Source organism: Dryobates pubescens, chromosome 10, assembly GCF_014839835.1.
Source record: "Dryobates pubescens isolate bDryPub1 chromosome 10, bDryPub1.pri, whole genome shotgun sequence".
In the NCBI taxonomy this organism is placed as follows: Eukaryota; Metazoa; Chordata; class Aves; order Piciformes; family Picidae; genus Dryobates; species Dryobates pubescens.
In genome coordinates, this window is record NC_071621.1 from 27,512,901 (window position 1) to 27,630,413 (window position 117,513).

The 117,513-nt window shown below is 40.9% G+C and overlaps 2 protein-coding genes across 3 annotated transcripts; one reads left to right on the plus strand and one right to left on the minus strand.

The window, feature by feature from the left end:
- Positions 1 to 17,592: 17,592 nt before the first annotated feature.
- Positions 17,593 to 89,107, minus strand: ATM (ATM serine/threonine kinase). The gene is given in 62 exon segments (XM_054164540.1): positions 17,593 to 18,516; positions 18,648 to 18,784; positions 19,392 to 19,455; positions 20,978 to 21,092; positions 21,175 to 21,261; positions 23,485 to 23,650; positions 24,330 to 24,479; positions 25,893 to 26,009; positions 27,709 to 27,849; positions 28,860 to 28,942; positions 29,260 to 29,398; positions 30,604 to 30,762; positions 31,151 to 31,264; positions 32,460 to 32,667; positions 33,507 to 33,724; positions 34,950 to 35,069; positions 36,210 to 36,377; positions 38,708 to 38,942; positions 40,298 to 40,417; positions 40,892 to 40,996; positions 42,704 to 42,852; positions 43,827 to 43,929; positions 44,026 to 44,114; positions 44,806 to 44,914; positions 45,287 to 45,439; positions 45,800 to 45,887; positions 46,337 to 46,511; positions 46,921 to 47,097; positions 47,732 to 47,873; positions 49,188 to 49,359; positions 50,582 to 50,677; positions 51,742 to 51,874; positions 52,152 to 52,316; positions 54,177 to 54,351; positions 56,072 to 56,271; positions 57,555 to 57,681; positions 58,940 to 59,055; positions 60,227 to 60,473; positions 61,257 to 61,426; positions 62,475 to 62,648; positions 64,148 to 64,268; positions 66,014 to 66,144; positions 66,282 to 66,357; positions 67,231 to 67,386; positions 67,491 to 67,573; positions 68,900 to 69,099; positions 70,670 to 70,841; positions 73,329 to 73,418; positions 73,526 to 73,651; positions 75,135 to 75,266; positions 77,534 to 77,759; positions 79,140 to 79,235; positions 79,556 to 79,750; positions 80,774 to 81,145; positions 82,474 to 82,643; positions 83,161 to 83,324; positions 84,690 to 84,928; positions 85,220 to 85,385; positions 86,604 to 86,768; positions 87,195 to 87,340; positions 88,823 to 88,935; positions 89,021 to 89,107. Coding segments are annotated over 62 exon segments (9,213 nt in total). The 3' UTR covers positions 17,593 to 18,335.
- Positions 89,108 to 91,438: 2,331 nt separating this feature from the next.
- LOC104306318 (protein NPAT) lies at positions 91,439 to 116,810 on the plus strand. 2 transcript variants are annotated; one of them, XM_054164631.1, is made up of 18 exons: positions 91,439 to 91,596; positions 96,169 to 96,287; positions 98,811 to 98,871; positions 99,651 to 99,723; positions 100,169 to 100,209; positions 101,022 to 101,249; positions 102,135 to 102,219; positions 103,015 to 103,147; positions 103,652 to 103,743; positions 103,824 to 103,911; positions 106,368 to 106,464; positions 106,966 to 107,097; positions 108,503 to 110,182; positions 111,326 to 111,441; positions 111,535 to 111,643; positions 112,586 to 112,634; positions 113,528 to 114,671; positions 115,418 to 116,810. In XM_054164631.1, the coding sequence occupies exons 1-18, from the start codon at positions 91,560 to 91,562 to the stop codon at positions 115,493 to 115,495; spliced, it is 4,362 nt and encodes a 1,453-aa protein (XP_054020606.1). In that variant the 5' UTR covers positions 91,439 to 91,559; the 3' UTR covers positions 115,496 to 116,810. The 2 variants fall into 2 exon arrangements, with proteins under 2 accessions (XP_054020606.1, XP_054020607.1); XM_054164632.1 differs by having other exon boundaries at positions 102,138 to 102,219.
- The last annotated feature ends 703 nt before the right edge of the window (positions 116,811 to 117,513 follow it).

The window sequence follows — 117,513 nt, forward strand, 5'->3', positions numbered from 1 at the left end:
CATTCTTCAGGGTGCTTTGGAAATGTCTGTGTAGAAGAACTTGCCTGGCTTGAAACAGAAGCCTTTCAAACTGGAAGAAGACTCAGATAAAATTTGAATGGTTATTAATAGAAACAAATGTGAATATTTCATCCCTTCTTCCCTCATAAAAAAGGAAAAAACTCCCACCATTTAAATTCTCTGCCAAAACCCACTCCTTGCCTTTGTAACAAGCATCCCTTCAAAGCTGACTAGTTTGTCACTGAATGCCTTACAGATGCTTTTATAGCTTAAAGGCAAGAAATAGCCTGAAAAATATGACACAATTTTAAAAAATAGTAGAAATGTGTCAGAATTTTCATTACAAGTGCTTAGTCATTTGAGAAAATCTGGTTCAGTTTATAATGAGAGATCTTCCAAAGATAAAAAGAGGGCAAGGCAAAGGCTCTCTTCTTTCCCTTGGTGGTACTACAAGCAACTTAAATTGTAACGAAGAGCAGTTGCAACAATTGCCCCTCCAGGCCAAAAGAGATGTCTCATCTATTCTAGTTCACCAGCTTCATTTGCTGTCCTCTGCACTTGCTCCAGCACCTCCACATCTCTCCTGTATTGAGGTGCCCAAAACTGAACACAATACTTGAGGTGTGGCCTCACCAGAGCTGAGTACAAGGGGACAATCATCTCCCTGCTCCTGCTGGACACAGCATTTCTAATGCAAGCCAGGATGCCATTGGCTTTCTTGGCCACCTGGGCACACTGCTGGCTCATATTCAGTTGCTTGCAATTAGAACCCCCATGTCGCTTTCTGCCAGACAGCTTTCCAGCTACACTTCCACAAGCCTGTAGCGTTGCTTGGGGTTGTTGTGACCCAAGTGCAGGACCTGGCATTTGGCCTTGTTGAAGCTCACCCCATTAACATTGGCCCATTCATCCAATCTGTCCAAGTCCCTCTGTAGAGTCTCCCTACTCTCATGCAGCTCAACACTCCCACCTAACTTGGTGTCATCTGCAACCTTACTGATGACACAATGTCTTCATCAAGGTCATCAATAAAGACGTTAAACAGAAGTGGTCACACTGAGCCCTGAGGAACACCACTTACGACCGGCCATCAGCTGGATTTAACCCCACTGACCACCACTCTTTGGGACTGTTTGCCCAGACAGTGCTTTATCCAGCAGAGTGTGTGCTCATCCAAGCCACGAGTGGAAATTTATGAACAAGATGTCTGACTTCCACAAGCATTGCTTGGTCATACAGAGGTTCCTTAATTCCAAATCCTTTAACCTTAATAGTAGTTTCATGCAGAGAACACTGCAGAAAATTAGTCCTTTTATGTTATGTCATATATATGTCTTCATATATTTAAGCACTCACTTTTAGAAATACTCACCCAACCCCAATTTCATCTTGAAATGAGAACTAGTAAATCATGATCTGTTGGACGTAAAGGAGATCTAAAATCAGCACATTTTTAGACGCTCTTTTTGAGATTTGCCTCAAGATAACTAACGTTCCAGTTTCAGGACAGTATTGTGCCAGGCCTGCCTTGTAGATTCATAATTTAAAAAAGCCTATAATCAAAGCTTGCCTGATGGAATGTCACATTCAGGCATCCATCCTGGGAATCATATGCCCGACCTGTATTACATTAGAAAGTAAATTATTTAGTTAGGGAGGAGAGCTGACAGGGAAAACACAACATCACCTGTTGGAGCATGTTTGAGAAGCTTGTAAAGAAATGATAATAAGGAAAAAAGCATTACATAAACCTAGGATATTATCAGCTCCTTTACAGCTTCAGTTTTTCAAAAGCATTCTTTGCAAGGGCAGTGATGAAGTGCAAGACTTTATATACATACATTATTAAGTTCACAGGATTTAACCACTAGAATCCTCTTGTCTGTGAATACTTTTACAGCATTTTAATGAGGTTAATGCTTGGCTTTTGTTTGGAGTTGGTAATAATGTAAGAAAATCTATACTGTAGAGAGTGATGGCATTAATTTTGTATTTTGCTGTGAGAATGAGAAAGCATTATTTTGCATGTCTGTTTGAAGATATTTGGGACACCTGTTCCATCATGATTAGTGAGACTGTGGCTAGCAGGTCAAGGGACACGTTTCTTCCTTTCTGTTTGGCAGCTGCAAGAGTGCAGCTGGAGCGCAGTATTCAGTTTTGGACTCTTCTGTACAAGAAATGCATAGACACAGCAGAGACAATCCAGCTGAGGACCATCAAGGTGATAAAGAATTTGAGGCCCATGAAGCATAAGAAGCTGTGTGAGCGGGGCTAGGTCAGCCTTAAAAAGAGAAGGCAAGGAAAAGTCTGCCTTGCTGAACTCTAAAGGGAGAGTGTAGGAAAGATGAAGCTAGCCTTCTCAGAGGTACACAGCGGAAAGCCTACAAACAATAGAATCCAGATGCAACATGGGAAATTCCAATTAGATAAGGGAAAAAATGTCTTCACACTGATATCCCCAAGGAGGTGAAACTTGGCCTGCATGGCCTCCAGATGTTCATTATTCTATGAACTACGTTTCAGTCATACAACAAGCATTTATCGAGTCTTATAGCAGGAGGATAAAAACATCTTGAATGTCTCCAAGATGCAGTAGAGCTTTTCTGTACTGACACTTTTGAGACTATTCATGCTTATGTCTTCCTTGGTAATATTGACAATGTTTTGTAGATACTTTCTATGTGACTTACAAGGCAATAAAATTATATATTAGCATTATATGTTATTTTACATGATCACAATAGACCATAACACAGAAGATTCAGCAGAAATAGCATACACTGATGAGGCATTACATGCTTGGACTGATTGAAAGTGCAAGGCCTGCTTTTTCAAGAAGCTGAATATATACTTTACACGTATGAGATAATTAAAAAAGAGTTGGAGTACAGTTATGAACCAACAAAGTAATTAATTTTAAGCAATGGGAATATTAATGTACTTTAGAAGTTACACATATATTTAAATGTCTGCATACTCTGTAGGCCACTGGTGAGTGAGCATGGCACGTTCCCAGCCCAGTGCTAAAAAAGTAGAATCAGTCAGGATCCATCTGCACTGCAGGTTTGCACTGCAGCACAGAGATGCTCAAGAGGGCTCAGCAGAATTGCAGACAGGCCAACCTGAAGTAGGACAGAGCTCATGCACTACATTGTTCTGTCTAAAAGCCGATCAACTCAACCTATACTTGAGACCCTCATTTCACTGCAGCTTCTGTGATTCAGAGAGGTTAACATTAGCAGATGTTGCTTACCTTTGGATCCAGCTACTCTTTTTCCCCACAATGTCCAGCCAACCTGTTACACCGCTCCCGCTGTAGAGATATGCCACTTTATGACTAATAGCCATGATAAACCAAAGTGGTTTCTACCAAGTTAGCAGCAGGTCTGACACCTGATTTCATCTTGCATGTTGCTCTCACCAGATTTTTCACTGTTGCAAGAGAAAGAGATTTGAGCATTTTATTGATTTTAAGGTGGAAATCTACTGACAGCATGAAAATATGTTAAGAGTTAAAATGGGGATTGTTTCCAAGGGATGCTGGTTTTGCTGTGTTCAAACCCATCAGCTGTTACCTCAGGAAGGAGATCAATTTTGTCAGTGCAGTTCATTGCATTTAATGATTTTTTTTTTAAAAAATACAAACAGCAATATCCCAAATAAACCCCAAATCCACTCTGCTGTTAAAAGTTATTACTCTTTCAAAGAAAAATAGCTGTTACAGGTGGTACAGCTCACATAGATGTGATTTCTTAACTCTGTAACTGTTTGGCGATACTTAAATGCAAGTAGTACATACACACAATACTGAATATTTCTTATGGAATAGTTTATGAACTCCAGCTGCCTGCAGGGAAAGACATTTTCCTTTGACAAAATAATGTATCCAATGAAAAGTATTCCAAGGGATCCAGAAGAAGTGTGTATTTTCCCTGACTGTTAATAATACTATGTATTATTCACTGGAATTAAGACCATGGCTCTTGCTACAGGCAGCCAGGTGGGCCAATGGCATCCTGGCCTGCATCAGGAACAGTGTGGCCAGCAGGAGCAGGGAGGTCATTCTGCCCCTGTACACTGCACTGGTTAGGCCGCACATTGAGTACTGTGTCCAGTTCTGGGCCCCTCAGTTTAGGAAGGATGTTGACTTGCTGGAGTGTGTCCAGAGAAGGGCAACAAGGTTGGTGAGGGGCCTGGAGCACAAGCCCTATGAGGAGAGACTGAGGGAGCTGGGGTTGCTTAGCCTGGAGAGGAGGAGACTCAGGGGTGACCTTATTGCCCTCTACAACTACCTGAAGGGAGGTTGTAGTGAGGCAGAGGTTGGTCTCTTCTCCCAGGCAACCAGTACCAGAACAAGAGTACACAGTCTCAGGCTGCATCAGGGGAGGTTTAGGCTGGAGGTTAGGAGGAAGTTTTACACAGAGAGAGTGATTGCCCATTGGAATGGGCTGCCTGAGGAGGTGGTGAGGTCGCCGTCGCTGGGGGTGTTCAGGGCGAGGCTTGACAGGATGCTTGGTTGCATTGTTTAGTTGATTAGGTGGTGTTGGATGATAGGTTGGACATGATGATCTCAAAGGTCTCTTCCAACCTGGTCTATTCTATCCTATTCTATTCTATTCTATTCTATTCTATTCTATTCTATTCTATTCTATGTTGTATTTCACTCATCACAGTTCCACTCAGAGAAAAACACTAGCAATTGGATCTTTCATTTCAAAATGAAGAGAAACAGGAAAATGAGATTTTCCCTGTAAAACTTGGACTGATCAACTCAAAATGGGCAATCACTGTGTGATGCCAATTTGAATGAGGTCTTTATAGACACTATCATATGCCTGTTCATGAACCAAATTAATGAAATCTTGGGGAAATCCTTCATGAGCACACAGCTCTGAGTACCATTAGCAAAGAAATTCAAGCATTTACTTGAATCTGATGGTCAAACTACCCTCAGAATCAGTAGGTGTTTTCTCCATTCCAGTCACAAGACAGTACTACTCCAAAGTCAAACAATTCTTTTGCTCATAAGGTATTATTGCCTTCAACTTTCTCAAGCAACTATGGTCCACTATCAAAACTGTTTGCTATATTAAAGTTACACCCTGCTTTGATGACATGCACTAATGTGTAATAGTTGTCAAACTGGATCTGGTAAGTAGGTTACTAGATGCAGTTGTCACCAGTTCCTTGATGGATTATCTTGTCAAGGAAGCCATTATAAAATACAAATGATATTCACATAGAAGGACAAATTCCAGTCTCATTGGAGTAAATGGCACAGGATTTTTGCTGAGTGCATTCATATTTGTCATTAAAAACAAATAAAAACATAGAATCATGGAATGCTTTCAGTTGGAAAGGATCTTAAAGGTCATTTAGTCCAACTCCTTCTGCAACAAGCAGGGACATCTGTTAACTAGATGAGGTTGCTCGGAGCTCCACCCAGCCTGACCTTGATTGTTTTCAGGGATCCCCATCCCACCTTCTGCCACCTCTGTGAGCAACCTGTTGCAGTGTTTCACCACCCTCACTGTAAAAATTTTCTTTCTCATATGTAGTCTAAATCTATTTACTTTTAGTGTAATAGGCCTATCTAAAATACTTGTCCTGATCCCTTTTATAAGCCACTTTTAAGTGTAGAAAGGCCATAATAAGGTCTCTCCAGAGCCTTCTCTTCTCCCAGCTGAACAACCCCAACAATCTCAGCCTTTGGTGAGAATGCCAATGTTTCAGCCCTCTTACCATGTTTGTAAGGTAGGCTCATTTTGTAAGAGAAGTCTCTGGACTCATTCCAAGAGGTCCATAGCTTTCTTGTGCCAACAATTCCAGAGCTGGATGCAGTACTCCAGGCAGAGTCTCTTCAGAGTGGAGTAGAGGAGCAGAATCACCTCCCTCAACCTGTTTGCCATATTTCTTTTGATCCAGCCCTGGATAGTTTGCCTTCTGGGATGAGAGTGGACATTGATGGCTCATGTCCAGCTTTTCATCTACCAGTACTTCCAAGTCCTTCTCCACAGGGCTGCTCTCAATCCTTTCACCCCACAGCCTGCACTGATACTGGGGATTGCCCTGACCTAGGTGAAAGACCTTGCACTTGGCCTTGTTAGACCTTATGAGGTTTACATGGGTCCATTTCTCAAGCTTGTGCAGGTCCCTCTGAATGGCTTCCCAAGTCTAGAAGGTCACCTGATCCAATAAAAAAAAGGGGAAAGCACCTCTTCTTCATAGGCAAATGGAACATAAACTTGAATATCTTTGGGTTTGAAACACAGGACACGTTGTAAGACTAGGTAAGCAGTTTCCTATTTCTGGGGACTAAACACCTTGACAAGTTGTCCCCTAAATCAGTTCCCAATTAGGTTTGTTTCTTAATGTTACACCATCAAGTACAATCTTAACAATCTGTGCCCTGATATGAAGAGCCTTATGAAGGTGGATGTGAATTTTCAGGGCAACAGGAGCAACATCAACTCTTGCTGAACTCATAAAATTGGCCTTTGAAATTGTATCTTATCAAATTGTAGTCTCCTAGATGTTTCTGAGAACAAAACAGTCTGTTCCTAAGGAATTCTCAGTTCTGTAGAGAAAGTGAAAGAAGAGTCATGATACTGGTAACCTAACTAACCCAATTTAATAAGTAAGTGAATAAATACAGACACTTTCTGGGGTTTCTTGCTTAAAATTGTTTTGGCTTTTACTGCAAAACTGTGTTCATTAACCATTTAATGACTTTTGGACTTTTTGAAGTGGATCACTATGTACCTAGTCCCAAGTGAATAAATGGTTAAAATCCCTTTCCCATAACCCAGCAATTTCATAGGAAATAATTGTTTTCTGATTAAATAAATACATTCTTTCAGTGCTGGAAGACTTAAAAGCAGGTTATCTGAAAAAAAAAAATACAGAAAGAACTAAACTATGGTTCTCTTTCACACAAGAAATGTTGTACACCAGATTGAATCAAAACCTATAAAGTTTCTCCTTTTTCCCTTCCTAAGTAATCATCAATTAAGGAAGAACCAATTGTTCACTGACTGCTGAGACTGACTTTCTTTTTGGAAGGAAAACAAGCAAACAAAACAAATCCTGAGTGTCAAACTTAGCACTCTGACTTCACAGGAACACTTGCTCCTGGCATGGAGCTGGCAGATACTCCCTCAGTTAGTGTCTCAAGATCCAAGAGCCATGACATATCTCCTGGATTATCCCTGCTACCAAGCAGGATTTCCCCACAGCACAGAAACTAGCCCCTGTATTGTCAGTTAGTTTAGTACTTACTGCAGGGTTCTTCTCCCCATTCATCCACCGAACAATGCCATGTATTTATCTTTATAGCTGCCTATTTGTATAATAACGTACATACATTTGTATTCCTCCCATATTCTCAAACTAATACTTGTCTGGATTTAGCTTTGCATTTTAATTTAATATGAAATTACATGTAATTACTTTTTGTAATAAATTTTAATTTGGAGTACTGATGAAGGCCCCTGGCAAGATCTGTCTCTCTTAAAACTGGCCTAAGCACCCTTCAAAAGCTATCTTGTGACTTAGCACAGTTTGGCCTACTTTCAGATGGAATTCATATTACATACATGGCTTTTTGATAGCTCTTTCAAAGTCTTTATCTTTGAAATCAAGTTGCAACATCATCAGTAAATCCAGGGTGGGTTTATTCCCGTGCATTATGCCGCCTTCTTCGTTCAGGATTGTGAATCTCATTGTTAGATACAAGGCAAAAGTTCTGGTGAAAGAGTATCTCCTGGCTTAATCAGTACAGGCATTCTTTCCTTCTCTTTTATCTGTCTAACTGATGTAACAGCATTAACCATGTAATAAGTAATGCAGGATAATATGCTATGTAATACAAATGCAGGAAACACGGCTCACTAATCAAAATTTATAGGAGGACAAAGTCAGCAAAGCTAAACTATAAAAACTTTATTAAGAACGAGCCTGCTGAGTTGGGTGTGTCCCACCAAGGGAGCACACACACTTTAGGGGGTTACATTATTTATACTCCTTTCCCCTGTTGCCTGATCCCCCATCCCCTTTCCCCACTGGCCAGGTACTTCAGGGTGCACATTCTTTTCCAACTGCCTATCAAGTTCACAGCCCGACAACAATACCCTGATTGGGGTGGTTCCCCCCCATTATCTCCCCCTACAGATATATGTAACCTTAAGAACTTTGTTTAACAGTTTCCTTACATGAACCACCTAACTATGGGACTACATAGGCTATCCAGAAATAAGGGGACTGATTAAGTTATCCAATAAACTCAGAGATTTCTCTTACTTCCCAAAGTGATGGACATTGCATAAAAATACAAAGGAACTTAGATATCCATTTTAAAAGGGATTGATCTAGAGATTCAATTGCATGGGTTCAGCCATCATTGAAATCAGGATCACAACTTACCTTGTTGACCAGGAGCATCATTTCCTTCTTATATTATTCTTTAAGAAATAAGCAATTCTAACAGGAAGGATACACATCAGTGTTTTCAGAATGTTCATGGCCCAAGGACAATTGAGCAAGGAAGTGGGAATTCTCCGGTGTGATGACACCTGCTGTACCCCGTGGACGATGAACACACACCAGTAGCTGGTTTTCAGAAGTAGTTGTCTTTATGCTGTTTTAGCTCTCTCTGGAAAAAAAAACCCACAAACTTTAGTCTCTCTTCATGTCCCTATTCTTGAGGAGTCTACTGTGGCCTCGATCACAGAATCATAGAATCAGTAAGGTTGGAAAAGACCTCAAAGATCATCAAGTCCAACCTGTCACCCAACACCTCACGGCTACTAAACCATGGCACCAAGTGCCATGTCCAATCTCTTTTTGAACACCTCCAGGGATGGTGACTCCACCACCTCCGTGGGCAGCACATTCCAATGGCTAACAACTCTCTCTGTGAAGAACTTTCTCCTCACCTCACGCCTAAACCTCCCCTGGCACTGTTTGAGACTGTGTCCTCTTGTTCTGGTGCTGGTTGCTTGGGAGAAGAGACCAATCCCTACCTGGCTACAGCCTCCCTTCAGCTAGTTGTAGAGAGCAATAAGGTCTCCCCTGAGCCTCCTCTTCTCCAGGCTAAACAATCATGATGGCATTTAACAAGTTCAAGTGCCAGGTGCTGCACTTTGGTCACAACAACCCCATGCAGTGCTACAGGCTGGGGTCAGAGTGGCTGGAGAGCAGCCAGGCAAAAAAGGACCTAGGGGTACTGATTAACAGCTGGCTGAACATGAGCCAGCAGTGTGCCCAGGTGGCCAAGAAGGCAAATGGCATCCTGGCCTGTATCAGGAATAGTGTGGCCAGCAGGAGCAGGGAAGTCATTGTGCCCCTGTACTCTGCACTGGTTGGGCTACACGTTGAGTCCTGTGTCCAGTTCTGGGCCCCTCAATTTAAGAAGGACACTGAGACACTTGAACGTGTCCAGAGAAGGGCACCGAGGCTGGGGAGAGGCCTTGAGCACAAGCCCTGTGAGGAGAGGCTGAGTGGTTTGTGTTGGAAGAGACCTTGAAGCTCATCTAGTTCCAACCCTGCTGCCATGGGCAGGGACAGCCTGGCCTTGAACAGCTCCAAGTTGCTGTAGCATGGGAGGTTCTGGCAACTCTGGCAACCCTGTCAGGGAGGGTGCTGCTCCAAGCCATTGCCCACTCTGCCAACCCCCACTTCCAACCCAGAGCTGTCTGCTCTGCAGTCACTAAACCCTTTCCTGCCTGGAGCAGCCTGGGTTTGCTGTGGGACTGTCACCCTCTCCTCTTCCTCCTCAGGGAAAAAGGCAGAAGCCCCTCTCGTTCTTTGCATCTTGCTCTTACTAGTGCTTCGTTACCACGAGCTCGACCCTAAATTTGCAGCAGACTAACACAGCTCTTCCCTCCTCTGCTGGAAACCGCGGCTGCTACACCTGCCTGTCGGGGGCAGGGGAGCACAGGAACACGCCCTGTGTGCCGTGGTAGACACTTATTTAACGGTTGTTGAACCGATCCCTTCTGCGACGGGGCTGTCAGCGTCCTCTCACCAGCGGAGGGCCACCACGTTCGCCGAAAGCTGCCCAGCCCTGGGTGGCACGGCCCCGGGGTGTGCTCCCCCACCGAAGAGAAGGCTTGCGGCTGCAGGCCCGGCCCCAGCACTGGCGGGAAACTCTCGCCCTGCTCTGCCCTGCCTTGCCCTGCCCTGCCCTGCCCTGCCCTGCCTTGCCTTGCCCCGCACCGCCGCTCGTGTTCTCCGTGAGGGGAGGGCGGCAGGCGGGCAGACCCCCAGCCGGCCCAGCTTTGTCATGTAGTGACAGGAATTTATCTTGTGAAAATACCTGCCTGTCAGACTGAGGGGGAGAAACAAACGCTGTGGAGAGATAAATAAACGGAGAATTGTAACGTGGAGGTTGTTCCATTGCTCAGGCCCTGGGACTGTCGATTTCTATATTCTTCATGAAAACTTAAGATTTTTGAAGGAAGTAGAGCATTTGATAAACTAGGGTGCTTTTCATGTGGTACAAATTACTTTTTAAACACCACCTTTGGTGTACTCAAAACTACAGACCAAACAAGAGCAGAGCATACAGCTCTGGAGCCCTCAGTATAGGAAGGACATGGAGCTGATGGAGCTGGTCCAGAGGAGGGCCATGAGGATGATCACTGAGGGAGCTGGGGTTGCTTAGCCTTGAGGAGGCTCAGAGGAGACCTTCTTGCTCTCTACAACTACCTGAAGGGAGGTTGTACCCAGGTGGGGGTTGGTCTCTTCTCCCAGGCAAGCAGCACCAGAACAAGAGGACACAGTCTCAAGCTGTGCCAGGGGAGGTTTAGGCTGGATGTTAGGAAGAAGTTCTTCACAGAAAGAGTGATTGCCCATTGGAATGGGCTGCCCAGGGAGGTGGTGGAGTCACCATCACTGGAGGTGTTTAGGAAGAGACTGGATAGGGTGCTTGGTGCCATGGTTTAATTTATTAGATAGTGTTGGATGATAGTTTGGACTCGAAGGTATTTTCCAACCTGGTTAATTCTATTCTATTCTATTGTAAGGCTCAACAAGGCCCTGGGCAGCCTGCTGTAGTTGGGGTGTCCCTGCTGACTGTGGGGAGGTTGGACTAGATGACCTTTGGAGGTTCCTTCCAGTCTGGACCATTCCATTGTTCTATGATCTTAGCCAGTTTTCACTTCAGGGCTTTGTTAAAATGATGATAGGTTGGACACGATGATCTTGAAGGTTTCTTCCAACCTGGTTTATTCTATTCTAAAACAATATGTTTGGGTAGGGAAGCTGGGTTTACTTTTTGGGTAGGATTAAAACATTATTTTCAGAAGGAGCTCTGTGAATGTGAGCTGGAGAAGAAGAGCTGAATTTTACTCAGTGATATTCCCTGCCCCCCCTGAGATGCTCAAAGGTCTTTTCCAACCTGGTTAATTCTGTATTCTGTATTCTATTGCAACATCCTTTCTAAGTACTGAATGTACACTGGTATGCATTTCTCTCTAGAATTTTTTGTTCACTATTAGCTTATTCTAACATCAAAATAATCTATTGATACTAAAATATGTTAGTTTTCTCTTACATGACTATAGTTTATTAGACCTTTTCAGAGACTGCGGTTCTCAAATTCTGTAATGTTGGATGTGGGGAAATCCATTCACAGTTGGGTTTTTTCCCCCCAAAACTGTAAAATACAAAGGCTGGGGCTTTTTTGATGTATTCACGTTTCTCTACAAGATGTGTTGGAAAGGACCTCCAGAGATCATCAATTTCAACCCCTCTGCAAAAGCAGAAACACGAGGGCATGTCCTACAGGAATATGTCCAAGTGGGTTTTGAATATTTCTAGAGAAGGAAACTCCACAAGCTCTCTGGGCAGTTGTTCCAGTGCTCCATCACCCTCACAGTAAAAAGGTTTTTTCTCATCTGGAGATAGAATTGCCTGTGATTGAGTTTACATCCATTGCTCCTCATCCTGTCACTGGGTATCACTGAAGAGAGACTGTCACCATCTTCCTGACAGCCATCCTTCAGATATTTGTAGACACTGACAAGGTCCCCTCTCAGCCTTCTCTTCTCCAGACTAAACACCCCCAGGTCTCTCAGTCTTTCTTAGCAAGAGAGCTGTTCCAGTGCCTTGATATCCTCATAGCCCTCTATTGAAGTCTCTCCTGTAGTTCCCTGTATCAAGGCAACAAAGAACTTAGATGTTTCAGAGGAACAGATTCTCCTCTTCTGGTGAAGAGCATTTACCCTCAGGCTGTACAAGTTAGACAATACAGTGCAAAGTCAGATATGTTGTACTAGTGGCTTTTCTGACTGTTTGTGGCATAGAGTTGCAAAACAAAGCTCATTACAGTAACATAAATCAAACAATGTTTTTTTATTGCCTCCAGTCTTTTCTGGGTCCCACTGATACAGATGCGATGTGAGGTTGAAAACAACTGGAACTACAGAAAACACAGAAGTGAACATTAAAGACAAACAAAACAGAAGTGAAGGAAGAGAACAAGCACACAGAAGGCAGCTGCCTTTTAGAAATAATTAAAATGGACTGGCACTCATTTCTTACAAGCCACTTGAAAGCTACTTGATAATTATGAAAACATTTATAGGCCAAGTTGACTTCCTTTGCTTATTGCTGGGAGACTACAGACTGCGTATTCTTTAAGCAACTTGCTAGGAACACCTAGCAACTTTGCCTGCAAGTAGAAAAATAATAATCTACAATACTTCCATCCTACTGAGAAATTAATTATGAAGGAGTCTAGGAACCTCACTGTGTTTTGCATGTTTTCTAGTTTCTCTAGTAAAGGACCTAAACCTGATCAAGAGCCTGTTTGTACAAGTACTACCAAGTAATTGAAATGGAGTATCCCCACAGCAATACACTCTTTGATAATTAATTTCTCAGTAGGATGGAAGTATTGTAGATTATTATTGTTTTTCTACTTGCAGGCAAAGTTGCTAGGTGTTGCAGCAGATACTTCCATTAAATTCAGACTAGATGCTCTAAGTACCATTTTATGGTACATGATATTCACTGTGGCATCCATTCAGGATGCACAAAATAGCCACTGCATGAAAGCATTGAGTATATTTGCATACATTAAATTTATTCAACTAAGCAAGGGTGGATAAAACTAGATTCCTAAATCCACAGTGTCTGCAGTCCTAAGCACTTACCAGTTTTACTGACTCAGAGATTTGTGGGTGGTCTGCTCCTACTAGGAGCACAGCTTCTTTATCTCTTTCTTAGTTTTTCTGTTGATTTCAGTTGAACCTATTTTTTTTAGTGGTTGGATTTATTCTACCTGTCTTTGGTCACTTAGCAGAGATAAGATCAGCAAGGCCTAACCAGTGCTTCAAGCATTTTACTTCAAGCATGCCTGCAATCAAGTGATGAGTAGCTGTAGACAGCAGCAAACTATCAAAAGAGCCTTCAGCTGTATCTGTAATGCAGGTGCCATAATGAAAATGGGCAACAGGGAGTGAAATACCAGAGACAGGCTGAAAGCTACATCCAGTAAGGGTGTTTGGAGTATTAAAAAAACAAACAACCAAAACAACCCAACCCAAAACTTCAAAACCATTGGAACCAAGACTTCAAAAAATTGTGTAGGAGTGTGAAGGAAAACCTTTAAAAAGGACAATGTGAACAGTGCAAACAGGGAGCCCACAAACTTACTTCCCTGTTTCACATAAAGTAAACCCGGTAATCTGGAACTGAATGATGATGGAAAGCTTTTGCTTTAAGTCATCACTGCTTATCCTGAGGAGAACCACAGTCTCAAAGGTCTCTGTTTCTCTTTCCATGCAAAATGTGTACCTGAAGACAATACCTCATATATTGTCATTGCTTTACAAGACCTTGCACATAAGTGGCAGAATTAAGATAAACAGATATGAGATAATTATAAACAGATGTGTCACATGGAGGTTTGTATCCACAGTGGCTTTCACAGACCTAAATAAATTGATTTTAAACTGGTTTTAATTGCACCAGTAAGCCTGCTGTGTGCTGATAGGGCATCAGTTAAGCCTCAGTTTCTGTGTTTTGACATAGCCAAGGGGCTACTGTGCATGACCTGCTTATGCATTATGCAATGTACAGGTGTGTTAACATAGTCAACGGATTAAGGTCAGAAAAAACCCCAAACAAAATCATAGGAAAAGTCAGAATCTGTTTTCAATTACACCTACATAAGAGAGATCCCATTACTCTCTGGAAAAAAAAATTGGCCAACAAACTGATTTTGAGAAGTATTTTAATTTTCTTTTGGTAACAGAAGAGCAATATTAAGTAGAACTGGCCAAGAAAAAAAACCAACCCAGAGCACTGGTTACCAGATCATGTCTCATAATTGCAGAAACTAGCTTGCTAGATGTGCAGTCTTAGGAAAAGATGGTTCTTTTCTATCTGGTTCTGTAACACAAATACAACAGTCTGTAGTTTTGATTTTTTTTTCCTCTTTTTGTTCAAACTTAGTGTTATAAGAATTTATAGCAGGTATAGGTCAACACAATGTAATTTAAAATATCTAAATTATGTATTTACTTGCATTTTGGTTAGACTTCCAGTTTCTTAACTCACAGTGTGATCCATAAGAATTGTCTCAGATTCCACACTGTAGCTTCAGAAACTTTTACTCCCTTTCAAGTAGGAGAAGCTGACTTCCTATCCAGACCAGATGTAACACCAGGGAGTTCACCTTTTCTCCGAGGAAGACATTTTTCCAATGGATACAAATTCTAAATGCTCATTTTGCTAACATTTCTTTGTGTTTGGCTCTACTCCATTGTGGAGTTGTAATTTTAATCTTTGTTTTGAAAACATTTAATTAAACACCATTTGGAGTCCACCTGTAAATGATGATTATTCAGTGTCTCTGTCCAAGGCCATTTCCTTTATTTCTGGCAGTTGACTGAACATGGCAGCATTGCTAAGGAAAGGGAGGTATGAGGGAGTATTTCTCGTAGTCAGTATCACTTTTAGGGAAGATGAAGCCTAACCACAGGGCATGCCTGAAGCATTAGCTCTAAACCCTAAAGAAGTATATCATTTATCTTGGATTTTGTTTAAAGTCTTTGTCTGTGCTGCTAAGTAAGAGCTAGGAAGCATGCTTGAGGGCCATGGATGTCCACCCTGCTTAATATCTGAGCTCTGCTTTGGACAGCACCAGGTGGCTCTTCCTCAGCAACACTCAGTTTGAGTTTGGCAGGCAGTTCATTCATAGAATCATAGAATTGTTAGGGTTGGAAGGGACCTCAGGGATCATCTACTTCCAACCTCCCTGCCATGGGCAGGGACACCTCACACTACATCAGGTTGCCCAGAGCCACATCCAGTCTGGCCTTAAAAACCTCCAGGGATGGGGCTTCTACCACCTCCCTGGACAACCTGTTCCAGTGTCTCACCACCCTCATGGGGAAGAACTTCTTCCTAACATCCAATCTGAATCCCCCCATTTCTATTTTTTTTTCCATTCCCCCTAGTCCTCCCTTTCACAGAATCACAGAAACATTCAGGTTGGAAAAGAACCCTCAGGATCACCAAGTTCAACTGATACCTCTTCTCTACAAGGTTCACCCCTAAACCATATCCCCAAGCACCATATCCAAATGATCTTTAAACACATCCAGGGTGGTGACTCAATCATTTCCCTGGGCAGCACATTCCAAAGCCTGACCACTCCTTCCATGAAAGTTTCCTAATGTCCAGTCTATGTCTTTCCTAACTGCCATTTAAAATCCACATTTCCTAAATGCCATTTAAAATTCACATACAGACTATGTGCTGTCAGCCTAAGTTTCATTTTCAGCAAACAAACCACTGTGTCCCTGGAGGAGTTATTCCCCACAGAAAAGCCAGAGTGCATGTTTGTTTCCAAGGATCAAGTGAAATTTATGTCAGCTGTGTGAAAACACACAGAAGGCTGATCTTGGTGCGTTGACATTAACTTATAGAACTAAGATACAGCATAAAAATTGTGGGAACAGTGCATAAGTAAGTGAAATGCTAATTAAAACAGAAATGCTTGACTTATGCCTCTGTAAAAATGCATAAAATGTTAACTAATAACAAAGTGAAAATATGCCACATTTTATTCATGGTTTTAAATAGGGTGTTAGGGGTTGGAAGGGACCTTCAGAGATTGTAGAGTCCAACCCTGATGCCAGAACAGGACCACATAACCATACAATCTAGTGCAGGTCACAGAGGAACACATGATTTGGAGATATATATTAAATGTACCAGTGGGACTGTGGATAGTGGATCTCCCTATTACCTGTATTCACTGACTAACCAATTACAGCAGGGCTTTTTCCTTCTTCTGTAAAACTGCGTGCTGTCAGAGTGAGATTTTTGTGCTCTACAAGTGCAGTGTTTCTGACAGGTATTGACTCCAGATACAGAATGCCTCTTTGGAGTTGTATCTGGTTGTCCTGAAGGGTCAAACCCCAAAACACGCCCTAGCCCAGACAATGGGCTAAGCACCTGCAAATGTGCTAACCTGGATGGTTCCTGGGGTCCAGATGGTCAACGCAAACGTATAGCACGTGTGCTTAACCTTGTGAGCACCTGTGAATGTGCAAACCTGGACACTTCCTGGGGTCCAGATAAACATGTAGCATGTGTGATTAACTTTGTAACACAGCTGTGAACTATGTGTGTCCTGGACATGTTTGGATAGACCCCATCCTATAGGTCCAGGTATCAGGGTTCTGTGTTACCAAAGGGCATCAATTGTCTTGGGACAGTATTTAAACCAGAAGTCAGGCAACTTGCATTGTCCTCACCCAGACAGCAACAAGAGCCAAAGGCTGCCCAAACAGCAGTTGAGGACCTGCGCTAACAGGCAACAACTACACCCAGCCCTTGCACCTGGACCAAGGCATAGTGGGGAAAAGCTCCAAGAGAACTGAATCCCAGAAGAGGCTACAGCCAGGCAACGGAGCACATGAGAGGCCCCCTAGCCCTCTCTGAGCCAAGGACTGCTCAAATTATAGCCACAGCATCTGGGAAGATACCAGACAGAGAAGCAAGGAGAAGAAGGATCCCATTTGTGGGAAAACCACAGATCACAGCACCTGTATTTCCAATTTGAACTGCTGTATTGGAAATGTTAGATCTGTGCTTGAATCAGTTATCTTTCTTTATATGTGGCATGTAATACCTACAGCCAAATAGAACCTGTAAATACACTGTGTAAGTAAGTTACAGTTGGGGTTGCTTAGCCTGGAGAGGAGGAGGCTCAGGGGAGACCTTTTTGCTGTCTACAACTACCTGAAGGGACGCTGTAGCCAGATGGGGGTTGGTCTCTTCTCCCAGGCAACCAGCAACAGAACAAGAGGACACAGTCTCAAGCTGCACCAGGGGATGTTTAGGCTGGATGTTAGGAAGAAGTTCTTCATAGAAAGAGTGATTGGCCATTGGAATGTGCTGCCCAGGGAGGTGGAGTCACCATCACTAGAGGTGTTTAGGAAGAGACTGGATGGGGTGCTTGGTGCCATGGTTTAGTTGATTAATGTTGGACGATAGGTTGGACTCAGTGATCTCAAAGGTCTTTTCCAACCTGGTTAATTCTATTCTATTCTATTCCTAATTCTAATACTACAGTGGTGTTTGAAGGTACCACCACCCAAGATACTAAATTATAAAAGATATAAAAATACACATTTTATTACACTGCTATGCTGAGCTTCACTGTAGTCAGTCTATTTTATCAAGGAAGTCTGAGCTACAAATGCTAAGTATTTTTTATTGTTTTATACCATTAATGTTATAAAGTACCAACATAATTTTATTTACAACAGGAAAAAAAGCAGCTGTGTTACACTAGGCTCAAATTCTGTTATCTATATAAAGAAGCATCCATTTATCTAAGGGCAAAAAAACCAATCCTGAAAAAAACCCTCCCTTCATTAACCATGAGGCTCTCTGGGTTTACTGTATATGCACTGTAGCATTATCTTTCAAGTATAACTCCCCCTTTTGAAATGCACTTCAGTGAGTTAATTCATGACTTCTGGTTTTTAGATCATTCTGCATGTTCATGTTACCATACAGGACTATTCTATACAAGACTCCAGCTATTTAACATATGAACAAGAGTGGGGAACCCTAGGCTTTAAAATTCTGAAGTACGCAGTATGCCAAAGCCCTGGTTGACAATTCAGAGTATGATGAAAGTAAATGGACAAGAAATGTTTTCTCAGTAACAGGCTGTTAAAAGACCACCCAACCCCCCCAGTGAATAACAACATGTATGAGCCTTTACTTCTGAAATACCAATCTGAAATGTTAAGACACCTGCTGCATAAAAATAGGTTTCTTGTAAAAATGTGCTGGGTCCTCCCATGTCACACCCAAGGTTTCCATCCAGGAAAGAGCTGGCTCAGATTTTTAGGATCCATGGCCTGCTGTATGAGGAGGTTCACCTGACCTCCTACACTGAGCACTGTTCCCTCCTCAACACCTTTCAGCTTCTCTTGAAGTCTCATCAGAACACGCTCAGCCACTTTGTTAAAGCTCTGGTCATCACTGCTGGCAGAACACAAAAAGAAAAACAAGTGCATTAGATATGGCTTCTGAACAAGTGAGCAATTTTCAGTAAGAAAACTGCAAGATAAGGCAACAGTGCAGCAGAGAGTGAGAAAAACAAGATCTTGCACCTGGCTTTTCTTTTACATTCCTGTGGATCACTGCCAAGTGTAGAGCTCATGTCAGCCTCATCCTCTGGTCTCTGCTGCAAATACAAAGCTTTCAAGGGGTTCATGGTCCAGTCAAACAGAGGATCATAGAGCAGCACCTACACAGTAAATAAACTATTTAATTTCTACTTTTAATTACAGCTAGCTCAGTTCCCTAGCAGGAAGAGTAACACTCAACTGGTAATGTTCATGGCTAACCCCAACACTAGGAGGTTTGTTGTTTTTAAAATCCAATAGAACTGAGCTAAACTGCTCAGCAGACAGCCCACACCGTCATTTGCAGGTACTTGAGCTGTGCATACACGACTCAGTGTTGCTACTCAGTCCTATCTCAGCAGGGAGGTCATTCTTCAATACCGTTCTGGGCACTAAGTATCACATTAGTTTTTAATGCATAGTATAAGCTGCTTTTAGAAATTACTTTTAATTCTCTTCTTTGCGACTGACACAAAAAGGAATGCTGCACTATGGCTAGAAGCATTTAAGTACTGAAGAGGGAAAACCACTAGTAGTTCCCATACAAACTGGGTTTGATTTTACCAGAGCTTATGTGAATCAAAATATCTGGCAGCCAGCAGGGCTATGTTCAAGTTCACCAAAACCTCCTACATGAGTATTTGCTACAGCAATGCATATGAAGAGAGACAAGAAACTGAAGGTGTTCTGGCAGGTTACTATCACAAAGAATGGGAAAAATCCTCTTACCTCTACAATAGTCAGCAAAGCTTCTTGAGAATTTCTCATAACAGCCATTGTTTTCTCACAGCATCTAGAAAATATTTTACTGTATTTTTAGGTTCTTCTTGTTAAGATGGAATGGCATGCTCATCATTTACATAACTGTACCCTTCTCAAGGGTTCATTTCTAACATATGAGTACTCTCTCTAACATTTCCATTAAACAGAAAAAAAAAGAAGAAATTTAGAAATGTAAGAGCAGGAGACTGGGGAGTTCACTCTATGCTCCCTATGGGAAAGAGATCACCTGTTCCACTGTCTGAAATGTTTCTATACAGAGAATTAAACACTAAATTAACACTGATCACAGAGCTATGCCACGGTGGCAGAACTGCTTGACTGGATGAAAAGGTGCATGCCAGAGGTGCTCTGCAACATGTTGGAGAATGCTGAGAGTGTTCCTTCACATGAAATGAACAGATCCATCAGGCAGAGACACTGAGCTATTTCTGAAACCTCCAATGAGTTTAGATAAGAAGTGGTTACCTACATTCACTCCTAAGCAAACTAAGCTTGTGGAAGGAATACAAAACTTCCCTTACAGGGCAGCTACTCAAGTGAAAGAGGAACTAGTCCTCCTGTAAAGTTCAGGATGAGAACACAGACAGACAACAAAGGTAACTGACTGTTCATCAACCCTAAGATGACTTGTTTATGCACTTACATCTATACTGTTAATTATAAGTCAGCCTGACTGTTTCTGACTCAGCATCTGCACCAGTGCCTTTTATACTGTATTTCCTTCAGCTGGAGCTAAACAATTAAAGGCTTTCTGTATCATAGGATAAAAGTTTCAGAAGTAACACAAAACTGTCAATTTGTCAGCATCGTGCTAGAATAAAGTGGCAGGGTCTTCTCCTTCACAGGACAAAAGTATATAGCAGCTACTTACTAATGTTAATTGCTACCTTACAAAGAGAACATTATGCACTTTCTTAAAGACGTGAAATCTGGGGTTTGCAAGTACATGAGTGTCATGGAAGTCTTGAATGACAGCAATGTCCTGCTTTTTAGGGCTCTCTTGGGTCATTCACAGATGATAGGATAAAAACTCAGTCCTTTCCTGTTTTGCAGCTCCAATCTCTTGTGGGATTTATATTTTGCATTTGCAAAGTGATATCAAACGTGTGACCCAAAAGAGAAAACAGACTGCAAATTGTATATAAAACTGAATACAACTAAAAGACTGGACAAAGTATTTTCAAGAAACTTAAAGGCTCCAAATATATGGTATAGCTTGGAAAAAAAGAGTTCTGAAGGAAAAAAAGTCCAGCATCAAGGGATGAAATTTAGCTGTGAAGCCTTTGGATGCACTGAGCCATCCTGGAATGCCAGAAGAGGGTGACAAGAACTCAGTAGTTGCTGAAGAATATGAAAAGCTGTGCAACAATAATGAACTTGTAATCAGTTATGTAAATAACAGCATATGAGTTAGAGGACAACATTTATGTCTAGGTCTCCTTTCAAGGATCAGAACTATTGAATATACAACAGTCATCATTCTGGAAGCACCCAGCTGCCTCCTTACCCCTGTGCAACACAGGAGCACTTACCTTCGGAAGACTCCTTCCACGCCACTAATCCCCATTCCATCCACAATGTCCCTGGTTAATCTAAATGGAACAGTCTCTGGTGTGGGAAGGATTTTACCTTGCTCAAAAGCAACCCCTAAATAAAAGGGTAATAAATGTTAAAAACAACAACTATTAAAGTAAAGAAAACAGAAGGTTCTCTTTCCTGTTCCACTTACCCAGATCTATATGCACGAGTTCTGCCGTTTGTTCATCTATCAAGATATTCTGAACGTGTCTGTCTCCAAGTCCAAGAATGTAGCCAACTAAACCAAAAAGAAAGCAAGTGCTGAAACCATATTTATATGCCACTACCTGACATCCCAAAAAGTGCCTCACCAGCTTTCTTGTAGGCCCCCTTAAGATACTGGAAGGCCACAATTAGGTCTCCTTGGAGCCTTCTCTTCTCCAGACTGAACACCCCCAACTCCCTCAGTCTGTCCTCATAGGAGAGGTGCTCCAGTCCTTTGATCATCCTCATGGCCCTTCTCTGGACACATTCCAGCATATCCAGATCCTTCACGAAACAGGGGCTCCAGAACTAGACACAGTACTGCAGGTGTGGTCTCACCAGAGCAGAGCAGAGGAGGAGAATCACCTCCCTTGACCTGCTGGCTGTGCTTCTCTTGATGCAGCCCAGGATGTGACTGGCTTTCTGGGCTGCAAGTGCACACTGGTGGCTCATGCTGAGCTTCTCATCCTCCGATCAGTACAACACGAGCAAAGGAAAGTTAAAGAGTATTTCTTCCCTCATGTATACATATTAATCCAGTAGAGAGCAAATGCCATCCCACAAATCCAAAAGAGTAACTGAATGCAACTGCAAAAAAGGGTATTCTCACACAAATGTGTATTACCTACTGCACAGACTTCTTGCCCATTTTCCCAGTAGAGAGGTTAAGCAAACAATTTCACAGCTTTCAACAAAAAAACCCCAAACAAAAAACCCAACACAAACCCAAACTCAACCCAAACCAAACACGAAAGAAGCAAGGGCATAATAAAATGAGGGTTTGTTATTGCTACTATTTTTAAGAAAATCTTTTAACTCACGGTATCAGGTAATCCAGGAAACAAGACTGGACATAACTGAGTCCATAGTTCAGCTGGGGCAGCTCAACCATACCTAAACAGTTCCTGAGGCATTTTTGTCTAAGTTAGTTTTTAAAATCTCCACTCATACAAATTGTGAGATCTGTTTTGGTGCTTTACTGTCCTTACACGCAGAAAAACCTCCAAACTCTCTTCCCCTTGCTGCAATTTACACCTGTCAGTGATTTTGTGTTAGCTGATGGACAGCAATACTTCCTACAAAAGTCTTTAATCTGAATTCTGACAATGTGTAGATTTACTTCATTCATTCAGCAAAGAAGGGGTGTACAAACAACGCGCTAACATCTAAGATGGGATCTGCTCCAGGGTATGCATTCTACTTTCAAATGTCTTCCAGAGCCTCAATACAAAACTGACTCAGACAAAGGAAATCCACAATCCAAGTAGATGTATTTCTCTTTTAAGAGAGAAAAAAAATCACAAGAAAAATGCCAGTGCTTAAGAGCACATTTCAGCCATGGATAATGATCCCAGTATGAAGGAATTAAAAGATGAACCTTTTCAGTTCGGGTACAAAACATTCGAAGCTACAGATGGAATTATTAAATGTTACAGCAAAACAAAGAATTGGACAGGTAGAGACCTTAGAAAAAGCCTACCAGAACCTACAAATACAACCCACTACCTAAAACAAAGAAACAAAGAATTAAATCTTGTTGCTCTAGTGCAGACAGGGTTAAGGCGCTGGGCAGAAATGCCTCAGAAATCCTTACAAATCTTTACAAAAATAAAGCTGGTGTTCTTGCTGGTAAATTTATAGATGACACCAAGGTGGGGGGCAGGTGTTGGTCTGTTAGAGGGTGTCCAGAGAAGGGCAACAAAGCTGGTGAGGGGTTTGAGCCCTATGAGGAGAGGCTGAGGGAGCTGGGGTTGCTTAGCCTGGAGAAGAGGAGGCTTGGTCTCTTCTCCCAGGCAACCAGCACCAGAACAAGAGGACGCAGTCTCAAGCTGCACCAGGGGAGGCTTAGGCTGGATGTTAGGAAGAAGCTCTTCACAGAAAGTGTGATTGGCCATTGGAATGGGCTGCCCAGGGAGATGGGGGAGTCACCATCACTGGAGGTGTTTAAGAAGAGACCAGATTCGGCACTTGGTGCCATGGTTTAGTTGATTAGATGGTGTTGGATGATAGGTTGGACTTGATGATCTCAAAGGTCTTTTCCAACCTGGTTAATTCCATTCCATTCCATTCCATTCCATTCCATTCCATTCCATTCCATTCCATTCCATTCCATTCCATTCCATTCCATTCCATTCTTCTGCTCCCTACTCCCCCTTTTCTGACACTGACAAAGCCAAATAGCTGTTACCTCTGAAATGGTACAAAGACTTCCTTTGCATCACCTAAACCCCCCAATGACATTAATCCAATCCAATACCTATAGAAGATGTAGCCACACTACGAGTGTAGGCCAATCGTTTTTCAAACCACACAGCTGGATCCAGGAATTTTTCCATGCAGAAATAGCGAAAGACAGGCTGAAAATTCTTGCAGACGTCCATGAAGATGCTGTATTTCGCATCAGAATGTTTCTTCTGCGCATCCTTTAAACACATAAGAAATGTTTTACCCACAACTGACTGCTTTGAAAGCAAACTATCTCTTCCTTTGGAAAACCACTGCTTGCTCTCCTTTCTCTCTGAGCTGTGATGTCTTTTGTTACAGCAATCATTAAAGCACCGATCTGGTTTACTGAACAATTCTATTGTCATACAGAACTCATGGGCTACATGGCAGGAACAAACCATTTCTTTGGTTCAGCAGGCGTATGTATTTATGTATTCTATATGCATGTACGGGTAAATTAATCTTGTCAAGAGATACTTCCCCTTGCACTCTGTCCTGGTACCTTTGCTTATTGATGTGGCTGTGAGAAGGTAATTTTCACTGCTTCACATGCAAAAGCTGCACAAAGCCAAAATTAAATATACTTTTATCCTGCTAACACTATACAGATTTAAAAGGAAATAATGCATTGCACGACCGTGGCTACCCAAAGGAACAGGCAAACCTCTTTGCAATTTTCAAACCATACGGTGTAGTGGTTTGTGGAACTAAGCTGGACTGGAACTAAACTGGAAAAGTCTGCAGACCTATGAATTCCATGCCACTGGGTCACATTCATTATTATATATTAAAGTATGGTATATAACTCTGCAAATTCTCCCCTCCCAGTAAAGAATATGAGCCAGCTCCTTTCCTTTCTCAGTTATTTTGACTCACCATCATTATTTTCTGACACTGATAACTGGAGTAATCTTTTGGCCTGTATCTCTTGTGAGCTCCCTCTTCGACGTTCACAAGAAACTCCCCAATGGGAGTTGTTCCTGAGCACCACTCAAGAACACCACTTCTCTGAGAAAGGGGAACCACCTGTGAAAACAAAATCACTGCTGCATGGGGGAGGGTTATACACACACAGCTATGAAAATACATGCTGTAGAGCACAGGTGCGTATTTGGGTTTGTTTCAAACCACAAAAGACCAAACCATACACCTGACCACAAGATAGGTTTTAAATACATCTATATACTCATGTAATATACACTCAAGTTTTTTTCTACCAAATACTTGCTCTTCTTTTAACTAGCCCACAGAGCCTTCCACTACATACTTCAGTAGGACTTAATGATTGTACTCAATTTGGATCAGCATCCTGGATGACCTGTGATATGCAGCAGCTTGCTATGTCTGAGCGGGATAATAGAAGCACTGGGCAAACTGCACATAAAAAGGGACAAGCTGGAACTAGCATGTAGTAGCTGCATGCACGTATTTGACTTGTCTTAGTCTGCTTCCCACCCTAGGGAGCAGCTACTCACTTGATAACTGGCTGTAACCTCAGTTAATGCAGCAGACAGAACCAGCCAGAATGAACAATCTCCTGTCCTCAAGTAGCTATTGCCTGTTGCCTCCAAATTTTCCTATGGAAGTCTCTTTATCTCCTAATGCAACCCCCACACACAGAAGAACATGAGTCTTCATCAAAAATGATTCAAGAAATGTGACTTAACTCCACATGTGAACTCTTAAAACTATGCCAGCAATTCAGATAAACTCCTTCCAAGGTTCTGGAGAGCATATTTCTCATTTGTCAAAGACAGGAACTTTTACTTAGAGGCCACTCATTCAGAGGCCACCTTCACAGCTGTTATTATAACCCCAAGCACATAAACTGAAGGAGGAGGGGAAGTTCCTGTTCAAATACATTTTCTGCAGTCACAAGAATTTACTCCTGTATTCCCAATTACAACAAAATGAGTTCTGCATGAAGACCCTAGATGGGACCTGTGGTTTCAGCTGTTGGAAATACTGCAAGTTTAAAATTAATGAGCATTCCTAAACCCATATGCTCAAGTTTAAGGACTAACAACTTGTAATTCAAGGACAGTACACAACTTGATTTTGCTTCAGCGTGAAGCTCACAGAAAGAAAGCTTTGAAGAGTATTTAAATAGATGTTTGGTATCTAATTTAAAGGATTTGAAGGGAAAAAATCAATTGTAACAATTGTTGTAACTGTAATAATGAAATTGTACTGTTTGTTTACTCCGTGCCATAAGGAGCAGTGAGTGTTTTATTAACTGTTTGTTTACTCCGTGCCATAAGGAGCAGTGAGTGTTTTATTAACTGTTTGTTTTCTCCGTGCCATAAGGAGCAGTGAGTGTTTTATTAACACCTAAGTAAATGCACTTTTACATTGTCTCTGGGTTAAAGAGGAGCAGGGTGATAGATAGCCTTTCTTGGCAGCATTAACTGCTCTGCCGCAGCAGTGGCTCAGCGTTACCTTGTATCTTCGGATCGTTAGTTTTCTCTTTCGTGTTTCGGTGTTTTGCTGGAGCAAGGTATTGCACATCTGGAAAACCTGCTGCATAACAGCATCCTGTCTCAGGTCATCACGCCCCTTCAGCAGGAACACAAAAAGCAGTTTAAAGAATACTTCTCAGCATCCAACTCCTTGTTCAGCAGCTTAAAAGAAATATTTAAGAAAGCCTTCACAAAACACAAGTTACTCTCCCCAATAATCACCTGGGATAAAATGCAAGCAGTGATTGTGCTTTTTCTCTGCATTTGGTTTTCTCATAGTGCTCACCTACTTAAGTACAATCATCATTAACTTAAATCATCACTTCTTTTTTTTTTTCTGGACAAATGTTTGATTTAATTAAGGTATCAATCAACCTGTCTTACAATACCCTTTTCTAAAACAGGAGTCACATTCACCATGTCTAGCAAGCAATCCAGCACACAGCTGAAGCAGCATCAGTTGGTACTGCAGTGCTGCTCACTGGATGCACGTGAAATCATAGAAGCAATAAGGTTGGAAAAGACCTCAAAGATCATCAAGTCAAACCTGTCACCCAACACCTCATGACTACTAGACCATGGCACCAAGGGCCACATCCAATCCTCTCTTGAACACCTCCAGGGATGGTGACTCCACCACCTCCCTGGGCAGCACATTCCAATGATGAACAACTCTCTTGGTGAAGAACTTCCCCTGGCACAGCTTGAGACTGTGTCCTCTTGTTCTGGTGCTGGTTGCCTGGGAGAAGAGACCAACCCCCTCCTGGCTACAACCTCCCTTCAGGTAGCTGTAGACAGCAATAAGGTCTCCCCTGAGCCTCCTCTTCTCCAGGCTAAACAACCCCAGCTCCCTCAACCTCTCCTTGTAGGGCTTGTGCTCAAGGCCTTTCCCCAGCCGCATTGCCCTTCTCTGGACACGTTCAAGTGTCTCAATGTCCTTCTTAAATTGAGGGGCCCAGAACTGGACACAGGACTCAAGGTGTGGCCTGACCAGTGCTGAGCACAGGGAGACAATGACTTCCCTGCTCCTGCGGGCCACACCATTTCTGATGCAGGCCAGGATGCCATTGGTCTTCTTTGCCACCTGGGCACACTGCTGGCTCATGTTCAGCCAGCTGTCAACCAGTACCCCCAGGTCCCTTTCTGTCTGCTCTCCAGCCACTCTGACCTCAGCCTGTAGTGCTGGCATGGGGTTGTTGTGGCCAAAGTGCATGTTCCATGCCCCTCTTTAAAACTTTCAGAACCACCCCATACATTATAGCATAACAGAATTCTCCCAGCAGCTGCTGAGTGTTTACATTCAAAGACAGAATGAAATCAACTGAGTTTGAAGGGAAATAACGTTATCTTTTCCCCACAGATTCATGAGTTTCTATGTGCATATTTTTGACTTTCTTTGAACTGTAATTCTTTTTCTATGGGGAAGAAATTAAAAATAAGATATGTAACACAAAATGCTGATGGCTTTTATTTGCTGTATACTGCAAATTCAGTAGCTGAGACCCCACAAGTCACAGGTCTGGCAGCTGTCAGGTATGTTTCTGTATATTACAAGCACTGTTGAGAAATAATTGGAAAAATATTTCACATGACTGCTTATTATCATATTATTGTTATATTATTTGTATTACTTTGTGATTTCCTTTATTAAAGCATTCCTGAACTGCAAAACCTGACAGTGACATGCAAAAAGTCCCCTCCCCTTACAGAGTAATACATGAGAAAACTGACAAGAGAACTTAAAAAGTTTCAAAGTGCCAAGTGTCAGAGCTGTCATTGCAACTGACACAACCTACCTTAACCAGCTGCCTTCTTTCTTTACCATCTGATCCTACACAATCTATTATTTTAGGCAGATTCAGGCCTCCTGCTAAGCGAAATTCTGGCTTGAAAGACCTTATTGTCACCAAGTTTTCATACTGCCCTGTGGGATCCACCTGAAATTATAAATGAGTTTTAAATGAATATAAATGTTACGTCCATTTCACTCAGAGAAAGTGGTGGTAAATTATTTACAAACCTCATTAGCAGACTACATGCTAAACACTCCATCATCTAGAAGGATAACAGCCACAAAGGCTAGAAAAACATGCTAAGCAAAGGAGGGTTAGCTGCAAGGAAATACCACTTTAGCTGTTTACATCATAGACCTTCAACTTCTTCAGACAGTGTACTGAAGAAGAAAGGCAAAGATAAGGACAATAGAGTTGTACACTGGAGCAACACTGAGGGCTAACAGCAGCCCTAAAAACAAGCACTACTTAGCCTCTGACATCAAAAAGTATAGACCAGGCCTTTAGCTTTTCTATTTAGTTTTACAATCTGAGAGACTTCAATGCAGGGAAGCCTGGCTTCATAACAATTACATTTTAGGTGGCTGGCCCAAAAAGCAACTTCACACCCCTGAAACTGCTGTGTTTTCCTAGGTAGAGTGCATGGCATATAGGAATGAGAGTCTATGTACCCAGACAATCAATCAGTTCTGCTAACAGGAATGGATCATTCACCATTACTGAAGAGTAAAAACATGTAAGCTGGCCATTTAGGAACAGCAGAAGAGACATATCCATTAATTCTCACACCTTCCCAGACATTAAGTTCCTCCCTGAAACCCTAAGCTAGCACCTACAAAGCAGAAGACTGAGATTCCCAAATCTTCTCTGTGATTTAGGTAGTTTATCACCCTTTTTGCTAATGAAAAACTAGTCTGTGGTAACAGTGGCAAAGCCCACGCAGTAAGCCACAGCAGTCACTATCCAGCAAATGTGAGACTTGGGGTCAAGATCTTCTAAAGCCCAAGGAAACCATCTCACCTGACAAGAGAGTACCCCTGATAGGCTGATCTGTAAAAAATATGAAAGTTTGATGGTCCTGACTGCCACTATCAAAACACTGAAGCTGTATCTATGACTTGATGTTATAGTACATATTTGTTAGGTTCAGTCACCTTGATTTCCATGGTAGGGACAACAACATCTTCCAAGTTCTTCAGTTTAACGATGGGCTGGTCAGCTGGAATATTTATTCCTTCTGTAATTACAAGGAATCAGTAATTTCAAATTCAGTGCTATATGTTGAAGTGCACAATAACCAGCTTACTTTGCTTTTGGGACCCAAAACCTCACTGCATCTGTCAAACTGATGAAGATGACTACAGGACAGCTGGAGTTTGCTGGAGTTTCATAGTCACAAACTCTGAACCTTACAGCGCAAGCAGTGACTATGGCTTTTAACCCAGGATCAGGTCTACAATTACCAAAAACAGGACACAGTGCTAGTAGAGTATCTCCAGGAAAATAAAATCCATCTCCACTATTAAAAACAAAAATAATTTTTCCAAGACTTACTTCTTTGAGATTTCCATGGAGTAGCATCTACATTTGCTAATATGATGTAGGCGTCACACAGCGCTTCAACATCTCTAACCATTCGAGCTCTCCTTTTCCTCACGATACTGATTATATTGCCAGCAGCCTCCATTCTGTCCTAAAAAATGGAACACAAATACCTGACCTTGAAAATTATCCTTTGGGAGATTAAAGATGCACCATAACATGCAGTCAAATAAGTACAGTGGAGATACTTCTTATGGAAACAGCAAAAGCTACAATAATAGACAGCTCTTTGTGATATGAACAGAAATAACTTAAAGAAACATTTATTTCTCCAGGCAAAATGCAAAAAACCTGCAACCATGATTCACAAAAAGGGACAGGCATTTTTGGATTTTCTCCACCATCTTCCTGCTTCTGTTATTTCCTTCCAACTCAAGAAAAAGCCTGGATGCATAAGGCAAAAATCTGACCACGCATCTGTCTGTGCCTAACTCTGAGTAACTTAGCTGAGGTCAGCATAATCCTACTGCTAAGGGTGGAACTACCAAAAAAAACCTACAAATTTGAAAGAAAGTAGAAAAATCCCCACATAAAAATGTGGTGAAAAATTTTAAGTTGGGGATTCAGGAGGGTAGTGGCAAATAACCATCCCAGGCCTATAGTGATGGGGAAGAGGCGAGGCATTAGTCTGGACGGAATAGAATAGAATAGACCAGGTTGGAAGAGACTTTCAAGATCCAACCCATCAACCAATCCAACCCACCTAATCAACAAACCCATGGCACCAAGCACCCCATCAAGTCTCCTCCTGAACACCTCCAGCGACAGCGACTCCACCACCACCCCGGGCAGCCCATTCCAATGGGCAATCACTCTCTCTGTAGAGAACTTCTTCCTAACATCCAACCTAAACCTCCCCTGGTGCAGCCTGAGACTGTGTCCTCTTGTTCTGGTACTGGCTGCCTAGGAGAAGAGACCAACATCCACATGTCTACAACCTCCCTTCAGGTAGTTGTAGAGAGCAATAAGGTCACCCCTGAGTCTCCTCCTCTCCAGGCTAAGCAATCCCAGCTCCCTCAGCCTCTCCTCATAGGGCTTGTGTTCCAAACCCCTCACCAATTTCGTTGCCCTTCTCTGGACTGTATAACAAAGACAGGTTCTAACAATAATTAGCAATAACATTATTGTGAAGTCACAGTTCAGTGTCATCCATCATCACAGCATTTTTCCTCCTGCTCCTTCTGAGCAGAAGTCAGCTGATGAGCTCTAGACTAAAATACTCCCTTTTTTCCTCATTTTTCAAAACCAAATGAAAGGACTGAATGTGATTATCAGAAGAGACTTTTTTGTAGTTACCACATCGAGCTGGGAGATTTCTTTTGGTGCATTTTTAATTAATTTATTTCTTCTTATTGCATCTGGTTTTGTGAGGAGTTCATCTTTGTTTGCATTTGCCAAAGCCAGTATTATAAACAAGGTATGATGTGGATGATCCAGTGAAATTCTAGACATTAACTGTCAAGAAAACAAAAACATCCCATTACTGAAAACTCTGAAGATGGAAAAAAATTACTTAATGCTTTTTAACTCCTGATGTTCCTAATAAGAAACAAAAAGTAATGCTTAGATGGTGTGCCCACAACAAAAATACATTCAAACTATATTCCTGTACTTGCAGAAAACTATTCTTGCACAACCAGAGAGCCAATTGAATAGCAAGGAAAAAAGTCCCCAACCCTCTCCCCTCCTCACCACACTATACGGATTTTGCACCACACATTTTTGCTACACTTTTGTCACCCACATAACTCATTTAGCTGTAACTGCACAAAGGAATGTACATATTGAAGTCCACACTACTAAGCCAATCAAGGTATCTTTAGATACAAAACCCATAAATTACATTGTTCAGAACTCCATGAAATCCTAAACCGCCCATCATCTTGGTTCCCATCCGAGCAGCCAGCTGGTACATCAGAGGCAAGAATTTGTATGAAGGGATCTTCTCTGCATTTTTCTGTAGCAAAGAAAATACAGTTAGAAAGCTGCACTGACCACCAAAAAAGATCATGGGGAAAAAAAATAATCATAAAATCCCAGGTAAAGGCTGGCAATTTTGGTTTTGCCTGGTTTAGAAGAACAAAACACCCGAGAGTAATCATTGCTGTGTGATCAAATAGCAATCCAGGATCACACATCACCTTCATCCATGTCTCCTAAATACAAGAAGTCATTCACAAGGAAGGATTTATATTCTGTTCAGTATTTTCTGTTCTTTAGAGCAGAACTTAGATGTATTGATTCAGAAGTCATTTCTAGATCCTTTGTGTCAAGAAACAACACTAAATGGAAAAAAAAAAACATTACCATCTAGTTTAAGGCACGAAACAATTGTGTGATAAAAATAAAAGAACACTTTAATAGAGAAAAACTTTCTGTTTTTCCAAGTTCATCAGAACAAACGGCAAAGAATTAAATCTCTGCTATAAACAGATGATTTGGGTAACAAATAAGATTTCCTGCATGATTCTGGAAATCACAGAATCAATAAGGTTGGAAAAGACCTGAGAAATCATCAAGTCCAACCTATCACCCAGTACCTCATGACTAACTAAACCATGGCACCAAGTGCCACATCCAATCCTTTTTTGAACACCTCCAGGGATGGTGACTCCACCACCTCCCTGGGCAGCACATTCCAATGGCCAATTACTCTTTCTGGGAAGAACTTTCTCCTCACCTCAAGTCTAAACGTCCCCTGGTGCAGCTTGAGACTGTGTCCTCTTGTTCTGGGACCAGCCTGAGAATGAGAACTTTACTGGTCCCTGGCTTCTATTTTTTACAAGCAATCTAAAAGCCTACCCTTTCACCTATATATATAATATACACTATAATAATGTACTAAAGGATGCTGAATATGAGTTGTATCCAAGGTGTGTAAAGGACAAGGTGATGACAGTGACAGACCATGAGATATGCTTAATCACACAAACTTGTCAAATTAAAATGCTATATTAAATTAAAATACATTGGGAATTACAGCACTCTCTGATGAAAAACTAACTGATGAGCTATGGTTTTGTGGGAAAACTCAAGGTGGTACATATGAAAGCAGACTGCACAAGACTATAATTCATCTTCTAAAACACGGAAAAAAGGAGAACAAAGATGGGTAATTTAATGTCGAGGCATAAGGAAAAGCAGCAGCAGACCTTCATCATTTCATTGACTCTATCAACTCCAGAATTTTCAAGCCATAGGGAACAGAGTCGGAAGATCCACATATCATGTTCTTCTCCACTTAGCAAACAGCTGATGTAGTTTTCCACTGCTTTACACAAGAAACGTTTACGGTCCTCAGTCAGGGCATGTATAGCACACTCATCCAGTTCAAGTTCTCGCTGGACCTTCACTGTGTATCTATGTGAACAGACATTTTTCAACAATAAATTATCGCTTAAGGGACACAGAGCAAGGCTGTCCTTAGTTCTCTTGCTGATTTAAAGGTTTTTAAGCTTGGTTTTTATGTGTACAATCACAGTAAGAACTGAGAAACCAAATCGTGGGAGCTGTTCCTTTGGTGTATGTCCACAGAGACCCACCCCTCTAAGTAAATTTGCAACCAGTGTCTTTTTTCTTTTTAATGGTTTAATCTCAATATTGGTGAAAATGTGAATATCCAGTGTGGAACATGTGTGCAAAGCTTTCACTTTCCAAGAGCTGAAGCTCAATTTTTGATGCTTACTCGCAATTGCTATTAATAAATCCTGTAAGAATTCTGTATTAAGATGAATTCCACTCTTTCACCAAATACAGAATGGACAAAAATCTCAAACTCTTTCATTTTATCTCTGGAACATTTTATCTGTCAAATGAACTGAACAGATCCAGGCAATAAATGTGAATCCTGGTCCACAATCACCCATACTGTTTAACTGTTCTAACACCCTTTGGCTTAGTTTTGGCACACGATGTCTAGCACTCTCCTAGACCATGTTCAGGAACAATTCAGAAACTACTCTGAAGGGTTAAACTTGGAGAGCAGAGCTCCAAGCACCATCAAGGCTAATGGGACTTGAAGCTCTGCTCTCCAAGTTCAACCCTTCACTACTCCTGCAGATTTGGCCACTGTTTTTCAGAGAAGGAAAAAAAATCCAGCTGCAGAGGCTTAGACCATGCTGTACCACCAGCCCAGATAATTAGTGAAGATGGAGCCTCTGGTAGCTCCATACTAACTGCCTCTCCAATTGAATGCTCACCTATTTGTCTGAACTCTACGCTCCCTGAGGAGACCAACCTCCTCCTTGGCCTTCTTCAGTAATGCCTGCTTGTTTTCAAACTCTGAGGATTTCATGTAATTCTCAATGCGCTGGTACTGACTATCTGAGAAACGAGCCAGAGACAAGAAAGCCTTCATCTTTCCTTTCTTCAGCTCATCACTGCTGTCTCCATTCTGGCTTGCAGCAACTTCCACAGCCTAAAAAGGAAGTTACAGTAATGATAAGATTGATGATTAGATTAATACCGTTGCATAACGCTCAAATTAAACCTCATTATCACAGAGAAACTGAATGATTAAGGTTGGAAGGGACCTCTAGAGATCATCCTGTCCAACCCCCACACTCAGGCAGGATCGTCTGCTCAAACAGGTTATTTAAAGTTTCCTATGATGAAATATATAATGTACACAAAATGAAACCTACCAGGCTGAATGCTTTTTGTCTTACGTGAATTTAATCTTTGAAGAGAGTTTCAGTGCAAACAGTCAAAAAGATTAACCTGTCTGAAACAGCTGTAATAACCACACAGAAGTGTCCTGCATCTATCATCATTTAAGGCAACTAGATAGGAAGTTTTACAATAGTTTGACACCCTGGTATCATAAGACAAGGACAAAAATAGAAGACAGTACAAAAAGTTCAAAAAGGAAAGAAAATGATATGTGGAAGTCATTGATTGAAATCAGCTAAGTGAAGAAAGCATTAAGAGAGGAACAGAGAAAAGCAGCTAGGTAAAGTTTCACAAGTTAGCATGAAATACAAAAATGCAGAGTGAATAAATATTAATAAAATAAATGTATTAACAGCTAAAAAAAACCCACAACAGTACTTTGAAACACTAAAGCCAGACTTTCCAGCTCCTGGAAAGAGGAATGTTACAAATACAACACCCATACTGAAAACATGGTAAGTGAACAATCTGTCCCAAGAAGGAAAGGGTGGAGTGGAACAGGAAAGGGAAACTGGACTAGTAGCTGTAACTGCCAATATTACACAGAAGTTGCAGTGTGAATTCTACAAAGCCATCTTCTGAGTATTTTTGGGGATGACAGTGTTATACAACAGTATGTGAAACTGCAGTAATTTTTAGGCTGGATGTTAGGAGGAAGTTCTTCATGAAGACAGTGATTGGCTATTGGAATGGGCTGCCCAGGGAGGTGGTGGAGTTGCCATCACTGGAGGTGTTTAGGAAGAGACTTGATGGGGTGCCTGGTGCCATGGTTTAGTTGATTAGATGGTGTTGGGTGATGGGTTGATCTCAAAGGTCTCTTCCAACCTGGTCTAGTCTATTCTATTCTAGTCTAGTCTAGTCTAAATTTTCAGAAAAGTAAAGGCTGTATTGAAAAATTTACTTGCCATTTCCACACCAGGTTTTAGCACAGCATTATCTCAAAGACCACACATTTCAAAGACTGGACACACCTTTTCTAAGTATTTCTGCATGATGATGGTAGGGTTTTCCAAGCATGTTTCTGCTAACCAGGTTCCACATAGCCTCAGGCACTCCGTGTACACCAATTTCAGATGAGGATCATTCTCCACCTTTGAGAAAGCAAGTTTGGGGAAAAAAAAAAGAAAAAAAGGGGAAGCATCAAACAAAAATACCTTTTACATACAAGGCAGGATATTTATAAAGCTTTTAAACCCTAAGTCTAATTCAATTATTTGGGCCTATTATATGTTATGTATCTACAGTCATTTACCATCCACATCTACAGCAGTCAATAACCAAAAATCACACTCACAGTCTGTGTTATGACTACAGGAGGGCATGTATTATTTTGGAATACTTGACGGTCTGAACAATGAAAAACACAATAAAACAATGACAAAATGTAACCAAAATCAAATAAATCCACAGCATGTTTCTGGAACTGTATTTTCTAATATCCCTATTTAGCCTGAAGTGCCAAGGTACACTCTGTAGGAAATATTTGGGAATGGTGATAACTATGTCCAATCATTAAATTTTTCAAAGAGATCTTTACAGAGAATCCTACTTTAAAGTGCTGTGAGAAGATGACAGAACATCCAAAGGACTTCCCTCCAGATTGGAAGCTCACCTTTAACTGTACAGTGGGACAAATTTCCAAAGTAGTTTTACTATAGGATACATATTGAAGACCACCTGATCACGAGAGTTAACACTGACTGAGACACTCGCTTTGGAAACCCTCTGTGACAAGATGTGATCATTCAGATTTTTTTGCTGTCAGACACTTTGAAAGTACAAAAGAGATTTAGAATAATACTGCAGACAGCTTTCAAAATTTTTTTACAAGGGAGAACTTCAGAAAATGGAAATGTAATTCTACATTGTAGCCAGGTGGGGGTTGGTCTCTTCTACCAGGCAACTACCAACAGAACAAAAGGACACAGCCTCAAGCCACACCAGGGGAGGTTTAGGCTGGATGTTAGGAGGAAGTTCTTCACAGAAACAGTGATTGGCCATTGGAATGGGCTGCCCAGGGAGGTGGTGGAGTCACCATCACTGGAGGTGTTTAGGAAGAGACTGGAGGGGGTGCTTGGTGCCATGGTTTAATTTATTAGATAGTGCTAGATGATAGTTTGGACTCAATGATCTCAAAGGTCTTTTCCAACCTGGTTAATTCTATTCTATTCTATTCTATTCTACTCTACATAATTCAATTCCCATAAATTTACACATTATGTTACACATACCTGAAACCAATCTGCATCTAATTTTTTTATCATCTTCTTAAGAATACTCAGTGCAAGACTCTCCTCTTTCTTAGCCCAAAAAACCTGAGCTTCTTCTAGCTGCCATTCGGAAACTCCATATCCTTCTGGATTGTATTGTTTGATTTGAAACATCGCTCTTTCTGGAAGCTAAAAACAAAACAACAACATTATGAAGAATTCTTTAAATGAAATACCTGCATCTCACAGCAAGTTTTGGTTTTAAACTCCGATCTTCATTTGTCCTACTTGTGCAGCATATTCTGCCAACCCAATGCTGGAATTTATTTGCAGAGATTAAGTTGGTTTTCTATATACTTCCAGAAAATCCTGATCTGCAGCAAAAATAGAGTATGGAATTGAACTTCACAAACTCCACAATAAAGTGCCAGCGTTTAACACTTTAAATTACTTGGAGGTATAGAGTTATAGAAATGCTTCAATCAGTAGCTATTGAAAGACTGGATTTTTTATCTTAGTGACTACTATTACATCCTAAGAGACTGCAGAAAAATAATCAGAAAACAGGAACCCCCATACACAAATTCTTTTGTATGCCTACCTCCTCACTTTTAGGTGTGAAATCACACTGTCATTAATTAGTAAACTGATACCACTATGGCAGTACAAAGAGCAAACTATCATCTTAACTGTATCAAAGCCTGGGATGAAAATGAATTTTTGCAACCAAATCAATAAAATTTTTAAATAATCAAGGTAAACAATTGCACTGTAAGAATGGCTGTAAATGACAAGGTAAGTCTGGGTTATCATCCCATGGTTTGAAAGACTTTGAAGGGCCAGAAATACGCCCCAAAGCTTGCAGATGGCCTACGAGACTGAAGAGAGTGGAACTGTAATGTTTCCAGAAACACACTGACTCCATCTTTCAGAACTTCCTAATCTTCCAACAATATGGCACATCAATTTTAATCTTCTTCTGCAACTGAGACTCAAAGTGGGAAAAAAGTTATCTTCTGCTGAGGCTCTTACAGGACATCACTGTGGTGGTTGGGCAGACATGAGCTTAAAAAACTCTGAAGAAGTCATTTTAGCCAAGCAGTTCTGGAGGCACAGAGTAAACTTTGTGTATTTATGAAATACAAGACAGTTGTTTAACTGATCTCATCATTATTCACGAAAAGAGTTAGAGCCTTCCTGGAATCAATGTTTAATATAGTTTCAGATATATGAAGTGTGGAAACATTTTTCCTGGTTATATATTTAGCTGGAAGTATTTGACTGCAGATTCTTGAAGGATATTGTTGCTCTATAAATTTTTGTTGAGTTACTCCTCCAGACGCACTACCTAGAACAAGCTGAGGCCAATTCTGGACCTGAAATGCATTACCAGCCTCAGAAAACATCAATACTGCAAGTCTCCTTAAGTCATTCAGAGTGAGGAATTAACCACAGTGCAATGGTGCTTTCAGTACAAAACCTTGAAGATAATACTAAATATTGGGGTCAGAGTGGCTGGAGAGCTGCCAAACAGAGAGGGACTTGGGGGTGATGATTGACACCCGCCTAAACATGAGCCAGCAGTGTGCCCAGGTGGCCAAGAGGGCCAATGGCATCCTGGCCTGTATTAGGAATAGTGTGGCCAGCAGGAGCAGGGAGGTCATTGTGCCCCTGTACTCTGCATTGGTTAGGCCACACCTTGAGTACTGTGTCCAGTTCTAGGCCCCTCAGTTTAAGAAGGACATTGAGACACTTGAACGTGTCCAGAGAAGGGCAACAAGGCTGGTGAGAGGCCTCGAGTACAAGCCCTATGAGGAGAGGCTGAGGGAGCTGGGATTGTTTAGCCTGGAGAAGAGAAGGATCAGGGGTGACCTCATTGCCCTCTACAACTACCTGAAAGGTGGTTGTAGACAGGAAGGGGTTGGTCTCTTCTCGCAGGCAACCAGCACCAGAACAAGGGGACACAGTCTCAAGCTGTGCCAGGGGAGGTTTAGACTCGAGGTGAGGAAAAGGTTCTTCACTGAGCGAGTCATTCGTCATTGGAATGGGCTGCCCAGGGAGGTGGTGGAGTCGCCGTCCCTGGAGGTGTTCAAGGGGAGATTGGACGTGGCACTTGGTGCCATGGTCTAGTCGTGAGGTCTGTTGGGACAGGTTGGACTTGATGATCCTTGGGGTCTCTTCCAACCTTGGTTATACTGTGATACTGTGATATACAGATGCAATGGAGTTCCTTCTGCAGCTTTACTCTGGATCACTAAAACAGAATGATGCAAGTCAAAGCTGAATATATGAAAATACATCAGAATCAAGCAGCAGAGCTGTAAGAATCTTCTTCACTAAAAAAATTCATTTTTATATTATCTTCATCACACACTTACAGTTATGAACAAAATTCAGCAAACATGCCCATAAACACCATTTCAGAAGTTGTTCTACATAGGTAAGTCTTGAACTAATTGATTCATAGAATGAACTGAGAATAGAATTAATCCATCACTATCTTCCCTGAAATTTGTTACCTGTGTGTTTTTAGCAGTTCTTGCTAGTCTAGAGAGCTCCACCAGATGTTTGGTTAGGATGTCTTTAATACATTCTCTTTTGATGTTTTCGCTCTCCTTTTCAAGTAAGATCTCCAAAACTACAGTGCGCAGAGCCATGATAGGTTCCTGGAAACGGAAGTCACTGTCTTTGAGAAGCTGGGACTGTCTCTGCCATTTCAAATAAATATCATTCAGTTGCTGAGTAGTAATGGATCTGCAATTGTTACCAAAAAACCAAACACGACCAGTTATTAATTCTTGATTAATATGACTGAAATGCAAGATGAGTAACAAAACTGAACTCCCAAAGTAGTTCACCATCTGCAGTTTAATACCAAGAAGCAGTCCATAAAACCCCACAATGACTGATTTGCTTCCAGTTTTAACAGACTTGAAGATCAAGAGATCAACATGAGTAAACTACCTGAAGGGAGGTGTAGCCAGATGGGGGTTGGTCTCTTGTGCCAGGCAACCAGCACCAGAACAAGAGGACACAGTCCCAAGCTGTGCCAGGGGAGGTTTAGGCTGGATGTTAGGAAGAAGTTCTTCATAGAAAGAGTGATTGGCCATTGGAATGGTTTGCCCAGGGAGGTGGTGGAGTCACCATCACTGGAGGTGTTTAGGAAGAGATTTGATGGGGTGCTTGGTGCCATGGTTTAGTTGATTAGGTAGCGTTGGATGATAGGTTGGACTCGATGATCTCAGAGTTCTCTTCCAACCTGGTTAATTCTATTCTATTCTATTCTGCTCTATTCTATTCTACTCTACTCTACTCTACTCTATTCAACTCCACTGTAAATATTCTTTATTAAGCATCAAAACCTGTGTGTAATGGTGCAACAACAAAGTAATCACACTGAAACACTGGATTACTTAAAAGACTAGACAGCAAGACTGTTCTTATATTATTTAGGTTGTATATGAATTAATATAAGAATAAACTCCAAACTATGATGTTGTAGGTGTGTAGGTTGTCACTATAGGTTCTATTTTCTTAGGCAATTCATCAGCTGCAAACAGCAATGGTTCATGATGACCTGGACATGATAAATGACTGTAGGATGACTATTAAGCTACCTAACTGATACAACTATAGCAGAAAAAAAAAATCAATTTCAATAGGACTACAGGGATAAATACCTTCCTATGATTAAAAAACAATGTTAAAATTAAAGTGATCCATGAATAAAGTGATTCAAACAGACACAACTTTTAATGTCTCTATGAGCATTATCCAGGAAACACAAAACAGTTTAAAAAAGCAATCTAGAAGAGGATGACTCAGTTACTTTAGTAAACCAAAGGCTAGGAGTATGCCAGAAAGAAAACAATTACCTAAAATACAATGTTGGCAGAATATCAAATAATTAACATTCAACCACAAATAGATTCAGGCTGGAAATAAAGACAACTTAGATTGGTCTTCACATAGTCAAGTTAAATTTTAAGATGAAGTTTGAGATGCTCATGAATAAAAAGTATTGAGGTAATTTTATTGTTGTGCTAGACCTGATTACCAGAAATCCTGAAAACTGAGAAAGGAGTATGAAGCAAGGTTAAAAAAAATACCTGGAGAACAGCAGACCTATATTTTCCAACTCTCCAATTAGCTGTAGTCTGCAAAGTGTTGGATATAATGAATAAACAGACTCAAGGCTGCCTTTGCACAACTCTTCTACTTCATTCACTCTATGGATTTAATAGAGAAACAGGAGTTATTATTTTAATACCCAGAAGTAATTCAAAATATCCCTATTTCCATACAGTGACTAGAAGGTAAACAGCAAAACAGAATTACTTTGTATTACCATTGAAGTTAAAAAAAAAGTAAGTCTGTCACTAAATGAAAACACTGCAAGCACATATAAAATCCAAAGGCTATGTGTGATTGCTCAGCTGAAGAGGAGCAGTCAGCATTCAAATCCACTTAAGACTGCAGACTAAAGGATGAGTGCTGTGGGCAATACATCTTCATTTAGCACACAAGTTGTACATGCACAGAAGACAAAATTCAAGGTAAAATACTTAGAAAGGAATTTGCAGTCCAGTATTCTCTGCATAATTTAAGCCCATAAAACCTCTTAATAGTCTTCTATACATAACTTGTGACTACCAATACACACACACCCCCCAACTCTCTCTAACAGGAGAATATTTGCATACCTGGCACCTTTCAGACTGTCATAGAAAGCTGAGAATTCCTTATCTCTTAAAGACTGAAGAGCATCATACAATGATTCGTGGTAGCCTGGTCTTCCTGTCACATCTCTTACCAAAAGAAAAAAAAGAAAAGAAAAGGAAAAGAAAAGTAGCATAAACTAAAAAGGAAATTAATATTTCTCTACAGAGAAGTGAATTTTATCTTTATGACAAAAAACTTTTGTAGCATACTTTCTGCAGCAGGATGGCTGGCTGTTTTGCATGATAAAAATAATGCAACCCTTTACATTATTATAGTATTTTATAACTTTTAAGGGGAAAAAAACCAGCTAACTATCAAAATGTTTGGGTAAGAATATGTTCAAGGTTGTATCAAAAATAACACAAAACCTACTGAACAATAAATATGCAATACCTACACATTTCTCACAGTATGATGCTGAAAGAGATACACTAGGGTATGTACACAAGTTCAGGGTCAACAACTGTTCACATTTAACTTGAGACATATTTTTTTAAAAGGGAGAGATTTGGAAGGCTGAAAACCTCTGTAGTGTTCAATTTAATTCTCTCTTCTTTGACCTTTCCACTTTTCTTAGACCCTCCTCTGTCCTGCCAGCTCACTCTCTTTTCATCTTACATGTTGTTTTCCTCCTCTCTTACCAAAGCTGAATATTCTATTTGCCTATGAGATTTATAACTGAAGAGGTTTTATACAGATTCCTACTCAGTGACAAAGTCCACCTATATGAAGCTTGTTCTGACTGTGCATGACACATGACCTTCAACAGGATAAGACTGTGAAGTCCTCCAGGTGCTTCTAAACAATGACCTTAAGACAGGGCAGAAAAGAATGAACGCAACAGGAGGATGTTCCCAAGACCCATAGAATCATAGAATGATTTTAGCTGTAAGGGACATTTCAAAGTCATCAAGACCAACTCCCCTACAGGAAGCAGGGATATCTTCAACTAGATCAGGTTGCTCAGAGCCACATCTAACCTGATGCTGAATGTTTCCAGGGATGGGGCACTCACTACCATTCTCTGAGCAACCTGTTCTAGTGTCTCAGTGCACTCATTGCAAAAAAAAATCTTCCTTATATCTGTCTAAATCTACTCTCTTTAAATTTAAAACCATTGCACCTTGTTCTGTCCACTTCCCTGTGGAAAGTCTGAGAAATCCTCCATTCTCCTGACTACCAGGAGATAAGTAGGAGGAGTTACTCAAGACTCCTATCATGCAACATCTGCTTTTGCCAAAATGTAGTGAATGTATTCTGTATTCCTCCTAAAATACGTGATGATGTAGCTGCACTATGAAGGGGCAGAGTTCACACTAGATCCTGGCCAGTCTCATGAAATGACTTGAGCCAGGCATCCAACATTACACAATGGAGGAGACTACTCCTAATGAGGGAGTAGCCATGAATCAACACTGGTGTTTGCTTACTGAGGTCTTGATAACCTCTTGTGGCCTAACACAGTATCTTCCACATTTGCTTATAAATTAAACATTAAAATCTAACTATCCCTCATACGTGCTTCAGACACACTTACTGAGTCAAACAGAGAGAATTTCAGTTTATAGTTATGAACAATCAAAAAGAAGAATCCACTGCATAGTTTCCAAGAGAATGAAAAGTGATGTGTGTACCAAAGAGGTCTAAATGAAACAGACTGCTTTTCAACTCAACAGTTAAGGCAAATTAGGTGACTAGCTTCATAGAAATTATATTCTAATGTTGTGGTTTTGCTTGGAAGTGAAACCATTGTCTTTCACTTAAAGAAGTAGCATAAAAGTAAGTTGGTTTACTTGACAGAAGAGACGTGGCCCCACTGCATGTTCCTCCATGCTGCCTGGTAGCGTATTTCCTGCAGTTCTGCACACCACTCGGTGTTTTCATGTTCCAGTCCTTTTAAATACATGGAAAGAGTGTGGCAAAGCCCAAAATTCTGCAAAGCCTGGAATCAACAAAGTTACTGAAGGTTGGCTTCGGTCCTTTAATAAAGTGGGGTTTTTTTCAGAAGGCTTCATTTTACCTTTGGACACAAAGAAGGCCTTGTGGATAAGTCAGACCCATGAGTATTTCTCAGCACTATGTAAGATGAAAACTTTTTAGGAAGAGCACTAATCACACTATTGATACCTGTAACCCCAGGAAACCCCAGAAAATATGGCTTCATTACTACTGTGGCTGGCATTCTTGGAGATAAATTTCCATGTTGTGTTTCAAATGAACTGTCACCTCACACTTCTCCATTGCATCATTCCTGGGTAGTAAGCCAAAACTGGTCTCAATGAAATATTTTTCTTGGTGGGGATATGAAAAGGTTTCCTACAACTCCTAAACTCCTGTCTCTTCAAAGACCATAATGACTTTATAATTGTGACCACTTATCCAGGTTATGAGTGCAGCTATCAAGAAGGAGAAAAAACAATGGAGTTTTAACAGTGATACGAAGTCATTTGGGGTAGAAAAAATGCCACAGGAAAATGAAGTGAGAGGAAACATGGATACACCTGTGCCATGTTATTCAAGATTATAAACAATTTCAGGCTAAAAAAGCAAGGTAGTCCTAAGGAATCAAAGTAAGATAACTTCGGTGAGATGGCAAAAATAACCAATTACATTACTTTTTCTATCCCATCATTTTAGCAGCTGGACAAATTCTGTATAAAATTAATGATATTTATTTTAAAATATTCTACAGAATTCATGACCCAAGATGAGGAGAGGTGGGTGACAAAAGGACTACAAGTCTTAATGTTTTCAGTGTGAATACTGAGTTGTCTTACATTTTACACTTTGGGTGCCTATGACAGTGGGTTGGACTTGATGGCCAAAGAGTTATCTTTTAGTCCTAAACCTATTTTGTCCTCTCAGTATGATGGATATCAATTTATACATTCATGCCCCATTGTAAAGTAAAATTACCTCAATTATTCCTGCCTGGCAAGTAGCCGGAGAGAGGCTTGCCTCAAGATCATATGTTACAAGGGCCTTCTCCCAGACTGCTTCATGTTCATATGTTCTTATCCTGTTGTAAGTTGACAAAGAAGTCTTCAGTTTAAGTCCCTTACTAATAAATCAAAGACATGACTTTGAAGAATGCAAGAACATTAACAAATTGTACCTTGCTAACGGCTGTAACATTCTTCCTCCACCACAGCCATACAGACTGTCAGGTTCTCCAATGCTTCTATATATGTCCATGAGAAGGTCCTAGGACACACCATAAAACAAAGAATGACCTCTTTTTACAAGTGATTTGCATACATATCATGTAAGCTCATAAATACAAGTCCTTCCATGTAACATGTTGTCATCATTGCTTATTTTTCCTTTATGTAGTATCTGAGCCTGCTACCATCACAGGAAGGAAAGTTTTGTAGTCTAGCAAGACTCTAGCAGAAAAGTTAGGACACCTTATTTTCTGCTAAGGCATTAAAAAAACATTACTGGGCCTTAGGTGGAGTGGTTGAAATGCTAAAGGCAGTAGAACTGAATCAGAACCAAACATACCACCTAAGCAGTGCATTTTAAAGACAAACAAAAAGGGTTCTGGAATAATGAACTATGGAAAGAATTAACTAAGGGTTACTGATCATACTACTTTGGTACACCACTTCCTGATTTTTAATGGGGAAAAAAAATAGACCAAAAAACCTGAAAAATACTTGTCTGGTACCATGATGAGGACAGTTCTTTCAGGCAACAAAGTCTGCCTTGCTGAAGTTTAAAATTTGCCAGTTAATTAGTGTTTCAGGTCACTGAGTTCACTTTGAGTTGGAGCATGAGGAAAGCTTTCAAATAGTTTTTGAAGTTCCAACTACATGTCTTGAGCTCAGATGAAACCTACTGACAATTGTAATTATGAGAAGGTTTGTGTGCTGATTATGAAGTACATGTGTACCTGCAAACTTATGCCAGTATCTTCTTTACTTTTTTCATTCAAAATAGTAATAGTTGATTTTTGACTTTCTTCTTCAAATGTCAAACTCTTAGCTGCTTTAAAAGATGACCTATAAAAAAGAAGGGGCACAAATTGCAAGATCAGGTCTGTCATATTCCCAGGTTATTCACAGTGCCTCTCCACCTGAATGATAAAGTGATCACCTGAACTGAGAACATCTGTATCAAGGGTTTTCAAAATGAAGGTGGTTTTTCAGGAAGAGAAAAATAAATCTAGCAAATGCAGGGCTAGCAAACCAGCAAGGTCAGGATAACATTCAAGGAGTGCTGGAAATATTTTCCTGCTCAATACACACACACACCTAAGGAACTTTTAATAAAAGTTTCCTGGACTCTCCATGTAACAAAATGCAACTGGGGCACACAAAACATGACCCATTTTACCCAAAATGTCAAGAAACTGTACTCTCCAAGACTTGTACCTTTCTTGTTTGTCTCTGTTTATCTTGTCTGCGTAGATTTCTGCATAGAGCAAAGCAGTGAAGTGAGCAGCACAAGACTGTGCTGCTATAGCAACCTCAAGATAATTCAGATCTAGCCAGAAGCTGTCATCAAAAACTGTACCTGAAACAGATCTGATGAAATAAAGACTTTTATACTGCTGTATCAGTAACAGTACCTTCTCTCTTAACATTAAACAAAATAAATCAAATCTATCTATGAAACCTCCCAAAGGTTATCTTTATCTTCTCCCTCCCAAAACCCATACCACAAAGAATTTACCAGACAAAAACATCTTCTGAAACTCCTTCAGCATAATTAGAACCTTTCAAGGCCAGCCATATCAATTCTGTTATACTGAAGATCACTACTATGTCTTCATTCTTTTAACTCACATGTTGTCAACCACAGCCTTCTTCCTTAATCTAGAGTGTCTGCAGATTTTGGAGAGTCATAACTGAATTAAAGCAACATTTTTGAAAGCTATAATATACCTTTTTTGTCTTCTTAAGTAATCAACAACAGCAAGCATGGATCGGCGCGATACTTTATCCAAGCTTCTAAAATTTTGGCTTTCTTGCTCTGGGATATATATTTCAGAAGAAAGAATATAATGAACTTTCATCACAACACATTCATTCACACAATCAAAGATGCATTTTATACTCAAGGCAGTAACTCAAAACCTCCTTCAAGTGCATTTCTAAAATTAAATTCATAATTTGCAACAAAATGTATTTCCCCTCCTTAAATGACATTAGTGACATTACAGTAGTTTATAGCACAATTTTCTTTATCAAATTATCTTTCCATGAGTAATTTGTGGATTCTACTTCTGCTTACAGAATGCAGAGATGATCCAGTATCATTGCACAAAGGTTCATAACAGACATAACACTGGAACAGGTTGATCAAGGAGGTAGTTGAGGTCCTATCTCTGATCTAATTGAGGATGTTCCTGACTACTGCAGAGGGGGTTGGACTAGATGACCTTTGGAGGCCTCTTCCCACCCAGACCATTCTATGATTACCTGGATCAGAATTTGGAGGTGTAGTAGATCTACTGGATGAGGCAAGTCTGCAACAGACTGTAAAAAACTTCTGGATATGAACTGACAAAAGATTTCTCCATGATTCATCTGAGTCATGCAGAAGGATGTCATGAATCAGGTATGGAAGCAAAGTTTGACACAAGTCTGTTTTCACCTAGAAAACAATCAAGCACAGGAGCTACTAATAAAAACAACCAAAAGCCTTCTTTGTCAGGTTGAGAAAGAATATGTAAAATGAAGACTGTAAACCACTCAATAGGGCTATGATGGCATTCACTTAAAGGAGTCACATAAAGTTCATCTATGCTTACAACTATCTCTCAAAACTTGTATTACAAGAGTGTATTTTATGGGCATCTGCAATTTGCGACTACAAAGGATCTGAATTAGTTATGAAATTAGGTAAGAAAAAGTAACTATTACTTGATTATAAACTTGATTAAGAAAAAAGTAGTAATGTAACAGCAGAAATTAGTATTTGTTGTCAAGATGAGTCATCCTATCTATTTCTGCATCACAGCACACATATGTGTACACACATACACATAGATAATTTAAGTCACCTCACACAGCGGCTTCATTAACTGGAGAACTTCATTTTGCACACCTCCACTGTCCAGTATGGAACCAGTGAGGCGCTTGATCCAGGTCTCATGACTTTCTCCCAGAGGAATCCACAGGTTTGTGTCATCCAAAGCTTCTGAAGAAGCCTCCGTATCATTAGCAGGCAATACAAGACACTAGAAAGAAAGAGATATACATTGCCAATATAAACAAATCCTGTGGCATTAAAAAAAAGCCCCATACTGCTCTCTGCACAGATCAGAACACATTAACTGTGCTTTAATTGATTGACAATATCCATTTTTTTCACATAAATGGGACATTTTCAAAGGAAACATCAAAGTGCTACAAATAAAACTTTACTGCTAACATCGACAAGGGCGTTACATTCAGGTCACAAATCAGAAGTTTCCAAATTAGGAAGTGTCTGATTTGTGGTTAATTATCCACCTTTTTTCCTGACCTATATTCCACTATATTTCTTTGCAGCAAAAGATACTGGAATCCTGAGAAAGACTTGTTAGATTAAAGGGCAGGTAAGCAAAAGCTGTGTGGCTAATAATGAAAGTACACAGCTTTCTAATATCAAATTGGCTGCTTCCTATGTGTAGAAGACACGGCTGATGAAAGAGAGAGGTATAAAAGTAATCAAAATAATCACATTTGCAATCAGACTGATGGAAAGTCCAAGCTTTACATTCATCAAAGGCTATCTCCATTATTTTTTTCAAATTGACTTTCTATAAATAGCTCTTTTTATGTTTTCTCTATCCCACATGCCATATAACTAAGGTATACCAGAAGAAGTACCTTTTTCCTAGAGACTCTGAAAGGCTGTAGATAGATTAACATGGGATCAGCTTTATTTTTATAAACTTCCCAAAATTCACTCCCAGACTTGGTGGCTAATATATTTTTCAGACAGGAAACAGCAGCAGCTCTAACATCAATGCTGAAAAATAACATATAATAACATTATAATTTTATTTAGGTATTTTATTTTCAAATTCACCTTTATAAACATACAGGACAAATAATTCCATAACATGACAACATCGTTGCATATTCTGTTATAAAAGTACAGCCTCACCATTTGCTCAACAGCACTGCTCTCCTCTGCAGCACATAAGAGACTCTTTGGCTTGAGTCCAACTAGAGAATTTAGACCTTATTGCTGTCCACAACTACCTGAAGGGTGGTTGTAGCCAGGAGGGGGTTGGTATCACAGTATAACTAAGGTTGGAAGAGACCCCAAGGATCATCAAGTCCAACCTGTTCCAACAGACCTCACGACTAGACCATGGCACCAAGTGCCACGTCCAATCTCCCCTTGAACACCTCCAGGGACGGCGACTCCACCACCTCCCTGGGCAGCACATTCCAATGACGAATGACTCGCTCAGTGAAGAACTTTCTCCTCACTTCAAGTCTAAACCTCCCCTGACACAGCTTGAGACTGTGTCCCCTTGTTCTGGTGCTGGTTGCCTGCGAGAAGAGACCAACCCCTTCCTGGCCACAACCACCTTTCAGGTAGTTGTAGAGGGCAATGAGGTCACCCCTGATCCTTCTCTTCTCCAGGCTAAACAACCCCAGCTCCCTCAGCCTCTCCTCACAGGGCTTGTGCTCAAGGCCTCTCCCCAGCCTTGTTGCCCTTCTCTGGACACGTTCAAGTGTCTCAATGTCCTTCTTAAACTGAGGGGCCTAGAACTGGACACAGTACTCAAGGTGTGGCCTAACCAATGCAGAGTACAGGGGCACAATGACCTCCCTGCTCCTGCTGGCCACACTATTCACTATTGGTCTCTTCTCCCAGGCAAGCAGCACCAGAACAAGAGGACACAGTCTCAAGATGTGCCAAGGGAAGTTTAGGCTTGAGGTGAAGAGAAAGTTCTTCACTGAGAGAGTCGTTAGCCATTGGAATGAGCTGCCCAGGGAGGTGGTGGAGTCACCATCCCTGGAGGTGTTCAAGAGGGGATTGGACATGCCACTTGGTGCCATGGTTTAGTCATGGTCTGTGTTGACAGGTTGGACTTGATGATCTTTGAGGTCTCTTCCAACCTTGGTGATTCTGTGATTCTGTAATTTCTAGGAAACATCTAAGCTTGGCTGGATAAGTAATCTGAGGCTTCAAGAGGCACACTGATGGACAATAACCAGTGTTTGTAATGATTTCAGCACATTGGGCTGAGGTGATTTGAACAACCTACAACTGAATGGCTCCTATTAAGCATTGAATTAAATAAATAAAATAAATAAATACACTCACCAATTATCTGTTAAAGCAGTATTTATTTGAGTTAACACTATGAAGACCCACTGAAGTTTTCTATCTTGAAATAGGTCCACTGCTTTAGAATCCAGTGTATTTTCAGCACGTTGAAGAGCTATGGTGGAGAAATCCATGGGACCAATTTCTCCCAAGCAACTTCCAACAGCCTCTGCAAATGCAGATAACAGTTTTATGCACACTAAAACAAGGTTCCACTCTTACTATGGGATAAAAGGATGCAAATACTTATAAATAATTATGCAACTTTATGATTAAAATTACCTGCATCAAAATTTCACAGCTTAAAACTCATAAATAGCACAGTTATGCTTTCTAACTCAGTTTTCCAGGAGTGCCTATAGCTCTGGATTTTGCAGTTTAAATCAGATACAGATTTTCCTGTCTCAAGGTAGAAAGAGCTAAGTGCAAAATATCAGAACCACCATCACTAAGAATCATCCATTTACTTTCCCTAAGGACATGATAAATGCACATAGTAGCCTATGAACACAAACAGTAATCTGTAAACTCAGTAAGAATTAACCTACAGTTTATATACAGTGCTGTATCAAGAGGTTCACTTCCTTTTCAGATGGAGTATTTTATAAAGAGCTATATATCAAAAAACCCCAAGCATAACAAAATTGACCTTGCACAGAGTTCAAGAAAAGGGATGTTAATGTTCATCAGCAAGAAATCAAAATCTTTCATTCATACTCAGCATGTGTCTTGAAAATATTTCTATTTTAAAACCACAGTTTTAACCACTAGAGCAAATAAAGGAGAAAGTGAAGAAATACAGGTTGTGTTTTGAACTAAATTCAACAAATCACCTAAGGAAACTCAAGGCAGAGTTATCAGTTATTAGACTTTCAGTTACAAAAATGCATCAAGGCAAATGTTCTCATTACTTGTGTTTCTGTCTAGTTCCAGCACATATAATCTTCATAGAGATGCTCAGGGAAGAGGGCTTTTGGATTTTAGCTTTGGTGCTTCCAATCAAACATAAATCAGATGCTCAACAGAAACGGTGAGAATAATTTTACTAATATAGAAGAGGCTTTAAGATAGAAAACAACTATGTTAATGTTCACTAAGACATGCCTCTCAAATTTTCAGACAAGTTCTTTGTTCTTAATATTTTTCAAGCTATTAAAGTGACCACGTAACAGCAAATGACTCTTTGTTGAGTATAGAAGAGATCGAGGTCTAAACTGAAGTTATGTATCAAAGCTGCAAAACACAACAACTGAAGACTTATCAACTGATCCTGATGGCTACCTCTGGCAGCAAATGCAACATAGCAGTGGGAAGTAATGTTGAGAAGAGCCAGTTTCAATCTGGGCTTTGTAATGACAGCCCTAGGGGGCCGGCAGGACTAATTAACTTACCCAGCACTGCTTTTTCACCCGTGTGGTTAACTGCCGTCTTGGAGAGGTGCAGTAAGCTCACCACCAATTTCACTACTACAGAATCCTCTGGTTTTTCTACCATTCAGAAAGAGGAAGAAACCCCAAATGTCATTGTGCATTTGTAATATGAACATACTGAAAGAAAAACCCTGCTTTAGCAATCCTTTATCTACAAAGGTCAGCATGCATGTTGAAGCAATTTAGTATTATACAGTGTATTTTTAATAACACAGTTTTATTTATCATGCCTTGAAAAAAATTCTATGCAGTTGACTATGCCAAAGAATCTCCAAAATTAAAATACACAAACCCTATTATTTTCAGTATTCTGATGTAGCAATGGCAATTAAATACATGAAATACTAGCATTAGTAAGAACGTTATCTGAAACAGTGAAGTCAGATTATATGATTCCACTGAGAGGACCTAAGCTAATGGCATCATTCTGTTCCAAATCTGAACCCAAACAATATCCCAAAATAAGGCTTTCTGCCAGGGGTTTTACAGAATTTGACCAGCTTTGAGTTGCCTCAGTAACTCTGACAAATTATAAGCTGTCAACACAGGAATTTCCTTACACATTTGTTGCCTGCCTGAGGTGTTTTCTTAAAATAAACATTCCAGACAAAATGGTTTTGCTGTTTCCAGGACCAAGGTCTAGGTTTAAAAATATGACCATCTGCCAATGTAAAAAAAGTAAAAGCAGTATTTTCTTCTTAAAAAATTCTGCTGCTCTGTTGACTGGCACAGAAACCTGGAATTGGGTTTTATATTTGTTGCCATTTTTAGTATCATAGTATCAGTCAGGGTTGGAAGGGACCACAAGGATCATCTAGTTCCAACCCCCCTGCCATGGGCAGGGACACCCCACACTACATCAGGCTGGTCAGAGCCTCGTCCAGCCTGGTCTTAAACACCTCCAGGGATGGTGCCCCAACCACCTCCCTGGACAACCCATTCCAGGGCTTCACCACTCTCATGGTGAAGAACTTCCTCCTCACATCCAGCCTGAATCTCCCCACCTCCAGCTTCATTCCATTTTACATAAATAGAAATGAATACATATGAGACCAAAGTGCAGTCACTACACATCCAAAGCAAACACAGAGGAAATAAAATACATAATCAGGTATTAGTACCCTGGAAATTCTTCAGGAGATCCTTCATCTGATCTTTATACTGTTCCAGTTGTTTGCGTAAATAGTACAGACCTTCAAGTCGTGTTAAAGGCAGTGAATCACAAACATCAACTGAGAGAAAATGATTAATTTCCTGCAAAACAACAGCTTTTCATTAAGCACATCCAGCACGCAAAGAAGGCTTCAAAAAGACAAGTTCCTCAGCAGTCCACAGCTTGTATATTAAGAGATGCAAAAACCAGAACGGATCTCTACAAATACCTCAGTGTCTGAAACTGGCAATGAAGAGAATCCACATGCCCAATCTAAATCTTTCTCAACTACACCTGAAGCTAGAAAAAGGTTTTCTTTTGAAGGTTTGCATTACAAAACTCACTATGTCATTAAGATACATTTTAAAATGTAGTTACCTCCAAAAGAGAATATGGGCCCCTGCTGTATTTTATTTTCTGTTGAGCTGCTCGCAAATCTTTAAAGGCAGGATATTCAGGGAAAGGATCCAGGCATTTGATTGCTTGGTACAGATTTTCATTGTCCTTGTTATCTATCACCAGATACTTCAACAAGCCTAGAACCTGAACACAGAACATAAATGAAAAACATACTAACAAAACAGAGAAGGATTTTTGAGCCCTATTTGTGTTTCTCCAAATTCTGTTGAACTGCAAATTCTATGAAAAAAGGGGTAAGAAAATTTATTTACACTGTTAAAAATCATAAGATGTTTAGAGGTTTGGGGAAAACAACAACAGGCATTCATTTCAACTTCAGCTACTTTATAAAGTCTCTGAATCACAGTGTATTTCCATCCCTAGCAGAATGCACGTACAAATCACCATCAGAAGGAAAACGTTTGTCACAGAACATGAACTGCTCCATTTCCCTTTTAAGACCTCTGTGTTACATTTATTTTCAATGATAATTTGTTAAATGATCAGCTGAACTACTGAAATTTGGTCTTTCCTCTCTATCCTCTAGAAACCTTCTCCTTTTATCATGTTTTTTGTGAAATCATCCACAGAATGTTGTAGGTAACTGCTTGGCTACTTGATGTGCTTATACTAATTATCTTGCCAGAGCGATGAGCCTAGTAATGCCTGTGATCTCTCTGTCTTTTCCTTAGTGATACCACAGATTTGGAGTCTCAAAGCAACACAGGTTAACAAGTTTTCTGAAATTTATCACAGTATCACTAAGGTTGGAAGAGACCTCGAGGATCATCGAGTCCAACCTGTCTCCACAGACCTCACGACTAGACCATGGCACCAAGTGCCACATCCAATCTCCTCTTGAACACCTCCAGGGATGGTGACTCCACCACCTCCCTGGGCAGCCCATTACAATGATGACTGACTCGCTTGGTGAAGAACTTTCTCCTCACCTCGAGTTTAAACCTCCCCTGGTGCAGCTTGAGACTGTGTCCCCTTGTTCTGGTGCTGGTTGCCTGCAAGAAGAGACCAACCCCTTCCTGGCCACAACCACCTTTCAGGTAGTTGTAGAGGGCAATGAGGTCACTCCTGAGCCTCCTCTTCTCCAGGCTGAACAACCCCAGCTCCCTCAACCTCTCCTTGTAGGGCTTGTGCTCAAGGCCTCTCCCCAGCCTTGTTGCCCTTCTCTGGACACGTTCAAGTGTCTCAATGTCCTTAAACTGAGGGGCCCAGAACTGGACACAGGACTCAAGGAGTGGCCTAACCAATACAGAGTACAGGGGCACAATGACTTCCCGGCTCCTGCTGGCCACACTATTCCTAATGCAGGCCAGGATGGAAGATGGATTATCCTGAAGATTTGGGTGAAAAAGGCACATAGATTCAAAGAAGATGTAACAGACATTACAACAGCATTAAAGCCCTTACAAGAACTCAATTTTTAAAAGACTATGTAAATAAAGAAATAGAAAATAGGCCATACAGTAATCTCAGCAATTCCGATACATCTCAGCTGCTATTTAAAGCTGCAGGAATTAATTACAGAACACAGTATTTGTCAAAATGGAAGTACTGAAAGGAAAGACATGTTTATAAAAAAAAAATAGTTATTCTGTCACATCCCAAGCAAATTTTTTTAATATAAGACTTGAAAGCTCAGAAAAAGGAATTAGAATTGAACACAGTTATATGAACACAGTCTCAAGCTATGCCAGGGAAGTTTAGGTTCAAGGTGAGGAGAAAGTTCTTCACAGAGAGAGTCATTCATCATTGGAATGTGCTGCCCAGGGAGGTGGTGGAGTCACCATCCCTGGAGGTGTTCAAGAGGGGATTGGACGTAGCACTTGGTGCCATGGTTTTGTAGTCATGAGGTCTGTGGTGACAGGTTGGACTTGATGATCTTTGAGATCTCTTCCAACCTTAGTGATACTGTGATATAAAGCTTCAGTGACAGTGAACATGAACTAAAAAAGCTAAGACAAGGAATAATCAACAACTCAAAAGTACCTGTTCCTGAATCTCAGGTTGGCCCATGGCAAGAGGTATTAGGGTTCCTACAATAACATGAAGGTGGCTTTCTAGAGCATCCTTGCAACACGTAACCGCTGTGTGGCAAACATGATGCAGAAGATCACAACAGAGCGAGAAGCTGCGCATGGATATTTCTTTGACAACCACAGGTCTGTCATAGGAAACAAAGAAGTGAAAGTAAAGAAATATGAAATATCATTGTCTCAAGTATTAACCTAATACACAACAGGGAATAATAAGGGGAAAGGGGAAAAAAAAGTAAGGAAAAAAAAATCAAAGCCAACACGTAAGGAGTTTTAGATTATTATTATTATTATTATTAGCCTAACTGTATTGACAGAAACAGAACAAAGGTTCATAAACCATGCTCTATGAACCCTCCCTCCTCCCTCTCACATCACCATCAGTTAAAAACAACAGTTAGGTTACCAAGGACACCTTGGGATCATCTAGCCCAGCTTCCTGTATAAAGCAGTGTTGGCTTCAAAGTCAGATCAGATTCTCAGGGTTTTGTTGAGCTGAATTCTGACACATTCCTCTGATGGGCATTTAATAGCTTTTCTGAGCAATCTGCTACAGTACTTGACTCATTGCAATAATCTTTTCCCTCATGTCCACCTAGAGCTTCTCATATTGCACCTTGGTGGGTGCTACCTCTTGTTCTTAAGACTGTGCACTTCTATGAAAAATCTGGCTTTACTTTCTCTACAAGCTATCTTTCCTTCCAGAAACTGGAGAAAAGAAATTGGATTAACTCCACTTACCCTCTTGAGGGTCCTTCCACATAACCCATCCCAGTTTGTCATCATCTCTCATGTCCTGGCTGGAGTGGCTCCACACTGGACACAGTGGTCCCACTGCAGCTTTGTAAGACTCAGAGTGGAATCACTTACTTCCTTCAATTTGCTTCAACTCTCCTGCCTGCACTGCTCAGTACACAGCCTTCAGTGATAAAAGGCAAGCTACTGTCTCATCCAGCTTGTCCTCCAAGACTCCTGAGTCCTCTTCTGCAAAGCTGTTTTCTAGTCAATCACTTCCCAAGCTTGAACTCGTGCATGGGGTGATTCCATCCCACGTGAAAGACTTAACAGTTGTTGCTGTTCAACTTCACAATTAATGTACCTATTATGCCACTCCTACAACTGGATTATGTCCCTCTGACTGGCAGTCTTGCCCTCCAGTGTGTTAAGTGCCCTTGCCTCAGTTCAGTGTTGGCCACAGTAAACCATCTCATAATGGCATTTAGCATAAAATCCACACCTCTCTTCAACATTTGAGACTCCAAAATGCTTCCAACAAGCAAAGCAATCACCTTGCACTTGCATTTAAACTCAATCACACTTAGGTGAATAGCTGTCTTCTCAAGTAGGAAAATATCTCTTCAGTCATTATCAAAGATAAGAATCTATATTTTGGTTTTAAGGGAATTAAGTACCAGTTTTCTCAATCTGAAGATCAGCTAAGAAAGTATCCCACAGATCCCAACTCATTGTGTTAACTACTTATTATTAATGTGTCAATGCTCTTTATCAACTCAATAAGCACACTTTATTAGACATGTGCTTACTTTATGCTTAACTCCACAGATTAATTTTTTCTTCTTTCAATTCCCAAACATCCTTTCTGTCATCAAAATCTCCCAAATCTTATTTCTATAATCTGATAGCCTATTCTAGATACAAGATTCAGCAGTATAGTGAACATTTAAATACAAGGATAACAGACACCAATTTACATTTCAGCAAGAGTTCTAAATTTAAATTCCAAAATTGTCAAAGAAAGGCAATTTGATTCTTTTCTTTAAGCAAATTTCAATTTATTTCTGCAGGGGAGCACAGAGGGGAAGAACAAGATATAATTGCTGTATTTACCTGTTATTGATGTGGTGAATCAGGGTGTAAATCACATCTCTGAGGACAAAAGCCCACGCTCCTCCTAAACCATCTTTTATCTCTTTAAGTAACAGACTAACAAATAAGTGATAAATTATAAGGACTCTGTGCTTCTTGTAAATGTTGTTTGTATCTGATGCATGCTTACAAAGGGCTAGGAGGATTTTTTGGAATGAATCCTGAAAATGAATAAACTATGAGTAAGAAAACCATAATTTGTAATGCCAATACACAAAAACTTTACATCAAGAAAAAAAGGAAGCAATAGGCTATCTATTATTTTTAGAGGACCTGACTGTCCTGAAGGGTCAAACCCCAAAAACATGCCCTAGCCCAGACAATGGGCTAAGCACCTGTGAATGTGCAAACCTGGACAGATCCTGGAGTCCAGATGGTCAAAGCAAATGTATAGGACATGTAATTTACCTTGTAAGCACCTCTGAATGTGCAAACCTGGACACTTCCTGGGGTCCAGATAAACATGTACCACCTATGATTAACTTTGTGACACAGCTGTGAACTTCACGTGCTGCTGGCCATGTTTGGTTATGTCCCATCCTATAGGTCCAGTTATCAGGGTTCTGTGTTACCAGAAGGCATTGATTGTCTTTAAACCAGCTGAGAAGTCAGGCAACTTTCCTTTTTCTCACCCAGCTAGCAACAAGAGTGAAACGCTGCCCAAAGAGCAGCTGAAGGGCCTGCACTAGCAGACCAACTACTCCTGGGCCTTGTTCTTACCACAAAAGAGACAAGAGCCAAATGCCACCCAAATAGCTGAAGAACCTTTCCTAACAGGCAACAATTATACCCAGGCCTTGCATCTGGACCAATTAAGAAAGGGGAAAAGCTCCAAGAGAATTGAATCCCAGAAGAGCCATGGAAGGACTACAGCCCAGTGATGGAGTACATTAGAGAGGCCGCTAGCCCCCTCTGAGGAAGGACAACTCAAATAACAGACACAGCATCTGGGAAGATACTGGACAAAGGAGCGAGTCACGAGTACACAGATAATCTGCTACAGAAGCCCATTTGTGGGAAACCACAGATCACAGAACACTTATTTCCAATTTGAATTGCTATGTTAGAAATTCTTAGATCTGTGCATGAATTATTTAACTGCCTTTGTATGTGGAACGCAATAACCAGAACCGAATAATCAAACCTGTAAATACACTTTGCAAATAAGTTACAGCTGTGTTTGCAGACACCACTGCCCAAGATGTGAAATATTCAAATAGTAAAAAAAATATACATTTTATTACACTGACAAAAAGGCTTTATTATTTTTACTACTTAAAAATATAAAAGATCTACAGAAAAAACAATTATCCAAGCAGGACTGCAAGCCCCATGCCTCCCAATTTTCTTTCTGTCTTTCTTTCTTTTTTCTTTTTAAATCAAAATGTACCCATAAAAGCAATTTTGGATTCTAAGAAATAGAAAATCATCATTACATACTTACAGGGTTTTTAGAAAGAACTGCTACAAGACCTTTTAATTTGCTTTTATGACAATTGCTAATATAGTCCAAGGTCGCCTTAATCACGTAAGATGGAAAATGAGGAGGATTAGGAGCAGGATCCAGTTCCCTGAATAAATAAAAGAGAGATCTTTTTCTTATTTTGAAATAAACACTTAACTCCTAGGAAATATTTTCTGCTTTCAGTAATTAAGAAACACCAACAGCATCCATCAGAGGGATGTACATCTTGGCTTTAGCTGTCTGTTGTCTGTCTACAGCAGTTAAGTTGTACTTTCTTAACACTCTTTTATCATTTTTTGAAAGCCACACATTGGTCTCACCTAAGGTACTTTGCAGAAAAATCTAACTGCATGACATGGATAAAGCTTGTGCATTTTTTAATTATGGGAACAGTTTGGTTGAGGAAAAAACCCCAATCATTAATCTTCCCATTACAAAAAAGAGGGTAGTCAGCTTTTCCGGGGCCTCAAAAAGAAAAGAAACGCATCATGGTATTAACAAAAGAGCAAAATCAAAGCTTCACCACTCTTAACAATTTCTTTTTCAGAAAGAAAATTTGGTTATAAGCACTCAACACAGTCTGTTAGTAAACCAAATGAAACAGATTTCTTTTATAAAAGTTCTCAAATCTTCCATCATTTAACTTTTGGTAGATTTTCACTGAAACGTTTTATCGTCTTTCAATTTTCTATTTCCCCAAGAAAAACATCTTCTTCAATAACTTCACAAAGTGTAAGGCTTTGCCAAATAATTTCTAGCTAAACACAAAAAAATCTGTAAAATTGTTTCTAAATATAATTATGCAAACAGTGATTTTTTTTAGGGAAAACAACAAGGACTGAAAAACTCATTAAGAGGAATACATTTGTGGCACTAAAATATCTCAGCTAATTGGGAATCCATTTATTTGGCATTGTTAAACAATGTCTTTACCACAGGCATGATCTGCCACTCTAGGAACTGTTAAGAAACAGTTCATTTCACTTCTCAGTGATTTCTAAGTAATTTAAAACTTTTAATCAATTACTTTAAATTAGACATTTAAAACTATACCAATTTTACAGACAGGGCATTCCATCCATATTTGAATGCATTTAAATTGGCATTGGTTCATCAACACACAATTCTTCTTTGCCCATACATTCACTCAATCCTTCTTTCCACTACTTGAAGTATCACAGAGGTTCTCCTTGCTTATCCTGGGGAATAACTAGGTGAAGCAGCATGGCTATGATACATTACTACTAATGGCAACAAAATCTCATCATTTCTAACTTCAAGGCCACCTCCTATGACTGAATAACACCTTTTAATGCACTGTTATACAACCACATTCAGCTTTCAGACAATCTATGAACACATACCTTCTGTATTTACTTAGATGAGCTCCTTCTGCTGTGGTATCAGGTGGTTCATGCAAGGTCATCAACAGTTCAACCACAATCTCTGGCAAGTTATTATGAGATAAATTATCAATTTGCTGGAAGAATAAAAATAGTTGTTTAGTAAGAGACAAAATATTTTATGTAAAATAATGTAACATTTCTTTTCCTTTTGAGATTTTGATTTTTTTCCTTTCTGGATTCTCTGTTTGTTCAATTATAGATGACATACAATAAACTCAGCAATGAAGTCTTATCTATGGCAGTCACAGGTAGAATAGTAAGAGAGTTTAATTTTATTACTAGCTCTGAATATAGAATCTTCCTTCTGGGAAGGAATCACAAAATATTTTAAGAGGAAAACATGGCTTACTTAAAGACGTATGATGGGAGGTCATTCTGCCCCTGTACACTGCACTGGTTAGGCCACACCTTGAGTACTGTGTCCAGTTCTGGGCCCCTCAGTTTAGGAAGGATGTTGACTTGCTGGAGTGTGTCCAGAAAAGGGCAACAAAGTTGGTGAGGGGTTTGGAACACCAGCCCTATAAGGAGAGACTGAGGGAGCTGGGGTTGCTTAGCCTGGAAAAAAGGAGACTCAGGGGTGACCTTATTGCTGTCTACAACTACCTGAAGGGAGGTTGTAGACAGGCGGAGGTTGGTCTCTTCTCCCAGGCAACCAGCACCAGAACAAGAGGACACAGTCTCAAGCTGCACCAGGGGAGGTTTAGGCTGGAGGTTAGGACTAAGTTCTACACAGAGAGAGTGATTGCCCATTGGAACGGGCTGCCCGAGGTGGTGGAGTCACCATCATTGGAGGTGTTCAGGAGGATACTTGACAGGATGCTTGGTTGCATGGTTTAGTTGATTAGGTGGTGTTGGATGATAGGTTGGACACAATGATCTTGAAGGTCTCTTCCAACCTGGTCTATTCTATTCTATTCTATTCTATTCTATTCTATTCTATTCTATTCTATTCGGAATGTGGTCTATAAAGAATGTCCAAAAAGTGGTGTGGTGGTGGCTTTTTTCCCTAGAAAAAATTGTACTTTGAGTAAACTCTCAAAGTATATTCAATATGTCTACTGAATAGCTACTGATGGGACAAAAATCTGTCTAGTTTGGCTTTATTAAAATAATAATTTGAATTAATTCATAATTAAAATAATAATCTAGAAATGGTAATTATTTAAATGTTTACAGAATGTACAGAAGTTTCTTCCCAGTCAGTTAATTGCCACAGAGCTCAATTTATGCACTTAAAAGAGATACCTGTTTTCCCAAGCAGTTTTCATCCTTAAGCATGTCATAGACTTTAGAAGCTGTCTCTCTTTGCTCTGCTACTTCACACTTTCCATGGTTTTGATTGGCAAAATATGGGAGGATATTCACCAGTATCTTTGGAAAACAGTCTGCTAGAACTTGCCTCCAGTCTTGTTCGATCTTGTTGGCAAGTGATTTCACATCTTCAAATTGACTTCTAATCACCAGGTGTGGAACCAAAACTTTGTAACAAGACCTACATGTAGTAAATACATTTCCAGAAGTTTCTTTAACTGGCATTTAAAAATAAATCCCAAGCATGATACAGCAAATACCATTCCTCTACTGTACTGCTAAACTCATAATTACTGCTTAGCTGCTACTATGCAAAACAATCTTACCAGCATATATCTAATAAAGAAGATAATTGAAATACATTTTAAAAGCTCTCAATATAGAGTCACAGAATGGTTTAAGTTGGAACACACATTCAGCATTCTCTGGTTCCACCCCCTTGCCATAGGCAGGGACACTTTCCACTAGACCAGGTTGCTCAAAGGCTCATTCAACCTCTCCTTGAACACTTCTAGGGAAAGTGTATAAACAACTTCTCCAGGCAACCTGTTCCAGTGGCTCACTAAGCCTACAGCCAAGACTTTCTTCCTCATACCTAATCTAAACACACCCTTCTTCTGTTTGAAATCATTGCCCTTTGTCCTATATCTACACCCCCTGAAAACAAAGAATTCCACCCTCTCTGTCCTGCAGGCTCCCTTTAAGTCCTGTTGAAGGTCACTGTGAGGCCTCCTCAGAGCCTTCTCTTCCCCAGGCTGAACAACCCTAACTCTCCCAAGCCTGTCCTTACAGGGAAGGTGTTCCTTCCAGTGGTATCCTCACAGCCTTCCTCTGGATCCATTCCAGCAGGTCCACATGTCATCTTGTAACAAAATCCTGATGCATTTCTAGATTTACAAATTTGAAACCCTACATCATAATTGTCACTAAATCTAAATAAACTACTTTCATATAGCAAACTTACCTGTAGAACTCCTCAAGGCTAGCATAGTTCAGAAGAACATAAGGAAAAGTAGACAAACTGTATCTACTGTCATTTATTTTCAGCCACTCCATCACCAAATAGTCTAAATGTGATGTCATGAAGTCTTCTGTACTTTTGTAGCCAAAAATGTCAGATATTTTTTTCAAAACCTGTGCATGAAATAAGATTGCAGGAATAGCATGCAGACTAGATGATACCATGGCAAACTGGCAGCACTACAGGTTGTGTGTCCTTCCCCCAGCTTTTAAAAGAGCATTTGTGTAACTCAACTCCTATTTAGCATGAGCATTTCTACTTTTTTTAGTTTTTTGTCTTGCCATATCTCAGAAGAATGTCAAGGAACTGCAACTACCCTGTATAAGGTGGTATGCAAAGAAAAGACAGCTAGTATACAGCTCTGTGTGGTAAAGATTGCATGTGAAAACCAGAGGCAATGAATAGGAAGAAAGGAACAGGAGAGAACGTGCACAGTACCAGAACAAGAGGACACAGTCTCAGGCTGCTCCAGGGGAGGTTTAGGCTGGAGGTTAGGAGGAAGTTTTACACAGAGAGAGTGATTGCCCATTGGAATGGGCTGCCTGAGGAGGTGGTGGAGTCACCATCACTGGAAGTGCTCAGGAGGAGACTTGACAGGGTGCTTGGTTGCATGGTTTAGTTGGTTGGGTGGTGTTGAATGATAGGCTGGACACGATGATTTGAAGGTCTCTTCCAACCTGGTTTATTCTATTCTATTCTAAAGAAATGACTGGCATTAAAGGCCACAGGACACACAGCAATTATCTCAGTAAGCCCATGTGCACTTCAAAAAAAGTCCACAAGACATTAACTATCTTCCAATACTTTGCTCTTGTTTTACATATTTTCCACACTGGAAAACTCTCTTTACTCCCACTGAGCAGAAAGATTTTCTTTCACATGAAATCTGCCATATTCCCTGTATAAAAATGTTTTTGTAATTCAGATTTGTGCTTTTAACTTGGAGAACTTACCACTAAAATTGCCTTTTAGGATGTCATTACTTTTGTGTAGGTCACTACATTTAATTATAAATTTACTCATGTATTTAAGGCACACATTAGCCATGCTTCTAAGAAAATGTAACAACTTTTGGTATCAGCAAAAAGTATTTTGTACTGTTCCAATTTTAACCTAAACTTACATTTATAACCCAAATACAAAATGAAGTTTTATACTTGCCTTTTTCACAAGGTGAGGTTCCAATCCATTCTCTTTCACAGACTGGCAAATAGCAAACAAAGCTTGCTTTTCACAGACTGGACTGCAGCACATAAGCGTTGTTGTAAGCATCAGCAAAACTGCTTTTCCATTACACTGTCTGTCCAAAAGATCTTCAGGGCTTACACCTCTGACCTTCAATAGGAAATAATGAAGAGCTCACACAAATATTCTGTTAAAGTGGTCTCCTAATGAATAAATTAACATACATAATTTAAAATTAAAGGCATTGGCAATAAATACTGCTGAAAATATTTCTTTAGATGCTTAATAATTAGTTTCCCCAGCTGTCTGATCTACTCCTCAACCAGAATTTACTGCCTCCTGCATGCCACTGAACATGCTAATACTTCATACACTCCAGTTCATATTTTATTATGAGCAGTTTGAGAACAAAGGCAACACACTTAACAGAGAAATGATGGAAGAAAGTCTCCTTTTTTGCTCCTCCCTGCTGCTAATAGGAAAGACATGCCTTCTAATTCAAAGGCAGTTCTTCCACTATGAGGCACGGTGTTAACAGGTGATAAGCACTCAGTAAAAGTAGCAAGAAACTGAAAATGAAGGGCAGAAGTTAACAGATGACAGCAAGGTGAAGTGACAGAACAGAGCGCCAAGGCAGCAGAGAAACAAGACAAAGAGCTAGAGGCGACACTGTAGAGTGATGAAACAAGGGAACTAAGAGGTGAGGTCTTAGTAAAGAGTTTAAACTACAAGAGGGCAGGTAAAGGGAATAGAGACTAAATGTGGCATAGAGATGATATGCAGAAAGATGACAGCTAGACAGAAATAACATGGCAAAGGTAGATTACGTACATGCTCTTAGCAAGGAAGGAAGAAAAGTGAAAGACATGAGTAGGAAAATTAATAGTTAAAAAATTACACAGTAATATTCAACATTGCTGAAGTAAATCTCTTCCTTCACTTGAAGTTTCTTCTGAATAATTTAAATTTTGAAGCAAATTTAGGGTTTGTGAAAAACACTGCTTTAATACCTCTGGAAACATGATAGAATAGAATAGAATAGAATAGAATAGAATAGAATAGAATAGAATAGACCAGACCAGGTTGGAAGAGACCTTCAAGATCATCGCGTTCAACCTATTAACTAATCCAACCCACCTAATCAACTAACCCATGGCACCAAGCACCCTATCAAGTCTCCTCCTGAACACCTCCAATGATGGTGACTCCCCCACCTCCCCGGGCAGCCCATCCCAATGGCCAATCACTCTCTCTGATCTTACTGAAATGTACAATTTTCTTACACTGTAAACATGTGATTTGAATTTACATTCCTTCTTATTCACTATATGCTGTCTAGAGTATTGAGGCTCCACCTATCTTTGATCTGAAGTGGCACAGTACTGAAACCCACAAGAACAAATAGCATGATACACAAGAGCAACCAGGAACATACAGTGAAAAAGTTTACACTCTTCTAGTATGGGCAAAACAGTGACTGACTGGATGTGTAAGGAGTTGCCTGGCTACCATCTTGTTTTACCACCTCAGATTATCAGAAGTCCAGAAGAATTAAGGTTCTCAAAAAACTAAACACAATCATTTTTAAAAGTCATCTTATCCATAAGATGAAGACTAGGCAAAACTAATGAGTAGATGTTGGCTGGTACCAGATTTGTCATTCCTTCCTGAACTCTGAGATATGCATTCTCAAAAGCCTTTTGCTGGAGTATCAAAGGAAGAGGTCTTGACATTCCAGAAGAATCTCTCTGCTTCACATCTTGAAACAAACTTTAAAACAAACAAACAAACAAAGACCTGTAATAATGAGCATAATATTTATTAGCCTACAGAATTACTGCATACTGTATGTATCAGACAATAAGACTCTGATTTTCTGAGTATCATCATTTTCTTCTTGACTTTCTTGTGAAGCAGCCTTTCCTTCTCCCTCAAACATTATAAATAATGCTATCTGTTGGGAGGGAAACAGTGAAGAATAGCCTGAAAATAGACTAGACTAGACCAGGTTGGAAGAGACTTTCAAGAGCATCATGTCCAACCTATCATCCAACGCCATCTAATCAACTAAACCATGCAACCAAGCACCCTATCAAGTCTTGGACGCGATGATCTTGAAGGTCTCTTCCAACCTGGTTTATTCTATGTATTCTATTCTATGTATCTCCAATGATGGCAACTCCACCACCTCCCCAGGTAGCCCATTTCAATGGGCAATCACTCTCTCTATGAAGAATTTCTTCCTAACTTCCAGTCTAAACCTCCCCTGGCAGAGTTTGAGACTGTCCTCTTGTTCTGGTGCTGGTTGCCTGGGAGAAGAGACCAGCCCCCACCTGTCTACAACCTCCCTTCAGGTAGTTGTAGAGAGCAAACATGTAACAGTTTCCCAATCTCTGCCAGTGTAGAAAGTCAAATTTCACTTGTCCATTGTAATGTAACAGGTTGTGTCATGAAGTAATTTGGGAATGTATTTATTCTACAGATGTGTGTGGTAAAAGAGTTTCTCAAACTATGCATTTTTCATGGATAAAAGCACAACCACTTTGGTATTTGTAACAAAAATGGGACCACCACGGTGGATCAGATGAAATATTACTCTAGCCATTTCTAAATGACTATTAGTAGATGCCTAAGAAAGGTCACCATATGCTTGCCTTGTATGCCCAATAATTCCTTGAATATAACATTTCACCACAGGTGAACTAGGAAGATCATGAGTTAGAAGCAGTGATCATATTGAGTATCCTTCAATTGGTTTCCTCTTCTACAAATTTGCTGCTTTTTGAAACCCTGTAAACATCCAGACAGTTGAAGGTAGTAGGATAACACACAGGGTAACTGAATGTTGTAAGAAGTAAACTGTGTTTTCTTAGAATCTTGAACCTATTAGCTCTACTTGATTTTCCCTAGTCTTTAAACTGGAAAAGAATGCCAGTCTTCACACTTTGTTCCACTCCAGATTTTGTAGAGTTATGTAATACCTCCTGCAATTCAACTCTTCTTGTACTGAAGGGTCCCAGTTTATATAACCAATACCTGTGTGCAAACTGTTTCATACTTCTGAATATCCCTCCAGTGCTTATTCCAGTTCATCCACATTCTTGTTGATGTATGGAGAAAGAATGGCATCCAGTATTCAAAATGTTAAGATCTTTTGGGGAAGATTTTGTTACACAATGTACCTCATTTACTTCTGCACAGTAAACAACTGTTTCCTATTCAAGTTTTGCACAATAAATTCAGTGCAAAATTTGCTAGTATGTATAGGTTTTTTATATGTATATACACAGACACACACAGAGAGTTTACCTCACTCTACATACATATCGCTCACATCGCAAAGTGAAATGGAGACAAAGTTTGAACATCTTAACCAAAGTAACTTTTGTACACAGTAGGCTTTTGTATTCTGTCAGTCAGGACTGAAAGCCCCAGAAGAACTGAAAAAAGAACCTATGCAGCAGCAGAAGCAACACCCAGCTAAGTGAAATTGTTAATGTTATAAAGATTATCACCTGGTAATTGACTTTGCGGCAAGAATGCGAACTTGATGGTGACTGTCTGCAAGAAAATGCGGGAAAGCATCACTCACAGGTAGATCCTTGTTTATCACATTAAGGATTGCCCACTTGCAATGAGGATCAGCCTGAAGAAAATGAACATTGTGGTTTAAAACACATGAAGATTTACAATGGAATATACATTCATGCATGCAAAAGATGTTCAGATACTGTTTTTAAATACACCTTAAGTATCTACTCAACCGTGATGATCTGAGCTTACCTCAAGCAGGGCTTTCATGCAGTTTAAAAGGGCCACTCTTACTGGTGCTGTGCATTTTCCATCTTGTGCCAAATGCCTAAAACAAGGAAGATTTGAATAATAAACTTCTGTTGCCAACAACTTTCAGAAAAAGCCTAACAAGTGAGCATCTGCTGCTCACAGTTCATTCTTTTCAACTCTGTAATGATGTTTTTACCAATAATCTACAAATTTGAACAATTCAGAGTACAAGCAAGCATTGCTAATACACAACAGTGCAGTGTTTACTGTTGTAATACTATCTTATGGTTGATATGATTCTTTGCTACAAATATCACAGTATCACTAAGGTTGGAAGAGACCTCAAAGATCATCAAATCCAACCTGACACCACAGACCTCATGACTAGACCATGGCACCAAGTGCCACGTCCAATCTCCTCTTGAACACCTCCAGGGACGGTGACTCCACCACCTCCCTGGGCAGCACATTCCAGTGATGAATGACTCGCTTGGTGAAGAACTTTGTCCTCACCTTGAGCCTAAACTTCCCCTGGCACAGCTTGAGACTGTGTTCCCTTGTTCTGGTGCTGGTTGCTAGAGAGAAGAGACCAACCCTTCCTGGCTACAACCACCTTTTAGGTAGTTGTAGAGGGCAATGAGGTCACCCCTGAGCCTCCTCTTCTCCAGGCTAAACAATCCCAGCTCCCTCAGCTTCTCCTCATAGGGCTTGTGCTCAAGGCCTCTCTCCAGCCTTGTTGCCCTTCTCCGGACACGTTCAAGTGTCTCAATGTCCTTCTTAAACTGAGGGGCCCAGAACATGACACACAAAATCTGAGAAGCTAAATGCTGCATTAAGATATCGTAGGATACCAAGAGTAAGACACACAACAGCACTACAACCTTCTCGCTGATAGCAAAGTTAAAAGCTTATGCCCAACAGACTTCTACATTAAATAGACAAAACATACCAAAAGGCTCCAACAACTGTCAAAAATTGTCCTTGGGCATTCCCTGTCTCTTCAGCATCTGCGTTGGACTGAGCCAACCCTACTACTACAGGAAGCAAATTATTCAGTATTACTTTACAAACTTCTTGATCTCGACGATACAAAGAACACACAGTGCTGTGGAAGAAAGAAAAAACATCTTGAAACACTAAACAGCACCCAAATTCTCTATCAGCTGAACTAAAATACCTCTAATACATGCTGAATAGTTTCTTTCTTACGAAAGAGGCCGAAGAAGCATAACAACATCATCTTCAGGCAAATAGTGTTCTTCAACAGGGAGCTCCTTCAGAAGGACCAAATACTGGGGAATACAAAAAAAAAGAAAAAAAGCTCAAAATGAAAAATCATACTTAAGAAAATAAGCAGCCAACAGGAAAAACTACAAACCATTTTCCGTAACTCGTACATGAAATCACTTAACAAGGATATCTATGATGACTTGCTGGAATGTGTCCAGAGAAGGGCAACAAAGCTGGTGAGGGGTTTGGAACACAAGCCCTATGAGGAGAGGCTGAGGGAGCTGGGGTTGCTTAGCCTGGAGAAGAGGAGACTCAGGGGTGACCTCATTGCTGTCTACAATCTACCTGAAGGGAGGCTGTAGACAGGCAGAGGATGGTCTCTTCTCCCAGGCAACCAGCACGAGGACACAGTCTCAGGCTGCACCAGGGGAGATTTAGGCTGGATGTTAGGAAGAAGTTCTACACAGAGAGAGTGATTGGCCATTGGAATGTGCTGCCCCGGGAGGTGGTGGAGTCACCATCATTGGAGGTGTTCAGGAGGAGACTTGATGGGGTGCTTGGTGCCATGGTTTAGTTGATTAGGTGGGTTGGATTAGTTGATAGGTTGGATGCAATGATCTTGAAGGTCTCTTCCAACCTGGTTTATTCTAGTCTAGTCTAGTCTAGTGTCAGCTCTTTCATGCCAGACTCTGAACATCTTTGAACACTGTAATATGGTTAAATGGCTCATGAAATTTTTGGTTTGGCAGTCAAAAATATTTCATTTGTAAATTAAAACACAGATTCTCATTCTACTCCAAAGACCATTCCTAGCTATTTAACAAATGATTATTGATAAAGGCAAGATGTTTATACTCTCAACTTTTTATTTTCTGGCTTACAAATTCTAGAATAGAATAGAATTAACCAGGTTGGAAAAGACCTTTGAGATCATCGAGTCCAACCTATCATCCAACACCATCTAATCAACTAAACCATGGCACCAAGTGCCCCATCCAGCCTCTTCCTAAACACCTCCAGTGATGGTGACTCCACCACCTCCCTGGGCAGCACATCCCCATGGGCAATCACTCTTTCTGTGACGAATGTCTTCGTAACATCCAGCCTAAACCTCCCCTGGTTCAGCTTGAGACTGTGACTTCTGGTGCTGGCCACTCGGGAGAAGAGACCAACCCCCACCTGGCTACAACCTCTCTTCAGGAAGTTGTAGAGAGCAATTCTAATTACTCTTTCCCCAACCAGAGCACATTTCAAAGCACTAAAAGAAGCCATTTTAATGTCCTCTTGCAGCCAGATGACCAGAAAAAGATAAGAATATACAACTGACATGAATACACAAATTTAGAAATAGCACAAATACAGAGGAGAAAAAAAAAGCTCACACTCACCACATGCAGATGCAGTGGCTTTGTACTATCAAAGACACTGCCATCAGTAAGCATTAACAGCTTTCTCCGTACATCAGAGGCTCGAAAGCTCACTGTCTGAATTTGGGCTGTAGTTACACAAATGCACAAGAACCTCAGAATGTCAAGAAGTAGTAAATCCTGCTTTGTCAGCTGTTCCTCAGCTAATGGGCTCAGGGCACCTGAAAAGGAAGATTTACATGTAAGAAATAATGCTTCTCCAATAACAATAAGAAAGTTGGCAACATTTTATGTCTTTACAAAACTAATGTAAATTCTCAGAATAGGTAAGAGTACTAGCAACCTTTAAGTTTTTTTTATTATTGAGCATTACTGCATTAGTTACAGCTTCCTGAATTTATTTTCCACTTCTGCAAAGGCCCTCTCTAAAGCAGAGGTTTTGAATTTTACATGCCCATACATAAACTAGAGGTTTTTCATTTTATATGCTCACATATATGCCCACATCTTGAGTACTGTGTCCAGTTCTGGGCCCCTCAGTTTAGGAAGGATGTTGAGTTGCTGGAGTGTGTCCAGAGAAGGGCAACAAAGTTAGTGAGGGGTTTGGAACACAAGCCCTATGAGGAGAGGCTGAGGGAGCTGGGGCTGCTTAGCCTGAAGAGGAGACTCAGGGGTGACCTTATTGCTCTCTACAACTACCTTAAAGGAGGTTGTAGACAGGCGGATGTTGGGCTCTTCTCCCAGGCAACCAGCACCAGAACAAGAGGACACAGTCTCAGGCTGCGCCAGGGGAAGTTTAGGCTGGATGTTAGGAAGAAGTTCTATACAGAGAGAGTGATTGCCCATTGGAATGGGCTGCCCGGGGAGGTGGTGGAGTCACCATCATTGGAGGTGTTCAGGAGGAGACTTGATGGGGTGCTTGGTGCCATGGGTTAGTTGATTGGGTGGGTTGGATTGGTTGATAGGTTGGATGCGATGATCTTGAAGGTCTCTTCCAACCTGGTCTATTCTATTCTATTCTATTCTATTCTATTCTATTCTATTCTATTCTAGTATAGTATAGTATAGTCTAGTCTAGTCTAGTCTAGTCTATTCTATTCTGTCATACACGCGGTTGATTTCTCCATCAAGGGTACAATGAACTCAGCAGAACCACCTGCAGTTGTGTTCTTTTATGTTGTTAACTATAACTTAGGACATATTTTAAAATATGGATCCAAAGCTCAAAGCTTCCCCAAAATTGAAATGATGAAAATTACTACCATGCCAATATCCACATGGAAGCATCAATTTTAACCTGAAAGACATAGTTGTAAATGCCATCTTCCTGAAACATTTAGAAGTCTTGAAACTTTCTGCAACTGCACACTTCATTTATTAGTATTATTTATGAGAAGATACTTCTAAAGGCACTTATACAACATGATGGGAAAAACAGACTAGCCACAGTTTGTGGCATTAATTGTGATACCTTGATTTCCTTCTCATTCAATAATTGTCCTGATTAAAAACTAAGATACACACCATTTTAAGACAGAATTTAAACTAAGAGAACATCAGCATTTGTAGCTCCTAAGAGGAAGGAACAGACATATTCACACTCCTGTTCATCTACAGTTAAAATAAAGCTGACTTCATTAAGAATTGCTGGTTAGAAAATACCTAGTTCAACCATTAGCTGCTTCAGCTATTAATAAAGCAGCTCAATTTTGTATCTCGCTGTCTTTCAAGCAAAGAGCAGTTTGTAAAAAGAAGCTTTTGCAAATAGTCTTGGCCACAGAGAATGCTTACCTGTTACGTTTTGCATCTCCCCAGATTCATTTGTATCACTAACATCAGTCACTGAATGATCAGCAAACAGATCATCAGATACTTGGTTATCTACTTCCATTATACTCTCTTCGGGATCATTCCCCATTAGATCCACTTCTCCCAGCTCACTTGGTTTTCCAGTGAATGTCATCTGGCAAAAACACCACACACTTTTAAACTTGGCTTTTAAGGACAGGAAACATACCACAGGCATAACACAGGGAAACACTCTCCAACTGGGGGTTGGACTAGATGACCTTTTAGAGGCCCCTTCCAATCCAAACCATTCTATGATGCTATGAATTTTCCAGTGAACCTGTGGCAGTTTTCAGCTATGCCTTATAAAAGTTAGCTGCAGATTTGGAGCAGAAAAGTAGAAAAATATAAACAATTCACAATTGGGTGTATAAAGGAAAACAAAAATTATTCTAAATGAATTTCATTGGCCATAAATGTGTGGGATGGACACAGATGTACCCTAACAATCTGACACATTCCATTTCATTTTCATTCCTTTTCTTCTTCTCTAGCTGCTTGGCTGCTCTGCTTGGCTGGGGAGAATCTAATTGCTGCTAGCTGACCTTGAAGGTAACACTAACATTCCTCCTAAGTGCTCCTTCGCTTTCTTCTATTACAGGGGGAAGAAAGGTGGGGGTTTGGGAGAGTGGAGCAGGGGATCCAGGGGGGTTTCCATGCTGTTTTCTGATTGTAAACACCTGTACAAGATTGTAAATACTGTATATTTTGTACATATTCATTGCATTCCATTGTAGAGTGTAGTTTTGCTTTGTAAATATAGCTTCCATTTGCTTTCCAACTGATCTGGTCATGCTTATTTAATGTAGGGGGAAATTCCAACCCAGCACATTACAGAACTAGAATGGGTAAAGATAATAAAGGCTACATTGGATTGATGAATTTCATCCTTTGTGATCAATGTCTTTTACACATGTGAATTGTTTGATTAGAACTATACTCTTTAGGGTACAAGCTTCCTAAGACAGATACTAGCCTCTATGTTTGACATGGTACCATGGGCATTGTTAGTATTTAAAGAATAATCTCTACAAGACTCACTAACTTCTCACTATACTTCATAATCACAGAGAAATGGAAGAAAGGGATATGATCTTTTTTGATAATTCCTATTTTCCCCACCAGATGACAAGTTAACAGAAGGCAAGAAGTCTGAGACTCTCATCACCTGAAAAAAAACCCCAAGGATTTTGCCTACCTAGACCTGACTACAGGACAGTGTTCCAAAAAGGTAACTTTTAAGTGTTGTGCTAAACGTGGAGAAAGGAAACTCACTTACAGTTAGAAGATTTAATACCCATATAATAAACAACTTTAAAGTGTTTTAAGGCATGCAAGTCCATCAAAAAACAAAATTAAAAGAAACTTTTAAAACTATGCAAGTTCTAGTTGTGTTCTAGAACACAAGAATGCTACAGAAATTATTTCTGTAGCATAAAATCTGTATGTAAGTTACAGTATGACAGTATCACAAAGGTTGGAAAAGACCTCAAAGATCATCAAGTCCAACCTGTCACCACAGACCTCATGACTAGACCATGGCACCAATGCCACATCCAGTCTCCTCTTGAACACCTCCGGGGATAGTGACTCTACCACCTCCCTGGGCAGCACATTACAACAGCCAACAACTCTCTCAGTGAAGAACTTTCTCCTCACCTCAAGCCTAAACCTCCCCTGGCACAGCTTGAGACTGTGTCCCCTTGTTCTGGTGCTGGTTGCCTGCGAGAAGAGACCAACCCCTTCCTGTCTACAACCACCTTTCAGGTAGTTGTAGAGGGCAAATAGATCACCCCTGAGCCTCCTCTTCTCCAGGCCAAACAATCCCAGCTCCCTCAGCCTCTCCTCATAAGGCTTGTGCTCAAGGCCTCTCCCCAGCCTTGTTGCCCTTCTCTGGACACGTTCAAGTGTCTCAATGTCCTTCTTAAACTGAGGGGCCCAGAACTGGACACAGGACTCAAGGAGTGGCCTAACCAATGCAGAGTACAGGGGCACAATGACCTCCCTGCTCCTGCTGGCCACACTATTCCTAAAGCAGGCCAGGATGCCACTGGCCCTCTTGGCCACCTGGGCACACTGCTGGCTCATGTTTAGGCAGCTGTCAATCAGTACCCCCAGGTCCCTCTCTGTTAGGGAGCTCTCCAGCCACTCTGACCCCAGCCTGTAGCTCTGTATTGGGCTGCCGTGGCCAAAGTGCAGCACCCGGCACTTGGACTTGTTGAATGCCATCCCATTGGACTCTGCCCATCTGTCCAGTCAGTCGAGGTCCCTCTGCAGAGCCCTTCTACCCTCCACTATTAAAAAAATAATAATCCAAAAATAACCTAATTTGTTGTGGGGTTTTGGGTTGGTTTGTTTGTTTTTAAACAATGTGAGCTGGCATGCTAACCTTGATCAAATGTTGCCCATCTGCTTCCATTCTTTCCTTACACCTGTGTTCAAATGCTAGCTAGAAGTGTTTCCAGTTAGGAGGTCTCCATAAAACAATGTATTTTGTGTTTGTTTTTTTTTTCACTAATAAATATTTGGTTTGCCTCCAAATTATTGTAAAAAACCATCCTCTCATAGAAGGGCACTGCACTTAGAAACAGACAGAACATACCAGATGTTTGCAAATATCTGTGAGGTCATTCATGAATTTTGACGTAAACAAACGCAGGAATATATTAGACAGCATCTTACTGGTACTGGTCTGTAAGAAAGCAAGATGTACAGATACAGGTTAGTCTTTTATTTTTTTGAAGTATCATAGGCATGGTCTTAGAAAGGAATGCATATAAATTAATTTATAAATTTTACCTTGGTACAATTGCACAAACATTTTGTACACTGCATTATCAAAGTCCTCAGCGAGTTGATCTGGGCATCTTCATTTAGTTTGTTTTTAGACTGAGAAATCCTTTCTCCAACATAATGAATGAGAGACTAGTAAAAATATAACACAGTTAAAATACCTCAGTTAAATTCCTGTATGCATTTGCACACACACAGATACAAAAGAATGGGGATTCTCATTCAAACAGCTATGATATTTATAGCATATATTAACACATTACTTTGGACTTCTTTTGATTTGTGTTTCACCTATTCTACTCCAAAAGTGAGAAAAAATGGCCTAGAGCTGCCTGAAACATTGACATTTTCATCACAAAAACACAGCTTCTTTCCATAATGTGTAACTTTCAAGTTTCCATATTTAAGCATGAAACTACCTCAGACAGTACTAGCAGGAGTAACAGCAGCAGTAGCTGTGGTCATGCTGGTTTAAATCACCAAATGATCTTCAAAAATTCCTGCATAAAAGACTTATAAATGAAAGGACTTGTTATCCTTTAAGCACTACTTTGTCCACGTGTCCATGATTATTAGGTGCACAGCATACTTGGATGCCATCAAACCACAAGGGTTGAAACTCAACCTGCGTTTCTGGTATGACAGGGGAATCCCAACAGCTGGATGTGTTGGAAGCAGAGCACTGGAATGCAAGCCACAGTTTGCTTTCACTTGGAGGAATGGAAGGAGTCACTGGAATCAACTGCCCCAGGGGCAGAAACACAGCCCCACCACTTGGACTGGTCATAGACTGATCCAGACTGTACCGGAACAGAATGGAGCTTTGAAGCACCTGCAGTACGAAGCCTGTTGTGTATCACAAAGTGATCTCATTTTCACTGAGAACACACAGTGACTGCTGTATGATGTTAGATGATGTTAACTGCTGCTGGCCATGTCATAGATAGTATAGAATAAGGGGTGGACAATGTCATGGCTTGAATTGATCTGCTGCTGATATTCAACACCATGGTGCTGTCAATGCCAGCTTCAAAATGAAGTACTGGCTGAAGCAAAGTATCATGGGGCTTGAAGTTCAGATTCTAACATGAGAGGCTGCCTGTTCTGGTTGCTGCTTCCGGTTTCTATGTTTGGGGCACTGGTCTTTTTTCACTGGAATGGCTGCTGTGTGCTTGGGTCAGGGAGGAATCATTTTCTCACTGGACTGGCTGCTGCTGCCTTTGCTAAGGTAACTGGTTATCATATGATCTCAGTAAACTCGTCATCTCAGTCCAGAGGGGCTTTTGGTGTTATTTTCCCTTCCAATCTGTGTGAGGGTAGGGAGACTTGTGAAAGCAGGCTACGTTAACCCAGGTCAAGAAGTGACTCAAAAATGTAACAACGTTTAGCATACTCTCCACTGCGAAACATGCATCACTGCACTGAAAGAATTTCAACTCCTCTCTTTCAGCAGCGGTAACAAATTTAAACCTCTCTCACTTGCCTTTTTGTAACCAGAAACCAGTGGAAATACTCATGCTCTGAAAATGTGTCAATATGAACAGAATTTTTACAATTAATTTCTATTTAATGGTTTCTTCAAATTTTATTAGCTCCAAAAAGCATTCCTACTTACCCTGGCATTCTGGAACAACTCTGATTTACAGGCATCTTCTTCTTTAAGTAGCCCAGTGTAGCAATAGCAAGCAAGAACACCCACAAGGAGACTGGCACATTGAACAAGGTGCTCTGCAGCAACAACCTTAAACTACATGAAATACACAGTATAAGTAACAGTAGCTTATCATTATACTTTTCCAACAAAATACACACACAGAATCACACAGAATCACCAAGGTTGGAAGAGACCTCAAAGATCATCAAGTCCAACCTGTCACCACAGACCTCATGACTAAACCATGGCACCAACTGCCACATTCAATCCCCTCTTGAACACCTGCAGGGATGGTGACTCCACCACCTCCCTGGGCAGCACATTCCAATGGCTAACAACTCTCTTTGTAAAGAACTTTCTCCTCACCTTGAACCTAAACTTCCCCTGGTGCAGCTTGAGACTGTGTCCTCTTGTTCTGGTGCTGGTTGCTAGAGAAAAGAGACCAACCCCCTCCTGGCTGCAGCCACCCTTCAGGTAGTTGTAGACAGCAGTAAGTTCTCCCCTGAACCTCCTCTACTCCAAGCTGAACAATCCCAGCTCCTTCAGCCTCTCCTCATAGGGCTTGTGCTCGAGGCCTCTCCCCAGCCTCGTTGCCCTTCTCTGGACATGTTCAAGTGTCTCAATGTCCTTCTTACACTTACATATAAAATTTCATCAAAATTTGCATCCTAGTGTTTTGCACTGCAGTTGCCTCAGCTCCCTTTGAAGTCCTTTTGGCTCTCCATGCTATATTCTCTGTATGCCTCATGGCCCTTATGCTTCCTTGTTTCACAATACTTTAAATTCTCCCTCTCCTTCAGATTCCATCATAGCAACAATTCCACATTCTTTTCCCACATGCTCTGTTTATCTATTTCATCTGTTTTACTTTCTGCCAGTACAAGAGACAGTATGAGCTACTTATAATAAGCAGCTACTGTGTCAACAAATGCAAGAAGGTGTATCGCAGGGGCACTTCAGAGATCCCTTTTTACCTGTCTAAATTGTATGGATCCAAGGAGGAGAAAGAGCAGACAAGCAATTATTTGTTCTACTTTCTCGAGGGAGACTAAAAACGATTGCCTTGAAAAGCAAAAACCAGGGATAAGTTTTATAGCACCTAATTGCCACTAACTTGTTTCAAACTTTGTGACTGACTCTTTTGACTCATCCAATATTACAGGACCTTAGCAATGAATTGCAAGAAAGCCACACCGCTACATTAAAGCCAGAGGCAGCCTGTCAAAGCACTTGGAAATTTAGAAAGACTACTGCTTTTGTTTTCACAAACTTGTTATCATTATGTGGTGGCTCTTCCTCTTACAAGCCTTTTCTCCAAAGAAGCGATACTGTGGTGTTCCAACTAATGGGATAGTTCAGGCTGGAAGGGACCTCAGCAATCAATTGATACAACTTCTTGTACAGCTCAGGTCTGAGATCACACCAGGTTACTCAAGACTTGATCCAGTAAGAAATTGAAAACCCCCTAGGATGAAGACTGTGTAACTTCTCAGGCAGGGCAACGTGTGCCACTGCCTAAGTGTCCTCACACAGATAAAATTATTCTTGCATCCAATGTGAACTTCTCTTACCTCTGCTGTCCCTAATCTTCCAGTGTTGTAGAGCAATATACCACTGTGAACAGCACTGCCTTGCCTCTTAGTTGCACAGGCACTGGCAGGCTCCCCTCAAAGGCTGCTAGGTCTCCGTAAAGCCATCTCTACTCCAGACTGAACAAGCACGGTTTCCTCTTTGTCTCCCACCACCTCAGCGGCCCTCCACTGAAAGCACTAGATGCCCATCTTGTACTGGGAGGCCCACAGCTGGGTGCAGTATTTCAGATGCTGTCTAAAAGCACTGAGTAAAGGGGGATAATCCCTTGAGCACTGGCTCTGATCTTGTTAATACAGTTTGTATTTTCAGCTTTCTTTACAATTACTCCTTTACATGTTTGCCTCTTCTTACAAAACCTGACTATTTGTGGTAGTTTTAGGCTGCTGGGGGGTGAAATTTCAACCTACCACATTATTTGAGACCTTTGGATCTCAGGCTGTCTTGGCTGCAAACTAGCAAGAGCTATGGGCACAGAAACTGAGACCAACATCACAGGAAGAAGAGTAACAGTGGTTTATGTGACAGCTTTGCACACACTTCCACTTCTATGCAGCTTCTACGTATTCCCACATACTTATGAGAACTGTGGATATTTTGCCAGTGGTGTACAGATATACAGACCTCTGCTTTGTATTACTGGATATAATTTTTAAAAGGCTTGTGGTTCATTTTTAGCAGCAAGAGCAACAAAAAAATCATACACATTATCTTGAAAACATATTGTCTGAGAGCACAAATAATAAGGATGTAACAAATGTCTGACTTACCTTAGGAGCACTGCTGTTTAAAAGCTTTTCTGACATTGCTGAAAGACAGTTCTCTAGTGTTTCCCTAAGATTTTGGTTGATGGCAAGTCTTGAACCAGTGACATTTTTATCTGCAACACTGACTGCAAAATTAGTGAAAATATCCATTTCATCAAATGTTGTCTGCAGATACAGCTCTTCAATGTCAGAAAAACTGTTTTCTTCTTTCCCCTGCAAGTGTTGCATACTTGAAGAAAAAAACATTTTTATTTTAGCTGCTAGTGCCCAACTTAAAAGTCTTTAAAGCCATTATTTAAATGCAAGTAACAAAGAGAGGCAAAATAAAATATTTTATAGTTTTGGGCTTCCAAAATTTGGCTAATCTTTAATTTCTGAGATGACTTGCATTGTGGAATAGATACTAACATTTTGCCTCTGTCTGAAGGAACAATGAAGCCTGCACACAGATCATACTTTCTACTGTAGTTCAATAGAGCAGCATCTGTTTTCACAGAATCACAGAATATATATGGTTGGAAGAGACCTCAAAGATCATCTGGTCCAACCTTTGACCCAGCACTGAGGGGCAAACATTAAACCATATCCCTAAGCACCAGATCCATCTCAGTATCTCAGTATCACTAAGGTTGGAAGAGACCTTGAGGATCATCGAGTCCAACCTGTCACCATAGACCTCATGACTAGACCATGGCACCAAGTACCACGTCCAATCTCCTCTTGAACACCTCCAGGGATGGTGACTCTACCACCTCCCTGGGCAGCCCATTCCAATGACGAATGACTCTCTCTGTGAAGAACTTTCTCCTCACCTCGAGCCTAAACTTCCCCTGGCACAGCTTGAGACTGTGTCATGTTTGTGCTATGATGGCTGACCTCAACCTACTTTACACAACTAAAGCAGACATTTACAAACCTCTTCAAACTAGCATTTTCAACTTGTAGGGGGAAAGTCTCATCATCTATCAGAACAAGTTATTCACATTTTAGTTTCGTTAAGAGGAAACTGGATACAGTCCAATAGCTTGAACAAGTACATCAGTAGAAGATTCAATAGCATTCATGCAGTGACTCTGGCAGACTCAAGCAATGTGTGGCCAGGGCCACAAAATATAGGTGGAGTGGCACGGGGACATATGGACAGTAAGCATCAGGCAACTTGCTATTTAGCAGCTATCTTCAAGAAAACTCTTAAGATATGTTTCCTTTGGAATGGAAGGTAATGTTAAAAAGTATGAATATGTATTTGTATAAAGCCACAAATTCTTTGAAAAACATAATTGGAAAGAGTTAATAACACCTAATATACTTCTGGATAAAGAGCCAAATATTGAGCAGTATTGCTGAAGAGAGATGATACATATATTCCTTATAAGGTGTGTTTTTTAGGTACCCAAAGCTCTGACTCTGACAGCAAGAGACCATTTTAATGTCTGCCTTGAAGTGCCTTGGGAAATTGCAAAAGCATTGTTATTTTTATGGGGTCTGAAAGATGCTGTACAGAAAGATGCAGAAGAGCTTGAGGAATTACACATTTCATTGTCTCTACTTGCTGAAGTGCCAAATATAAGAAGCTTAAGTATCTATAGAGATTGATTAGAAAACATACCACTTAGTATCATTTTGGAAAAAAATCATGGCAGCTCTACAGTTCTTCATTGTAAGGCTCACAAGAATTTTTTGTAATAGAAGATGAGGAAAATGGCTGTAAAAACAAGAAAAGCAATCAGACAACCTCTTGGGATTCCTGAAGCACACTCAAACATTCATCAGACTAACAGTGTATCTTCAAAGAAGTGCAAGTTTTCAGTTAAGATTTCTAACAGAGAGTTCAGGTATCTGCTTTGCTATGGACAGGTAACTGAATTATGTCCCCAGAATGACGTTCTACAGTAAGCTTAAAACCCCTATAACTCTACCAAAGCTTTAAACTATTACAGTTCTGCAAACCTACTGTTCTCTAAACCATTTTCTGTGATACAGGGTGATATTTTTACATATAAAATTATGTCACAAAGACTTTACCTGCAGAGCACAGCAGGCAACTCTGCACATTCCTCCATTTCCTCCTCCAAACAGCAAGACAGTACCCACTTCATTATTGCCTCCTTTAACACAGAACTTGGATTTCTTTCACAATTATTCTGTTCCATTCCTATGTCCAAATTTTCTGGCACTGAATAGGCAGACATCACTAGTGATAAACAATGTACAGCAGAACTGCAACAAAAATGGGACACGGCATTTGTGACAAACCACGTGGCGTTTGTTGGTCAGCACTCTAAGCAAAGTCAGTATTTCTGCACCCTCAGGAAGCATCAACCACATAAGCAAGTTAATAAGCACACATAGTGGAAAATTCCTTTATTAGAATCTCTGCATTTTCAAAAGCCACATTGTGGCTGTTACAGGCATTTCTTGTCTTTTTAAAAGACTCTTTCAGAATACAGAACTAAGTAGGTTGGAAAAGACCTTCGAGATCAAGTCTAACCTATCATCCAACACCATCTAACCAACTAAACCATGGCACTAAGTGCCTCATCCAGTCTTATTTTAAACGCTTTCAGTGATGGTGACTCCACCACCACTCTGGGCAGCCCATTCCAATGGCAAATCACTCTTTCTGGGAAGAATTTCTTCCTAACATCCAGCCTAAACCTGCCCTGGCACAGCTTCAGACTGTGTCCTCTTGTTCTACCACAGGTTGCCTATAAGAGACCAACCCCCACCTGACTACAACCTCCCTTCAGGTAGCTGTAGCGAGCAATGAGGTCTCCCCTGAGCCTCCTCTTCTCCAGGCTAAGCAACCCCAGCTCCCTCAGCCTCTCCTCAGAGGGCTTGTGCTCCAAACCCCTCAACAGCTTTGCTGCCCCTCTCTGGAAACATTTGAGCAACGTTTCAGAACACTCATTACAGAATCAGAATATATTTAGAAGAAAACATACTTTGTAACTTCAAAAATAGTCAACATCTCTTTCAGACAGATCTAATAGTGCACTTGACATTTTTAGTCAATTTTAAATTTGATCAATTTTTGTTTTGAACTTAAAATGGCTTGCCTCTCCTGCCTCTGCTTTCAGACTTATGTATGCATTTATGCCCATTTCAAACTCTTTCAAGTTCTTAACTAGAAACACATCCACAAGAACAATGATACTATTTGGAATCATATAGTGGTTTTGGTTGCACAGTAAAGACCAATGTGAATCAGACACAAAATGTTATCCTTGCTTCCCATTTTACCTTGAAGGTTTGCATGCAGGTCCTGAAAATATCTTCCAGAGTTCTTTATCTGTGACAACAAGGTTTCCTTGAATCATAGCTCCAAGTAGCCCAAAGCTCTCCACTTCAATTTGCTGGAAGCTTGCACTACGAATGGTAAGAGAACAAATCTTTGCCCAGATCCTCTGGAGCTCCAACTTCTGAGTGCTTTTCAAATCAGTTTTCTGGTTTTGACACAAAGCTACCTCTGTAAGACACTTCAACACGTGTGGGGTCCTTTCCCCTCGGCGCTGCTGGGGTAGCAACTGGTGAAGCACACTGAGTAAGGGAGGCAGCTCACTGTTAGGAAGACTCATGGGATACTTCGATATTAATTGAGCTGTAATCTGTAACCTTAAAAACACAAAGTGAAACAATTAATAACAAACATACCTAAATTTGTGTCTTCAAAAGTATGTGAACAGTTTCTGATTGTCATTTCACATTTGTACTTTAAAGTACTAAGTGGTTTTGCTTACTACCAAAGGTTAAAGATCCATCATTTCTACTGGTGTTACTTGTAAATCTTCATGTCTAGCCTATCACAGGTAATTTCCTACAAGGTGACTTCACTGATTCCTTATTTCTTACAAGCTAAGTTCACTGATTTCTGACCAGAATGGAAGAAAATTTTAGGTAAAAAATTAATTTCTCTCCAGAAAAAGGCTGTTACACACTCTGACTGAGGAAGTAAACTCAGGGATGAAATTACATACACAGGAAACATTACAACATCATCTCTGCAGGTAAGAAAAATAAAAACTATGAAATGAACAAAATGTTAAGGATGGTAAATTGGATAGATTTTTCTCATAGCAATGGCTGCACCTTTATTCAGATCAGAAAATTATGCTACTCACAGTATTTCTTGTAGATTTACACCTCCACACAGAACTACATGTTAACAACTGGATCCTAAGCAGCCACTCTGCCTCAATCTTGCTAGCAATAGACACACACATGCATCTGTTGCTTCAGCTCAGGACCCAATTCCCAAGCAGCTACCCTGTTCTGGTATCTTGTACAGCAGTGACATAGAGAAAACACTAGCAACAGAGGCAGTAAAAAACCATCCAGGGTAACCTAATTTAGCTGAAAAGTCAAGATTCTTGGACTTGGGACTAAAACTGTTAAATTCTGGAGAAGTCTAGCTACACTTTTTTATCAATGGCTTGACTCCCTGCTATGGTCTCTTCTACAGAGTCCTTCTGCAGCAGTCAGAAGTAGAAGACTTGTAGCTCTACCTCCAGTTCAGAAGTCCCTCAATCAAGGTCCAGGTATTATGGAAAACTGTGAACTAGCCAAAAATGGCCCAAGTGTTAACAGTTGCTGTCTTATGACACAGCCAGCCTCAGACAGCAGTAAATCACACATTAATTTCCTAACACACATTAAGGACCATGCACACAACACTAACTAGCACAAAAGATGGGCAAAAAAATCAGAGGCAGTAACACCTCACACCCTACAACACAGTTTACCAGACCTCATTTGTTATTTCTTAGGAAACCACAGAACAGTTTTTAAAGCAAGAATGCCAAGAACACTGTTCACTACTTTATAAATGCTGTTAGCACTTCAGTATGTAACTACAGCATGTGCAGACACCTAATTTGAAAGCACAACATTAAATGTAAAAAGGTATCTGTAGTGATATTTGCTTCATGTAAAGATGTTATTACCAAGGTATGATATCAAAATCCTTCTGGGATCTTTGCAGGTTGTCTCGAATTACCTCCCAGCCTGGTTCAATCTTCCTGCGCTTGCTTGGCATCGTTTCATCACTGGATTCTTTCTGGGAAACAGCATATGTTGAGGCTGTTTCCAGAACTTTGGTATTCTCTGTGAAAACCTTTGATATAGAAAAATACAGAAGTATGCAAAGTAAGAAAAAAGCACTTATGGGGGAAAAAAATGAAATGTCAAAGTAAAGAGTGTATTTTTTACTGTGTATAAAGCCTCTTAAGAGGCAATCAGAAATATTTATTATTCTTTACTACGACAGAAGCTATGCTTATAGTCTAGTAAGCAACACTAGTGGGACCTAGTATACTTTAGGAATTGACACACATTTCTAAACTGAACAAAACAACAAAATACAGTAGTATCACAGTATCACCAAGGTTGGAAGAGACCTCAAAGATCATCGAGTCCAACCTGTCACCACAGACCTCATGACTAGACCATGGCACCAAGTGCCACGTCCAATCCTCTCTTGAAGACCTAATCCCCTCTTGAACACATGCAATGGAACACAGACAAATCCTTTACTTCAGTAAATGGTTTTGAGGAAATACTAAAGCCATATTACTAAAGCAAAACAACACAGTAAGTATGCAGTCAACTTTATATTGAAACAAAAATGTTACCTGATGACAGATATCAGCCATTAACTCAATCAAATTTTCCTTTACAGCAATATTACGTGAGCCTGAAGAATACTTTCCTCTGCTACTGATGAGATTGATTTCATTCACCAGCAGATCATACAGGTTATGTAAGATACTTCGCCATTTTATTGAGTCATATGCACCTGCACATGCAAAAACACATAAAAGGTAACATGTACCACCCACTTGATACAACATGTAAACTTACCTACACAATGAACACCACAGGTGAAATCACAGTGAAACACACAAAGGTTAACAAATTCAGGCCTGTAAAACAAGTCTTATAATGGGGAGTGAATAAAGTAAAGAACTCAAAAAAGTTAAGAGAGAAATGAGTCAGCATATAAAAGTAATTAGGGTAGGAATGAAATTTGTAATGAATAATTTTGAATAAACCATAATATATCTGGAAAGACTGCAATGAATTGCAATGGATACACTCTGCCATTTGTGGACAGTGTTGAAGCACAGGAAAAAAACCTCTCTCAAAAAAAAGATGTTATAACTGAAATCTGCCATGACACACAAACACAATTACTAAGTGAGGTGCTCTGACCAGTTTTAGACAGTAAGACATCTTAGACCACAGTAGTAATTTATAGACCTGTTAAGATATGACACATGTGGCAGTCAAAACTCAATCTAAACTCTTATTTCCTTTCCCCAAGGACATTGTGTTTTGATTTAGTAACTAAAACCACCTTTTGACCACAGAACCACGGAATGTTAGGGGCTGGAAGGGACCTCAAAAGATCATCTAGTCCAACCTCCCTGCCAGAGCAGGATCACCTGTACCAGATCACACTGGAATCCATCCAGGCAGGTCTTGAACATATCCAGAGAGGGAGACTCCACAACCCTCCTGGGAAGCCTGTTCCAGTGTTCCATCACCCTCACTGTGAAAAGATTTTTCCTCATGTTTACATGGAACTTCCTATGCCTCAGCTTCCACCCACTGCCCCTTATCCTGTCCTTGGGCATCATCGAGAAGAGCGTGACTCCATCCTCTGGGCACTCACCCTTTAGATATTTATAAACATTAATGAGGTCATCCCTTAGTCTCCTCCAAGCTAAAGAGACCCAACTTGCCCGGGGAGGTGGTGGAGTCACTGTCCCTGGAGGTGTTCAAGAGGAGATTGGACGTGGCACTTGGTGCCATGGTCTAGTCGTGAGGTCTGTGGAGACAGGTTGGACTTGATGATCCTTGGGGTCTCTTCCAACCTTAGTTATACTGTGATACTGTGAACTCCCTCAGTCTCTCCCCATTATTGATAAATAAACCTCCAATCCTTACAGGACTTAAAAAATTAATATTCTTTTAGTGCATACAATCTGAAAACTCATTTTCATATTCACTATTAACCTAGAGCATAGAACCACTGACGAGTAATCATCACTTCCATTAATGTTTTTAAGACTTAGTATCAAAACTCTTGCAGTTTGCACAATAATTCAAATAATCACATAACAGTGACAGAAGAAAAACAGGGAGCTTTTTACTGTACCTTCTTCTTGAGTTTTTGCACCCTTTGGGTGATGAATATGAACTTGGAGATGAAATAACTCAATTATAGATTCCTTCAGGGAATCCTTTGGTCTGTACTGAGTCCATATATAAAGCAGTGTAGGTGAAATTTCTTCCCCTAATTTACAGATCCTTATGCGACAGTTGGCAGCAAACTTACTGCAGAAGATATTCATTGCTCTAACAATATGATCCAGGCCTGCAGTACTCTTCTCTTGCCTGCAACATAAACCAAACACTCAAGCTTCCAGAAAAAATACTACTATTTCTTTGCACACAATGTGTTTATATGTAAATACCAGCAAGCAACTATATTCAGAGTATTATTTGCCTTAAAAATAGAGAAGTTGGTAATATTTTAAAGAATATATTAAACTGGTGTTCAAAGACAGAACAAAGCATGTCTAAAGAAGTACTAATTGCTATTATTCAAATCTAACCTCAAAGGCTTAAAATGAGTAATTCACTAGAATTAGATGTCAGCATACAAAAGCAGCACTTGTGACATACCTTGCACACTGCATTGCTCTTGAAAAGAAGGTAAACATATCAGAGCTTGACCCATCAGTTTGGAAGCAGTACCCCCTCATAAGTGAGTGAATTATCCTAGCCCCCAAGACTCTATTAATCTTCCCAGATGGTTTGAGGTATTGTTGGCCGTACAGGACCAGCAAGTCTGAAAAGGTATTAAGAAAAGAATATATTATATAATGTGCATGTGTAGTAAACATACAAATATAAACATATTTATTACAGAGGATGATATTAAAAAGCTTGAAGGAAAACACAGCATACAGAAGCCACTATTTTGAATTGAGCTGCCTATCATTATTCACAAAAGTTAACTGGGGAAAAAAAAAAAACAACAAACCATGTGGTCTTGTCTGGAAGTGAAGTCACAGGATCACAGGATGTTAGGGATTCAAAGGGACATCCAGTGACCACTGAGGCCAACCTCCCTGCCAGAGCAGGACCATAGAATCTAATGCAGGTCACACAGGAATGCATCCAAATGGTCCTGAAAGTCTCTAGAGAAGGAGACTCCACAACCCCTTCAGGGAGCCCATTACAGTGCTCTGTGAGCCTCACAGTGAAGAAGTTCCTCCTCATGTTGAGGTGGAACCTCCTGTGCTGTAGTTTATATCTATTACCCCTTGTCCCATCACAGGGTGTAACTGAGAAGAGCCTGTCCCCTCCCTCCTGACACCCAGCCCTCAGATATTTATAAACATTTATCAAATACCCCTCAGTCTTCTCCTCTCCAGACTAAACAGCCCCAGGGCTCTCAGCCTCTCCTCACAGGGCATGTGCTCCAGTCCTTAATCATCCTCATAGCCCTCCGCTGGACTCTCTCAAGTACATCCCTGTCCCTCTTGAACTGGGGAGCCCAAAATTGGATGTGATACTCCAGGTGAGGTCTCACCAGGGCAGAGTAGAGAGGAGAACCTCCCTCAATCTGCTGGACACTCTCCTCTTAATGCACCCCAGGATACCACTGGGCCTCTTGGCCACAAGGACACATTGCCGTCCCACAGGTAACTTCTTATCCATGTCCTTCTCCATGGGGTTACTCTCTAGCAGATCACCTCCTAACCTGTACTGTCACACCTATTCCATAAATTTGATATATATGTTAAGCCCTGTGAAGACCATGCATAATCTCATTAAGCACATGTTCAGCAAGCAACTGACAAACAGTATGCAGAAAGAAAACAAAAAAATCACTTCCCAGTCTTTGCTGCCTTATTTCAACTTTATGTCTTCAAGGCTGACACTCTTTTACTCTGCATTTTATATAGCACTTCACACAACAGGGCATCAAACAAACTAAAATGCACATAAACATGCTTCTATAGTAAGAAAAAACATTTGAAAGTAGGCTTAAGAATGTTACCTGACCACTGCTGCTGGGATATCTCACACCAGTATTTCCTTACTGAGAGGATATCTTTCAGGAGTATACTACTACAGTCAGATCCATAAACAGCACAACTTGTTGGATCTCTTATAATTTCCATTACATAAATCAGAAGTTCCTGGCATTTCAATCTGGGTCCTCCTAAATGAAGAAACAACACAAGACTGTAATTAACTCAAAGTGTGGCAGAAAAAAATCTAGAATTAATTGTTTATAAATATTTACTTCAAACAAACAAACAAAAAAACCCTACAGTTCAGAAATACTTCAAGGTTTCTTCCAACCTGGTCTATTCTATTCTATTCTATTCTATTCTATTCTATTCTATTCTATTCTTGGAAGTCTTCTTGTTTTTAAGAGAAAAAAATCACTTATGAGAGGGTACAGGAGTTATACACACACTGTGAACATCAGCAAGGACAGAGGAGCACAAAGGACTGATGCAACTGAGGATATTTAACACCTGGAAGTAAGCAAGATGAATCCTGGTAACTAACTGCAGAGTAAGAATTCACAGTTGAAAGCAAAGCATCAAAACAACCACAATTCTGTATAGAAATACATTACTTTTATTGGCACATCTGATGAAATATTTGACCAAACTTCCAATTTCTTGCATCTTCTTCTGTCTGGTAGCTTGGGTTGAAGCAGAGGCATTTGGTTTTGTTAGCTGCAAGTTTGTAATTTCTTTCTGGAAATATTTCTGCAAGACACTTGAAAAATAGAAGAGGTACTTATGACTAAAGAAAATAGGTAAATGTTTGGTTTAGCTTAGAGTGTCAGTGCCTGCTCTTCACACAATTCTCATTTTAGAGCACCAAAGTCAAGTGAAATATGTTACAGTCTAAGCATGATGGAAATCATCTATAAAAGGAGGTTTAAGTTTTGAACATAATCTAGAAGGCAACTTGAATAGGAACTAAATTTTCCTTAAACTTTGCAATATACATAGAATAGAATACACAGAATAAACCAGGTTGGAAGAGACCTTCAAGATCATTGCATCCAACCCATCAACCAATCCAACACCACCTAAACAACTAACCCATGGCACCAAGCACCCCATCAAGTCTCCTCCTGAACACCTCCAATGATGGTGACTCCACCACCTCCCCAGGCAGCCCATTCCAATGGGCAATCACTCTCTCTGTATAGAACTTCTTCCTAACATCCAACTTAAACCTCTCCTGGCACAGCCTGAGACTGTGTCCTCTTGTTCATACAATTGATAGGAAAAAAAGCAATGCTAAATAATTTTATTTATGCTGTAACACTACACAACGAAGTAAGAAATATTCTTCCTTGCTTTTATTGGGGAAAACCTTCAAGCTTTATTTCTCCATCATTTAAAAGGAACATAGGGATTAGATTCTAGCTCTAAGAATTATACTTTTCACTGGTTTGTCACTGGTAATTACTACAGATTTGCTGGCATGCTATTTGTATTCTGTTCAGAGTCACTCCTTTTGTATTCCTCCTATGTATTTCTAGTGTATTATTTGTCATCTCAAAAGCAACATATAAAATTTATCAAATACTTCTTACTTTTTCTCTGGTATAGCTATGAAACAAGAACTTTTCCAATGCTGTCCAATTACCAAAAGTAAGGGAATGCTGACCAGACAGCAGACTATCGAAAATCAGTATTTCTGATGCACTTCTAACATGAAATCTAACACACCTGCCTCAGCAGCTCTACTAACTTACCATACTCACGCTCAGTACAACCTTGCAGTACACCTAAAGCAAATGATATCAAAAATGGACCTCTACAAACCTTAGAACAGCTTCTACAATTCACAAACCAAAGACCTGTCTCAGAGAACTCGGTAGCACAAAAAAAATCTATCATCTATCTATAGTCTACACATGAACTCTATGTTGAAAATCAGATGCAGAAGACAATTTTCAATAAAAGTAACTATCATTTTTGCAAGGAAAAAATGATCACCCAATTAATTATGTGTTTAATTAATTAGCTGTTAAGTCTTCTGTTTGTGATAAGTGTTGTATTTTCAGTTAATGTAAACTTACTTCCTTTAGAGACTAACACAAGCAATTTCTTGTTTGCAAGCTGGCAAGAAGACTAAAGCAGTATGCAAAAATACAAGCATTAAAATAGGCACAACAAACAGAACAATGATGTCCCACATAAGAAAACGGCAATCAGTCACAAAGGAAGAACCGGAACCCACCAAAATACAGCATCCCAGTTGAGCTGCTGTCCTTCTTTAGAGTCAGAATTCCGGTCCAGCTGGAGAACTGTTTCAGAATCACGGAGAAGTCGCTTGAAATTTTCAATTTCCTTCTGAAAATGTATTCCAAGAACAAGAATTATGAATTATATCTGTCACTGCTAATTGAGGCACACACCCCAAAAGAAAACTCCTTACCCTTCGTTCTGTGGCTTTTTCATTTTCAAGGCGACGACAACAAATGAGCAGATCAAGACTCATGGTTCAGTTCAACAGAAGTGTCATTTGTCCCTGCAAACAAAACAAATGGATACAACAGTTATTATTTCATTTAACACACCAGTATAAAACACAACAACAGTGTCTTTTTACTGAAAAGCTTATTGGTGTCTTAGTCACAAAACTGAAGAAAAGTTTCATGTCAAACAATCTGCTCCAACAAGCAACAGTCATAAAATGAGAGACCTCCTTCACACAATTCTCAGCTTCCTCCCTTTTTATGAGCAGTAACAGAACTGGTCATACAACATGGAACAAAATTATGACAACATTTAAATGACAGAGCTAAATACACCCAGGTGAACAGCACCAGCTTTCAGTAGCTAGCTCTTATCAGCAGCTGTCTTAACCTGATGCTGCCAGGAGAAGCATCTCTCACATCCTGCATTTTCATTGGTAAGTGCTATCACAATGACAAATCCCTATGAAGACAACATAGAATCATAGAATCAATAAGGTTGGAAAAGACCTCAAAGATCATCAAGTCCAACCTGTCACCCAAGACGTCACAACTACTAAACCATGGCTTCAAGTGCCACATCCAATCCCTTTTTGAACACCTCCAGGGACAGTGACTCCACCACCTCCCTGGGCAGTCCATTCCAATGGCTAACAACTCTCTCTGTGAAGAACTTTCTCCTCACCTCAAGCCTGAACTTCCCCTGGCACAGCTTGAGACTGTGTCCTCTTGTTCTGGTGCTGGCTGTCCAGGAGAAGAGACCAATCCCCACCTGTCTACAACCTCCCTTCAGGCAGTTGTAGACAGCAATAAGGTCTCCCCTGAGCCTCCTCTTCTCCAGGCTAAACAATCCCAGCTCCCTCAGCCTCTCCTCACAGGGCTTGTGCTCGAGGCCTCTCCCCAGCCTTGTTGCCCTTCTCTGGACACATTCAAGTGTCTCAATGTCAAGTATCAATAGTAAGAGGGATCAACTTTTTTCTTCTGTGACTACTTAAAATATGCCTCATCTCCTCCAACAGAGGTTGGAAGTCACTAGACTGCATTTCTAGTTCACATAAAATTATGCTGATGCAGATCACAGCAAAGACACTGTACACAACTTCCACGTTTCTCCTTTTTTATCCCTTTAAAACAGACCCAAGAGGAACTCCGTCTGAAAAAGTGAAGACAAGTTGGAAGCAACTGCAAGCATACGCTGTTGAGGCCACAATAACCAACTGAGAATCGGCCTTCATGATGTATAGCACTGCATCTCCAGCACTTATGTGGGAGCACAAAAGTATCTGTTTAGACGATCAACACTTTAAATAGCTATTGTCTATGTGTATATTTATTTCCTTTGGTTTAAATCAAGATTCATCTGGGAAGAGAACCATAGAATCACAGAATCAATAAGGTTGGAAAAGACCTCAAAGATCATCAAGTCCAACCTGTCATCCAAGACCTCATGACTACTAAACCATGGCTTCAAGTATGGTCAGAGATACAGTGACCAGTAGATGTGTATGGAAAGGAAAATGAATGAAGGTTGGCTGTGCTTTAAGCACTAATGACTTCTAAAATGCTGATGGGCTAAAAAAAGTACTTTACAGACTCATAGAACTGTTTTGGTTGGAAAAGACCTCCAAGACTAAGTCCAACCATTGGCCTAACACCAACATGGTCATTAAATGATGTCCCCAAGTGCCATGTCCACACATTTCCTGAACACCTGCAGGGACAGTGACTCCCCCACCTCGCTGGGCAGCCTGTTCCAATGGCTGACCACTCTTTCAGTGAAGAATTTTTCACTAACATCCAACCTCCACCTTCTCTGGTGCATGGGTGACCAAGAACTCTGGCACCATGGGTTGTACGTTGTGCGGACTGGGTATCAAAGGGGAAGAAGTCAGCCCTCGTTTGTTCTTACTTTCAACAACAATAAAGCCGTTAAGACAGACAACCATGGCAAGGCGTTTACGAGGCAGCCGCAGAGGCGCTCACGCCCAGGGGTGCAGAGCAATCGCAACCCACGGGCGCCACGAGCTCCGTCTCTCCCAAGCCCTCCCGGGCCGCCCGCCGCGAGCGCGCCCCGCAGCACGCGTGAGGGCCCTCAGGGGCCGCCCGCCCCGCCGAGCCCGGAGCCCTCACCTCGGGAGGGGAAGGTCGCGCAGCCCCTCGGGGCCACCGAACTTCGGTCGCGGGGGGGGCTGGCGCGGGTCGGAAGGCGAAGGTAGAAGAAAGCCCACCTCCGAGCGGCGGGTGCCGGCCGGGGAGAAAGAACGGCCGCAGCGGCTGCGGTGCACACTTCCTCCACCTTCACGTTCGGCAGTGGCCGCAAACGGACCTGGAAGCGGATGCGCGGCAGCGGCAGGTTCCGGCGGAAGGGGCCGGGCGCGGTTGTGCCTGGCGGAGTTTCCGCGCCTTCGCCTCGGTGGCGGGGCCGCCGCGCTGCGCTTCCAGGATCTGTGCCCCGCTGCCTCACTCTCTCCTGTCCCGTGCCCCTTGCTGCTGCGAGCCATGCTGCTGCCTTCCGATGTAGCCCGACTGGTGCTGGGTGAGTGGGACAGTGAGGGCCGGGGTCGCCGATCGCCTGTGAGGCGCGGCGGGGTCTCCCCGGGCGGGGAAGCGGTGGAGGTGGTGGCCGCACCAGGGGGCCTCTGCTGGGCATTGTCAGATGCCGGCAGCGCCCTTGGCGCGGCAGGAGAATGAAGCGGCTGCGCCCTTGACCCTCGACCGCGACTCGCTCGTCCTTCCATGGGCTGATCTTTTTTCTTGACTTTCTGCTCTTGAAGAGTCGCCCCAGGCTTGGTGGTCTCCGGACTGTCCCCCCGCTACCCCGCCCCGGTCTGGTCTCCAGCGGAAAACAAACGCAGCTCGATTTTGAGCGACTTTGGGCCTCGGGAGCCATCGCGGGTGCAGGGGAGCCCAGCAGGCCCTGCGGGCTGGGCTGGGCTGTTGCCCGCCGTGCCTTGATCTCGAGGTCTTCAAGAATCAAGAAAAATGTGGTGGTTCACCTGTACACATGCTTGGTGTTTGGGGTTCAATAAAATGACTGATTACAGGAGAAACCCAGGAGTGATCTACAGTGCCAGAGTAGACTAGGTTAAGGCTCAGGTTCAGCAAGTTTTTTTCTTGCCCTCCCTGTTTCTGTCACCTAGGAGTTTGCTTTGAGTTTAAGTTTGCTCAGTGTCAGTGGAAAGCACAAAATGTATTCAGAACGTTGGCAGCAGAGTGAATTTTTTAAGTGACTTTATGGGTTGGATTATTTGGATACTGCCAATGACAAGAACAAATGGTAATCAAAATCATGACTTGTATTGAAGTCCCGCATGTAAGTACCTGCTGGCACAGGTTGCCAAGATTTCTTGGTGGCTTGCATTCTGAGATTGGGTTTTCAGTTGCCCATGTTTTTTTTTTTATTCCAAAGCCATTAAGGCTGAATCTTTTCTTCAGTCTTTTACAGCACAGTTTGTTACTATCTGAAATGTTTCTTGCCACTGTCTTGAGAACCAGGGCTAGTAAGATGCAGTACTGCTGTTACTGTGAAGTAGTGGAGAGTTTTTAGAAACTCCATGCATTGTAAAAGAAGATTTGAAACTATGAAAGGGACATCTCTCACTGTACTTTTCCAGCCAAAATTGCATAAGTTACAGGTTTCTGGGTAGAAAGCTTATCTACCAGAGACTTGCAGATGTAGTATACAATCTTGGCAACAACATGTGCTAGGGAGGATCCATCCTATCTTGTGTCTGTTGTGGTATGATGCATGCATCATGTCTAGAAAACTTTTGAGCAACCTAACATTGTAGAACAGGCTATTCCTTGCAGCTATTTTTGTCTTTCAATAGGCATTCTTACTCCATCAGGCATCTCTCAACTTGGGAAGGTAAACAGTGCATCTCTTCTTCTGTTTCTGTTTCTTTATTACTATTTTTTAATGTTTTCATTGTTTTCCTCTCACTCTTGTGCTGTGAAGGTTGATGTATATTGCTTTGAGAAACAAATGATGGGTTGAGCTCACCTATAGAAAAATACATATGAAAACTTGGTTTTTTTTTTTTCTAATTGATGTTATAATGAATGTTTACTGAGTTGGATGTGTCTTTAAGTTTCTTGAAATAAACAATACTCAATCACTGCAAACTCAGGAGACACTGTACCTTTTGTGCCTTTGATCTGGTTTTGGCAACGTTAATGATTGCACGCAGTGTATGCACAAGCAGCTCCGTTCACAATTTAGAACACAATAGAAATAACCAGGTTGGAAGAGACCTTTGAGATCATCGAGTCCAACCTATCATCCAACACCATCTAATCCACTAAACCATGGCACCGAGCACCCCATCCAGTCTCTTCCTAAACACCTCCAGTGATGGTGACTCCACCACCACCCTGGGCAGCACATTCCAATGGGCAATCACTCTTTCTGTGAAGAATGTCTTCGTAACATCCAGCCTAAACCTCCCCTGGTGCAGCTTGAGACTGTGTCCTCTTGTTCTGGTGCTGATTGCCTGGGAGAAGAGACCAACTCCCACCTGGCTACAACCTCCTTTCAGGGAGTTGTAGACAGCAATAAGGTCTCCTCTGAGCCTCCTCTTCTCCAGGCTAAGCAACCCCAGCTCCCTCAGCCTCTCCTCATAGGGCTTGTGCTCCAAACCCCTCACCAGCTTTGTTGCCCTTCTCTGGACACGTTTGAGCCACTCAATATCTTTTCTAAACTGAGGGGTCCAGAACTGGACACAGGACTCAAGGTGTGGCCTAAGCAGCGCTGAGTACAGGGGCACAATGACCTCCTTGCTCCTGCTGGCCACACTATTCCTGATACAGGCCAGGATGCCATTGGCCTTCTTGGCCACCTGGGCACACTGCTGGCTCATGTTCAGCCTACTATTGACCAGTACCCCCAGGTTCCTTTCTGCCTGGCTGCTCTCCAGCAGCTCTGATCCCAGCCTGTAGCACTGCATGGGGTTGTTGTAGCCAATGTGTAGAACCTGGCACTTAGATGTGTTAAATCTCATGCCCTTGGACTCTGCCCATTTGTCCAGCCTGTCAAGGTCCCTCTGCAGAGCTCTTCTACCCTCTAACAGATCAACTCCTGCCCCCAGCTTGGTGTCATCTGCAAACTTACTGATGATGGACTCAATACCCTCATCCAGATCATCGATAAGGATACTAAAGAGCATGGGGCCCAGTACTGATCCTTGGGGGACACCACTAGTGACTGGCTGCCAGCTGGATGTGGCACCATTCACCACCACTCTCTGGGCTTGGCCCTCCAGCCAGTTCCATAAGGTTGACAGTTCCACAGTTCACAAGGTCTTAATTCAGGCATTTTAAACTTTATCATGCCCTTATTATGGAGTAAATTGGAATAGAATAGTATAGAATAGAATAGAATTGCATTGAATTGAATTGAATTGAATTGACCAGGTTGGAAAAGACCTTTGAGGTCATCAAATCCAACTTATCATCCAACACTATCTAATCAACTAAACCATAGCACCAAGTGCCTCATCCAGTCTCTTCCTGAACACCTCCAGTGATGGTGACTCCACCACTCCCCTGGGCAGCCCATTCCAATGGCCAATAACTCTTTCTGGGAAGAATTTCTTCCTAACATCCAGCCTAAACCTCCCCTGGTGCAGCTTGAGACTATGTCCTCTTGTTCTGGTGCTGGTTGCTTGGGAGAAAAGACCAACCCCCACCTGGCTACAACCTCCCTTCAGGCAGTGTCAGTGTATCTGTATGGAAGCACTTGGACATCCCTTGCAATATTCTAGTAGTAGGTTCAAAAAACTGAAATTGCAACTTCTACATAAATTTAGGAGTTTTATTTTAAGAACAGCTATACCAGCACCCATCAAAGCTCCACCTAGTCTAACACCCCATCTTCCATCCTGTCCAACTGCAGATGGCATAGTGGATAGGGATGAGACTAGCATGTAACCAAGTTTCCCAAAATACACTTTCAGATTCCAGCAAGTTGTGGCTTGAAAATTTTGTAGCAAAATCTGTGTGAAAAATTAAATAGGACAGTCCTTTCCTTTCCATGGGTACCACTGGTGTTCTCTGTCAGATAGGCCAGCACATACATTGTGATTAAACTCACACTGCTTATTCCCAAATTGTGTTTAACTTTCAAGTTAGCTTGTTTGTTGAACACAAGAGCATCTGAAACACAATTTGTTTTTTCCCAAGCTCTACTGGGATCTGCTGGAAGATTTGTCTTCATGCAGACTTTAAGGCCACGTATTTCTGTAGGCATTCCAGAACTGAGATGGACCATTTTTGGGGGGGGACTATTGAAATACGTATGCTAATGTATATATACTCTGCATTCTGTAATTAGGCACATATGTTATTGTTTCTTTAAAACATAGCATGCTCAGTTCTGCTGCAAGCAAGAAAGGCATTTTGTGGTTCTTTGTTCTAGAATCCTTTGTTCAGATCAGTCTATTTCTACTTTTTAATGTTTAGTGTATTTGAAGATTAAGACAAGGCTTTAAAAGTTTGATTAAAGCAGAATATATTTGGTGAGGAAGGGAATTTTGGGAAAGGAAACTGTTTAAGTATGTTGCCTAACTACCTGGGGTGTGTACAGAGCTTAAGTTGCAGCTAGTACATCTATTCAAAGTGTAAATTACAGTATGTGTGCATAAGCCTTTTTCTGTTACTAATTTTTGTGAAATGCTTAAAGTAAACCTTCCACTGTTGTAAAGCTGTACAGGTTTCGCTTCCTAGCAGCTCGTTTTATGAACAAAGTGTCATAGAATTCCATTTCATTATCAAACTGGGTTTTTCAGTCCATGTGAGAGTTAACCAATTACCCTCCTAAGCCAAGACTGATCTTTAGTACAGACAAGGAAATAAATTGTTCATATTTCTACACTTCTAGTTTTGAGTAGTTTTTAGTGTAATTTCAGTAATATTTTGTGCTCCTTCTCCTTTTGCCTCTTAAATATTTTGGAACATCGATATTCTAACAAAGTGACTGTTCTTGTCTAACATACAAATCTTTTGTCTGGTTATTTCAACACTGTATGCAGCTAATTATGCTAATGCCTTGATACCCGTTGAGTAGAAGTAATGAAGGAAATAGCAAAACATTCCATCTGATTTGTTGCAGGATATTTACAACAGGAAAAACTTACAGCTACCTGCCGTGAATTTATCTTGGAAAGCTCAGATTTGAAAGAATATGCAGAGCACTGTACAGAGGATGGGTTTATTCCTGCCTGCTTGCTGGTAAGTTTGTATTTGCTGAGCAGAAAGTTATATTGTCTTGTATCTATGGAACAGAAAGTTGAGATTTCTCAATGTAAAAATTGCTTCTCAAATGGTACTTTAAATTAGATCTAATGAGATCTAAATTAGATCTAAATTAGATCTAAATTAGATCTGATTAAGTTAGATCATCTCCTCTGTTTTGGGGGTTGTTTGTTTTTGCATCCTGTGGTCTCAGCAGTTAGTTTGTTTCTAGTGTTTAATCTCATTAAAATATTTAAGCATAAAATACACAAATTGATATCATATTATTCTGTTTAGTCTGCTTTGCAGCTTTGAGGTTAATATGTGGAATGTCACAAGGGTTTTACCGATTTCAGGGCTGCTTTTGCAATTTATTGGAGATTGTTTTCTATCCTAGACAGGGTAGCAGGTGATGTGCCATTTCAAGTACATACTAAATACTTAGGTAGTACCTCCGCTTTATCTTAAGTCTAACAGATTTTGTTAACAAAAGCTGTTTCAATTCAGCTTCCTCTTCGATCAGTGTCATCTACTTTGTCCCAGGTGAGATGCAGAACTTTGGGTGTGTGTAAATACAGCGTGTAGCTACATATGTAGATAAGTGCAGATAGCTACAGGGTAATTAACATACTGTGCATTTCTAACATCAACGAAGTGCAGTACGCAAGCTACAGGGTTTAGCTATTGCTGTGTATCAGCATGTGTGCATCTTCATCCTGGTTTTTATTTCATTATTCTAATGTCAGGTAGTGATAGGACTAGGGGGAATGGAATGAAGCTGGAGGTGGGGAGATTCAGGCTAGACATGAGGAGGAAGTTCTTCACCGTGAGAGTGGTGAAGCCTTGGAATGGGTTGTCCAGGGAGGTGGTTGGGGTGCCATCCCTGGAGGTGTTTAAGACCAGGCTGGATGAGGCTCTGGCCAGCCTGATGTAGTGTGGGGTGTCCCTGCCCATGGCAGGGGGGTTGGAACTAGATGATCCTTGTGGTCCCTTCCAACCCTGACTGATACTATAATACTATGATAATATATCTGTTAGTTATATCAGCTGGGATTTTGTCCACAGTATTAAAAATTTATGCTTTTTTTTTTTTCTGAGATGCAAGTTCTTGATGCACCTCTTCAAGGTAGACCACTGAAGTTGTTTAATTTAGAAGTGTTTAGTCACCTGTGTTTTAGAATAGAATAGAATAGAATAGAATAGACCAGACCAGGTTGGAAGAGACCTTCAAGATCATCGTGTCCAACCCATCAACCAATCCAACCCACCTAATCAACTAAACCATGCAACCAAGCACCCCATCAAGTCTCCTCCTGAACATCTCCAATGATGGTGACTCCACCACCTCCCTGGGCAGCCCATTCCAATGGGCAATCACTCTCTCTGTATAGAACTTCTTCCTAACATCCAGCCTAAACCTCCCCTGGCGCAGCCTGAGACTGTGTCCTCTTGTTCTGGTGCTGGTTGCCTGGGAGAAGAGACCAACCCCCACCTGTCTACAACCTCCCTTCAGGTAGTTGTAGAGAGCAATAAGGTCACCCCTGAGTCTCCTCCTCTCCAGGCTAAGCAACCCCAGCTCCCTCAGCCTCTCCTCATAGGGCTTTTTGGGGGTAGGGAATTGAGAAGCACAGAATCACAAAAACAATCAGGTTGGAAAAGACCCTCAGGATCACCAAGTCCAACCGAGAACCCTACTCTACGAAGTTCACCCCTAAACCATATCCCCAAGCACCACATCCAAATGACCTTTAAACACATCCAGGGTTGGTGAAATAGCTTGTTTGGAGAACCAAGCAATGGCTAGTAAAAATTAGAAAACACAAATGTGAATGCATTCATGCAGATTCTTAAAGCTTTTAATTATGTACCATTTATCAGTAGACCTTTTTTCCCCACTTCTCACAGAAAAGTGATGATATGATAGTGTCTAAGAAAAAATTGTTGTTGCAGCTCAAAATACTTGCAATCAGGGGCTGCATTTGTTCATACTGCATAGAGTTCCCACTAGCAAACAAGAAAAGAAGGTACAACAAAGGATAGTGGTAACCTTAAAATCTTAATTCTGCGTGCTTTACCTAAAAGAACAACTTCACGAAAATTAATTCTATGTTACTGTTAAAAATTTTACTTTTGACAGCAGCTCTGTTTGGGTTTGCCTCTTAATGTATGTTATGTTTTAGGATGATGTATACTTACTACTCTGTTGCATCTGTTTATCATCTTATTTTTGTGGTTTTAATCCATGGTAAGAAAGGCCAGAGGAGGTCATGCAACTCAAACTGCTATACCAGTGTTGTGCAATGAGAGCAATCACTTCAGACTTTATGCTCATAATGGCATTGTTCCATAGATTGCTCTCTACCTAGTTTGAAGCAGCTTAGGACCAGCAGTGTGCAGTTCCTTGTGTTGAGGGTCAGCATGGTGTAGTCTTGTAAAGAACTGCTTAAATACAGTGTGATAAAGCAGATGAAGTATAAAGTTATGAATGAAGATTGTAAGATCAGTTTTGTTTTTTTCTAGTCTCTTTGTGGAAAAAACTTGACCACTATCCTTAATGAATATGTAGCCATGAAAACAAAAGGTAAGCCTTCAGATGAGATTCATTTTGCTTATTTATCTCTTGTGAACTTCTTGAGGAAGACAATATCTCCACCTATATATGGACTTAGAGCAGTCCCTCATCTATGCTAGATGTTGAAGATTTCCATATTAGGCAGATAACAGCCAATTCAATCAGCATCTTGTGAACAGAATTTATTATCTTAGTTTAGGTTTGCCAGTATATATATATGTATATATATATATTTATATATATCATAAAACACAAAGATATAATGAAGTGACAAAATGTACAGGTGTATGCTTGTAAAATTACACTATTTGTTGTATACACTATAAATAGAAGGGGGATGTGCTGATCTCTGTTGATAGGACAAGAGGAAATGGAATGAAGCTTCATCAGGGTAAGTTCAGACTGGGCATTAGGAAAGGTTCTTCACTGAGAGGGTAGTCTGTCACTGAATCAGGCTCCCCAGGGAAGAAGAGGTTGCAGCGCCAAGAGTGTCAGATCTGGTTCATCATCGTGAATTGTCATCATGAATGTGTTTGCCTCAATTTTATTTAGGCTTCTAAAATTGAGAACTTTATCCATGATAACTGTGTGTTCATACCATCAAAGTTCTTAAATTAGGACATAGGGCTCTCTAATTAAATGAATATTAAGAAGGTGACTAGACACCTGCAATTAGAGGATGTCTGAAACAACCTCATGATAATTACTCTGCTTGTGATTTTACTGTTTCTCAACATGTATCTGGTTTAGGCATCTAAAATACTGGATTTTTTAATGGTTTATTTTAGAAACAACAAATGAAGTTCCAGCAATGATGTCATCTCTCTGGAAAAAATTAGACTATACACTTTCTCAGATCAGGTAATAACATTCTGAAATAAAGAAGATAAACTTTGAGTCTGTGTTGATCATCTCCCCTTATCATTGTATGAGAATGGTTTTGCTCTCTGTTGCCTCAGATTCAGATGGTGAAAAAGATAGGCATGTGAGAGTTAACAGTTGAGGAGACATGTCATGAGTTTATGGCATTAGTGTATGTGGCCTTCCTGTAACAACGGCAGTTTACTATGACTCATTTAGAATCTGATGCCACTGTGGTTACTTGATCAAAAATATAAAAGTAAGCTTCTTTTGAAGGATTTATGACCATTGTTTGAAAGAATAAAATTAACAATCACAAGCTTTTTTGAAGTAATGTGTGGTAGGGACCAAAGTGCCATTAACCATATGATAGATACCACTGCACTGTGTAGCTGAGTATTTCCGTTGTGCTCCTCTCATTTATGTCACCTGCTTTATTTTTTAGGAGCATGCAGAATTTCACAGGATTTTCTACTAATCAGAGGAGTAAGTAAGCCAATTAGGCTTTATGTTGAAATTAATCTTTTTGGGGCAAAAAAAAATGAGGGAATGCTGCAGCTATTCTTGAAGTGGTGTAAGATCTCTTCTGCAGCGTTTTTTCATCTTGTCTTCTGTCTTCAGTGTAGATTACGTCAATGATTAAGAGAGGAAATGACCAAGAAGGGAAAGCTTTTTTGCAAGAGTTTTAAATTATCTATATAGCATTTTCTTCTCTGATGAAAAGTTTTTAAACAGCTGAAAGGTTTAAAAACTGCTACCTTGGGTGGGAAGCTCTTGACTTAATCTGTGGTTCGTAGAGGAGCAGATAACATAAGCAGTCTTAACTGCGATGGATTTCTGTAGAAGGGGAGCATAAAAATGGATTGTAATCTTGAAACAATTATTTCTTATGCATATAAACCTATCTCAGCAAAATATGGAAAGGTACTGGTTATTTCTAGAACTGTTTCTTTCATTACAAAATCTGCCAAATGAACACTCAAAAAAAAAAAGTTTTACTTAAATAAATGCAAACTTAACTGAAATAACTAAACCAGTGTAAGGTCAATTATGTGACTGTTGTATTATGTAATGAAATACCATTTTGGTATGATTCTGTATTTAAGCAGTGATTACAATGTCCACGTAAGTTGGCTGTATTCTTGAGTTATGTTTTCTCAAACCTGTAACACAGAAGATGTTTTGAGGTTCCTAAGTTAGTTGTTGAAATATAAGCATTCTTAAATTAGGTCTTGGGAAATCACCAGCCTCTTAAAATTCCCTTGTCATGTTTTTTTTCATCTTCTTTGTATCTGTAGTACGTACAAGAAGTGGAATTGTAGAAATGAAGAGACAGAGACTGCTTCAGCAATCGGCTCCTGCAAACTCGGGATTGTTGTCAGTAGCCCATCAGTCAGGGACACAGAACTCTTCTGTTATATCTCCTCAAGTTATTCACAGGCCAGCAATAACTCAAAGTGTATCACAGACAAGACTGAATACATTGTTTGTGAACCAGACACAAACCCCAGACAGCAGGATGAGCAGTAAGTTGCATGCTTTGCTGAACCTTTTATTAGGTTTGTTTGTTTGATTTTTCTGTGCAGAGTCTATGGATATTGATGGACATTTTCTGCAATCAGGGCTAATCATCTTCCACTAAAAGTTTCAGAAAATTCATGCCTTGTTTCCCTAGCTTTCCAAATTGGTTCAGGTAATAAAAATAAAAGGAGTGACTGAAAGAGAAATGGCTCTTGCCTACTTGTTTGCTAATGTGAGTTCGGAGATCAGAAGTCCCTTCATTTGTCATTAATCTATCCTGTGTTCTCACCCCCAACCAAAACATCTGTTTTAGCAGCTAGTTGCCTATTCACATAGAGAGCAACTTCACCACCTCACCTTGTCAATCTGTCCTTCCTGAAAAGTGCATAGTCGTCCATAACCACACTCCAGTCGTGGGAGCTGTCCCACCATGGCTCTGTAACTGCAACAAGATCATAGCTCTGCGACTGCACCCGGATTTCAAGTTCATCCTGCTTATTTCCCATACTTCTTGCGTTGATACACAGACACTTCAGAGACCTAGCAGAGGAGTATCTGTTACCATTGTGGGATAGCAGTGGAGCTGGTACCCTGCCTCACAATTGTCCCAGGAATGTCCTCAGTGAGCCTCATTTTCCCTCTTCCCCCTTCAAAGTTAGTTTAAAGACCTATCAATCAGCCCTGCCAGTTCTTGTCCCAGGATTCTTTTTCCTCTTAGAGACAAGCAGGTTTTTCTATAGTTGGGATAATACCCAAGTATTTTGTATGAATTCCCAGGAATTGACTGGCAACGTAATAAGTAATGTGTAAGTGTTGGTTGTGCTCTAACACTGTCACTGGAAAAAGTACTGGCATCATGACCCCCTTTTTTCCCCCTTCTTTTTATAAAGCAGGGGATTTCATACATATTCAAGTTCCAGCATCACAAGAACGAAAGCTTCATTCAAACTTGCTTTCTCCAGGAAGACGAAAAAGGTACACACAGAGGGGGTTTTTTTTGGTGTTTTGGTTTGGTGGGGGTTTTTCAAAATCATTTAGGGATTCTGCAGTGTTCTAACATCTAGTGTAAATTTTCTCAGATGTTAGAGTGTTTCATGCTTCAGATTTGCTGAGAGTGGCCAGTGTTGCACAAAGAAAAGTCAAAGAACTTAACAGTAGACTGATTCCAGTGTTAGATACAGGCAGATTTGATATTCCTTCCAAAATACTCTTACCAGTTACGAAGATTCTCAATGTTGATACAAGCATGCAGTTTTTTTCCCTGCTTTTAACTTAGGAAAAACTATTTGCTTCAGTAAATTTTGTCAGCTGAAGTTTTTATATTCCCACTAAAAGTGGGTGTGAAAAACTGTTATTATACTAGTTTTTTGCCTCTGACAGCAGCTGCTCCTTGAGAGACCTTTATTTTCAGTGGTAATGCCCAGTTTCTTGAGTGGCAGTTGATTAGAACCTGTACTACCAGTTAAAGTAAGGTGTAGTGGAAGGGGGGCAATTACCAAACAGTGGGCATGGAATTCAATTTGCCATTGTGCTATTTGCCCCCCAGGCTGTATGCTTGTTTGCAACTCCTGTGAGCTCAGACACAACATATATATACAATATAACCAAACAGGTATCAGCTTTTATTGCATTTTCAGTATGTACCAAATTTTCTGTTGATTAAAATCTTTGTTTGCTAAGGAGGAAGCGAAACACTTGATTTACTGACTATTAGGTCTATTGTTTGCTTATTCTCTCAAAATACATAATAAGCTTCCTGGAATGTTTTAGTGATTCTCAGAAGAGGAAGAACATTGCAACACCTGGACCTCTTTCAGCACCTAGAAGTTCTCAAGACCCTGATGAAGTAGTAACAGAAAAAGAGAGTGAGCCACTTGAAGAGTTCATAGATGGTAACTTCCCAGTGAGTATACACTTATGGAAGGCATTTACACTTAAGAAACAAATTCAGACTAAGGAGAACTAGTCTTCTACATAGTGTTTGTCTTCAGTATTATAGAAATCAATTTTAGAAGATTAGTTCTATGGCTTTGTTTGAGTTAGCTGGTCTATGTACTAATCTAGTGAGGATTCCATGGCTATGTAGAGGAGGGGATTTTTTTTCCTTGACTTATTTGCTTTGCTAAGCTACCTGTAAGCTGTCAGAATACAGTAAATTTTTAAAGAACAGAAACCAGGAATCACAATAGGCCTTGATGTGCTTTAGGAGAGTAGAAGTACAGGAATGTTTTGGGGTGATTTCCATAGCAATGCAATGCAGTCCCAGATTGGCTGTGTCTCTGTTCTAAAGAGTATTTTCTATGTTGAATTAATGCTTGGGGTTTTTTAACCAGTAAGTTGGAAATTCATGCTCCTTTTCTAGTGATGATAAAAATAGACATCTGACCACTTCAAAATTGTTTTCCAGCAACTGGTTATCGAAAATGCCAGAGAGAAAATCTTGAGCAACAAATCTCTTCAGGAGAAGCTTGCTGAGAACATAAACAAAATCCTGAGCAGGTAATAAAAGGAACCTCTGAACTTCATACATATCATTTGATTTAATTTTGGATTCTGAACTAATGACTCATGTGTTCCAGTGATGGCAATGTCACTCAGGCTCCCAAACAGACTGACAGTGGTCCCACTGAGCAGGAGACTTCAATTGATGAAATCCTTGGACTTCAGGTAGGTGTGGATTGCTCTGTTCACATTCTTTTGAAGACCAGGCACATGAGAATGATCAGTTACAGGAGTTATGCTGAACCTCTGTTTACTGTCTAAGATCTGAGACTGCTTTTCTCTGTTTTTATTTTGTTTTGTTGATCTGTTAGCTTTTGCCCAGGGCCAGTTCCCCACTTCACTTGCATAGGCATTAACTCTGACCTTCCGTGGTGATGGGCAGGTTTGAAGACCTGAAGTGACCGGATACTAGTGTTTTGCTGGATTAATTTTGAGCCAGTTTAACACTGAATTAATTCCCACAAGGCAGCATAAGCATGCAGCAGGGTCAAAAGCCAAGGGAACAGGAGCACTTATAGCAGTGGTGAGCTGGTATTACTACCTGCAGACTGAGGTCTAAATACACTGTCCCAGAGTAACTGCCTGCCAGCTTGTCATGGCATCTTTGGTACAGGTAATAGGGTACCAGTTTCTGTCTGGGGATCTGCCTTGTAAAAGAAAAAAGGAACTTAAAATATCTTGTGGTCTTCAAACATTTTTAGTCTGATCTGATTTTCCAATTTGCTGTAAGATAAACATGGATTGTCTAACAGGAGAAAATTGTCTTTGAAGTCTGATTTAGATGTGAAGAAAAAAATCCTTACATTGTCCTGCTTCTAGAGGAAATGTACATTCTGCTTCTACAAAGGAAACTTGCAGTGTTCACGATTCTGGATCTGGCAATCACAGAGTTATAAAGGACTCTTCATGAGGGAATTAGAATAGTCATGGCCCTCACGAGTAGGTGCATTTGCCTGATTACAAATTAGAGATGTCTGGGGTTTAAAAGCTATTTTTCTTTCATTAGATGAATCTCAGGTCCATTTTTGCCAAAATGTGGAGCTGAAAAGCTGTATTCCATTTTTCTGAGCAGAATAAAGTCGGTGGTGAGGGTCTCTTTAGGATAGGGCTAGGGGGAATGGAGCAAAACTACAGGTGGGTAGATTTAGATTGGATGTTAGGAAGTTCTTCACCATGAAGATGGTGAGACATGAAACTGGATGATCTTTGAGGTCCCCTCCAACCCTGACAGTTCTATGATTCTAAAACATCTTCTTGGTATAGTTAGAGTAGTTGAAGGAGAATTATCAAGCATATCACATGTAGGATATCCACCCTTTCAACCATTATATCAAAAGTTACAGTGTGCTTAGAGGATCTCCAGGAAGCCAGAAGAAACTTTGTATTTGGACACTTGGGTATGCACTGAGCACCCCACTCTTCTTCCTGGGCTGCTACCAAACAAGTCATCTTGAAAGAGGAACCTCAGAACAGTGTCCTGTGCAGTTGTGCCTTCCACAGGAAAGTACTTGGAAGTTATATTATGGAACATGTGACAGACAAATGAAATTAAACTTTCCTTTGTTTAGCACTGTCTTCTAGATAAATGCAAAACCAAGCAATTAGGGTTAATTTGGGGAAATTTTTCTACCAGTGGTTGGTAGGTCACAACAACCCCATGCAATGCTGGACTTGTGGCAGAATGGCTGGAAAGCTGCTTAGCAGAGAGGGGCCTGGGGGTACTGATCAACAGCATGAGCCAGCAGTGTGTTCAGGCAGCCATGGTGGTGTTGAGGCTTGTACCCAATGACTCTTCCAACCAAAACAATTCTGTGATTATTGATACTCCAATATGTAGAATCATAGAATCAATAAGGTTGGAAAAGACCTCCGAGATCATCAAGTCCAACCTGTCACCCAACACCTCATGACTAACTAAACCATGGCACCAGGTGCCACGTCCAGTCCCTCTTTGAACATCTTCAGGGACAGTGACTGCACCACCTCCCTGGGCAGCACATTCCAATGGCTAACAACTCTCTCTGTGAAGAACTTTCTCCTCACCTCAAGCCTAAACTTCCCCTGGTGCAGCTTGAGACTGTGTCCTCTTGTTCTGGTGCTGGTTGCCTGGGAGAAGAGACCAACCCCCACCTGTCTACAACCTCCTTTCAGGTAGTTGTAGAGAGCAATAAGATCTCCCCTGAGCCTCCTCTTCTGCAGGCTAAGCAACCCCAGTTTCCTCAGCCTCTCCACATAAGGCTTGTGCTCCAGACCTCTCACCAGCCTCATTGCCCTTCTCTGGACACATTCAGGTGTCTCAATGTCCTTCCTAAATTGAGGGACCCAGAACTGGACACAGTACTCAAAGTGTGGCCTAAACAGTACGTGCAGGGTGTAATGTCTGACAAAAATGTTTGGGTTTTAGGGGACTTAATGTCTAAAATTTCAACCACTAATGCTTTTTACAGACAGTAAATTTGTGGCAGAAATGTTTCCAGTGTTAATCTTTATGTTTCTGTGCTGAGCAGAAGTAATAGAACTAGAAACAATCTGAAAACAGAGGACAAATGTCAACTGTTTTAAGTTATGAAAGTAACTTTCATAACTATCTTAACAGTTATGCATATTTTGCTTTTTCACAGGGTGAAATTCATATGTCAGAAGAGGCTATACAAGACATTCTGGAACAGACAGAATCAGATCCAGCTTTTCAGGCACTCTTTGATTTGTTTGATTATGGTAGGTTACGTGATATTTAGTTGTACCATTAGTATAAAGCATCATGAATGATGAGTTTTCATAGGTATGGCTTGAAGAAACAAAGGTAATTCTCTTTGGCAAGAGAGGTGGACTGTTGGCATCTGTGTCCCACAGTTCAGAATTAGATTTTATACATGTTTATGCATGACTATAAAGTACAGCATTTTTTGTCTGAAATTCTGGTTTTGTGCTGGCTCTGTGACTGTTTCATTTTGGATGCTTCTGGTCTAAAGAATGATAGTTCCTATTTGGTTTTCTATGGTATTATGAAATTTTTCTGGTTTTTCTAATCCTTACATAAAATATAAGGACATTTTAATGCTATTTCTGGATTTGTAACAAATGTAGACAAATAGTTGAGTTTAGGATGGCATTTCTTGAATTTGAAATCTTCATGCTTCGTTTGAAATGTGCAATAATCACATTTGTGTGTTTAAATGACGTGCTTAATCATTTCTTCATGCTGTGTTTTGAAAATAGGAAAGAGCAAGGTAAACAAGAACTTACCTGCTGGTATTTCTGGTCACAGTGGAGTAGAGAATGCAATCCTGGTGGATGAGGATAACCTGGAAACACTTGAAAATTCTTTAGGAGCAGAAGAAACTAGTAGATGTAGGTGGTGGTGTTTTTTCTTTAAAAATCTCTTCTAGCCTGTTCACTTTTAATTTTCAAAATATTTGCAGATCATTTGGAGACTTGATGGGGTGCTTGGTGCCATGCCTTAGTTGTTTAGGTGGGTTGGATTGGTTGATGGGTTGGACGCGATGATCTTGAAGGTCTCTTCCAACCTGGTCTATTCTGTTCTATTCTATTCTATTCTATTCTATTCTATTCTATTCTATTCTATTCTATTCTATTCTACATTTCAGAATTTTTCTGTTTTCAGTGGCAATACCCAATCTGACACTTGCCTTGCATGAGCACAAAAATACACCTAGTTTGTTAGATAGTTTCAGTCTCTCAAAATGAACAGTAGTCCATCAGCATACATTCAAGTACAGAGATACTTTGCAGTGTTCCTTGTGGAACATGTGAAAATAATACTTTACGTCTAACCATATGAATCTTTTCTCCCTATACTGTAATGTATTGGTCAGTTAATACAAAAGATATTCTTACTCTGGACAAAAGGTATGTTTAGTCTTTCTGCCTTGCTGTTAACTGTGGTAGTTCGGCCCACCGGCATTAACAAAAGCTTGGCTCACTCAGTCGGGGAAGCAAATGGAAGCTATATTTACAAGCAAAACTACACTCTGCAATGGAGTGCAATGAATAGGTACAGATATACAGTATTTACAATATTATACAGGTATTTACAATCAGAAACCAGCAAGGAAACCTCCCTGAATGGGGGAAACTGCTCTGCTTCCCCCCCCCCCCCCGCCTTCTCTCCCCCTTTTCATCTAATTAGAAGAAAAGAGAAAGAGATGTTAGAGAGTCAGTGCTCTTCTCTCAAGGTTAGGCTGATAAGGTCCTCCAAGCTAAGCAGAGCAGAAAGCAGCCTCAACAGCCAGAAGAGAGAAAGGAATGAAGTGGGATGTGAGATACTGCAAGGGGTACATCTCACATCTGGCCAATGAAATTCATTTAGAATAATCCCTTGTTTTCCTTTTTACACCCAGCTGTGAATTGTTTAAACTTCTTCACTCTTCTGCTCGAAAATCTGCAAGCTAACTTTTAAAAGCATAGCCTAAAACTGCCACATTAACAATAGCCAATCAGTAGCAGATGTTTAGTCAAAATGTATGAGAAGCAGAGCAAAAAGGTCTTTATCCCTATATGACTTAAATAGTTGGTTTATTAAGTGTACACTTAATATTTATATACAAACCAATTTGCCAAATTGCTTAATGTATGTAACCCTGAGTTTCATATACTTAGCTTGAAAGTAAGGATGAGCAGCATTGTTCCCACTTTGTTGCATGTGGACCAGTTTCCATCTGAACTGATAAGTTGCTGATGAAATGCTGTAAAGAGATTGTCTGTTCTAATATGGAACAAATTTGTTGTTTTTCAGGTGACAATCCCAGAGAATCACTGTCCTGTAAAGGTTTTCAGTTGGGAGAAGCACCATGTGCCTTGAAGAGCAGCATTAATGAGCACGATATGGCTAAGAAAAATATAGCCAACGAACAGTTGCATGAAAGTGGCAGAGCAAGGAAGCAGACTGAAGGACTTAAAACTGTTACCCCTGAACATATCGGAGAGCTTGAAATTGCTTTTGACTCTGTGCCTGCTTTGACTGAACCTAGCAAGAGGCAGAGTTCTGATAGTGGATGTAATGAACACTGTGGAGTTTCTTATGAGAAAAAAGAGTCATCTGCATTAGCACCTGGAAGTGAAAGAGCTGTGGAAATGGAAAAAGGCCCACTGAGTCATAGTGCTCAAAGTAGTCCTAGCTTAGAATATGTTCATTCCGGTAGTCCGCAGGTTTCTTTGATTTCATTGGCAGAGGGTACTACAGCCAGTGAAAACAAAACACACTCTGGAACTAAATGTCACTTATCACCAGATACATCACTGTCTGAAAAAACACTCACTGAAAGCCCTTCTGCTGGGGCTGTACTGCTGACAAAAAACAGTTCGTCAGTTTCTAGCCCATCACCAGATGCAGGAAAAGAACAGGCAGGAACGAGCAATGCAGCTGCCTTGCCTGCTATCCTACAAGAGACCTCTAGCCACCGCTCTGACCATCAAGAACAGAGTATGCAGTCTGACTGTACTGCAGGATCTGCAGTGAAGATTTTGGGTCTTGACAAAGCAGAGTTACAGCTTGAAGTTGTTGATACTTCTAATAAAACTTATCCAAATGATCAGCATACGCTTGATAAGCCTTGTAAGAAAGATTTTAACCTCCCTTCAGGACCCTCTAACTCAGGAACACAAGGGGAAATGCAAGAACCATCATCTTCTACAAAAGCAGATGCTGATAATATGTATTTCTCATCTGGTGATGACACATGTACAGAAATTTCTGTAGTATCTACTGAAAATAATCTTACTGCATCTGAAATACACCCATCTCCTCTCCCAGAAACTACATCCTCAACAGATGAGTCAGGTACTGAGGCCAGAAGTATAAGCGGTGTATCTTCCAGTAGTCAACCCATGGATGTGGATCCTTCTAACATAATGTCCCTCAAGATCATCATCAGTGATGATCCATTTATTTCTTCAGACACAGAGTTAAATAATGCTGTTTCCAGCATCACGGGAGAGAATTTGCCGACTATAATATTATCTTCTCCAGCCAAATCCCCAACGAAAACTGCAGGCCTGTCCAAATGTCTAACTGCAGAAGAGACAGAAAAAAATGTAGATACAGCTTTGGCAGAGCAGAATCTTCTTGTGCTTAGACCCAAGGATCCTTCGGTCACCTCAGTTAACACTCAGAATGAAGACTGCGCTGTTTTTTCGGTTGCAGGTACAACCAATCTTTCCAAGGAAGGGGGATTCATACAGTTGATGCCAGCAACAAGCACAGCTTTGGGGAATTCAAATAACCTTTATATAGCCACCTGCATGGCTGACCCAGCAACCTTGGGCACAGCTGTCACGCCATCAAATGTAGTTGTATGGCCTGGTAACTCTATGCCGCTTGCTGCCCAAGCTCCTGCTGTGCAACAGTTACGGACTCCTCCCAGATCCAGCAACACATTTGCAGCAAACCAGGCTGTCTCCTCAAACTTCCCACAAGGTAATCTCACTATCAGAAAACTAGGGGAAGGTTGCTGTTTATGTAGCATTTTAATTCTTTTTGTTGAGTGCATTGTAAGTATCACCCAGGTTGGAAGAGACCTCAAAGATCATCGAGTCCAACCTGTCACCACAGACCTCATGACTAGACCATGGCACCAAGTGCCACATCCAATCCCCTCTTGAACACCTCCAGGGATGGTGACTCCACCACCTCCCTGGGCAGCACATTCCAATGACGAATGACTCGCTCAGTGAAGAACTTTCTCCTCACCTCCAGCCTAAACTTCTCCTGGTGCAGCTTGAGACTGTGTCCTCTTGTTCTGGTGCTGGTTGCTAGAGAGAAGAGACCAACCCCTTCCTGGCTACAACCTCCTTTCAGGTAGTTGTAGAGAGTGACGAGGTCTCCCCTGAGCCTCCTCTTCTCCAGGCTAAACAACCCCACCTCCCTCAGCCTCTCCTCATAGGGTTTGCACTCAAGGCCTCCCCCAAGCCTTGTTGCCCTTCTCTCAGTAAACAGTTCATAAATATTGCTGTATCTGCCCCATGAGTCTACCCAGGAGTTACCTGTTTTTTCTGAGTTGTGACTAGACTCTATGTCCCAGGCAACCAGCACCAGATCATAGTCTCAAGCTGCACCAGGGGATGTTTAGACTGGATGTTAGGAAGAAATTTTTCATAGAGAGAGTGATTGCCCATTGGAATGTGCTGCCCAGGGAGGTGGTGGAGTCACCATCATTGGAGGTGTTTAGGAGGAGACTTGATAGGGTGCTTGGTGCCATGGTTTAGTTGATTAGGTGGTGTTGGATGATAGGCTGGACTTGATGATCTCAAAGGTCTCTTCCAACCTGGTTTATTCTATTCTATTCTATTCTATTCTATTCTATTTACTAGACTCTATTTACTATTATTAGTTGCTACTAAAAATGAAATAGAAAATGGGAGTCATTGAGCAGGCTGCTTTGAAAAAAATTGCCTCATATTTCAGAAACTTGAAATTCTATCACTGTAGCAGTGATAAATTTAGGAAGCATATTTTTGGTTATACTAGAAAAAGATTTTTAAGAAATCCTGTCTTGAAGCTTTTACTTTCATTGGAGTCTTTTTAGTTTCTGTTCAACTTTGACACTTTGGTATGTTTTAGGTTCTGCCATTATAATTACATCTCCAGTGCAGCCTGTTTTGCAAGGAATGGTGGGAATGATACCTCTCTCGGTGGTAGGACAAAATGGAAATGCATTCTCAGCACCTGCCTGCCAGGTAGCACATCACAAACTAAGCTTTTCAAAATGAAAAATGAAGTAATAAGGAGTCTTTTGGTGAATGGTGATGGAATATTTTGATTCTTTCAAGGTTTTGCATATGCCTGTGGCTAGTCCAGTGTGTAACAGAAGTGTCCCGAAACTTCCCATCACCCCCAAATCACAAAAGATTCCTGGAGGAAGAAACAAGACTAATACAGGTACCCACTTTGCATTCTTGAGAAGGGCAGAATAAAAGTGTGAATTCTACAGAAATGTCAGGGTTTTGCAAATCCCACTTGTCCTCTGCCAGGTAACTGCTGAGGTGGCTTTGAAAGAAGCCTGTCGGTAACTGCATTTGCTTAGTTTGCCAAGGAGAAACCCCAGCATATAAAATAACTCCAGATTGGAGATCATGCATATTGCCAAAATCTAATGTTTCAAAGCCCTAATGCTGTTTTTCTGTTTATGTTTATTTTTAATCTCATTGGTTGCATGTACAGGTTACTGCTGCCATTGAAACCAAGCCACATGGTAACAAAGAAGTTAGCAGAAGAGTTCCCAGCTGTTTTCTCTTTGCCATTTCAGATGTACACTTTTGTATATTGATTTCATTGAGACCTTGCTTTTTAAGTAGTAAATTGAAACAGGACTTGTTAGATCGATTTCTCAGTGTTGGGAGGAGGTAAAGGAAAGTAATTGAAAGTAGGAAATAAACTGAGTTACAAGGAGAACATGTGCTTTGGCCTGTCTGTCTTTTTTAAAGAGTGGACTTACACATGAAAATAGAATGAAGCCACAAAGTGAGAAAAAAGCTAGGAGTGTTTAGTTAGTCTGCATTCTGGTTTGCTGATAGATAACTCAAGAGTTCCCTGTGGTTGTTTCACTTCCACTTGGAAATCCCTGCAGTGCATTTTTACATCCAGCATAGCTGGTTTTCTTTTGCCAGGCCTGTGTCTTACCTAAGTGCAGACAGCAAGCCTCTTGTTCATGCCCATCTATTAATGCATGAACTTGAATGAAAGACATTATGGAAGAATTGCAGAGGTTTGGTACTGCATTTTTCTTTATTGTGTCTTTCTTAAGTGAAATGTCATTATACAAGCTGTGTGATGATTTACTTGGAGTATTGTGGTTTATTAATGCTTTGTCTGTTGTTCCAGGAAAACTGGTATCAAGTGTCGCTGAGCCTTTGATTTCTCGAACACAAAGGTCAGTAGTGCTACATTGTCAGGCCTGCTCTCTTTTTCCTGCCATGAATGTCTTCATACAGTATGGGTGGAGAGAAGAGCAGCTGTTCTTTTTAACAATGGCATAAGCAATATCGCCTTTATTTCCTCCTTTCTGTCTGCCAGGAGCATTAATGTAGTCCAGAGAAGGGCAACAAAGCTGGTGAGGGGTCTGGAGCACCAGCCCTGTGAGGAGAGGCTGAGGGTGCTGAGGTTGCTTAGCCTGGAGAAGAGGAGGCTCAGAGGAGACCTTATTGCTGTCTACAACTACCTGAAGGGAGGTTGTAGCCAGGTGGGGTTGGTCTCTTCTCCCAGGCAACTAGCACCAGACCAAGAGGACACAGTCTCAAGCTGCGCCAGGGGAGGTTTAGGCTGGATGTTAGGAAGAAGTTCTTCACAGAAAGAAAGATTGGCCACTGGAATGGGCTGCCCAGGGAGGTGGTGGAGTCACCATCACTGGAAGCTGGATGAGGCACTTGGTGCCATGGTTTAGTTGATCAGACGGTTGTTTTAAAGGTGATACTGGTTTACTTGTCCCTAGTCCTTCCACTGGAAGATAGTGCAAAGAGCTTCCTTTTTGTTGGCTTTTTTTTGCCCCAGAGCTCTGTTACATTTCTTCCATCTCCCTTTCCACCTGAAGAGCCCCAGTCTTTGTACTGTTTCCTACCCTTTTGCCATCATTTTCGACCTTTGCTGAGCTTTCTGCAGTTGTCATCCCTTACTCTTGGTCTTTGTGTGTTCATAAAATATTTACATTTAGAGAATACAGAGAGCTTGAAACAGGTGTTTGGAGGGGCAGGTGGGGACTTCCAGACAGCTGAAATGAACTTTGATAAGGACAAGTATGTTGCTGACCTGTTTTTATCTCACTTGCAGGACTGGAAATTCAGACAAGCTTACCACCACAGATCTAGGAAAGAAAGTGGAGGAGAACTTACCTGTTGCACCAGTAGAGAGCACAAGTTCCAATTCAAGACAAAGTGAAAGTCACAGGAGGGTGCTTTGCTTTGATAACGTTCCACCCGCTCCAGGAGGAAACGCCCAGTGTCAGCCTACCAAGAGTTTAGCCCAAAAAGAAAGAACAGAAAATACTTTATTTGCTGTTGACTCTGCTAAGGCCCAGGTAACGAAGAGAGAGAAAGAGAAAACATTGCCTAGAATTCTCTGTAAGCCAGAAGTTGGTAGCAACAGAAGCGCATCTGCAAAGGAGCCACAGCCTGAGCGGAAGGTGGCACCTGCAGGACTTCCATCAGATCCCTTCCACAAGACTACAGCAAATAAGGAAAATGAATTACGAAGGGATGCTGATGAAAAACAGAAGAACCAGGACACGGCCAAACTCTCCAACGGCCAACAAAGCGTTAGCTTGTGGAACGAGAAGACTGTCGCTTCGGTGCAAGAGCTGAACAAAAAGCAAGGGTCGCTGCCGAACGGCAACGCCAAAACTTCGGGGTCCGTTTCGTTGTCTTCAAAGGAGCCAAAGCGAGAACCGGTGAAAGTTTCTAACCAAGGCCTTTGCCTGTCAAGTCCCTTCGCTAAACAGTGCGTGGAAATGCTGCAAGACATTCAGTGGCATAGCCCAACCAGCAAAACAGTCGAAAACGGAGAGCTGCCGGTACCCCGTACGCCATCCGGCGTTGGGGACAGGCACGCAGACGATACTACCGACAGCGTACGGACACCCACCTGCCGGCGCTTCAACGAGGACAGCACGACCCCGAGAATAATGGTCCCCCCTGCCACCCCAGACTTGCCTGCCTGCAGCCCAGCTAGTGAAACAAGCAGTGAGAACAGCGTCAGTATGGCTGCTCACACGCTGATGATCCTGTCACGGGCGGCTATTGCAAGGACTAGCACCACAACCCCCCTGAAGGACAACACTCAGCAGTTCAGATCCCTAAGGAGTGCAGTAAAGAAAAGGAAACTAGAAGACCTGAATGAGGGTGAGAGGAATTCTCGTTCTGCAAATAGAAAAGAGCTTCAAAGTTCTCCAACACCATCAAAAAAGAAGAAAATAAAGGCAAGTACTCCTTAACTAAAAATTCAGATTACATGGTAGACATCTATATATGTAGTATTTATAATGGGATGGTTCAGAGGTGCTAGTCCAGATCTCTGACGTTCTATTTGCCAGTTTTACTAACTTTGCTCTTGAGCCAACTCTGAACTAACACTTAAGACTACTGTAGCCTTCAGATAAACACAAGTAACTCCTACTGACTCTGCCCACACCTTTGACAATCAAATAACTTTTCTGAAAACTAAATTCTAACTCAAGTTTCTAGGTGGAATGTAGGAACTAGGCCAAACTCATACTAGGCCTCAAGCTATTTATGCATCTTCCTTTGACTTTGGGAATTTAACAGCAACTAGTGAAGGTGTGAGGGGTGAAAAGGGGATGTATGCAAATAATCAGAAAGGAGACACGGTATAGCTTTGTGCTTCATACTTAGCTACAGAGTACTCCTGAAATACCCTAACTGAGAAGTGTCTGTGAGGCGAGTTGAGTGGCTGTGCCTGAGGGCTGGGTGGGCCACTACTGAAACAAGACCTCAGTCAGCTACTCCTGGCCCATGCTGTGCTGTTCATGGCCTGGAGGCACACATTGAGTGTATCTGCATGTTGGTGTCTGATTTCTAGGTGAGCCTTGTGCAGTTAATGCCTACAAGGTAAATGTAAGGATGAGGAAGAAAGGAGCATCTACAGACTCTGCACTATCCCCAGCTTCTTTGTATTTAACCAATCTGTTCTTTTCCTCTCCTACAGAAAAAGAAGCTACCCAATTCTTTTCCAGCAGGAATGGATGTGGACAAGTTCTTATTGTCTTTGCATTATGATGAATGAAAAACAAAAGGACAAAGGCTGAACTGTGACTCTCTGAAGCCAAGTGGTGGTGTGCTGAGGTTCTGCATGGGAAGCGAAGCTACTCCTAAAAGATGAGTTGCACTTTCAGTGCACTAAAGTTTCACTTTATAGCAAAATCATGCTGTTCTGGAAGCAGGTTGCTAAGTGTACATATCAATGAGTTGATATATATGTTTATTTTTGAACAAGCACTTGCATAATTATAGAGCCATGGGATTTGCAAAATTGTACATTTGTATAAATGTAATGTAAGAGAAGTTGTTAAGATTCCTGTTATACCACATTGTCTGTGTTCTGCTGCATTCTCTGCTCACCCATCTGAACTACTTACCCAGTCCCTGGGGAGGCTGTGAATTTGAAGGCAGTGTTTGTAGTTCACTGGGCTGAGACATGGGCAGCTAACTTGGCCACTTCCTGTTGTCTTGATGATTCAGAAAGGGACATAACCTGCAGCTGTAACTGGCTGGTACTAACACTCTTGTCTCATGACCCATGTTATAAGGCTGTGAATGACTTTACCAAAATACCAGTAACTATACATAAGGCCAGTAAAACCTCCAGAAGTATTTCTCATCTAATGAAGCTCTTCCAAACCAGTCAGTCAGGTAAGAACTTTGGATAGGCTTCACCTGTTTACAGCATTCGGGGCACAGTATGTCACGGGAATGCAAACAACTGTGTTCAAACAGTGTGCTGTTGTGGGGGTTAACCCCAATACTTGTACCCCAATATAAATACTTACATGTTAGCAAGAGCCAGACAACAGTTTTGATGTGTTCTGTTGCAAAAGTCAGTTCTTTTAACTGTCGTTGGTACAGTTGAGAAAGCATTTGTTAGTCCACTTTTAGCTGTACGTGGAAAACTTTGCATCTAATCTTTCTGGTTGACGTAGAATTTGTCATAGGTGTTATAAAACTCTCTTCTAAGAGGCACGGGAGAAGCTCAGCCTAACTTTTTAGTAGTAATTAGCATGGGTGAAAATTACCACAGTAAGTCTTGTTCCAATCCTGCAGAATTTTCTCTACTGGTCTTTGCTCCTTGGTTCTCAAATTGTTGAGGTCTTTACAAATGCAAGTTTTCTTGTAAGAGATCTGTACAGCAACAGGGCCATGTTTCAGATAGTAATACAAGGATTCCTAAGGAACCAATATTATGCAGTAGATGTTTATATTAAACCCATCCAATAACTAAATACTGCATAGCATTTACAGCTTGAATAAATATTTTTGTTTTACTAAAACATTGGTGTGCCTTGCTTTGTGTTTGCTAAGTCCACTTTGGAGATAGTCAATGTGAGACTATCTAGAGTCTCTCTATATATACTATATATAGTATAGAGAGTCAGTGTGGCTCACTTGTTTTTGAAGATGAAGAGCTCACTATTAAACATTTAAATTCCAACTGCAGCTGTTGTCAGAGTGGCAAAACCAACTGTGTGTTCTACATGCTGGAATTTTTTGCTTCATAGTATTTCTAACTGCTGGTACCTCCTCTTTTCAAATAGATTTACTATTTACTGGAGAGACTGTAGCACCTCCACAGGACAGTCAATGTCCACAATACTCTTTCAGTTCAGGTGACCTGGTAGTACTAAAGATGTGAATTATTGTAGCATCAGTTCACTTACATTTTCCAAGGAAGAAGCTGCTGTTCTTTGGCAAGTAACAGGTTTCAGAGCCATGACAAATGGTTCATTTTCTTACTAAGTCGTGTTTAAACCCCACTCTTCATTTGCTACCTCTTCAAGTACTTTCCTTCCCAGAAAAAAGCAGATCCCACTACAGCCCAAACAAAGGATTTATTCTCTCTATGTTATGGAGGATAACATGAGGATAATCAGTGGGTAGAGATGAGTTCCTGTTGAAATTAATGTCAAAATAAGAAAGCAGTTGTCCTAAAGTCCAGCTAAGAAACTTAAGTGTTTGACATTTAGCCTTTGTGATAAGGGCAATATGGGAATAGGCTTTACAGTGGTGAAATGCCCTTTATGCACAGCA

Coding starts and splice junctions, on each gene's coding strand:
- LOC104306318 (XM_054164631.1), top strand. CDS start 91,560: ATGCTGCTGCCTTCCGATGTAGCCCGACTGGTGCTGG. Junction 98,872..99,650: donor TGTAGCCATGAAAACAAAAG/GTAAGCCTTCAG, acceptor GGTTTATTTTAG/AAACAACAAATGAAGTTCCA. Junction 99,724..100,168: donor TATACACTTTCTCAGATCAG/GTAATAACATTC, acceptor TTTATTTTTTAG/GAGCATGCAGAATTTCACAG.